Below are 144,179 nucleotides of genomic sequence, written 5' to 3'. Positions count from 1 at the left end.
AAAAGGATATTTGCGACAATATTTTTATCTGTAACTTTCTGTCACATGGCCAGTTTACAAAAGTAATATACCATTTTGTCCGCTAGACCCTTCTATTTGCAGGGATATATAGGGTTTGTAGGTTCTCTAAAAACCCAAGGTACCCAGAGCCAATGACTGAGCTGCACTGTGCAATGGTTTTTCAATTTGTGCCAAGTACAGACCAATTCATATAGTGAAATAGGTAGAGTGAAATATGGGTGTTAAGGAAACCTATGTATTTCTAAAATGGGCACAAGAAATGGAGTTTAGGAGCAATTGTTATTTATACATCTCTGAATTTGTGGGTACCCGTACCAGCATATGATTTAGAGGGTATTTTTCAAAATGTCTTTCTTCTTATACACTGGCTTACATTTGAAATGCAGCGAAATCCAGTTGGTGATAACAAATGTTCTACTATTCTACGCTCCCACAAGCCTCCAGATAAAAATGGTACCTCGCTTGTGTGGGTAGGTATAAAGTTGTATGGTAGCAGGAAACACTTTATTCATTCTATTAATATATAGAGCAGTACTAGAAGAAGCGGATGCCACCTCCAACTCCCATTTTAAATGACAACTCGAGTTCTAGATTCCTTACCTCATCACCACATTCTTTAACCATGGAAACGTAACATTCTGTTCCCTGGTTAAGACCCAATGCATCCTTCCCCGTATAACATAAAACAAAAATGCAATTGTCCAACATCATGATAACTTATAGGATTCAAACAAAAAATGCCTAAAAGTCATATGTATATGAAGATAAACCCAACATAAATATAACTAAAATACACATCAATTAAAAGTTCACATTAAAATTAATTGCTCAGAATACAACATGGGACTAGGATATACATAAGAATTACTATTCATGCATTAAAATACATATGTATTACACCGGGAAATATATTCTACAGAATGCTCCTAATTAAATTAATTAAGGACATAGTCATGTAATTAGGTATTTTTCTCAATCTCTCTGACTGTTTGAATTCCTTAACGTTTATTTTCTCACTTCCTTCATATTTTTTAACCCTCTTACCATCGTACACCGCATTCTCCTTTCCATTACTTTTTTCATGAAAAGTGAATCCTTCTTAGCCTGCCTATGGTTAATTGAAATTTTATCCTTATTCCACCATTTTCTATCTTCCAATTTTACCACACACTCTCTCACATCAACCAATTTCTTAGGTGCCAAAAATGTGGAACCTCCCTTTGGTACAAGCCTTGAAATCTTAATCCTTACATAATCACCTACTGCCACTTTTACTCTTCTCTTGGATTTGTCTACATATTTGTTTTGCATTAGTAACCTTTTCTTTTCTACTTCTCCCGCTTTGTTTCTAGAAACAAGACGTTCTCCCATCCATGATCTGAACATCTTAGATGCAGGTAGTCTTCCTCCTAGCAATACAAATGACAACACTTTAGTATTAGCGTTTGGAGTAGTGCGCACTGCCCATAGTAATTTCCTCCATTTCATTTTACAATTCAAACTATTAATCTTAGCAAGTTGTACCCTCTTTTTTAATAACTTGATTAAATCTCTCAACAAGACCATTACTCCTTAAATAATACAAGGAGGTTTTAGTGTGCCTAATTCCTAAGGGCTTTTAAAAATTCTGGAAACTGTCCAGAGGTAAACTGTCACTTATAGTCAGTTAACATTTTATCCGGAATTCAGTCTTTGCAAAAATAGATTCTAAACATTCCACCATTTTTTAATTATTGCGCTCCTTCACAAATTTCACTTTGGGCCAATGACTATTATAATCTAAGATTGCTATTCCATACTCTGGAATGCTCCTAGATAATGTCATAGGACCAATACTATCAATTGCTAGTTCACTCCATGCTTTGTTATGTATCTTCACGGCCTCTATGGGACTGGACATTGACACCTGTGATTTGTCACTCACAGCACAATTCATTCAATCACTCACATAGTATTCTACATTCTTATATAATCCTGGCCACAAAAAATGCTTGCGTATTCTTCTTTTCATGGTCTGCATACCTATGTGCCCTTTATGGTCTAGGACCAATACATTATTCCTCATCCCTTCTAAAAGATCTAAATGAAGTAAATGCACATTCACAATCGATAATTCCTCAAAAACATGTTTATATCCTTCACAAGTTTTATTCTCAGATTTCCACTTGGACCACTTGTGGCGGATTCTATTCATAACTTCTCATCTCCTTGACTGCATAATACACTTCCATCCATTTGTTGTGCGTTACGGCTCTCTTCATATGATTTTCAACTGCACACACCAAGTCTAGTTCATCACCTCCCAACTCATCTTCCATTATGTTCTGCTTGCTAATTGGCATTCAGGATCGACAATCTACAAAACATTTTGGACCCTAGAACATATTCTACCTGATAATTTAATTCTCGAAGCCTATGCTGACATTTGGCAGTTCTCGAAGTTGCTCTCGCCCCTACTATTGTTGTAAACAACTGGACAAGCAGTTTAGGATCAACTTGAACTTTGAAGGGTGTGCCCCATAAGTAATGTTTAAAATGTGTGATATCCCATTAGCTGCTAGTGCCTCAATTTCAAGCTTCTCTCAAGCTTCTTGATGTGAATGCAACTATTTCCTCTCTGTCACCTCTGCGTTGCATAAGAACCTCATCCAACCCTTTCTGATGCTTCAGTCATGATTGCACTGTCATCTCACATGTCAAAAGTTTTTAAGGGTATAGCATGCACAATTTCACTCAATCAATTTCAATTCCTGATCACATTCCACACTCCACTCAAACATGACATTCTTTTCTCATCATAAAAGTTATTTTCTCCACATTTGGGGTTAAACTTTGTATAAAATTCAAATAAGCCCATGAAAGATTGCAACTGATCTTTGTTTTCTGGAGGATCAAAATAGTCTCAATAACTTTAACTAAACTTGATTTTGGTTTGACTCCTTTGGTTGATAACTGACAACCCAAATAATCAATAGCTATTGTGTTGAATTAACATTTTTCTCCACTGAGCTGAGATTTGTTTTAAATAGACAGTTCTTGATATAGTCTTTCATCATGGTGCACTTTGTCCCTTGTAAAGACTAACACATCATCTTGGGATGCAGTTATACCATCCATCTCCTTGAATAAGCTCTCAGCTACATTCTGAAGTCTGGCCAAAGCTGACGCTAGCCCCAAGGGTATGCACTTTAATTGATATAAACCTTATGGGGTTCTAAAAGCAGTGTAGTCAGGATGCAAATTGATTTGATGCTATGCTGAAGTCATGTCAAGCACACTGAAAACGTTTCCACCTTTCAGCGAGGATAACATCTCTGTTATATTTGGGAGAGGGTAGCAATCTACTCAAATTTGATCATTCAAATCTCACAGATCTACACACATGCGAATGGATCCATTGGCCTTCCTAGCTAAAACAACTGGTGCCACACAATCATAACTTTCTATGGGTTCTATGACATCCTGAATACGTAATTCAATTAACTTTTTCCTTAGTTCTGGTTGTAAGGCTAATGGTACCCTCTGGAGCTTATCAGCACAGGAAGTGCTCCATCCATTACTCTTACCTCGTGCATCAAAGACTGAACTAAACCTAGGCTTTCTTGAAATACCTCAAGATACTCCTCCTCCCACATGTTGTTCCTTATGGATAAAATCTGAACATAATCCTTCCTCAACATTACTTGTGAAGAATTGTTGGGATCTAACATTGTTCCCATATTCTTTTGATCATGCCAACCCAATAAACATCATCTTTAGCTACTTAAATAATGCCACATGCTTTGTTCTCTTTAAAATCAAGCTCAGCTTCAAACTCTCCCACCACTACAATGGTACACTACAAACAGGCTGGATAATTGACTTCTTCACTTGAATACCACATTCACCAAAAGCTTCCTTCCACTTCCTTTCACTCAGCAATGTAAAAGGGGACCCGGAATCTGCCATCATTTTCACTTCCACACCATTTATCATTAACACACACAATGGTCTCTTAAACAAATTTAGAGTTGCACCACACACTTCTTGTTTATATTTGTTTTGTTTCTTCGATAGACAGAACTTCACCTTCGTCGTTTCTGCAGACATGATTTTCACTCACTTTACCAGATTCTACTCTGTGTATTTTGTTAGATTGTGTTGCATGTCAACCTACATATTCTAGCAAAATACCCCTTTTGCATGCATTTGGCACAGAAATGATCTATGGCTAGTCAAACACTAGAATTTCCTAAGTGAGTTGTGCTTCCATATCTGTAACACTCCAGTTGTTTATGTGATTGCTTCCTGTACCCCTTTTCATTTTTGTTGACTTAGCAACCAATTTTTCCTCCACATATTTTTTTTTTTACCTTTCTTATTCTTGCCCTTGATAACACACGCACTCTGTGATTGCAACTTCGAATCCGAGATTGTTCTATGTAAGATGTTATTCCATGTAAGTTGTTCTTTCAATTCTGGTTGCAATTTCTATTGCTTTCTATAAAGTCAAATTCAGTGTTGACAATAACGCCTCTTGAACCTTTTTATTATTAGTTTTTTTGTTTGAGCTAATCCCTAATCATCTCCTCCTCAAAGTCTTAATATTCACAATTTGCAGACAAAATCCTCAAGGCTCCCACAAAACATGTTGCTGATACTCCTACTCCTTGCACTATTTTATAGAACTGATGCCTTTCCATTATGACATCCGTACAAACCTTGAATACAAATCCATGTCCTTTATGGCAGATGCATATTTGTTTACAACCCTGCCTTCACCATCGGCTTCTTCTAGTAAAACTAGGTCTGGGGATGTGTCTTAAAATATTTCGACCATATTGTAAAATAGCAAGTTTCTTTTTGTGGGTGAATACCTCTCCTTTTAATGCATCAAAATATATGCTTCAAAACTCTCCTTCCATTGCTCCCAGCCTAATTCAGGGTTTGAAGGATTAGGATAAAAAGCAGGTGGTGGCTCAATTGATTGTTCCATATTGGATTAGTTAGCATCCCTTTTTAAAATCCCTTGCTACTATAATAATTCTGATACCGTCTGAGGATTATTACTCCATTGTATAGAAGTAATAATATAAATTACTGAAGAGACAGAAATATTGGTGTGCTAATCACAGAATTAGTGTTTGCTATTGGTGTGCAAATCACCGCAATATTGTTGCACAGAGGTGACAGCTAAAACATATAGTTAATTCAGATTCGATGAATGTGAATTGTGAAGTCAATAAAAGGTGTGCACATCAGCGAATAATTCTCAATCATTATCTCAATTCAGATTTGATTAATGCATTCTCAATCATTATCTCAATTCAGATTCAATGAATGCACATAATTGTGGAGTCAATAAAAAGTGTGCATCACCGAATAATTCTCAATAGGCGTGTGCCTGTCACTGAAAACGTACATTAGTGTACTGATAACATCCACTGGTTGCCCAATTCAAAATGGTGCTGGCGTTGACGTGTTTTGACAAATGGCCTGCACATTTATTTGACGCATGCATTGAAGAGACTGCCTCATGCTTGGTGAGTCTCAAGCACATATGGGCACTCAAACTAGCCAAATACAGATTGAAGGCTGCTGAAAATGCCAGAGGGCACTGATCTGCAGTGCAAGTCGCCTGGGATGCAGGAGATCCCCGGGAGATGCAACAGTCCTGTGACAGGGCAGCCTGACAAACAGCTGAAGGCACCAGAATCCCGAGTGATGAGTCCTTGTCCTGCTGTACGGAGTTCCTCGTAGCCAATATAAAGTAATATGGTAGCAGGTAAGACTTTATTAAGTTTATACATACAGCAGGACTGGAAGAAGTGGATGCCACCTCTATCTCCCAGTTTCACTGTCGACTCTCTAGATTACTTACCTCATCACCAGATTCTTTAACCATGGAAATGTAATATTTTTGTTTTGTTCCCTGTGTAAGACCCAACAGTAGGCTTGATGCCTGCAACAGGTAATGGACTATAACACGTGAACGTATCACATTTTGCCACTGACGACTGACCCTTTTCTCCCCCCAATGTGACTAGCTCTAGATTTTGGACCCAAGCTCTGCCAGCAACTAAGTACCCCAGCAAAGCTGTGCAGTTTTGAAAACTAGACACCTACGTGTATCCAGGTTAGGCTGACTTGCATGTCTATCACCAGTTTTTTTTAAAACCCAGAATCCTTGCAAAACACCACATTTTAACTAAAAAAAACCACAATTTTCTCATATTTCTGTGATGGATAGTTCTGGAATCTATGGTAAGCCACAAACTTCCATCCACTCAGCATTCCCCCAAGTCTCCCGATAAAAATGGTACCTCACTTCTTTGCGTACGCCTAGTGCCCGTGGCAGAAATGGATCAAACCAAGGTCAATGGGAGTCCCCTGGCGAGGACTCTCAACCTTGGTTTGAGCTGATCCTGTAGCGGGCACTAGGCCCAGCCACACAAGTGGGGCAGCATTTTTATCGGCACAAGTAGGGTAATAAAGCATGGTAGGAATTTTGTGTATTCCTGCAAATTCCAGAGGTTTCCATCACAGAAATTGAAGAACAATGTGTGATTTCAGTCAGCGCTTGAGGTTTGTAGAGCATTGTGAGTAAGAAAACCTTGTGGGATACATGTCAGGCACACCACCCTGGACTCACTTGGTCGTTTAGTTTTCAAAAATGTCTGTGGTTTGTAGGTTTGCATAGGTGGTGTCACAGCATGGCCCCAAATATCCCACATATCCCTATTGCTTATCTCCTAACATAGCGACTTGTGTCGTTTCTCTTTGGCCACCCACACAAGTGGGGTACCGTTCTTATCTGGAGATGTGTGGGAACTCAGAGTGACAGCAAACCTGTGACCCCACACAGATTCAATATTTTTCAGTGACAGAAAAGTGATGAAAATGTATGTTTCTTATCAAAGTTTGATGTTTTCAAGAGCTTCTGGGTAACATTATCTGGTGAGAGCCATGCAAGTCCTGACTAATCCTGTATACTTCTATCTATCCCATATAGGGGAGCCTTTATACCCCGCTGTACATGGGTAACGTTTCAATACCAAAATATCAATATACAGTGGGGATAAATACATGTATACTTTATATCTCAATGAAAATATCAATTAATCACTGAACAGAATTTCTTCTTTTCAATCTATTATTTATTAATATTTGTCTCTCTTTGTCTCGCACTACTGTATCAAACTAATCTCTTAATCACAGGAAATATATACACATACAACTATAAACATCCCATTGCTTAATACAAGATGATTGAACATACACCCATTGGTGCTCAGTGTCTCAAAAGTATTTTGTATTAACAGCTTCTAACACAGTTTTAAAATATAAGCTGCTAAGCCTTTATCAGGCAAGCAGTATTCCGAATGAATAAGTGATGATTAATACCGCGCTGTCTAGGCTCTTGTTCCTGTTGGTTATTTGTGGTATAATACCATTATCAACAATTCATGGTTCCAAAATTCAAAACACTCCTCAAATAAATAGTCGACGCGTTTCGGCCTTACAACTTCTGGCCTCCTCAGGACATCGGAAGCAGTACCTATATGTACAACTTTAAGGTGTATTACTCTTTAATTCTAATTCACATTACAACTAAGTCATTGCCACCATGGGCACTACACACCCTGTTCATCATTCTATCTAATCCACACCTTCTGAGTGTTCCCATCATTGTCCATGCTCAGAATACAAATGAAGCCTGATTCAATCTCATGTGTTCTAAGTCCAATACAGTGATGCAGTTTTTGTATTTATTTATATTGTCCCAAGTGGTAAGCACATGCATTACAATTAAATTTAATTAGAGGAACTCCATGCGTATGATATCACAACCCTCTAAATATCCTCTATACCTTATGTGCTCCGTGACCTGTTTAGACGTGCACATAATTTTGGCTGACCTTTATATTTATTTTGAGATACATATGTTCTTATTAGCGAGACCTCTCTCGACTTAAAAACTTCTATCGGCTCTCACTGGCTCTCACTGTTACCTTGTTTCTCATACCTTTGTCTCTTTTCACTAAAAACATCATCAAAGATTTTTAATTCATAACTTGCATAAATCATAGTTTGCATAAATCAAAACTAAATGCTCTTTCCTAGCAGCATGATGGTTTGTTTTACCTACATTATTTGTTTTAGCCTTCGGTATAACAGGACCGCCGTCACCCCGCTTAAAATATAACTAACGTTTTTACCTTCATTTAAATGGGCAAAATTGCCCATGTTGTTATTGGGCTTATACGTCAGCTGGTATATGCACGCTATGTCCCATTTGGAGGGTCTAACTCGTCCCTTCAACAGCGACGCGTCTACCGAATAATGTGGCAGCCATATTGGCAGGTCCAAAATATTTACAACCTATAGCGTAAAGCTATCGTCTCCTTTCAGTTTTACTCTATATTCATGGTCATTAGATTTATCAAAACCATTATAGATATATAAAGATTTTAATGTCAGATGATAATTAGACATACACCCATTGGTGCTCAAGTTTTACATTATTTGTTTTAGCCTTCGGTATACCAAAACCACCATCACCCCACATGAGATATAACTAGCATTTTTACCTTTATTCAAACAACCAAAATTGCCTGTGTTGTTATAGGGCTGATATATCAGCTGGTGTATGCATATTGTGTCCCGTTCGAAGGGTCTACTCCTCCCTTCAACAGTGATGCATTTGCCATGTAACGGCCATATTGGCAGGTACAAACGATTTAAAACCTATAGTGTAAAGCTATTGTCTCATCTCAATTTCACTCTATATTCATATTCATTAGATTTATCAAAAACATTATAGAGATTGTCATGTCACACTAATGTCGTGACTACCAAGTAGGTCTTATTCAATTAAAAAATGTCTCTACTGCTTTCACATTAACCTCAAACTAACATATCTTAAGTGGGACTGTCACCAGTATTTTTTCTTAATTTCTAATTGGGGCCCACATTTCGTTAAGGTCATTTAAACCTCATCTGGCTGTGCCGTACTTTTCAATAGCTAAAATGGATGAAAGCTTTTTACCTGTCTGCTTTGACTCTGCCACATTTAATATCAACCACCATTTATCCTCATCATTGTGGTCTTTTTTGTAATGTTCTACCAGAGGTGCACCCCGTACTTCACATCTAATCCTAGACAAATGTTGTAAAATATGTGCTTTTACTGGTTGTACTGTCTGTCCTATAAATATATATCAATGCACACGGACATTTAATGCAGTAAATAACATTTCTTGTGTTACAATTTGAAAATCTAACCTGTTGGTGTATTCTTCCATTTATTTCCATATTTTTGGTATTCTCTGTGTATTTACATGCCGTACAGTTATTGCATTTGTAATGTCCTATCAAGGGGGGTAAATCTAACATTTCTCTAAGATCTTTCTTTCTCTTTTCTGGAATGGAAAAAAAGGCATGAACCAATGAATCACGTAGATTACGACCTCTTTTAAATGAAAAAAGGGGTTTCTGTATTCCTAATGGGGCCGGTATTTTCCAATGGTTTCTATAATGGACTTAATCCTGTTGGCTTTTCGATTATAAGTAAAGACACAGGTCAACAGGACTTTCTTTTTTCTTTCTCTAGGTGTCAACAAATACTCTCTTGGAGTATACCAAGCTCTTTTAAAGCACCTTTATCGTGTATACTTGCCAGGTGAATCTATACTAATGGCTTCTGTCCTTACCTACTTGAAACACAATGTGTCTTTCATGCACTTTCAGTGCACTCACTGTGGTAAATCCAACTCCTTCCAGTTTATGAATGCTTCTCTGTTGTTTTATCTGGTGAGAGCCATGCACGTGATGCACCTCTGGCCTCTCCTGGTTGTCTACTTTTCAAAAATATGCAGGTTTACCTAGGTGCCAGCTGAGCAAGGGCCCTAAATCCACAGCTAACTATAGTGAGAAATAAAAAAACAAGGAGTTCTTAGAAAGGACCATCTTACTGCCATAGATATAAATCTTGTACTCATTTTTTTAAGTTAATCCACAGCTTACACTGGTTGGTTTTAGAACCTCCAGAAATGCTGGCTTCAAAGCACAAATACGTATCAAAGTATCTGAATATTGAAACCAAGACTTCTGAAGGTGAGCCATAAAGTCATGTCAAGGCAGCAACTGCTTTATGGTCCATTCACACGACATTCATACAACACACACCAGACTTTCATACTGCTAGCCATGGAACAAATTTAACAGATCAGTGCACTCACATCAACATACCACCACTGTGCAATGGTACCTCACATTCATACGCCACAGAAAAGAATCAATTTGACTACATTTTACCACCTGTCAGGTAACCGCCTCCTTCTTTCTTTGCATTACCAAACACATGCCTACTGAACCTTTACTAATGGCTCCCATAACAGCCACATGAGGCTCAGGAAGAGATGCCTTACATGCATCTTTAGGGCACTCACTGTGGTAAATCCAATTCCTTCCAGTTTGTGGATGCAAGCTGGGAGTGTCCGGGTGTGCCTCCATGCAGTCTTTCCTTAAACTTTGTGAGGATATATGCCTTTGAAACTAAGGCAAACATGCTGGGGAATACTGCTGAAGTTCCCTAAAGAGAATGTCATAAACTATGAAGAACAATAGTTTTGACACACAGTGTAGTCTGTGAGAATGTAGCATATGTCCCATCCACCATTATGTGCATTGCTGTGACTATAATGCACTTATCACACAGGAAACTGAATATCTACTAAGTTCAGAGGGAGGATGAACATGGCGAGCAGGTCAAACATTTTACCCATGCGTGTAGCGTTGGGTGCAGAGTTCTTTGTAATGGTATGACTTTTTCGTAAAACTCACTATCACCCGATAGGGTATCCTATCGCCAATGCAAGAGCAGTCAAGGGTGATCTATGGAGTAACCTAGTCAAAGAGCCAAGTGTTCAGCTTTGTGTGGAATGTATTCATTTTAGAGACAGCACATATGTGTTGAGGCAGGCCATTTCCCCTTTTGAAGCCCATTAGTAGAAGTCTATTCTCCTTGCTCTGGTGCTGCCTATGCTGAACAAAGGTGACTGGAAGGTTTCTGAAATCCAAGGCAGAATTGGGGTATGCTGGACCAGTGCTGTGTAAGACTTTGAGGGTGCGTTTCAGGAGTTTGAAAAGAGCTGTGGATTTGGAGTAGGCAAAGCAATTTCAGGTGTTGGGTATGTCTGTGTTGGAATGTTGAGGGAGGAGGCTGCCTGCTGTATTCTGTATTGTTTGGAGTCATCTGCTTATTTGAGTGAGGGGGTAATTCGGATTGGGGCGAGTGTGGTGCCAATGTGTTTTTAATCCATAGGTGAAGATGAAATGATGGCATTTGTATCTGTACTACCTTTACTATCTGCCTTCTAACTATGCAATATTCCTGTGAAAACACATGTACCCTAAGCTTTTCTGTCCGTCCACATCAGAATCCTGACTAATCCTGTATCCAAGTGAACCTATACTAATGCCTTCTGTCCGAAGCTACTTGAAGCTCAATAAAACATGTCTTTCATGCACCTTAAGCGCACTAATTGTGGTAAATCCTACTCCTTTTAGTTTCTGGATGCAAGTTGGGTATGTCCAAGCATGGCTTCCAAGGTCAAATTCCTCAAACTGAGCTAGTATATCTACCATTGAAACTAAGGCAAACATGCTGGCGATTACTGCCTAAGCTCCCTAAAGTAATAAGCCAAACATATGTCCTGTGGGACACTTCTACTTTTGCTTTGAAAGTGTGAAAACTAAATTACTAACATGTATCATACCCAATGTTATTTAAAAAAATGGAACAAGACACAATGGGGGTGATTATGACCTTGGCGGACGGCGGAGGCCGTCCGCCAAGGTACCGCTGCCAAATGACCGCACCGCGGTCAAAAGACCGCGGCGGCCATTCAGACATTTCCTCTGGGCCGGCGGGCGCTCTCCAAAAGAGCGCCCGCCGGCCCAGAGGAAATGCCCCTGCAACGAGGACGCCGGCTCAGAATTGAGCCGGCGTAGTTGCAGGGGTGCGACGGGTGCAGTTTGCACCCGTCGCGTATTTCAGTGTCTGCATTGCAGACACTGAAATACACAGGCGGAGACCCGCCAGGAACAGGATGGCGGTAGGGGGTGTCAGAATCCCCATGGCGGCGGAGCGCGCTCCGCCGCCATGGAGGATTCCCCCGAGCAGCGGGAAGTCGGCGGGAGACCGCCGACTTTCCACTTCTGACCGCGGCTGAACCGCCGCGGTCAGAATGCTCGTGGGAGCACCGCCAGCCTGTTGGCGGTGCTCCCGTGGTAGGTGGCCCGTCAGAATGACCCCCAATATCTTGTATGATCGTTGTTTTCACATCCTTAGAATAAGGAAAATATGCATTTCCTTATTTATCCAATTTAGTGCAGGCGACACAGTGCTCAGACAGTATTTATACAACAACATAGATCAAGACTCTGAACAGATCCCAAGGTTGTATGTTGTTGCTGTGATCCACAGCCAGGAAACTGTTTCAGGAAGGCCTTGTCTGAAAGGGGAGACTCTCCCCTCTCAACACGGCCTCCCTGAAACTTGGGGAGGCCTTTTTGGGTCTTTTTACCCCCACCGGACTGGAAAGCAGGCTTACCTGCCCCTTTCTCAGCTCTGGTGGGGAAAACTGTGACATCAGCGCACAATGTCAAAGTGGATAACCAACACCAGTGTACTTGCTTATTACAGTATTCTCTGATATTCTAAGTAACAATAGAGTAATAGAGCAGTTCTTACCAAACGTTTTAGAACCATGATCCAATTTGTAGAACGATAAACATTTGCATCCCACCTTGTTTAATGGACATGAGGTAGGTGATTTTTTAATGTAACTAAAGCATTGTGGGCAAAATGTGCCTAATTTTTACTTTCCTAAATGTTAAATGTGTACAGCCCATTTGCAGTGATTTACATTACAGAATGACATCTTACAGCCTTTCCTTTCACTCTCCCTGTACCCTAGCAAGGCTGTTGCATAAATTGTTTTACTTTTCATTCTCTGACTGCAAAGTGAGAGAAGTTTGTAAACATCAATCTCCATATCAAACAAATAAGCAGCAGTGTGTCAAAAGAAATAATCTGACATTTGGCCTCTGTCTTTGAACCACAGATAATGTGACAACATAAACACCGATTTTAAAGGCATCTTTACTAGTTGTTTGAAATTGCAACCCACAACCCACCAGTGGACCACTACCCAAAATTTGAGAAACACTGGTCTAGATGCTTTCACACAGTGTACCAATATTGCACCCTTAAAGTCTTATTAACACATACTTTTTACTATAAATAAGTCAGGCCTACTGATTTACTGTAATTTGTCATAACAAACCAAACCAATGACATCTGGCATAAATGTTCTCAATGAACCAATCAGACCTTTATCATTGTCTTGCTAAAATAACCAGCTTGGCCCTACTGTAATGGGCAAATGCTTTCATAACAGACAGCATCAGGTTATCAACTATCAGGCCTACAGTCATAAAAGTACAAATATGTGCAAAATTACAGTTTGAAAAACAATATACACAGCTGCTTAAGAAGGGTTAACAAGGATTACAACTGTGCAAATGCTGTACCTCCAAGGTTTGTTAGACTAGATAATGAACACCAAACCCATGCCTAATATGATAATCTATGAAAGTACATGTACCCAGCATTAAAGGCCTTTTGGTGTTGACATATGTTTTCACAATAAATAAGTCAGACCTACTGCCTTTATTTTAACTTTTCAGAATAAGCACATCAGACCTACAACCTCACTCATAACTATTCACAAAGAATAATCAGGTTGATAGCTCTGATCTTTGGTTGTCACCATTAGCAATTTAGGCCCATATTTATACTTTTTTAGCGCCGTATTTGTGTCATTTTTTGACGCAAAAGCCTTGCAAACTTGCACAATACAATTGTATTTTGTAAGTTTACGCAATTTTTGCGTCAAAAAGCGGCGCAAATGCGGCGCTAAAAAAGTATAAATATGGGCCTTAGTCCTTTTGCATTGTGCATAAGCATTTCTACAAGGCAAAAAAGTTCGACACAAGCCCTCTTTTTCAGTAGAAGCATATGCCTTCTGGCCCAAAAACACTTGCAAAGAGGCAGTTCAGCGTGAGTGTAGCCTCAGCCCCTCTCTCAGTATTGCTTCGATAAACTCATGTCTTGCTGATCGTATAAGGTTTGCCAGAATCGGGCTATCTAGCCAGCCTTCCATTTCTAGTCCTAATGGTTTTCTGAATGTCTGGTTTTGCTGTGTCTGGGGTTATAACTCCAGCACAAGTTAGGGAGACAGACGGGCACCTGAACGTTGCGCAACCCTCAGATTGAGTACTTGTTGCACTCGAGCAAGGCTAAAGAACGAACAGCTCCTGATCTGGTTACTAGACAGAAATCACGCACAGGTCGACCAACTAGGAAATGGCGGCGAGTGGGAATACCATTAAAGCAGTTCCAGTGCGTACCTGCACTTGTGTTTACCTGCACTTTGCCACATTTTCCTATCAAGCTGAAGCAGCTCTGCATCCATGCTTTTTTCCATCTCCTTTGAAACCCTGATACAGTTATTTAAAGTACTGACATTGAAGGTGTCCACTACTACCCAAAAAGCAGTGCCTTAGCCAGGCCCGGCTTTAGCATTGGTGGCGCCAGGTGCCACAGTCTTTTGGTGCCCCCAACAACGGCAGCTGGTGACATTTGAAAGTGGTGGGCGTAATAGTCTGGGTATGACTTTTATGTAGCGAACAAGCTCAGTGGACAAATGTGGGGTCCAGGGTGGGTCCTCCACCCAAGAAAAAATTGAAAAAAGATTGACAAGTGGTCCATTTGAAAGGAAATAAACTTAGTGAGAAAGCAAGGTTTATAAAGCAGTCGGAATGTATAGTCTTGAAATATTAAACACATATCTTACTGCATTAATACATTCACCATTTACTTTGATGAGCGAATTGTACACTGCAACAACTTCAGGCCCTTTAAAGTGTGTGTTTACCCACTGTCTTGCACTCCACGCGGCATCAACTTTGGAAGAATATGTTCTAACCAGGCATCAGGAAGCACACACAACTGCTGGCTGCAACCAGTCATACAGAAACATGTGCAGACAGGTCTTTAAGTGGGATGTAAAAAGTGGGGGCTCTCTAAAAGGGAAAATGCAAAATGAGATGTTATTGCATCCAGAAATATAATACAACAATTGACATCATGTAAAGCCTGTCAGTACAGTTGGCTTTGTCAATGGTTGTTAGCTGTGGAAGATAAATGAGTAACAACAATGATTAGTTATAAATAATTAACATTGAAAATGTTTCAATTCTGAAATTGTGAGACTATGAATTAAATATTGTTGAGGCCTGCGGAAGGAGTAGGGCCTTCAGTTATTTGTTCTTTAATGTTAGATATGTTTGCCCTATTTCTCTTCACATCTCATCCATCTGCACATTTTCAACCTCCTCTCTCCTCTTCAGCACCCTCTTTTCACTCTCCCCTGAATGCAGTCCCTGCATCTCCCTCATTTTACCACCCCAAACATACATTGCACTCATTCACATATAAGCACTTTATTTTCTTTTGCATTTGCCTTCTAAATATTATGACCTCTGTGCATCCTCTTCACACACATTTACACTAAGGGCCAGATGTATCAAGGTTTTTTGCAATCGCAAACGGTGCGAATGCCCGTTTGCAAATGCAAAAAGCCAGTTCAGAATGTAAGAAAGACATTCTGAACGCAATTTTAAGGAATCACTAAAATAGCGATTCCTTAAAATTGCAACCCTGTTTGCGGAGTCACAAATTGCGACTCTCTAAATAAGAAATCGCAAATAAGGATTCCTTATTTGCAATTTCTTAGCACATGTATGAAGCCATTCCTAAATGTGATTTGGGCATTTAGGAATCGCTATTTACCACCAGGTTTAACCTGATGGTAACCATGTGCAAAATTTAAAAATGCATTTTAAATGCATTTTTTAAATGTACATGTAAAGCATACATGCCCTTTTGGCATGTGTGCACCTTACATGTCCCAAAAAATAATTTTGGGGTGCAGCAGAGGGGGCCTAAGGCCCCCAGCGCCCTGGGGTTTTGCATTTCCAAAATTGCGATTTCTGGTTAAGAAATCGCAATTTTGGAAATGCAAACAATTTGCAGATATGGGCCAACAGGCCCATAGGTGCGAATGGGGCCGGTATCGCAATTTGCGATTCGGTAATAGCATTTGTGATTTTTAAGAAATCGCTATTATCGATTCGCAAATGTGATACATGCCATTTTGCGAGTCGGAAATAGCGATTTCTTAAAAATCGCTATTTCCGAATCGCAAAAGGCCTTCATGATAGATATGTCAAATGTAACTGGAAAACGTGACCATTGTTCTGTGTGCTTTGTGAAGACGCCAACACACTGACAGGCACTTTGCTTTACCTTCAGCCTCAGCACCAGCACTCTCAATGAAAGCCCCTCATAAACACCTGGCATGAATCAAAGTGTGCACTAGGCAAGACAGAAACAGGTCATGATGAAACAGCTAACTCTCTTGGTGAAAGCAACATTAATTAAAACATGTGAAATAAGAGTAACTAAATCACTTTTTAATATTATTTGTTTGCATATCAATTCATGTTTTTGGCATTAATGCTAAGGGCATGATGATAGGGACAGTTTTAAGGCCATACAGCAGCCTTTACTGTAAGCACATATTTCTCCCTTTGTGCTTGAATCCAATATTTGGATCAATTTTGCAAGGGAACAAGAACCATGCTCGTCTTTTGGATCAATTTCATGAGGGAACAAATACAGCACCTCCACTTCTAAAGGAGCCAGCGATTTGCAGCCAGGGCCTGGGGCATCACAGTGGGGGAGGTTAGTGTGGCAAGGGGTCTCAGTACCATAAAGATAACATAAGATTAGCATTATAACACTTACTCTTACCCAAGACAAGACACCAAGTTACTCATGCTTGCATCCACTTCTACTGCGTGAGGAATGGGGGAAAGAGTGGGCTCTATGTCAGTGAATGTTTGACGGCTGGGATGAAGAAGTTTCAGTGATAAAAGGTAGATGTTTATTTGAGCTGCGGATTACATGTTTAATATGACATATCATGTCATTAGTCTGCAGAAGAAATAAAACAAGCATAACTAGCCATGATAAATTACTGGAACCATTACTGCCTTTGAGAGACGAAATCACCTACAGAGGCAGGTAAAGGAGAGTAGAGCTGAGAGAACAGATTTTTGTCTGTAAAAAAGATAGAACTCCCAACTTACTTGTGTGCAGGGTTGTCTTTGGCATATTTATGACTTGAGGTCTTCAGGTCACACTCCTGTCTCCCAGAGAGCCCTGGGTGGAGTTATTTATTGTATTTATTCCATTTCTCTGCCACAGACTGCTTGTAATGCAGGAAAAGGGGATTTTCTTTGCGCAATGCCACATTCTTTTAATATAATGTGACCTCTGGTACCTAGACCCTTCTGATCACACCCCAACATTTGAGTAAATAGGAAAGGGTGGATAATAATATCGGAGTGACATGAAGTTTTCAGAAACCTGGGCTGAACAAAAAATGCTCCAGGCTGTTTACTATCAGGGCTTCTGGTGGAGGAGGAGATAAGCCAGGGACGTCACTGCGTTCTGAGAAAACGTAAGGGCTTTGCGTGGGCAAGCCCTGTCAGCCCTACTGTGCAGCTTTCAGCCACATACTGACGCAGGCGCAGTGGGGCTTTTCAAAGTGCACAACTTTCACTCTGAAAATGTTGTGCAGAAAATGTTTTACTTTCATCATGTAATTAAATATATGCTTCACTAGAGAGACCAGAAAAGGCTAGGGGCGCAGCCCCTTAGCCCTTGAACACCAGCCGCCCCTGCCCACAATGACCTCCTCCTCAGATTCCCTCACTATTACCTGGTAAAAGTGCACCTCATCTCTTTGTAGCCCCTCTCTCACTTAAATTTCGTTTGTTTTAAAGCGCTTGTAAAGGCTGGCTTTACTAATCCACTCAGCTATCCACATAAAACATAGTTCTGTTCTTTGCAGTAGGCGAATTAACCCTCTGCACTACTGTATATCGAGTCCAAACTGCCAGCAGACAAAACTCTAATCTCTCTCTCTCTAGCAGGAACAATAATCACAAGAGTTATCTTGGCATTTGAATTGTTTCCTGAAGGCTGGATGCACAAAGAACTTTTCAGCAGGTGCTTTTAAATAGCAAGTTTCCTAAGTTATTGCTATACACAGTGCCCCACCTGAGGTCAGTGCTCCCCCATCTAGGTGAGAACCCGGTGCGGCCGCACTGGTCGCACCGCCCTAAAGCTGGCCATGACCATAGCCCTATCTATTGTCATTAACCAGCCCTTTTCTTCCGCCCTTGATTATGTTGCAAGTGTGGTGTAGTTGGCAGAAGGCAAACAACTGAGCAACCTTGTCCCTGTATCAGTGCTTCCTGGCTCAGCAGTGATCTTAGCTGAGCATTGAGCTCCCTGTAACTTCTTAACATTACGAATATTGTTTCATAATGCCCAACATCTACAGCGCCCAGGGAACCTTACACATACTATTTTTTTGCAATACACACTGTTGAACACTATGGCGGGGGCTAAGAAAGTGGGGCGTGGTGGGTGGAAACTAACATGGTCACAATAGAGCTGGAGGTCACAGGTTCGAAGATGGGGCTGCCTTATAAATCAAGCTGGGCTAAGTAAACTAGGGGTTCAGTTTTGTGAGTCCCAACCGTGTACGAGATATGAATACCATAGCAAGGGGAGGGCTATCAGAAGCCCAGAGACCCCATATGACCCGTCTCCTGTCATGAACAAAATCCACACAAGAAAAGCCCCGGCTGAGTAGGACAGAACGAATAACACATGGTGGAGTAGACTTATCCAGGAGCATGAGAACCAAGAGTAAATCAGGATTCATGGCGGGACGAAACAATACACCAAGTATCAGGAGAACATACCTGCTAGTGCAGTGTTCTGCAAAGTTGGTCCTGGAGACCCGGGTCCATGTCAGATTTTTTGCATATCCACATTAAGGAACAAGATGTTTCAGACATCTACATTTTTCTAAATGTGGATATGCTAAAAATCTGGCATGGACCCGGCTCTCCAGGACCGACTTTGCAGAACCCTGTGCTAGTGGAACAAATCCAGATTTCACTAATACCATATTGTCTGAGGAGCCTGGATGCTCGCAACACCTTAGACAGAGTTAACTAGCAATGTATACAGACTATCACAGTGCTTCGGGCTAGGCGAAACATTGATCAAATGGGTGTCACTACTGTAGCCGAACGTGAGGGTAGAAGAATATATACGGAGATCTGAGACACAGGCAGTGAAACAGGGCAAGCTGCTGATCTTTGCTCTTGTCACAGAGTTCATGGGGAAGATAGTGAGATACAGATATGCCACAGAGGACATGAAGGTTTATGGAGCAACTCATGCAATAGTGGTATATGCAGATAGTGTGCCATTGTACGTACGCAACCAGGTAGTGACATTTCAGAGCAGGCGCCAGAAGGGACCCAAGATTGGATACATTTCCAGATGTATATTAAATCTAAAAAAGTCAATATTGTACCCATTCCCAGGGAATAAAGCAACATGGCTGGAAATGCTACCTTGATGATCCAGAGAACATCTTTCATAGACCTAGGAATATGAATAGGACGTGACACCAAAGAAGTATACAAAGCTGACGTATGGGAGTTATTCAAAACCATTGAGAAGTTGATCAAAAAGTGGTTGAAGTTCCCTAAGTTGCTGAGGGGTCCTATAGTTGTGAGGTTAATTATCTTAGTACTAATCCTAGCAATGTACGGCAAAATATGTCAGCGCCTGCCTCATGCAAATATACTCCTTCCTTCAGCTGTTATTATAGAATAGTGTGTGAGGCTTTGATAACCTTGAGAATGTCATAGGGGAAGGGAGGCATGTAGATTTTAGAAGCAATTACCGCTCGACACAATTGCTTTGTGTTGGACCATGGTTAACAGAAGGGGAACACACCCAGTATTTCACAGCAGTTGATGTAAGTCATGAAATAGCCAATACATCAGTCACGCAGTCATTAATACACAAGGTTAGGGCAAGATTAACTGACTGATCCAGGCTTATGGACATAAGCCAATAAGCAAGAGGGTCACAGAGACATGTATATACAGGAACTCTCAGTGATACATTCATGCTTAGACCACACATAGGAGCCAACCAGACAACACTTGAGCTCATGTACAGGGAAGGCAGACTGCTGAGGTTCACAGAGTTTTGCACTAAGAGGGATATAAGCAACATACATTTTTTAAGCCTAGACAAAAAAACAGTGGCTGCTGGTGCTTTTAAAAAGTGGTGGGGCAGAAAGTTAAATATAAAGTTCAATCAAACTTGAATCAATCAAGGGGTAGGGGTGCAAGAATATTTGAGAAAAGCTGGCTATACATTTTTTTATAGAAGAGTGAACATTTACTTATAAAGACTCCGCACTCTCCCTTCAATCAAACAGATGTATCACTTACTTACCCTGCACTCACACACACTGCCGGCTTACCATACACTCACAGACGTACACTGCTTCATTCACTTTACACTTACACAAGCACACCACCCACCCTGCACTGACAAGGGCACACCACTCATCCAGGGCATTCACATCACTCACTCCGCACTCATGAGGCATGCCGCTCAACAAGAGTGCACATCATTCACAACACTTACACAGACACACCCTTCACCCATGCAGTCTTACTTACCACTCACCCAGCACTTATAGTCACACAACTCACTGTGCACTCAAACAGGCTCATCACTCACCCTGCACTCATACATGGACACCTCTGACCCTGCACTCATACAGTAACACAACTCATTCAGCAGTCACACAGGTTCATCACTCACCCTGCACTCACACAGTCTCACCACTCACCCTGCACTCATAAACAGAGGCGGCTGGTGTCTGTTGAAAATGGTGGGGCATACATAGTGTTAGAAATGGGGTCTTTGGTTGGCAGTCAGGTTAGCCTCTGTCCAACCAAGGACCCTCACTCTAGTCAGGGTAAGTCACACACAATCCAAATTATCCTGTGTCCACCCTCTGGTAGCTTGGCACTGAGCAGTTAGGCTTAATTTAGAAGGCAATGTGTAAAGTATGTGTGCAATAAATCATACAATAACACAATATATCACCACAAAAATACACCACACAGTGTTTAAAAAAATATATAATATTTATCTGGATATTTGCAGGTCAAAACGATAAAAGTTGCAATAAGAAAATGTAAAGATATCACTGGAAAGTGATATAAAGTGTCTTAGGTCTTTTAAAAGCAAACAAAGTCTCTTTCAAGCACAGAAATACCTGGTTTGAGTGAAAAATCTCTGCAAAGAGCCGCAGAGGAGCAGATGCGTGGAAAATGGTGTGTGCGTCGGTTTCGCCCTTTCACACACGGACTTGCGTCGTTATTTTCCACGCTGGGAAGGCGTTGCGTCGATTTCCGGCGCGCGGACGGGTCTCCTCTTCGGGTCGCAGAGTTTTCAGACGCCCCAGGGTCTGTGTGTGGAAACCTGGGCTTGTTGACCAGCTCTGCGTCGTTCCGGTGGGCGATGCGGGGAAATTTATCCCTCACAGCAGGCTCTGCGTCGATTTCCCCTCTGGAAGTCGGGCGGCGTTGTCCCAGGTGGGCTGTGCGTCGAAGTTCCGGTCGCACCGCAGGCGCCGCGACGATCTTTTCTTCGCGAAGTCGAGCGGCATCGTTCCGGTTCGGCGAGCGGTGAATTTTTCACCGCGGCACAAGCTGTGCATCGAATTTTTCGCCGCACAAGGAGTCCAGTTGCAAGAGAGAAGTCTTTTTGGTCCTGACACTTCAGAGAACAGGAGGCAAGCTCTATCCAAGCCCTTGGATAGCACTTCTGCAGCAAAGCAAGAGAGCAGCAAGATAGCAAGGCAACAGCAAGGCAGCAGTCCTCTGTAGAAAGCAGTCAGGTGAGTCCTTTATGCAGCCAGGCAGTTCTTCTTGTCAGGGTGCAGGTTCTGGTTCAGGTTTCTTTTCCAGGTAGTGTCTGAGGTGGTAGGGCAGAGGCCCTATTTTTGTACCCAAATGTGCCTTTGAAGTGGGGGAAGACTTCAAAGAGTGGCTTAGAAGTGCACCAGGTCCCCTTTCAGTTCAATCCTGTCTGCCAGGGTCCCAGTAGGGGGTGTGGCAGCCCTTTGTGTGAGAGCAGGCCCTCCACCCTCCCAGCCCAGGAATACCCATTCAAAATGCAGATGTATGCAAGTGAGGCTGAGTACCCTGTGTTTGGCGTGTGTCTGAGTGAATGCACAAGGAGCTGTCAACTAAACCCAGCCAGACGTGGATTGTAAGGCACAGAAAGATTTAAGTGCAGAGAAATGCTCACTTTCTAAAAGTGGCATTTCTAAAATAGTAATATTAAATCCAACTTCACCAGTCAGCAGGACTTTGTATTACCAATCTGGCCATACTAAATATGACCTTCCTACTCCTTTCAGATCAGCAGCTACCACTTCAACAATGTATGAGGGCAGCCCCAATGCTAGCCTATGAAGGGAGCAGGCCTCACAGTAGTGTAAAAAGAAATTTAGGAGTTTTACACTACCAGGACATGTAAACTACACAGGTACATGTCCTGCCTTTTGCCCACACAGCACCCTGCTCTAGGGGTTACCTAGGGCACACAGTAGGGGTGACTTATATGTAGAAAAAGGGGAGTTTTAGGCTTGGCAAGTACTTTTAAATGCCAAGTCAAAGTGACAGTGAAACTGCACACACAGGCCTTGCAATGGCAGGCCTGAGACAAGGTAAAGGGGCTACTACATCACCAGTGCTGCAGGCCCACTAGTAGCATTTAATCTACAGGCCCTGGGCACATATAGTGCACTCTACTAGGGACTTATAAGTACATCAAATAGTCCAATTTGGTGTGATCCAAGGTTACCATGTTTAAAGGGAGAGAGCATATGCACTTTAGCACTGGTTAGCAGTGGTAAAGTGCGCAGAGTCTAAAAACCAGCAAAAACTGTGTCCAAAAAGTGTAGAGAGGCAGGCAAAAAGTTAGGGGTGACTACTCTAAGGCTGGCAGGTCTAACATGTGCCCCCCCAGCTGAAAGTGGGGAGAGCTACCCAACCTCCTGGGAGCTCTCATCGCTAAGGCGGAAGAATCTGGAGAGACCATCAGCATTGGCATGGTCAACCCCTGGGCGATGCTCCACCGTAAAGGCCATCCCCTGTAGGGAAATGGACCACCTCAAGAGTTTTGGGTTTTCACCCCTCATCTGCATGAGCCATCTGAGGGGCCTGTGGTCTGTCTGAACCCGGAAGTGAGTCCCAAACAGGTACGGTCTCAGTTTCTTCAGTGCCCAGGCCACAGCAAAGGCTTCTCTTTCAATAGCACTCCACCTCTGTTCCCGTGGTAATAGTCTTCTGCTAATAAAGACTACTGGTTGGTCTAGGCCCTCCTCGTTTAGCTGTGCTAGGACCGCCCCTATGCCATGGTCTGAATTGTCTGTCTGCACGATAAATTCCTTGGAGTAGTCAGGGGCCGTGCACATGGCTTCCTTCAGGGAGTCAAAGGCTTTCTGACAAGCCTCTGTCCAAGTCACCAACCTAGGTTGCTTTTTGGATGTGAGTTCTGTCAAGGGTGTCACCATGGTTCCATAGCCCGTGACAAATCTGCGGTAATACCCGTTGAGGCCTAAGAAGGCTCTCACCTCTGTTTGGGTTCTAGGTGGTTGCCAGGACTTGATAGTTTCAATCTTGGCCTGGAGTGGCTGCACCTTGCCATCACCTACTAGGTGTCCCAAGTACACCACGGAACACTGCCCAATCTGGCACTTACTGGCCTTGATGGTCAGGCCTGCCTGTTGCAGGGCCTGAAGCACCTCCTTGAGGTGGAGCAGGTGTCCCTCCCAGCTGTCACTGTAGACGGCAATGTCGTCCAGGGCTGCTGCGCAGAAGGCATCCTTGCCATCTAGGAAACCGTTAACCAACCGTTGGAAGGTAGCAGGGCATTTTTCAACCCAAAGGGCATCACCCGGAATTGGTAATGGCCCTTAGGTGTGGGAAATGCTGATCTCTCTTTGGCCCCCTCAGTCAAGGCGATCTGCCAGTACCCTGATGTGAGATCAAAAGTACTGAGGAATTTGGCAGCGCCTAGCCTGTCTATGAGCACATCAGCTCGGGGGATGGGGTGAGCGTCAGTCCATGTGACTGAATTGAGACCCCGGTAGTCCACGAAGAACCTAAGTTCTGGCTTGGCACCGGTGGCAGCAGCCTTGGGTACCAGCACCACAGGGCTGGCCCAGGGACTGCTAGACTTCTCAATAACCCCTAGAGCCAACATCTTGGACACTTCCTCTTTGATACTGGCCTTCACCTTGTCTGACAACCTGTAAATGTTGTTCTTTACAGGGGGACTATCTCCTGTGTCAATATCATGGACACACAAGTGTGTGCGTCCAGGGGTGAGAGAAAAAAGGGAGGAGTACTGTTCTAGTAACTGGTAGCAGCCCCCTCTCTGGTCTAGGGTCAGGGAGTCAGGGAGAATGACACCCTCCACTGACCCATCACCTTCCTTGGCAGCGAGGAGGTCGGGGAGAGGTTCACGCTCCTCCTCCGCCCCCTCATCTGTCACCAGAAGCATGTTGACTTCAGACCTCTCAAAATGAGGCTTCAGTTGGTTGACATGGAGCACCCTTAGGGGATTGGAGGTCCACTAGGTAAGTGGCCTCCCCTTTCCGCTCCTTCACTTCAAATGGGCCAGACCAGTGGTCCTGGAGAGCTCTAGGCTCTACTGACTCCATAACCCACACTTTGTCTCCAGGTTGAAACTCTACCAGGGTAGCCTTCTGGTCATACCAGCGTTTCATTACCTCTTGACTGGCCTCAAGGTTACTTTTGGCCACTTTCCAGAAGCGGTGCATCTGGTTGCGGAGGGCCAGCATGTAGCTGGCCACATCCTGAGGAGGTGCATTTGGAGCTTTCTCCAACCCCTCCTTGACAATGCTTAAGGGTCCCCTGACAGGGTACCCATAGAGGAGCTCAAAGGGACTGAACCCTACCCCCCTTCTGGGGTACCTCTCTGTAAGCAAAGAGAAGGCATGGTAAGAGGACGTCCCACTTACGCCTCAGGGCCTCAGGGAGGCCTGTGATCATGCCTTTCAAGGTTTTGTTGAATCTCTCCACAAGACCATTAGATTGGGGGTGATAGGGTGTGGTGAACTTGTAGGTTACACCACACGCATCCCACATAGACTTCATGTATGCAGACATGAAGTTAGTGCCTTTATCAGACACTATCTCCTTTGGGAATCCCACACGGGTAAATATCCCCATCAGAGTTCTGGTCACCACCGGTGCAGTTACTGTCCTCCGAGGGATTGCCTCTGGGTAACGGGTGGCATGGTCCACCAAAACCAGGATGAACCTGTTGCCTAGGGCAGTTTTGGAGTCCAATGGACCAACAATGTCGATGCCCACCCTTTCAAAGGGAGTGCCAATGACAGGAAGTGGAATCAGGGGGGCCTTAACCCTTTTTCCTGTTTTACCACTGGCTTGGCAGGTAGGACAGGACCTACAGAACGTATCTGAGTTTGTCCTTATTCTGGGCCAATAGAAGTGGGTGACAAGCCTGGCAAAGGTCTTGTCTTGCCCTAAATGTCCTGCCAGAGGAATGTCGTGAGCCAGTCCCAGTAGGAAGGTCCGGTAACACTGGGGGACCACCAGCGCACGCTCTGCCCCAAAGCCGGATCCTTAGGCTCACTGTAGAGGAGATCATTCTACCAATATAGGTGGTGATCGCCAGAGGCTTTACCTGCTGCCTGGGCTGAGGCATGCTTCCTCATGCCCTCTAGTGTGGGACATTCTTTCTGCGCCTTGCAGAATTCCTCCCTGGTGGGCCCACCCTCAACTGCCAGCCAGCAAGCTCAGGTAGGTCACCTAGGGCGGCAATGTCCTCCCCAGTTGGCTCGGGGGCCTCCTCCTCAGGAACCCCGTCAACCACTGCGGGAACTTCTGGGACTGGTTTCCCACGCCCCTTGCCCCTCCTCTTGGCAGTTGTCTGGGCCATTGTTCCAGGCTCCAGACGCCCTTGACTTCCCTCTGGGCAGCCATGGACCGTGTGGTCATGCAGACCCTCTCAGGCAATTCTAACATCTCCAAGTGAGACCGTAGCTCTACCTCCTTCCAGGTAGTGTGCTCAAGGTCATTGCCTAACAGACAATCTACAGGCATGGCAGGACTCACAGCTACTTTTAGAGTACCAGAGACCCCCCACCACTCAAAGGGAACCAGAGCTACTGGTAGGTGGCTCTCACGATTGTCGGCGACTATGACTTGGTGAAATGTATTTGGGATGACCTGCTCTGCTGACACCAGCTGACCCTTGACAGTAGTCATGCTGGCTCCTGTGTCACACAGAGCCTCCACCCTTTGCCCATTGATGGTGACCCACTGCCTATACTTGGAAGTATTGGCAGGCATGTGGGTTTTTGGCACCATCTCTGCATCCCCCAGGGACACTAGGGTTACCTCTGTCTGCTCCCCAAAACTGACTGGGACCATCTCCTCCCCGAGCGCTACGCTAGCCAACTGAGGTGTCTGCCCTCCTTTGTGGGGCTGTGCCCTCTTGGGACACTTGGAGTCGCCCTCAGAGTGCCCATACTTATTGCACTCTGCACATTGGGGTACAAATCTACCTGTCTTATGGTCAGTAAAACCTCTCCTTTGAGAATCAGACCGGGACTGGTTACCACTACTCCCCTGGGAACTATTTTGGGGGGCTTTTGAGAACTCCTTGTTTTTAAGTTTTTCTCCCCCCTCTTTCTTCTGATGGGAACCCTGACCACCTTTGTGGGTATCCCCCCCCAGATACCTTTCTGGACACTCTGGTACTAGTCCAGAGGTCCGCCTCCTCAGCAAGCTTCCTGCGATCAGTCAGCTTATTGTCTACTAGGTGCTGGCGCAACTCTGTAAAACAAATACTGAGCATATGCTCTCTCAGAATCAAATTATACAATCCTGTGTAATCATCTACTTTGCAGCCCACACCCATCCATTCAGTGCCTTACTGGAAAAGTCAAAGAAATCTACCCATGTTTGTGTGGACAGTTTGGTGCTGTCCCTGAACCTCTGATGGTATTTCTCAGGGGTCAGCCCAAACTTGGCAAGTAAAATGGCTTTCTGAAGTGGGTATGTGTTTTGATCCTTTTTGTCCATTGTGAGAAGTGTGTCCCTCCCCAATGGTGGCACATAACTCCACATAGCTGTACCCCATTGCCCTTCAGGAACCTCATGAGCCCTTAGATAAATGGCTAGCTGCTTATGAAGTTGCACTATGTCATCTCCCACCACAAAACTGGGCACCACATTTTTGGGTATACAAACCTTCTTTTCTCCAGCAGGTCCTGTCTGTATGCTGCCACCATTACTTCTGGATTCAGACTGTTTTGCCTTAAGATCCAGCTCCTTGAGACTCAGTTCACGAGCCAACAAAAGTTTTTTCAGCCAAGGCTCTCTCAGCTGCTTGTGCTTCTCTCTCTGCCCTTCTTTCCTCCTGTTGAGCCTCCATTTTCAGTCTTGCCATTTGCAATTGGAACTCCCTTTCCTCTCTCCTTTCCTCTGCGGTCAGGCCTTGATCAGAGACACTGCTCCCTGGTCTGGAAGGGGGCACAATTGCAGTGGTAACATCACCCACTGATGGCAAAAAATCCTCTGGGGGGGCATCTTCTGGCTCCTCCTCCTCAGCATCCTCCTCTAAATGGGCTTATGCCCAGGCCCTCAGCGCCACTTGAAAGTCCTCCTTTCTGGAGGCCCCTTGGGTGGGTACACTCATCTCCCTGCAGAACCCTTTTAGCTGTTTGACAGTATATGTCTCCAACAGGGCTAGGTCAAAATCTCCTGCTTGAGACCCAGCCTGAGGCATGTTGAGTGAGGATTTAGGTTTAGAAAATTGTCAGGAAAAACGAATTTGCAAAAAGAGATAAAAATCAAGTTGACCTTCAACTGTGGGTAGGTAGTGAAATACTTAGCTACTGTATGTCACTTCACAAATACAAGTCCTATCCTCACCGCTGATCACCAATGTTAGAAATTGGGTCTTTGGTTGGCAGTCAGGTTACCCTCTGTCCAAGCAAGGACCCTCACTCTAGTCAGGGTAAGTCACACACAATCCAAATTATCCTGTGCCCACCCTCTGGTAGCTTGACACTGAGCAGTCAGTCTTAACTTAGAAGACAATGTGTAAAGTATGTGTGCAATAAATCATACAATAACACAATATAGCACCACAAAAATACACCACAGTGTTTGGAAAAATTTATAATATTTATCTGGATATTTGCAGGTCAAAACGATAAAAGTTGCAATAAGAAAATGTAAAGATATCACTGGAAAGTGATATAAAGTGTCTTAGGTCTTTTAAAAGCAAATTAAGTCTCTTTCAAGCACAAAGTACCTGGTTTGAGTGAAAAATCTCCGCAAAGGGCCGCAGAGGAGGAGATGCGTGGAAAATGGTGTGTGCGTCGGTTTCGCTCTTTCACACATGGACTTGCGTCATTATTTTCCACGCGGGGAAGACGTTGCGTCGATTTCCGGCGCGCGGACGGCTCTCCTCTTCGGGTCACTGGGTTTTCAGACGCCCCAGGGTCTGTGCATGGAATCCTGGGCTTGTTGACCAGCTCTGCGTTGTTCCGGTGGGCGATGCGGGGAAATTTCTCCCTCACAGCAGGCGCTGCGTCGATTTCCCCTCTGAAAGTCGGGCGGCGTTGTCCCAGGTGGGCCGTGCGTCGAAGTTCCGGTCACACCGCAGTTGCGGCGTCGATCTTTTCCTCGCGAAGTCGAGCGGCATCGTTACGGTTCGGTGAGTGGTGAATTTTTCACCGCGGCACAAGCTGTGCATCAAATTTTTCGTCGCACAAGGAGTCCAGTTGCAAGAGAGAAGTCTTTTTGGTCCTGAGACTTCAGGGAACAGGAGGCAAGCTCTATCCAAGCACTTGGAGAGCACTTCTGCAGCAAAGCAAGAGAGCAGCAAGATAGCAGGGCAACAGCAAGGCAGCAGTCCTCTGTAGAAAGCAGTCAGGTGAGTCCTTTAGGCAGCCATGCAGTTCTTCTTGTCAGGGTGCAGGTTCTGGTTCAGGTTTCTTTTCCAGGTAGTGTCTGAGGTGGTAGGGCAGAGGCCCTATTTTTATACCCAAATGTGCCTTTGAAGTGGGGGAGACTTCAAAGAGTGGCTTAGAAGTGCACCAGGTCCGCTTTCAGTTCAATCCTGTCTGCCAGGGTCCCAGTAGGGGGTGTAGCAGTCCTTTGTGTGAGAGCAGGCCCTCCACCCTCCCAGCCCAAGAAGACGCATTCAAAATGCAGATGTATGCAAGTGAGGCTGAGTACCCTGTGTTTGGGGTGTGTCTGAGTGAATGCACAAGGAGCTGTCAACTAAACCCAGCCAGACGTGGATTGTAAGGCACAGAAAGATTTAAGTGCAGAGAAATGCTCACTTTCTAAAAGTGGCATTTCTAAAATAGTAATATTAAATCCAACTTCACCAGTCAGCAGAACTTTGTATTACCATTCTGGCCATACTAAATATGACCTTCCTACTCCTTTCAGGTCAGCAGCTACCACTTCAACAATATATGAGGGCAGCCCCAATGCTAGCCTATGAAGGAAGCAGGACTCACAGTAGTGTAAAACGAATTTAGGAGTTTTACACAACCAGGATGTGTAAACTACACAGGTACATGTCCTGCCTTTTACCCACACAGCACCCTGCTCTAGGGGTTACCTAGGGCACACAGTAGGGGTGACTTATATGCAGAAAAAGGGGAGTTTTAGGCTTGGAAAGTACTTTTAAATGCCAAGTCGAAGTGACAGTGAAACTGCACACACAGGCCTTGCAATGGCAGGCCTGAGACAAGGTAAAGGGGCTACTAAAGTGGGTGCCACCACTAGTGTTGCAGGCCCACTAGTAGCATTTAATCTACAGGCCCTGGGCACATATAGTGCACTCTACTAGGGACTTATAAGTAATTCAAATAGTCCAATTTGGTGTGATCCAAGGTTACCATGTTTAAAGGGAGAGAGCATATGCACTTTAGCACTGGTTAGCAGTGGTAAAGTGCGCAGAGTCTAAAAACCAGCAAAAACAGTGTCCAAAAAGTGGAGGGAGGCAGGCAAAAAGTTAGGGGTGACCACTCTAAGGCTGTCAGGTCTAACACATAGGATAATTTTTCCCCTTGTATTTACATAGCATGATCCCCATCTCTCACATTATGGGAGCGCTTAACATGTGCACTCTTTACATTTACATGTGATCATGTTAAGCGCTCTCATACGGTAAGAGATGGAGTTCACGCTATGTAAAAACTGGAGGGGAAAAACAATAGCCATGTAGCAGCTGCATGATGCTTCTAAAGGCCTTGTGACATCAAAAATATCACATTTTTAATGTCACAAGGCCATTAGAAGCATGAGAGTGCTACACATTTCTAGTGTTTTCCCCCCGGTTGTTATGTAGTGCCTTTCACAGTATGGGAGCGCTTAACATGAGCACTACTTACATTTACACCTGTAAATGTAAATGGTGCTTATGTTAAGTGCTCCCATACTGTGAGAGATCGAGTTTGCGCTATGTAATATTGTTTATCCCTCTGTATTTGCATAGCGCAAACTCAATCTCTCACATTATGGGAGCACTTAACATGAGCATTAGTTACATTCACAATACGCAGACATCAAACAATAAAAAATAAACTTACCTTAACTTCTTTCCAAACTGTAGGCCATCTTTTTAATCCACCGCACTGTCTGTCCGCTGCTGTCCTGATGTGCGTGGGGAAACTAGCGCCACACCACCTCAGCCAATGGAAGCAGTGCTCTCATGCTGTTTATATTAGTTAACAGCATAAGAGCACTGTAAGGATTGGCTGGGATGGAGGAACACAGCGCTCCATCGGAGACCAATGGGTCTGTGTGTCTGGTTCCCTATCTCCCAAACGCCGATGGCTGGGAAAGCCTGAACTACACATCTCAGGCTGGATGCAAGCAAAATACAGGCCAACCTGACATGCGCAGTTCAGATAAACAGCTCCAGCTGGCCACAGAATATTAACCATGCCTCCAGCATTACATCTCCTATCTGCCAGCATAATGCATGCAGTATTATTGCTGGCAGGCAAGGGGTCAACGGCCCCTTGCCCTTGTGGAGAAACCCACCTGTCTGTGAGCTCAGTGGCCACAGCATATCGAGTAAATTTCAGAGCACTCAAAATCCAGATGTTTCCGACTCCGCCTTTTATCCATCAGAACTCGATGGAAGAAGCATAATTTCTTAATTTATTGTGGACTTATAGAATGCTTCTGTAAACTGTGTTATTTTCACTTTTAGTACCACTCTGGAATTTTAGTTCAAGTTTATGTTGCAGTCTGGTGTTACTGTGAAGAGTAAACCAGTAAAATATACATTTTGTTATTACCTTATTTAAGAAGCTAAACAATAGCACAAAAAAGGCAAAAATAGTGAACCTGCATTCACATCCAAAAGGCGAGACCTATTGGCTATACCAATGCTTGTTTTTAAGTACCGGGTATCCTTTCTTTGTCCTCCACGCGAAGCCCTGATTCTCTAGCACTCCTGGGCTTTAATCTGCTAGAGTCTATAAATAGCGGCATGGGAGCCTCGCAGAGCGTGACGTGTCCTGTTGGTGCCATCACCAGTTTCCATGGAGTGTTCCATTGGCAGCGCAGGCCCGGGGGATCCAAGCAACGGCCGAATGAGAGAAACAACTTCCTTGATGGCCCCCTCGGACCATCACCTCATCTGCTTGCCTAAGTTGAAAACATTTTTCTGGAGGGTAAAGCGAGTATTTCCTATTAGGCTACCGTTGCATCCCTCTATGATTCTATTGACCTGCACAGTGTCATATGACCTGGACACTAGCAATTCAATACCTGATGAACGGATATCTTAGAACAGTCCGCTGTACGTCGACGTCACCCCAAACCCCTGACTGCGCTTTCCTGTGGAGTATCATATGGTACATTGCGACTAGGCTGTCCCTATTTCCATGACAGATAATCCTCCTGAGAGTGGAAAAAAGCTTGGCTCATATTCTGCTCACCTTTCTCCTTCTAGCAATTCATTTACCTGCCAATATATCTGGCCTTGGCTAATTCGTGCCATCAACATGTATTATATTTAGTGGAAGCATATGCCACAGAATAAAAATAAGAGAACAATAGAACATGTAGTTGCCAGCATGCAGCAGTCATACTCTTACAATAAAAATGTAAATTAAAAAAACTTAACAATCGCATAGAATTTTCATAGAACAGTACCGTGCTGACAGGCAGGTGTACCAAGAAGAGGAATTGAAACCCTTTTTAGGTTTAATGCACATCACAAAAATATAATTATTATTGACTCAAAGAACTACAAGTATTGGTTTTGTATTAGAGTAACTGGAAAACCCTCTATCTATGTATTTATGTATCTATGTTTTTAATTACATGAGCTGTGTACAGGCCAGACATAAAAACAAAAAGCCAAAGCCAATAGACCTGGCTAGCATTTTCTGGATAGAATTTTGAGACCTGACTAAACATTATAGAAGCCTTGGAAAAACCAATCCGTCTGGCATTGGCGAGTATGCAATATTTTTGAAGTCATGTGCAATAGCCTTTAAACATGTGTAATATTAAAAAGAAATGTATAAGTATGAAGGTGGCATGCATATGTATGCAAAAACGTAAATAATGAGCCATTCTAGAAATAAACATTAATGACCTGAAATGAAAGCAGAAATAAAAACAGAGTTTGGCCTACCAGCCCTGAGATTTAAATGGACTACATTTCCAGTGGATGTGAACAGGAAAAATACCATTACTCACAGTGAAAAGAGCCAATGACTTCTGATCCATTGCCTCATCCCGTATGCCAAAAGATCCTCAATATATCTATACATGTTTATATGAAACATAAGGCTCTCGAGACAGTTAACGTAGTCCCTAAGCCTGACCTAAAAAGGCTGCTTCTGAGAACAAAGTAAAATAAACATGAACTATCAAAGCCTATAAGTGAACCTTTGTTAAGCCTACGTAGTTTTATTTATGTATTTATTTAGGCAATAACCATCAAAAGAGAAAGAGTAATAAATAGTAAAAATGCTGCGGCATAAATTTGTTGTGCATATGTTTGCAGAAAACGTATGTTAAAATTTGCTTCTCTGGGTGGAACCACAGCCCGCTCTATGTATATTTTATAGAATTGGTGGCTCTTGATAGCTTCACTTTCAAGCCAGACTTTTAAAAAGCCTGTATTTACTGTTTGGAGATACTGTAAAACGTGTTAGTTAAAGCCATACAAGATAACAAACAGGAACCCTGGGGAATGTTGATTGCAGAACAGAAGTGTTTCCCCCGTGAGGCCCCAACTAAGGTTTTATAATGTGCTGATTACTTAGCGGCAATCTCATTACGTCAAGCCGGTGATCCACTTCACAATTCAGGCACCCGTTTGCTTCTCCGCTGGGAGACTGCAGAGAACTGCTCCCGTCATCTGGCAGTGCAATGAAGGTAGCTCCTCACTCACCACCGCCAGCGATACATACCCAGACCTCTAAGCGAACACTGTTAGATAGATCTGGGAATGAGGAACGTGGGCTCTGAGCAAAGACATTCCTATTATGTAATTAACACATCATCTCTTACTCATCCAGCTCCTTACATAATGGAAGATGTATCAGTGATGCCTTTTCAGGAGATACCGGGAGGGTCACGAAGGTGTGCAGTATCCTGCGTGGGTACAGTTGATTACCACTGGTGTCCCATAGCAACCAAAAATAATTGCACTGCAATTGGTTAACCAATTTACTCTCTTTGGCCTCTTGACTCACAAGGAATAGCAGGTTGGACAGTCTGGGCATACTCTAAGAGGTGGTAGTGGGTCATGTATTTATATATGAGTTTCAATACGTGTCCATATGTTACGATGCGTGTGCATGCATGAGCACACACGGTGGCCATCTTGTAATGTTTTTTCTTACCATTACAAGATGGTCACTGTGTCCACATATGCGTTCACCTGCATAACACATACATGTGTATGCAACTCAACACTTGCACACACATGCATGTGACAGCTGTGATCATATTGGCGTTTTTATTTCATTGCTCCAACATGGCCAATTGTCATGTCAGAATGGTAAAATACAAAAAGTGAAATACGCCCCAGTCAGTGCCACACAAAAGGAATACGATATAGTAGCCTTTCTGTCACAAACCTGGATGATTGCCTCAATGTCTGGATTCAGCACCGGAAACATAAGTGGACTGCACCTCCAGCTGCTAAGTTTCCACTCTAACATAGGTACGCCACTTCTCCCAACAAACCCACTCCCCACAAAACACAAGGGCCTCACCCTCAGTAAAGTCAGTGGTGAAGTTGTTAGGGTGTCTTGAGTCGTGGTGTCAAGTTCCAATGGCTACTGGGATGCTGTAATGTGTCAATTCGGGACATAGTTTAACATAAAAAACCAATAAAGGTCTCTGAAACATTCAGTAGGGTCAGATATAGAATAATGTGAGCACTCACTGACATCCTTGAGGGTACCAACCTTTGGAGGTCCATATCTCAAACACGATTTTCAGGCTTCAGGGAACGTCTACAGGACTGGGACCCCAAGGCTTTCCCGGTTCCAACTACGACCTTGACTTTTAGGTGAGGAATCAACCAAATCTTTAAACCACAATATCTCCAGAAATCAAAGGCTTATACAGATGTTTTAAACAGTTCCAAAAATCAACTCCTTTGTAACTGGTAGGTATTAGCACCTCAAGGCAGATGATGGATGGCCCCATCTCACCATTACCAGTGCAAGAAAGAGACCAGCAGCAATTTTTACAAACGTGCAGGAAACATTGTAGGGGACGAGTTAAGTTACTCTCTCGCCTACCTGATAACCCCTAACGTACAAAACGCCTATGGACCTCGTCACCTTTTAACCCCTTCGCTGCCAGGCCTTCTCCCCCCTCAGGTGCCAAGCCTTTGTTTGGCTATTTGGGGCAGTTCGTGCTTAGGCCCTTAACTTTTTGTCCACATAAGCTAAGCTACCCATGCCAAATTTGCGTCCTTTTTTTCCAACATCCTAGGGATTTTAGAGGTACCCAGACTTTGTGGGTTCCCCTGAAGGAGACCAAGAAATTAGCCAAAATACAAAGAAAATTTCGTTTTTTAAAAAAAAATGGGAAAAAAGGGCTGCAGAAGAAGGCTTGTGTTTTTTTCCCTGAAAGTGGCATCAACAAAGGCTTTGCTGCGCTAAAATCACAATCTACCTAGCTTTCAGGAACAGGCAGACTTGAATCAGAAAACCCAATTTTTCAACCCAATTTTGGCATTTTACTGGGACATACCCCATTTTTACAAATTTGTGTGCTTTCAGCCTTCTTCCAGTTAGTGACAGAAATGGGTGTGAAACCAATGCTGGAGCCCAGAAAGCTAAACATTTCTGAAAAGTAGACAACATTTTGAATTCAGCAAGGGGTAATTTGTGTAGATCCTACAAGTGTTTACTACAGAAAATAACAGCTGAAATAAAAAAAGAATTGAAATTGAGGTAAAAAAACAGCAATTTTTCTCCGCATTTTACTCTGTAACGTTTTCCTGTGATGTCAGATTTTTTAAAGCAATATACCGTTACGTCTGCTGGACTCTTCTGGTTGCGGGGATAGATAGCCAATAAATGAGCTGCACCTTGCAATGGGTTTTCATTCTATACCGGGTATACAGCAATTCATTTGCTGAAATATAAACAGTGAAAAATAGGTATCAAGAAAACGTTTGGGGTGACTTGAGGGGCTCTGTCCAGGTTCTCCTTTGCAAACCTCAACATTTGGCCAAAAAACACTTTTTCCTCTCATTTCGGTGACAGAAAGTTCTGGAATCTGAGAGGAGCCACAAATTTCCTTCCTCCAGCATTCCCCCAAGTCTCCCGATAATAATGGTGCCTCACTTGTGTGGGTAGGCCTAGTGCTCGCGAAAGGAAATGTCCCAAAACACTATCTGGACACATCAAAATTATCAAATACAAAACCACCTGTTTTTGCGGGGGCACCCTTGTTTTTGTCCTGGGCTCAGCAGCCATCTAGGGAAACCTACCAAACCCAAACATTTCTGAAAACTAGACACACAAGGGAGTCCAGGGAGATGTGTCTTGTGTGGATCCCCCAATGTTTTCTTACCCAGAATCCTCAGCAAACCTCAAATTTAGCTAAAAAAATAACTTTTTCCCCACATTTCTGTGTGGGATCACCGCACCGGGACAAATTTCCTACCACCCAATGTTCCCCTCAGTCTCCCGGTAAAAATGATACCTCACTTGTGTAGGTGGGCCAAGTGCCTGTGACAGGGAAGAGCCAAAAACATGTCAAAATTGAGGGCGACCAAAGCAAGTCAAAAAGGGCAGTTTGAAAAAAAACATTTTTAGGCTGAAAAGTGCAGCAGAGTTTTTATCAGTATAGATGAGACAATGTTGGGAGGTGGGAATTTTGTGGATTCCTGCAGATTCCAGGAGGTTCCATCATAAAAAATGTGGGGAAAATGTGTGATTTCCAGTAAAGTTGGAGGTTTGCAGGGCATTGTGGGTAAGAAAATGCTGCGGGGTGCATGTGAAGCACACCACCATGGAATCAACCACATGTTTAGTTTTCAGATGTGTCTAGGTCTTGTGGATTTTTCTACATGGCAGTGTCCCAAAGTCAAAAAAGTGCAGCCCTCCCCATTCCAAGTGGGACGATTTTGAGAGTTACCAAGCTCTCATGGCCCAAATGTAAAACCAAAACCCCAAATAATCAAATGTCCTCTTGCTTGTCGTGGGATAAGATGTTTAAGTGTGTGGGGGGAGAGCTGAAAGACTGTTACCCTCTTCAGTTGGGGTGGGGGCATAACCAGGCCCATGCTGGTTGGTAGCCACCACCCCACAATGTTTTTTTTTTTTTTTATTCCATGGCATCTAGTAGACTTTCTGCCCCCCCCCCCCGGGGTGTGGATCGGGGGTAATTGCCCCATCTGCCCACTTGTTGGCAGAACAACCTTGGTCCCATTTATTTGGGATAGGGGTATGGCCATACTCCCACCCTCTTATTTTGACAAAAAAAATTCCATGGTCTCTGGTGGGCTTCCATCCAAAAATAGATCAATCTGCCCCAAGGGGGGCAGATATGGCCAACAGTTATGTGCCCCCATGGGAAGCGACCCTTGCCCAAGGGGCTGCCCCCCCCAAACAAAATGCACACACAACAATCCCTGATGTCTACTGCTGCCTAACAAAAATAGGCCGATAATGGCCTAAATACAATGAGCCCCCCAGGGGAGCGACCCCTGCCTAAGGGGTCGCTCCCCATACATAAAAACATAAAGTAAATAAATATATATATATATATATATATATCTCTGGTGTCTAGAGGTTTCTGACCCCAGGGGGGCAGAAATGGGCTAAAAAATATTTTGCCCCCCAGGGAGCGCCCCTTGCCCAAGAGGCTGCTCCCCTTATGCGTAAGTATAAAAAGAAAACAAAATTCCCTGGTGTTTAGTGGTTTCTGCCCCCCCCGGGGGCAGAAATGGCCTAAAAATAATTTGGCCCCTCGTGGAGCGACCCTTGCCTATGGGGTCGCTACCCACATATTAGAAAAAAGAGAAAAAACATATCCCTGGTGTCTAGGGGTTTTCTGCCCCCATGGGGGGCAGAAATGGCCTAAAAATACTTTGGCCCCCTGGGGTGTGGCCCTTGCCCAAGCGGCCGCTCCCCTTATGTGTCAGTATAATAAATAAAAAAACTCCCTGGTGTCTAGTGGTTTCTGCCCCCCAGGGGGCATATCGGCCTAATTATATTAGGCTGATCTGCCCCCAGCGGGGGCAGAAATGGCCTAAAAACAATTTGGCCCACCAGGGAGTGACCCTTGCCTAAGGGGTCGCTACCCACACAGAAAAGAAAACAAAAAAAGAATTATCCCTGGTGTGTAGGGATTTTCTGTCCTCCATGGGGAGCGGCCCTTTCCCAAGGGGCCGCTCCACTCATGTCAATTTCAACAACAAACAAAAAATCCCTGGTGTCTAGTGGGCATTTCGCGCTTGGGCAGCAGAAATGTTTGCACAGACATGAAAGGAAAGGCCTTTCCTTTCCTTTCATGCCTCTGCTGGCCCCCTCCTCCCGAGCGGAAGAGAAATGCTTTTGCATTTCTCTTCCACATCGCGGAGGTGACCTTCGATGAGGTCAGCACGCGATCGCGTGCTGATGTCATCACATATCACGGGGGCAGGGGGGTCGGGGGTAGAAGGGAAGCGATTCCCCTTCCAGCCCGGACCTTGAGGGGTGTGGGAGGCGGCCCTCGGGGGGAGCGCTAGCGCTTCCCCCAAGGGCCTGTACACAGACGTAATGGTTACATCCGTGGCGCCTGAGAGGCGCCACCACTGACATAACCATTACGTCCGTGGCGTACAAGGGGTTAAGAGAGAATGGCACAGGCCCTCACCCGAAGGGGGCTTAGGGGCCTGGTGCATTAACCGGCGCCAAGGCCCAGTTACAAGGGTCAAGGGACAATGGTGGGGTGGAGGTGGCATCCCTGACGCCTCTCTGGTGTGAAGGTGAGTGGTGAAGAGCAAGGGCTTTGGCGTCCTTGCTCTTCACCACTCACCTTCACACCAGTGAGGCGAGGCAAGCAAAGTGGCACGTATGGCCGGCCAAAGGGAGGCCAACTATGATTTGAACTGTGCTCTCAGGGCACCATACCCATATAAAGTAAGGCAAATGCGGGGCTAGCCACTGCTTCGGGCTGGGACGGCGCCACTGGTTTGCCCTGCTAGCCCTTGGATCTCTCCCACAGCACCTCCCTGCATTGTCACCTCAGACTCCCAAAGACTCCCCCTCTCTCTATATCTCCTTGTCTCTTTTGGCCCCTCACCTGCTTCCTTTTGTCTCCTGTGACTTTCTAAGTGACTGTTTCTTCTCGAGGGCGGGGGAGCGTTGCCTCTCCGCCTGCTGCAAGCCGCGCAGGCAAAAATAAACTTTCTTAAGACAGCTGGGTGTAGACCAAGCACAGGCCTCTAGGGCCTGAAGGAGACTCCAGTCAGGCCGCTCCATCCAATTTAGGTGCTGCTCCCATGCTGGTTAACAGCATGAGAGCAGTGCCTGGATTGGCTAGGGGAGCTCTTTTTCTTTCGGAGAGAAGAAGAACACGGAGGAGGATGTGCAGCCGTGGTTAAGTGCAGTTTTTTATTTTAAGTGTGTAATGCTTGTGTGTGTAATCCATGTGTGTGCATAATGCATGTAAGTGTAGTGGTTGTTTATTTTATAGTTAGTGTTATGGTGTTGTTTGGGCTTTTGGAGGGGGGCGGTTTACTTTGGAGTTTTGGAGGGAATGGTGGTTTATTTTTATTTTTTTGCGAAGTGGTGGGGCACTTCATCCGCCCACCACTTTGAAAGGGTACAAGCCGCTGCTGGACTCTCCTTCCTATGTCTGCTCTACCCCCCTTGCTGCCTCGATACTCCTTTGCTCCACGGTGTCCCCTGGGTGCAGCCTACTTCTGCGATTCATCTGCCCTCCCCCAGACTCTTCTGGCCCTCTATTCTCCCCATTGTCTCCTCGTCCCCCTCTCACTGTGCCCCCGCTGCCCTGGGCACCACTGGAAGGCAGGTTATCTGTTGCCAGAGAGAGCAGAGCTTTCAAACCGAAATCTGCTTGCTCTCTTCCCTGACATTCTGCTCTTCCAAGACGCAGTGCAGCTGGACACTGTGCAAGGTCACAGGCCGTGACAGACCACTGCACTAGTTGTATCTGTATGACAGACACATTTTTTGTGTCCTGAACATTTGGGATTTTAGACCCCAATTTTTGTTTTTTTTGTCACAATTTTTTTTACCCAGGCCACGAAACCCTGAGGCGATCTGACTAAGCCATTTCTGCAGCGCACAGATCCACAAAATGCTTGAGGACGGTCTCTGTTTTCCAGGACTACAGGAAGCTCTTTGTTCCGTGAGTCATCCTCTGAGCAGGTCTTCAGTCTGCTGGGCCTAGTGCATGTCTCCCATTGGTCAAGTACCTCACCATTTTGGGGTCAGGGCCCTCTGCATGCTCTGCCCTGTAGTTTGTTTTCGTGGGGTGGCCGATGTTTTTCTAACATGAGCCTGACAATCTGTGAACATACTGTAAGTGTTCCACATATTTGCTATACTGACATCAGAACCGTGCTCTATTAGCTACATTTTAAGTGTGGTTTTGTGGTGCCTTTTCACCACTTAAATAGAACTATTGGTGGTATTATTCAAGAAATTAATTAAATTATAGGAAGGAGTTGGATGCCTCACTAGCGTGACCACCCGTCTGTAATTTACACGGACTGTCTCTAAATTAGCCCTAAGCCCATTGTCCGTCATCCATGTTCAATGGGGGGCATTTGTCCGTACTTTTAGCCTTTGTGCTAAAAGACAAGGATTAACTCTACCTTTCAGATGCCCCAGCTAAAGTGGAGAGGGAGAGGGAGAGGGCCTCTTGTGTTGTGACCCTCAGGGAGGAGCAGAGAACTAAACTTGAAACAGACCTTCTTGTCATGGTGTCTACTGTCTGAAAAAATGTAAATGTTTGCAATTAATTAACCTGCAAATGTAAAGGCTGCTTGGATGTTGGCATTGACATTAACTGATGGAATCCCTTGAAGCTTCTGAAGACCACAATTCTTCTTTTTAAAAGATTGTTAACAGCTCATCTGTAATGATCACCTCTACTAGACAGTTCTAAAAAATGTTTGAACCAGGCATAGTCTACGCATTACTAAAATATACATCTGGAAGAAATGTTCTTATCTTAAACCTATTTTATATCAGCCTATATTGTACTATGTGTAATGCAAATTCTAAATAATTATTTTCACAGTGCTTTCTATCACAGACTGGAACCTCGCTAAAATACCAAAGTCACTGTTCCCTGCTACACCAATCAGGATGCAATTCTGTTGTTCTCTTTTTGCACAACAGACATCAGCAGTGATTGACTTAACTAACAAGGGTTTCATAATGTATAATAAGTACATCATTTCAGTTTGCCCGGGGCATCTGTGATGAATCAGAGCTGGGTGGGAGGTGTGAACATATTTACTGCATTACCATTTAATAAAGGAAAAAAAGTCAATGTTTTAATGCCTCAAAATAAAATTGACATTTTAAAGCATGAAAGAGTAAAGTGTAAAAGAAAGCAAAATGGATTTCCTGTGAACATGGGTATTTTTTTAATGATCAACAAAATATGGATAACACATTAGTATAAACTGCCTGATATATGCAGAACTTGAACAGTCGGTGGTTCTGTGTGTGGTTAGAGTCTCCAATACTCCAAAGTGGACCGGGTTGTAACTAAATCAGAAATTTGGGCTCAGGGCAGGCTGGTGGCTATAGCAGACTGACAAGGCTAGACCTTGGCAAAGTCGGTCATGAATTAGTCAAGCTTTTCCTTTATCAACTTGCCCAAATTATATTTCTGGTTAGATCACTTTTACCCCTATTTGCCTCATTTTCCTTAATGATGAAATTTGAAGCAGAAGTCTTTCAATTCCCGGACAGATTAATACAAAGAAAAGTCTCAGTGATATGTGGTTCAATAGACCACAAAGCTGCTTCAAACTGAATTGTCTTTTGGCTCACTCAAGGCGTCCTCGCTTGTGTGGCTACTGATTCACCTCAATGTTTAAATGCCCTTTCTTAGATTTTTTTTTTGTGATCGCATATTCAATCCCTGCTTGCCAACCTGATGAAACTGCGTGATGCTACACAATTATTTTTCTTCACTGTGCCTCCCTGACCATGATGATCATCATATTTTAAATCACCTTCAAATGATTCAGTTAAGGGTGTGCACTGAACACAAAACTGTGTTCTATCTAATTTAAGAAATCATAACTCCATCTGTAACAGTAATGGCTTTTATAGGAGTCACAAGAAAACAGGCTTACCCTTCAGTCATTGACAAAATGTCCACGGCAGAAAGGGTCTGGTTTACTAATTCCAAAAAAGCTCTTTCGGTGCACTGATATAACCTAACGTGACGCAGAGTAGAGTGTCAGAGTGCAGTGTTGTAGAGTGGATTAGAGTGGCATAGAGAGCAATGGCATATGGTACAGTGGCATGGAGTGCAATGCCAGAGAGTGTAGTTGTGTAAAGTGCACTGGCATAAAATGCAGTGGCGTAGGGTGGAGTAGAGTGGCATAGAGTGCAGTGGCATAGAGTAGGTTGTTTCAGAGTAGAGTGAAGTGGCCTAGAGTGGAGTGATGCAGGAAGGAGTGCCTGTTTTCTAGATTGGCATAGAGTGTAAAGGCCTAGAGTAAAGTGGTGTAGAGTGCAGTGGCACAGAGTACATTAGAGTGGCGTACAGTGGATTGGTATAGAGTTAAGTGCTACAGAGTACAGTGCACTGGCATAGAGTGTATTAGGTTATGGTGCAGTGGCATACAGTGCAGTAGCGTAGAGTGAAGTAGTGTAGGGAGATTGGTGAGGCCCAGTCTGGAGTGGTGTAGAGTGCAGTGATGGAGAGTACAGTGGTGTGGAGTAGAGTGGCGAAGAGTGCATTGCATAGAGTGGTATAGAGTACAGTAGAGTAGCATAGCGTGTAGTGGCATAGAGTACAGTGGTGTGAAGTGATGCAGAGAGCAGTGGCATGGAGTGGTATAAAGTGGAGTGGTGCAGAGTAGAGGGCAGTGGTGTGGAGTGGTGCAGAGTAGAGTGGGGTATTTGCGCTGTGGTAGCACACTGCAATTACAGACAAAACAGTTTCAATTGAAATGGTCATTACATTTTCACAGACATAGAGCGTTACTAAAACTATAAAAAATAAAACTATACAATGCACAGATTAAAATATGTTGAAATTGCATCACCTAGTTTAATGATTAGTTTTGATCATATTAAAGTATTTATTTCCGACAAACTTCAGAAATAACAAAAAAATGTGATTAATTTGTGTTCCTAATTCTGACATATTCTGAAACACTTACACAGTTCATTTAAAGTTTGTTGTGTGCTAGATATAAACTCTTTCCTACCCCCAGTTTCCAGCAAGATTGTCACATATATCCTCTCACTTTGAAGTCAGAGAAAGAAAAGTAAACAAGTACCCTTGGAAGACAGTGCCTGACATTTGACCTTGCTGTTTGCACAGCAGTAGCCAGAAAGTGTGAGTTACAAACCACAAAGCCAATGGTAATCATCGAGTGGAATGCATTCCTAACTCAACTTTCTGAAAGCCCCCAAAATGTCTTTAGCAAATCTCGTAGTCTGGGACCTAGAAAGGTGTATTCGAGACGAAAATGTGTGTATTTTCAAAACTGATAAGCTGATGTTTGGAGAAAAAATGCTAAATTAACAAAGTCTGTAATATATTACAAACGTGTAAACATTGCTACATTGACTAAGCATTTTTTAAATTACTGCTGGAAACTGTACCCTATGCACTGAGGTGATCACTGCTGGTAACTGTGCACATCGTGGTCACCAAGGGAATTTTATCTGACATTGTCACTATTACAGCATTAATAATAGTAGCTCGGGCTGATTTTCTTGAACAGAAGTAGCTTTTATTAAAGAAAGGGTTGCAGACCACTGGTCTAGGGTAATGGCAGGCCTAAAAAAAAAAATCAGACGCTTTAACATTCAGAAGCAAGAGCCTTAAACTAGTTTTTAAAAACATAACACATAAGGTGACGGTAGGAAGCCTGGCAGCATAGCTTAACGCCAAATTAAAAATCTTTATTATGGGCAGTTAACAATTAGATCTAGGTTAATCTTCCCAAACCAAGGGCGCCATATTTATTGAGGTGACGTGGGTGCTATCACGCTATGTGGGGACACGTTGTCTTAGTCACTACGGGCACAACATTGCCCGAATCAATGCCTAAATACTGTTGTCTAGTTAGAATGCTCCGGTCCCTCATTTGATAACACCAGAATGACAATTTCCTCCAGTTACTTCGCTAAGGTGGAACGTGCAGTCCTCTGTCTATGCCACCATGGTGGGGGGGGCCTCTGTTAGCTAGGCCCCGCCCCCTGCACTGGACTCTTGAGCGCACGTAGCTCTGCGGCAGATTCAGCTTGAGAGGAGCTCGCTCTGGTTAAGCATCTTCTCTCCATCCGAGCCTGGAGTAGAAGATACAGAGAGGGCAGCACATCGAGACTGGACAGGTGAGATACGCCCCGTCTCGCGCATAACAAGCGGCACTCCATTTTGCCACCCCATTACCGTCTACCTGTATATTACCAGCATCTTCCATGGCCGATCGTAGTACCCCCCCCCCCCCCCCCCCCCAACCACTGCTACCTGCGCAGCACCCCGGCATCTCTCATGTTACTTGTATCGACTTCTATTCCCTTCCCATATACCTGCTCCATCCACATACAAAAAGCCCACTACCCCATCTCATATCACTTGCACCATCATGTACCGCCTCTCTGTACATCTTCTGACCCCCCCTTGCGTGTACCACCTCTCCATATAACTCCTGAATCCCGACATACCGCCCGAGTACCACATCTCATATCACTTGCATCCTTAAAAAACACCTCTCCGATTACCGCCTATGCGCTGCCCTAGTTCCACATCACTTGCTTCATTGGGTACGTTCTGTTTTTTCATCTATCTCCTGCATCCCCAACATCTCCGAGTACCACATCTGATATCACTTGCATCCTTGGGTACCCATTTCTATATATCTCCTGCATCCCCCCCCCCACCCTGAGTACCACATCTGATCTTCTGCATCCCCAAAATATCTCCGAGTACCACATTTCTTGCATCCTTGGGTACCTCCTCTCCATATGTCCACATCGCATTATCACTTGTATTGCCATGTACCACCTCCCTATGTATCACCTGCAGCCCTCGTACACTGCCGCCGGAGCACCTCCGCCCCCAATATATTCGCTTCACTACCCGCCTGAATGGCCGCTTTATATACAGCGCACACTACCTCTTTCAAAATCACTTGCGCCCCATAACACACGACATTCAGCACCGCCACTGTGCCCAGCCTGCAGACCTATGTAGCGCGAGTAGTCACCTGGGTGGTGATGCAAAGGCAGGACGTTCCCACTCCCTTCATAGATTACCGATTTGTGTGTATTGCGGCCCGCTGGCGTCCTTTTGAAATAAACCGAGACTACAGGTCCCAGAATGCATTGATGTGATAAATGAAAGCCTGTTGCTGGCAACAATATGCCCGTAGGGCATGGAACTGAACGGGAAATATACCACCCAAATGACCCAATTAATATTTCCACTACACCCACCCTCAACCCATGCTCTCCAAAACACGTAAGCAATACACCAGCTATAGTTAATATATTTTTGATCTAACGCTCGACACCTCACTTCTGCTGCTTCAAAGCGCTGTAAACGACAGACGTTAGTTTTAATGAGTTTGATAGTACTCAAAACCTGTAACACATCTACTACTCCCATTACCACCCGGCCCATGTGCCGTCTGAAATCCATGTACATCACCCTCCTGTGCATGTACTGTATGCCTTCTGTGCCCCCATACCTTGGCACCTTCTCCCTTATATAGCATCCTACGTAACACACCACATTATTGTACCATGTGTTACCCAAATACCACTGTGCCCAAATACCTTGTTCTAGAGTTAACGAACGAGCGTGAGACCAGATGTTAAAAAGGGTGAGCTCATTAAACTAAAATGAGAGAAAAAACATTTTTGGAGGGTGAGGCATGTTTACAAAGAGGATGGATTAATGGAAGTCTGTGAGGGAACGGTGCTTATCGTGGCGGTTCGGGGAGACACCTCTAACTGTCCCCAGTCCAAATCTACCTGCTGATGCCCTTCTATTCAAGTCGCCATTTGCTATCACCTGCCCTGTTATCCAATCGTTATCCACCATTATGCGTCCCTGTAACCAGGCATCACGTGCCCCTCAGTGGCGTAACTCAAAATATTGGGGAACGTGATGAAGGTCCCCCGAGTCTCGCAGCTATTGACTATCCTTGGGCTGAATGGCGCCCTCTTGAAGGACTGAGGCCCTTCAGATGGTTGCCCCACCCGCCATAGGGGGTGCGGGAGCTTGCGTCACGCCCCTGGTGCTCCCTGACTGTCACCAGCCATTGATTAAACAACATCAAAGCGCCTCCTCGGCTGCTCCATTGCCGGTCCACGTAGCGTCATCACCTTGACCCTATTCAATCCGCATTTCTAGTCGGTCATAGTTTGCTGCCTCAGTTATCCACCTTCCATGTATTACTTGGTCAGTGGAATTTTGCGCTGTGTAGTATGGTAATAGAAGTAAATAATTTTGGAGCAAGGGGGTGGGTGAAACATTACAAAAGATTAATTGTGGTTACGTCAAAAAACGCGTTCAGGATGTGTTTACGAAATAGGACATTTTGACGAAATCCCACTGAGAAGCCCCATGGCGAAACGCAAAATAAGCACCCCCTCCCCAAATGCAGAATGTGAAGAGGGCAATGGCGTAATTAAACTTGAAGGTCCCCCATGCAAAGTACGTGGAGCCCCCTCCCCCACCTCCGGACTCACTCAGGTGCTCTCATGCCGGGGTACTACTATGCTGCCGCTGTTCCATAGCTCATAGACATCCCTTGGGCTTCGGTTGAAAGGGTCACTCTTGCGGATCTCACTCCCGCGGTGAGGTCCCCGCTCCGCAGGAGCTGCGGGGGCCCGCGTTACGCGCCCGGAGGAGCCTCGCCATAAAAATGGTTCCTGTTATATCAGTTACCTCCTGCGGGATCCACCCTCGACTTCCCCGTCGTCGGTACCGCAGCAAGAGCATGGGCGCTGGAAGATGGGGTGCTGCAGCACCCCGCACGATAGGCATACTGAAGTTCAGAAGGTAAATTAACAATAACAAAAATACGGCCTTTAAATTGTGTTTTTTCTTCTAACTTTTGCTGTTTTAAAGACGGGTCAAATGGCAGGCTACGTCTCACAAATTGCTGCTTATTCTTTTAACAAGGAGACGGGAGCTTTCCTTATTCTGACTGCAAAGTAAAATGATTTGTTTTAAAGCGGGCTACGTGAAATCTTGAATCCCATTGGCATAACTCAAAATGTAACCCGCCCCCATTACCCATCCTACTCGCTCATTCCCCATGGACCAGACAGAGAAGCCGCCGTAATGATGACGTTGGAATATCTCCCCTGGTAACGCACCCCGGGGACCTTCACCAGCCCGTGGGCGTCAGTCTCTGCAACACCCGCGGAATGGAGCGGAAAGGGCACCCACCCACCTGACACAGACTGAGCCCCCTGTTCAATCATCACCGTGGAAAGTGAACCATACGGATGGCTTGTTTTAGCCGCTTACTGGCCCAGGCTTTTCAAGTTCTCATACTTAATGTAGTTCTAATTTTATCTTCTTACTTTAGTAATTTATGTCCTGCTTTTTATGAAATGTGTCAAAGAGAACTACATGTCCCAGGGTTCAAATTGAAAACCATAACTGGGCAGGCTATTCGGACATGGTACAGTCGTATTATGAAACTGGTCACATAAGGAGAACCTCACCCATCCCCGAAAGACCGGACAGGCTACTCAGTCACAACTGCCATCGTTTTTGTGTTCTTCTCTTTAGCACCCACACAAAGCGCTTAGAAGTAGCCGGAAAAGCAGTACTGCAAGTATGCCTGTACTGTGCTATGGCCGACTCTGCAGTGCAGGTTTTCCTTCTCAATTTCCCCACACATTGATGCAGGCAATCTTTCTGTGCAGCAAAATATTCCAGTGTTCTCACGAGCACACACACACACACACAAAGGCAGAAGGAGATATTTGGTGTTGGTGGGGGGAGGGCGTTGGGTGGGTAATTTCCGACAGTCAACTTTTAATGTGCTGCAGAATAAAATATATATGTAGTAGTGCACGGCAGTGTTCATCTTCTTTCTAATTACGCACTATGGCCCAGATTTATACTTTTTCACGCAAAACTGCGTTAGCGCAGTTTTGCATGAAAAAGTATAGCGCCATTCCAAGAAGCTGGCCAGGTGCCATATTTATGGAATGGTGCTAATGCCCCGTTAGCGTCCTTGTAAAGGACGCAAACCGGGTGAGAGAGGCGTAGGGGAAACCGGAGCTTGTGTGCTGAATTATGGCGCTACACAGTTTAGATGCAAAAAAATGCTCTAAGCAGTGTAGTGCCATTTTCTGGCGCACAACCCCCATGGACATGGCTCCTGTCTTAGTAAAGACAGGGGCCATGCCCACCACTCCAATGGCCATGCCCAGGGGAGGAATGTCCCCTGGGCATGGTCATTTGGAGCCAGTGCCGTGCAGGGGGCTCAAGTCAGGGCCCCCGTGTGTGAAAAAAGAAAAACAAAAATGTATTTACCGGGACTTACCTAGGATGGGTCCCCCATCCTGTGGTGTCCCTCTGGTGTGGGTGGGGGTGTTCTTAGGGCCAGGGAAGGGCACCTGTGGGCAATTTCCATGGTCTCTGACCATGGAAATATGCCCAATGGTCCCCTAACACTTTCCCATACCCAGGCGTTAACTAATGGCGCTAAGCATGCTTAGTGCCATTATTTAAGGCCTCCATCCCCCAGTGCTGGATTTTAGCATGGGGGATAAATATGGGACTATTGCCATTTCGTCCTTTTCTGGACGGTAACGCCTACCCTACATCTCATTGACGCAAGGTCGGTTTTCACGTCCAGAAAACGACGTGAACTCCATTACTTTGACATTAGACGTGTCTAGCGCCAAGTATAAATATGGAGTTAGGTTTGTGCTGAATTAGCGTAAAAAAATTACGCTAATTCAGTGCAAACCAGTATAATTATGGGCCTATGTTTTCTGTGCAGAAGTAGCCTAGGATAATGTATTGGGTCCTGCTGTGGATATCAATGCCATAGATTTGGATCCTGGCAGGGTCGCTCGGCTCTGCGTCCTTCCAAAGTCAGGACCATTCTTTGGTTGTGGAGCTCCGCCTACGTGTTTTGCGCTTGGTGCCACCGGGTCTTGTGGCAGCACTGCCTCCGCCAGGATCTGACGCCCTGCGGTCTTCCTCGTCTGCATTGGGTGGACATCTTCGCGTTGCTTTACGTGTGCAACAGAGTCCGGAGAATATTCCGGAAAGTGAAGAGCGCTGGCTGTGGAGGTCACTTGAAGGAGAGACGGGTGAGGGCGCTACTGGACCCCGCCATTGCGGAGTGGGGCGGAATGGGAGATATGTTTCAGGCCAGGTCGGCCTTTGCTGATATATCTTCCCAGGAATAAACACATTTGACCCACTTCCAGGCCCTTCTCCACTCTGATTTTCTCTCTTTCCCCAGGGTTGTACACTTTACAATTTTCTAAGCGCTTTAAGTAATCTGAGTTGCTATTTTCCTAATTAGTGGGGTTGCTGCGCAGTAACTGTTTTGTGTGAATGAAGAAAAAAAAGCTTTGTGTGCTGCTTTATACGGGTGGGCCTATTATTTTTTTCAAAAGGAAAATAATCACTAGTGACAGCCTAACTACACATACATTTAATCTTCACCACTTGTTGAGACTGTGGGTCTCTTCTGCTTTCTAACGGTGGCGCTAAAAAAAAAACGAACAGTCGCCGGCAATATGGAGTGAAAAACAACTGAGTTCAGTGTCGTTGATAATTTCAGTTACAGGTCTCTCGAATTGAGCTCTTTGAGTGTAGACGCGGCTCTATGGTGACCAGAATTTTAAAACCAAAAACCGGGATATTTCACTAAAACAGAAGGACTCCAATTTCACTTCAACCGACAGCACAGCGCTCATCAGCACAGAATTAAAGTAGAGGCGCTAGGAACATAATAAATAAAATGCGTTTTTTAAAGCCAGTGTAATGCGTGTTGATTAAATTGCTTTCTCATAACACCTGGTAACTTTCTCTACTTTGTAAAACAATAAAATTCCCCTCCCACCGTTGCAGGCGACCCTGGCTAAAAACCGGGACATCAGCTAATTTTTCCCGAAATCTGCCGGTACAGTTTATGCAAAAACGTGAATCCCTGCAAATCCGGAACTCCTGCTGGATCAAACGAGCACTGCCTGCAGGGTAAACATGGCATCTAATTAAGAGACGGCAAACTAGCCAGTCCCTGGCCTTCGTTCATTATTAAACATCTTTTTCACTGGAAGACAAACAAACCTCTTCTTAGGCAGCGAGGAGTGCAGATACGGTGTGACACCGGCAGGGGGCGGGAGCACTTTTCATTCACTTCTAACCGAACCATTTTACGACCCTGCTGTCATTTTTTCCAGATATTAACTCCCGACTTGAGACAAATTTGTATTTATTGAAAACGAAAGAAACCTCATATAGAACAATTGGTGAATCGTTTTCTCCTCCATCCTTCAGCCTTTCTCGAGTCCTACATACTCCTTGTTTAGTGTTGAAATGCCATTATTTTTTGTTTGATCTTAGCTGTGACTGGGCTCGCGACTTTGCATCTTAGTCCTGTCGTGCATACAGGGTAACGGCCTTACTCCCTCCCCCAATCTTCGTGCTTTACTGATGGGCATTATTTCATATAGTTAAACAAGCACTGGTAAACTAATAGGTTTCCTTCTTTTTAAGCGTGCAGTGGCAAAGCTATGACGTATGATTTTTGTTAGGGGGAGTGTTAGCTAGTAGTGGAGCAACGGTAGGAACTCAGTTTGATACTCGGGATTCTGAACAGTCACTATTCAGTGGACACTTACTGGTCGCTCACTGGAAGATCTCACAGGAAGACTCATCTGTGGGGTAAACATGTCCAGGCTTGGAAAATGCGGCGAGCAGGAAATGAAAAGTTAGAAGGTCATTTGCTGCTGGGAGATGTTAGTACTTCCTGGCAATGAAGGCTGAATCTGGGGGGAAACAGGAAAAGTGGGTGAGAGGGCAACACCGCACTGGAGCTCACTCTAGTGCAGGATCCCCTCAGCTGAGGAAGAGAAGAACACTACATTGCTGTTACGGAGATTGGTCAAAATACACCGGCTGGAAGAAAGAGGGTGACAGGCGACTATATTTGGCCAGCGGCGTTGGCAATGCAACACATAAATACTTTAACGAACTTACTGCTGGTTGTGCTGTGATGACCTTTGGGCCGAGCTGGAATTCAACCAAGAGTCTCAGGATGCTGCTGAAAACATCGCAGACAGAACAACTTAGAGGCAAACACACCAACAATACACAACACAAAAGGAGAGACTAACTGGGAACTCAAGAGAAGTGAAAGGGAAGAAAACATCAAACACGAGGGGCAAATACGACTGTGAACTGGCTGGTGTGTATACGTATAGCCAATGCAACTACTGGGGCATTGGCAGGCAAAGGCCCTGAGCTCAAATGCTCTTACATAGGCCTCTTGTCCCATTAACCTCCACAGTATATTAACCGCACAAACGGAGTGAATGAGTGACCATATAGTTCGCAATTTTGTGTTCCTATTCTTGTAAATTTCCAGCCCCCAAGTATTCTAGGCTGCCTGTATCTGTCCTGAATCCGTCCAGCTTATAAGGAAGGCACCAAACAGTATTTGTGCTACACAGAAAGACAGACTAACATTTTTATCATAAATCATGGGATTGGCATCACACATAGAAACGTTGGGGTAGCTTCATGTATCCCACTGGGTTTTTGGTATATAATCCCCAAAGATTATGACTCCTAGATCCCCCCAGATCCGTACTATATGCTGTCTGTGTACTCCTAACTGCCATATTCATGCTCCCAAACTACATGTCCATTATAATATATATTTTTAAAAACATCTTTATTGGGTTTTGTAGCATTACAAAGCATTGAATACACAACGGCCACATGAGATTAATTACATTACATCATACACTCATCAAATGATGTATTTATGTCGCTCAAAGGGTAAACTCAGGATGGCACAGGTATTTGAAGTTTTATAGTATCAATTTAAGGATACTTTTGCTGTCTGTTCGGGATAAACAAGTACTGTAAGAATAAAAGCAACTATCAGATACATGATTTCATGATTCACACCCTTAGTATAACCAACGTATACAGATAGTTCCTCATCCATATTCAGTGCTAACAGACTTCTGCACTTTAACCCCAGGGTATACCTTGATTATATCTTGTGTAGAGTATTTTCCTAGTCACCTCCTCTGTCTGTTTTCATTATCTAGTCAATTCCAAAAAAAAGCCAGCATCTGAAATTTTATGTTGGTTTCTAAAATGTCTTGCAACTTAGTGACTCAAATCAACATTATGTATAGCCCTCAGGAACTGTACTTCAGAAAATGCCCCAGGGGCACAATGAGCATGTGCACCCGCTGTGCACACCCCTGGGCACTTTAGAATTACATAAGGGGCCACAGGTGCTTATGCGACCCCTTCTGTAATACTCATAGTGCTGGTGCACAAATAGCACCAGTGCTGTAATTAGAGGTCATGCCTCATTTGCATAGGGGCGTTGCTTCTGCATCCACATAATATTTTGCACACAGGTGCAGAGGCCAAAATGGCTTTAGGAGGCAGGCTGAAAGTGCACCACATAAAGGCGGCACACTTTGAGTGTGCCTCCTGAAGGTAGCCTTCTGGTTGTGAGAAAGTGGGTCCCACGGACCCCCCATACATCCTCCTGGAGGCGGGTGCAGTTACTCACTGCACCGGCATGCAATGGGATCCCTCTCCCCTCTTGAAAGTGCAGACGGACTACCACCTGCACTGTGTAACACAGAGCTGCTTTGAAGCAGCCGATGCCCCAAGGGCAGCACAACTTTGTAGCTGCCCTGAGGGCAGTGCATTCACTATATTAGGGTACATTTTTCCCGTTTGTGTCCAGTGCATTTGTTTTAAGGTGCGCCATAGTAGAAACAGGGAAAGTACACTTTTTTGGTAATATGGGCCCTGGTGTTCCAAAATCCATTTACGTACTGGGAAAGTAGAACTTCCTACATATCTAAGTATACACATACAATCCAAAACCTATATACATTAATATGATGCACAGATACATGCCTTGCAGTTGCACATCATAGAAAGCGTAATTTCATTGATAACCAGAAAGACTTTTCTTAACGAAATAGCTATGCACCAGTATATATTAAGAGGAAACACCCTTTCTATGTATGAATGAGGCTTTTATGCTGTAGGAAGCTACCAATAATATTGTCACATTTCAATATTTTCCAGTGCCTCATTAAAATGGATCTAACATGTTTGGCATTTTTGTTATAGTTCGTGCTAAATATTTTAGTTTGCTCTGTTTTTAGAGGTCTGGCGAGAAGTAGAATGCCATAATAGTTGATCCCTATCCTTATTATTCGCCTTTCATACTGCAGCATCCAAAGCGTTTGTGGAATACCCTTTGTATCTAAGGACCAGATTTATCATGCATTTTTGCGACAGCAAACAGCCCAATTGGGCCGTTTCCAATCGCAAACATGCATTTTGGTATTTATGAATTCCAATTGCGATTCGATAACTTGTTACCAAATCGCAAATTGGAATCGTGACTACATACCGTTTCGGTATTAAGAAGGGGCATGTCAAGTACGTCCCTTCCTAATATCGATTTGCAGCAGTATGTAGGATTGTTTTGTGAATAAAATGCGGTTGCAAATCATTAGCATTTTACCACCTACTTCAAGTAGGTGGTAACCCATGCGCAAATGGTAAGGGGTCTCCAAAGGACCCCTTCCCCTTTGTGAAGGCATGCAAAAACTTTTTTTTTTTTTAATGAAAAGAAAACTTATAATTTTTCTTTTTAAAACACATTCCATTTCCCCTTGAGGAAAACAGGCTGCATTTAAAAAAAAAAAAAAGATTTATTTATTTAAAAGTAATCAGACATGGTGGTCTGCTGAGCCCAGCAGGCCACCACCCCTGTGACTATAGCCATTCACAATGGATCACAAATTGTGACCTACCTCATGAATATTAATGAGTTAGGTCGATTTGCGAGCCATTGGGAATCACTAAATGAAACTCCTGGAGTTTCATACATTCAAATAGCGATTATGTAATTGTGATTCGCAGATAACCGCAAATAGGTAATCGCTATTTGGATAAATGATACTTTTGGCCCCCAAATCTATGAATTATGCTATTTTTCTTCTCATGTTATTAATTTAAAGTGCTGCAATCACAATTTACCTTTAACAAGTTCCTAGATGGTATGATGTTTTTGAAGGTGACAGGGTTATAACTGTTTGCGTTCGAGGTGCTTTTACCATCGGTTTCTTTTTTAAACATGTTGGTGACCAATTAATTCACCTTGATTGCTATCTGGTATTTAACTTCTACTGCATTCATTCTGTAGATGAAAGACAAATTCAACCTCTTAATAAATGCTTTAGCATATCTCAACCCCCCATTCCAAATAAGCATAAAACAATCATCTACATATCTGATCCAACAGGGAATGTGTTGGGTGAAGGGTTTGTTCTCCTCATTCACAACCATCTGCTCCCCCCAGCAGCCAATAACCAGATTTGCATAGCTGGGGCGAAGCAGGGCCCATGGCAGCTTCAGTAAGTTTTCTAAAAGAGATTCCCTCAAACATGAAAATGTTTTGATGTAAAACAAAGTTCATCATTTGTAACAGTATCTCATTTTGTGTTGTTGCCTATTGACCTCCCTTTCAGAAAATATTCACATGCTTCTGCTCCCTTGCCATGCAGGATGCTGGTGTACAACAAATCAACATGCACGGAAATCATGATAACACTATGTGTCGGGATTCTGTAGTATGGATGCCGATGCCAACCCTGTGCCTCCCTGCAAATCTGACGGCAAAGACTCAATTGAACAAGCACTTCGTAAAAGTCTCTGGGGGAAATAGGGAACAAGGATAAGGGAAGAGAATAGCCCCACAGACTTCTCTGGTCTGCTACTCTTGCTCTGTAGTTGTCAACCACCTATTGCAAGACACAGTTTGTTATATGTGGGCAACAATTAGAGATGCAATATTATTGTTACATGCTTAGTTAGTGGGTATTACTCAGCACTATACATGAAGGGTAAGGTGTCATCCTTGAGTCATCACTTCAGCAGGGAACTCAGAGGAGGGGAGGAAATGGTAGCAGCAGGACCCCAATAGCTGGCTTGTAGCAATAGAGAACTGAAATGATGACATGCAGATATAATTATGTAGAAATTGAAGAGAGCGACCAAAACGATAAAGGTACATAAGGAGGGAAAGTCAGGTGTTTTAGTTGTGCTGGGCTAAACACAGCCTCTTTCCTATTTGAGCTGAAAGTACTATTCTCTGCCATCTTGAATTGGGAGGTATTCATACTCTTCGTTACAGATAACCTGATGAAATAAAAAGGATGCTAACATTGCAGACATTTCTAAAATCATGTTATTGGTTTCCACAATTTCCATTCCCTTTTCTTATGTCTGTGGAGTTTGATATGCCCATGGTCAGACATCCTCAAACCCTGACAATATGTAGTATTATTCTTGGTCAAAAGTCTGTAACATCCGTACAATATGAGGGCAGGGAAAGTACAAATGGAAAGAAGCATTTGCAATGCAATGAGTCTCACGTTTGTTCGACGTAGAGCTATTAACGTTGTAAATTCCTAACTGGACTTTTCTTGCCACATAAATTGAAAAAGAAAAGTAAAACAGTTGACATAAGCGAGCCGATTCAAAGCGCCACAGTCATGACCATGAGCGCAAAGGAGAGACTCAAAAGGAAAAATAAGTTCGCTCACAGTCACACGTATCAGCAAACGTAACAGGGTCGATGGCCAAGGCGGTAACAAAACCGCCCCAAGGAGGGACAAAAGTAAAGCATGTACCAATAATAACAAAGGATTTTTGAAAGGCAAGCCTTGAACGAGTGATAGTTATGGGTGTGCAGTGAGCGTGATTAAAAACCCACAACTAGATTACAACAGGCCAGAGTGCTAGCGCGCTCGACCCAAAAATAGTATGATTCAAATAAACAGTGTTTTCAAAAGACCACCATTAGGTGAGTCAGTAGGCTTACCTGATCATCTTTGTATCTTTACCGACCTCATGAAGAAGGTAGAAACAAGTCACTGTCGATTGAGTTGGTCATTTTGAGTAAGCCCTAATCATCAAATTCCGGGATCCCTTTCTCCGTTCAGTCTCATAAGTGGTCATGAAATGATGTAATGGTGGGCTTGTACACCCAAATATCAATAGTCTCCTAGCAATCTAAGTTGTACAGTTGTATGTGTGCTTTAGCAGGGTATTGTCCTGTGTCCATCAAAACTATGATTTCACAGTGAAGCCACTATCATTGGGTACATCAATATCCAATCCTAGTTCTAATAGGACAGTTCTTCCTTCATTCATTCTGCCTGGAGCGGAGGGGACAGCACATCCCAGGTTGCTTCGTTGAAAGTGAAGGATAGATGCAGACCCATACACAGCACTATCTAGCATGAAGACTCATCCCTCTGCATGAGACCAAAGACTTTGTAGCTCATTCTGCCAATGATTTAGGAGACTACACCTCCCAGGGTGGTTTGTAAAAGTGGAGACAGCAGAAGGAGGTGGAGACAGCAGAGGGAGGTGGAACCGCAAACATTGCTGTATGGGCTTTTCTACTGCACAGGATGTGCCCGGGCCAAGGCCAGGTCCACCTGTGCCTATCAGCAGCCATAATAGGCCAGACTGGGCCTTTTTCTCTTCATTCCCCACCCTGGGCTCTTATTATGCCTCTCAATGATGGGCAAAAGGAATTCTTCAGCAACACAGCCCTCTGTAAGGGCTATCTCTCTACTGCTTTATTTGTGATTTTCCTACTTAGTGCTATTGGCGCTCTAAATTAAGAAACTGTTTCTGTTTAGCAACATTTGGGTGCTAGACAGGATGCTCCCATTGATTTTGGTGATTTCTCAAAATGTACTGTCACTTTGAGGGAGTTCCTCGTCCTGTTAGGACCCCACCCAATCATTGCATTTTAACTGGCCAACTCACTCTTGAGGAGTAGGTCCAAACCCAGGGCAGCTGGTGTGTACAGTGATTCCAACCCTGCCAAGAAAAAGGAATCCACTGAATTCCAGTTTATATCACCTGAACGGATAATGTGGATTATCAAGCGAAAAGTAAAAAGCGGGGGCTGTTCACTCAAGATGGTCTTTTTGCATATTTTGAATTGTTGGTTAAAGGTTTGTTAGAGAAAGTGTTTCGGGAGAGACGGCGCAGTCAGAGACCACATGAGTCAATATTAAAATTGAAAAAGGCCACATTAATGAAACAGGTGCAAATGTCAATAAAACAGCCCCTGGCAATAAGCCCTTCAAACTAGCATTAAACCCTGGAGTCACTAGACATTAAACCAACATAACCAGCTATCTCCCCCTCCATTAAATAACCCTTCACGTGCCCAAACTGAGCGCAACCTCTCCACTTGCAACTGCACCATCCAACCGTCACTTCATATAGTCAAACTTAAAAGAACTTCAAAAACTTGTTCAGCCACCATCCTGCACCTGATCATCATCGACAATAAACTCTTCACATTACAAATGTCTGCACCCTCTCTCACAAAAAGGCCCATTATTTTGTGAAACCATGCCCCCTTACCAAAACACCCCAACAAAACCCCAACCACAAGGGTTTGGAAAATTGGAACTGGCCCTGCTGAACGTCGTGTTGAACCACTGGAAAATAAAGTGCACCCCCCCCCACCTTTCCCCCCCCCGGTCCCTGTAGGAATGTACCCTCTTTTTTTATATGGTTACCCCCATTTTCTGGCTGTTGTCAGTGTGTTTACTGGAATCCTGCTAACCCGAACCCCAGTGATTATGCTCTCTCCCTTCTAGCATGATAACTTACTTACTTAGTTAACTTAGTACATTTCGCATACTGGTGCCCCCATGTAAGTTCCTAGTATATGGTACTCAGGGCACTGGGGTACCAGGGGATCCCCATAGGCTGCAGCATGTATTATGCCATCTATGGTGAGCCCATGCAAAGTGTTCTGCAGGCCTGCCATTTCATCCTGCATGTAAGGGTGCATGCATCCTTTTTCACTACAGGTCACGGCACCAGGTCACTGTAAGTCACCCCTAAACCTGGACCTCCTAGCCCAGAGGGTAGGGTGCAAGTACCTGTGTGTGAGGGCACCCCTGCACTAGCAGAGGTGCCCCCATGACCTCCAGATCCATTTTCATGGACTTCGCGAGTGCGGGGATACCATTTTATGAGTGTACTGTACAATGGTCACTACCTATGTCCAGCTACATAATGGTAACTCCGAACCTATGCATGTTTGTTATCAAACATGTCGAACTCATACCCCAGTACTGTTCCCAGTATTGGAAGTATGATTCCATACACTCTAGGGGCTCTGTTGAGGGCCCTCCAGCATTGCTTCTACCAACCTTCTGGTGGTTTCCGGGAAACCCAAGTTGCTGCCACCCCTCAGACAGGCTTTGGCCCTCCTGCTGCTTGAACAGCTCAAGCCCAGGAAGGCAGAACAAAGGATTTCCTTTGAGAGAGGGGTTTAAAACCCTCTCCTTTTGGAAATAGCTGTTAAATGGCTTGGGAGGGGTAGCCTCTCCAAGCCACTGGTATGTTTTGAAGGGCACATTTGCTGCCCCCTGAGCGTAACCCAGTCTACACTAGTTCAGGGACCTCCAGTCGCTGCTCTTGTGTGAAACTGGACAATGGAAAGGAGAGTGACCACTACCCTGTCCATCACCATCCCAGGGTTCTGCCATCTTGAATCCAAGGTTGTCAGGGGCCTCTGGGAGCATGAGAGTGGCCAGGTCAGGTAGGTGACGTCAGATCCCCCTCCTGATAGGTGGTCACCTGGCTAGGTGACCAATACACCTTTCAGGGCTATTTAGGGTCTCTCTCTTGGGTAGGTACTCAGGTTTGGCTTGCAAGATTCCAGCAGGACTCCTCTGCAACCTCTACTTCGACTTCTAGCCACTGGAACCGCAACAAGATCCTCCAGGAACCGACAATCTGCATCCATGACAAAGACTTTGCTTGCAACCTTGTGTCCCCGGCTTCTTTCAGCTTCTGCAACATTTCCCCGGCTGTGCATCCTCTAAGGGTAGCAAGTCTTCAGTCTACATGAAAAGGAAGACGGAATCTCCCTTGGAGTGAAGGAGTCACTCCCCTGCATCCGCAGGCATCAACAGCAATGACGACCGGCTGGATGGATCTCCTCTCATCCTGAATCACGGGTGGTAGTCCGCAGTAGTCCTGTTGGTCCTTTCTGCCAGCTCTCCAACTTTGAAAGTAAGCCCTTGCCAGTACCCCTGTCCACTACTTCTCTTGCCGCTGCCAAGGCTTGTTTGCATCTCCTTCGAGGGATTTTCAGACTCCGTATAGCCCCAGCCCACAACACTCCTTCCTGCAATGTACAGCCCTCTGTGTGCTTCTCCTCGGGCGTCGGACCCTTCTCCAGTAGTTCTGCGTGGGCTCCTCTGTGACTCGTCCAGTGGGTCTCCTGTGGGGGCTGCCTCCTCTTCTTTGGACTCTCTGCCTTGCTGAGGGTTCCCCTAGAATTACCCCCATAGGTTGAGTTCTCCTGGAACTTGCTGGTCCCTGGCAGCTCCACTTTTGCTTCAGCCCAACTTGTGCCTTTTTCCAAGGCTTGTTGGTGGCTTTTCCATGCCACTGACCGACTGTAATCATCCATCCGGCATGGAACGTCGACTGCATCTTCACCTGCTCCACGGCTGCATTCCTGACCATCTTCGTCCTACTGTTGACCAACTCCTACATCCACAGCTGGGTGGGGAGTAGCTCCTGCTCCTCCTAGACTCTTCTGTGACTTCTGGACTTGGTCCCCTTCTTCCACAGGTCTCCTGCTTCAGGAATCCACAGCTGGTCTCTTGCAGTCTTGTCTGGGTGTTGCATTTTCTTCCTGTTGGGTGGTTTGGGGAAAATCTAGTAATTTACTCCTTTCCTCCTGTTTGCTAGGGGGCACAGTGGTACTTACCTTTGGGGTTTCCTAGTATCCCCAGTTCCCCTCTACACATTCCACTTACGTAGGTGGGCGTCCTATGTTCGCATTCCATTTCTTTAGTATATGATTTGGGCTCCTCCTAGGGTCACTATTGACTATCTGCATTTGCACTGTTTTCTATCACTTTCTATGCCTATTGCTGATTACTAGTGTATATATCTAGTGTGTTACCTCCTATTAGAGGGTTGCTTCTCTAGTACTTTTTGGTAATTGTGTCACTAAACTAAAGTACCTTTATTTTTGTAACACTGAGTGTTTTCTTTCATGTGTGTAAGTGCTGTGTGACTACAGTGGTATTGCATGAGCTTTGCATGTCTCCTAGATAAGCCTTGGCTGCTCATCTACAGCTACCTCTAGAGAGCCTGGCTTCTAGACACTGCTTACACTATACTAAAAGGGGATACCTGGACCTGGTATAAGGTGTAAGTAACTTGGGTACCCACCACACACCAGGACAGTTTCCTACAGTCCCCACCAATTGCTGCCTCCTGAAGTCCCCAGAATGCACCACCCATTCGAGAAGCCTGGGGGGCAGAGCAGGGCTTAAATGCCCAGCCCTCCAAACTCTAGTTGGGGGAGACGGCACAGCCAGAGACCACATGGCTCAATATTAAGTATGAAAAAGACCACTTTAATGAACAGGTGCAAACTTCAATTAAACAACTCTTGGTAATAAGCTGTAGAGACTAGCATTGAACCCTGACCTCACTAGACATTAAAACAACCTAACCAGCCAACTACTCCCTCCCCTAAAGAACCCTTCACGTGTCCAAACTGAGCACATCTCTTCACTCGCAACTTCACCCATCCATCCATCACTACGTCCATGCCTTCCTCTTGCCTTCCAACTCTCCTTCCCCTCATCAATCAAATGGGTCCCAACTTGACCAATTTTTCTTGCAAGAACTTGGAAAATGTGTTCAAACAACTGCCCCCAGTAAAACGGCCCACATTTTACTGCCCCACAAAATAAACTGTAGCAGGTTACCCGCAGTAACTCTGCTAAAACAACCTACAGTTGGAGCAGATACAGCTCCATTCCAAAAATCAACAGATGCACCCCATCATCTCTAAACAAGTGAACAACCTCATACTTTATATCCCGATGTTCTGCTACAAAACAAAATCCCTTCATCTTTACAAAACCCCTCATTTCTCTATTGCAGTTCCGCCACATCCTGTCAATAGCTGCAGGCTTCTTTGCACCTCCCAACTCCCTACAAAGAAAGAACTCTGAACAAAAGATCATTTTCAATGCTCACATCCTTTTTATTTCCAGGAGATTCTCCATTTTGTATTTCAAAAGAGCCAAGATCATTCTCCTCTAAATAAATAATTATTATATCTTGGCAAGGGGATGCTCTTGTTATCAACTCCACATTTGACGAGAGCTCGTAACAGCGCATTCCACCTATTGCAAACCATTTTGTATACACTGTCATATTATCAAAACGAAGTTTGCCAAATTTCCATCTTATGTCTAGACGTGCTGCCCATTTTATGGAGGAGTGCCCCCAAGTCCTGGCCTCTGTGTGCTTGTGCCTGAGACCCACAGTACATCCTGCAACAAACCGAAAGATTACTTTAGTTAACCTTACTGTAACGTCCATCCCAGTCTTACGTACTTCTTGTCCCAGTTGCACCTCCACCTTCCCAAACGCTGTATGTCTATGCTGGACTATTCATACAATTCCGCTTTAGTTGCCATCCCAATACAAATTGAGTGAGTACCAAAATCCAATGAGGGTAAACCCATTGCAAATAACACTTTCCTCCTCGCTCCTAAAACTTGGGGCACTGAAAATTTACCACCATCTGCATGCCAAACACTTCCTCCTCTCCGATAAACCCATTTGAAAACTTCTACCACTAATGCACAAGAGAAAATCCCCTTATTAGAATATCACCACAAAGTTATGATTTTCGTGGTCCTCATTGATCTGTCTTTGACCTGGGCAACTATACCTGAACCAAATTATCTAAAACCTGAACCTTCTCACTCCTAATACCCTCTTTCCTATTTGACTCCACACCCTCAGCCACAACATGACCACAAGAACAAAACTTTTCTGCCTAGCTCTACACCTGAAAAAGCATCCCAATCATTCCCCTAAAAATATTAAATGTCACTGGTCACCACATTTTTCTCTGCCTCCACTTTCCCATGCTCAGCCATCCATTATCTCTTACCGTATCTCCCCAGCAAAAGGCTCAGATCTCCAATGTATCTAACTGAAGAATGCCAAACCCCCCATCTTACCAGTGATAGTCACTGGTGACAAACCTCTCTCAATTAACACAAAATGAATTTGATTACATCCTCTTTTCACCGTTCTCCGCCCTCTCTGAAGCTCTGCCTCCAAGCTACCTGAGTCCTGCCAAAGGCACCACCCCTCCCTGGGTGAGGCAGCCCTGAAAGGACTTGTAAATCAGAGGTTATCTGCTGGCAGTGTACGTCTTTGAAGCTGGTCACGCTGGCGTCAATGTCTGGAACAAACAATTAATTGTCCAGCTGTTAACAGACCCTGTCAGCATCTTCTGTTAATCTTGCCCTAAACTCCTCGTCATACTTTACCAATGTCAAACCACCAAGCCTCAACTGTGCCTTCCTGACTACAAAAATCAGACGCACTCCACCACTATTGCTCTTGACCCGCCACTTCAAATATTTCTCCTTTCTCTACTTTCTCCTCCTCGTAATCAAGAACATCTCATCCGTCATGCACACCACCTCACAACTTACTCCATCACTGGTACAAACCACTACATCATCACCCATGCCACCATCTGAGCTTCATGTAGCTTCTGGTAGCACTCCTGCTGTCTGGAGTAGGCCCCATAGCACCTTCCTCTTTTCACCTTCCATGGGCCATTAATGTCCCAGAACTGGCCGTACTGACTTTGGTGAGAAGTTTTTGACCCCCACTAAGCTCTCCCAACCGCACAGCGCCAACACTTCAGCTAACACTGTAGCCCCCTACCTGTTCTGGCTGGTTATCTATAAACTCTCCCTTTGCCTACGTCTTCCCACCCTTATCTGCCACCCATATAAATCTCCTGTGACTGGCCTTTCTTCTTGCTGCCTACCTGCCCGCCCTTGTTCAGTGGAGGTGGGTGGGTAATTACCTGGAAAACAGTCGGACCTTCTTCTCCTCCCCACCTGCTCATCACGGTTTCCTTCCAAGTTCCCTTCACACCCATCTGGACAACCCTGCTGCACTGCCTCTGGCCCCAATTCAAGCCCTGCCCAGGCTTAGGGATACTTGCCTTATATCTCCCCTGTCCCCCATTCTCCATCCCCCAGAAACCTGCCTTCTCCTGGTGACACCACTTCCATGGCTTTAACAGGAACTGTAGTAATGGGCTTTTGCAGTCCTCTTTCTATTTCCATGCTTCCGTTCTCGAGAGTGCTGCCTACCGTGCGTTTTTGGGCCTGCCTTCATGGCTAGATAAATCTAGAGGCAGGCCCACATCCCAGAGCCTACCCACCTTCCTGCTTCTGGCTCCACCTCCTGCTGCCTTAGCAGTACTGCTCTCACCAGGGAATCTCCGCCATAATGCTCATGGCTCAGATGAGGTAGATCCCTGGCTGCCAGTGTACTTGGCCAGCACTGTTTATTCACACCATTCTCCTGTGCCTTACCCTGCACCGCTCCCTCTTCACCAGCCACGTCCTTCTTTTTTATTGGAGGGCCGACCTGCCAGGGGCGCATCGTTCGCTACTCTTGCCTTTCCCACAGCTTGCCCTACCCCCTTCTTCTTAGGTCCTGGTGGCGAGCAGGCCAGAACAGCTGCTAGTCTACCACTGACCACCTCAGAGGCTGTCCCTGCCTGGGAACCCATGCATGATCGAGGAACCCACACTTCATTAAGTTGGCTTTTCCTACTTCTTCTAAAGCCAGAAGAACCCCGATCAACTTTTTGTTCTGATCGACTGCCATCTTTACGAAATGTAATGAAAATTGGAATTGTCCCTGTTGCCGAAAATTGCTATTGTGCCTGCTGACTGGCACAGTGAACCACTGGAAAACAAAGAGGTCAGTTCTAATTTCCCCCTCTTTTGAAACCTGTAACTCTGCCCCACCATGGTCCATGAATGACTGCTCCTTACAGTCCCTGGACTGCTCCACCCACCCGATTATCCCAAGGAGGGCAGAGCTCAAATGTCCACCCCCCGAAATTCCAATCTGAGTCACAATTGAAAGCTCCGCAATTAAGCCATACAAACAATTTAAGTTACCAAGACAATATATTAGTCAAGGCACCTCGACCGATACTACACACTACCCTGGTAACTCGATTCCACTAAAATTGTACCCTAGGCTGTTTCAGATACACCCATTCACATCCTTCATCCTGATAAGTCGAAGGAGGTTTCTTTTTTTTTTTTTTTTTTACTTTGAGGGGACATGCTGGCTGCAACCTTGCCACCAAGCCTTATCCCACCTTGCAACTTCCACCCAAAGCTATCCCCTTTGTTATAACTTTGAATGAAGCCCAAACTCAGCTGATGACCATGTGCAGGTGAAAAACAAAGTGGAGCACTGACTCGGCTCAAAAAGAGGTGGTAACTGTCAGTATTTTTATAAAATTAATGTGATAAGACATGTGCCATGGGTTGTGGCTGGCCCCAAGTTGTGTAACAGGGATTGCATTATGGTAATTTTTTAGACATGCTGCAGTAGCAGGAAGCTTATTTTCAATGGTATTTATACACAACTTTAGGATAAATATGCTCCAGGTTGGTTATTTTTATACGTCTGCCTCTTTAACCAATGTTTCTTTTTTATTTAAGGGGAAACCACATAACCCATCTTATTTTTTACTGGATGCTGTCTGTCAATTTAACTTTCTGCCACTCTGCCATTTTGCTATTTTTTAGTGTTCAGGATTATTGGAAATGACCCTCTTTGCCTTCAGCCCTCCTGCTTTCTGAACCAGTTTTTACTGGCCATAGGACCATGTAGGCTTTACCACTACTAATCAGTGCTAAAGTGTGTGTGCCCCCTCCTTCAACATGGTAAAATTGTCTTACACCCAATTGGCACCTTTCATTTACGAATAAGTCCCTAGTAAAGTGGTACATATACCCAGTGCCTGTAAATTAAATGCTGCTAGTGGGCCTGCAGCACTTGTTTTGTCACCCACCTAGGTAGCCTTTTAACACATTTCATTGGCCTGTGTACAGTTTTAAACTGACAATTCCACTTGACAAAATAAACCATTTTCCAAGCCTAAAACTCCCTTTTTAATACATATGTCACCCCTAGGTTAGGCCCTAAGCAGCCCACAGTGCAGGGTGCATTGGATTTAAGAGGTTGGATAAGTACCTTTTAAGTTTTACATGTCCTGGTGGTGAAAAACCTAGAAATTCATTTTTCACTACTGTTGGGACTACCTCTCTTATAGGATAACATTGGGATACCTCATTGCATTTAATGGGTGATAACGTTTGTTTGGGAACAGGTCGAAATATTACGTTTGGTGTCCAAGGAATTGTAAGTTAAAGCCCTCTTTAATGATAAAGTCGGAATTTAAGTCACAGTTATGAAAATGTTCATGTCCTAACTATTTGTCATCTGGCACCTGTTTCTGGGTCATAAGACTAGTTGCAGTTGGCTTACATGTATTCCTCCCAGATAGCCAAACAATAGAGCTGTGCATAGCCCCACTTGCACTACAAGAACACTGCCTCAGCTCACACACAGCCAACTTCACACTAGCCTAATGTGACCACAGTCATCCTGGGACCAGGCAGGCAGGCAGGCAGGAAATTCCAAACACTTCTGCCTGGGGAAGTAACTTAAATAAGTTTCTTCCACTTAAAAGTTTGCTCCAGAAGTTTCTCCCATTCAAAACTGGCACTAGGTATAAAAGCAGAACTCTGACCCACTCAGTTCACTTTTGGACCTGTGGAGGACTCTCAGAGCACTGACCTGTTGCCTGTGGACTGATGTGTACTTCGGAGGACTGTCCTGTTGCACCAAGAGGACTGGCCTGCTGCCAGAAGCCTGCCTTATGCCCTCAGAGAGCTGCCCTGTTGTTTGAGACCCGCTTTACCGTATTACCCCAGGGCTACCAGAGTGACTCCAAGTGCTAGTTGGCTGCCCTCCTGATCAGAGCCTCAGGAACATAAAAGTCTCTAATCATCTTGAATCCACATGTAGACCAAGCCTGAGAGAGTGCTGGCCCTCCGAGTGGTGCCTCTTAAGTCCTGGACCCTTCGAAGTGGTGCTAAAGGTGCCCAGCTAGGCCAAATCCAATTAAAAACTTGGGACTTAGAAAATGCTCTGCCAAAAAATGTTCTAAGTACTGGAAGAAGACCTGGACATACGTGCTCACCGGTTGGCCTGACTTTGCAATAGCTCCCACTATGTTCTTCTCTACAGCAGCAAATCCTGTTCAGCAGCACCTCTCTGGAAGGCAGGCCTCGAAAAATCATACAAATGTTACCAGACCTGCTGGTCTAGTGATTTAAATAATCTACTCGACCTAACTGTTATGCTGTTGACCCATAAACTGGTTTCGAATTATGTAATTCTAGGCAAATATTAACATTTACTGAGCGGCTATTTTCTTCATTATCACTTATGATAGCACCTTTAAATATGTTAGTGCAGCATGTCTGCTGTACAACAAACTCTTGTTTAATGAACTAAGGGCCTCATTATGAGTGTGGCAGTCAGAGGACCGCCACACTCGCGGTGATGGTCGGACCACCACACTTCAGGCGTACCGCCACATTACAACCCTAGAGGGCGGACCTGCCAGGAGACCACCATCACCACCAAGAACATCGTTCCCGATGGGCCGACGGCAGTCTGAGTTGTACTCAGCCACTGTGGCACTGAACTCAGCGCTGCAGTGCTGATTACAACTCAACTTTTCGCCAGCTTTTCCATGGCGGTCACCCTGCCATGGAATGGCTGGCAAAAAGCCAGTGCCAGGGGCCTTAAGGTAGCCAAGGCCATTACCGTAGCACTGTTCCCGCTGGTCGGCCCGGCGGGAACGGCGCAATACAATTTTCCCGCCAGTCAGCCCAGTGGAAACATTGTAATACGCTTAGGGGGGACGCCACCGCCATGGCAGTGGCGTCCTCCCTGCGAGTTTGGCGGTTGGCTCGTCCGACCGCCATACTCATAATGAGGCCTTAAATGTTTGCTCCATATACAATACAAATCAAGCCGCATATAGGATACACATGACCCTTGACTTACCTCTTAGTCAGGGGCACTGGAATTATGTGGTTTTGAGGCCACAGCAATTTTCGCATAGTTACAGATTTGCTGTATTTGCCACATAATCTATCATCTTTTGCATAATATGCAGATTCTAACAAAAAACACTATTACTAGTTCAAACAGTTCGAAAGTTACTAAATATGAAACAACACATAGTACGGCCCTTTGCAAAGCTGGACTGGTCACCCTTCTGTTGCTTATTGGTATACTTGGGTCTTAAATTGATACTGGTGAGGTGCACCCAATGCCCAGAGAGTGTTGCCAAGTTTAAAAAATTACAAAATAATAAAGTAATAAATGTGCTGCATTATGCCACATAGTTTATTTTATTGCGACATGATTTACTTCACTGTGCTTCAGAATTTGGTCTTCTTCTGCTGCATAATACCAGTGGTCCTGCTCTTAGTTTATTAACAGCATTGTCATTGGGGCGGGGCAGGAATGTTTCTCCAATCATGGTTCAAAACTATCACTTTTAATAAATATGAAACTAAAGCCTGAAGTGGTAGCATACTGCCATTTCCAGTCAGCACATTTTAGACTGAAATAGCCACAAAATGTCCAAGTTAAATGTGGTTTTACTGATAAAACTATACTATGTACAGAGTAATGTTTGGAAATCGAGTTTCTGCAAATATTTATTATTTGGACATCATCAAGTAAAGTGTTCTGATTTGTTTTGCTCCTATATAAATCTTTGCATCACACTTCTGAATTACAAAAAAAGTGTATTTGTAATTTAATATGTTTTGAAATTGTTGTGCGATTTATTTACAAGCTATTTAAAGGTTGTGTGTTCGATTAAAAAAAAAAAAAAAAAAATGACATCCTACAGCCTTTTTTTCACAATGATTGCCAGACAGCTCACTTTACAAAATCCTCTAACTGTAGGACGATACAATCGTAAACAGCTGTTTTCAGGATAAGATAAGCAGCACTTAGTAAAATTACAAACTGGCATTTGACCTCTGTCCTTGAACAGACAGCAAATGTGTCAAGATAAAACAAGATTCAAAGGCATCTTTATTGCTAATTCTTTCTCTGAATGAAGAGAACACCTGTTCTTTTCCAGCTCAAGTTCATTTTCTGGCTACAGTTCACTCGCCAAAATAGCTTGACTTGATAAAATCTCACTCACTATAGTGAGTGGGTGAGTACATTTTTCAAGGCCCTTAAGGGTATCCGTCCTGCTGAAGTCTTTTGATAGAGCCTTCTGCATCACCCCACTGGAGATTTTCAGCGACCATTAAAGAGATTAAGTCAAAACATTGATATCTTCACCACAACTTCGTCCAGCGGCTCCCTGACGATGACGCCTCTCCCTCAGACGACCAGCAGCTGCCTTGCCCAACTGATCTTTACCTTCCCAGACATTTTTCTTCCAATTTTTCTTAGTCTGAACATAAGCAGAAACCGTGCCCAATGTTTGTGTATCTTTGGGTATCTGAACCGCGCTTAATCATGGTCAACCATAACTTGTGACCTTGCCCCAGTCTCGCGCAATTAGATGCCCACGGTTGGCGCTTTGATCTTTTAGGTGCTAGATTTTAATTTAAAAAAAAATAATGTGTAACTCTGGTTCTACTAATTAGATTTGTGTCATTTTTGTGTCAAATAATTTATTAGAAATTACAATATTTTTCTAAATTAGTGTGGAATTTTTCTTGTGTTGTGTTTTCATTTTCTTACCGTTTAAGTGGTTCATAAATACTTTACAGATTTGCCTCTAAGTTAAGCATGACTTCTTTTGTTACAAGCAACCAGAGGGTTAAGCACAGGTTCATTTAGTGGCTTTTTATGATTCACCTTTACAAAGATTGTGGTTGTTGTTTGAGTAGGGTTTCACCCTGCCTCCAGCCAACAACCTAATTTCTCACAACGATCTATCCACAAATGTTTCTTCAGACAATTTAGATATTATTTCACTTCAGGGTAGCTTTAACCTTTTATTGTGAAACATTGCTGGTCTGCATTCTGGGACTGACAATCTTTAATGGATCCCCTTTATCAAGCAATGTGAGGTCATTTGTCTGCAAGACACATGGGTTATATCTAATTATCATGTAGATGGATTCACTTCATTCGCAGCCCCAGCTTCCTCTTCTTGCTCTGGAAAAGCTAAAGGGGAGCTCTGATCTTAGTTTCTATTACACTTGATTGTAAACTTGTTTTTGTCAACACTGATTCACCTAAATTGCAAGTTATATCTTTAAATAACATGATCTTCCTAGTGACTTTATATTATCATTTCAACAGAAATAACCTCTGTAAAACTTATAGGCTGTCTTGCCTATAGGATTTTAAAAGTTCTGCTCATTCTGCATCTTCAGTTATTCTAGAGGTTGATTTCAACTCACAGCAGTGTTTTAATCCTTGGGCATTTTCACACAACCTGCAGGGGGAAGCTTTTAACATTCTGAACTGCAATATTAACCTTGTCTACGTGCAAGAGGCTTTCAGTCATGATTTTCCCCAGATACCAACTTTTACAGGAAGTTGTTCTTCCAATATCATCGATTTTGTGTATAATTCAGGTGATTTAGCACACCCACTTTCAAATTGTATTAATGTGGTTAATTACTTTAGCTATTATAACCCATTTGCTGTTTTGTTTCATTTTTTAACTGCAAAGAGCCACTCCTGTTAGCTCACATTAGAGTTGAAGCCATAAAGGAGAAAGGTCTTAGTCTTAAACTGCACTTCATCATTTCTAATATTTTTTTTTAGTAATTTGCTGATTCATAAAATGAATGCGGTATGCTAGTTACTTGTCGATTAATATGCAAACCACAGTGTAATTATTGCTTCTTTTCAGACCATTTGTGTGGCAGCCAAAAGCTTGCTGACAGTTCCATTTCCAAATAACTGTTCAAGTCCCAGGAAGTGGTTTAATTATTCATGGCTGGAGGCCCATCACATTTCATTGAGTGTATTCAAAAATGTTCCTATGGATAAAGGAGAGGTTTTGTTACTTAGGGCTATCTATTAAAAAAAGTCTCTTTTTAGTAGAAAAATTGCCTTAGAGGTGGAGGTTCGGGTTAAATTGCAAGGTGTGAGCATTGTCAAAGATTGCAATGCATTTTTGGAAGGTAGTTAATACAGCTATGTTGTTGCTGGAGGTATTAATTAATTCTGATGTGTGGGTCTGACATTTTAGTAAAACATAGGGCCTTATTAAGACTTCGGTGAACGGAAAAGGCTGTCCGCCGAAGACCCGCGGTCAGGTTACTGCCAGTGTGGTCCCCTTCCCGCAGGCCCTATTATGAGTTTCCCGCTGGGTTAGTGGGCGGAAAGCGCCTGGGCAGTGCAGGGGCGCCCATGGCGCCACTTGCACACTGTTTCCGCCAGCCTTGAGGCTACTGCCATGTAATCGATGCGGAGAAGGGACCCGTAATCCCCAGGGCAGTGCTGCTTGCAGCCCTGCCCTAGCAGATTAGGACCGTCCAACATCTCCAGCCCCTCCAGTGGAGGAAATCTGGCAGTGCTGGTGGTCTGACCATGGCGCAACCACCATGGTCGTAATGTGGCTGTCTGACCTCCACACAGGCGGCTGTCCGACTGCCACTGCGGCCCTGGCGATCAAAGCTGCTGCCTGTGCTTTACCTGTCCTGTTTGTTACGAGAAGCTTGCAGTGCTGCTGCATGTGCTTTACCTGTCCCTTTTGTAAAGAGAAGCTTGCATTGCTGCTGTCTGTGCTTACCTGCCCCATTTGTTAAGAGAAGCTTGCACTGCTGCTGGCTGTGTTTATTTGTCCTATTTGTTAAGAGAAGCATGCAGCTCCTGCTGCCTGTGCTTTACCTGCCACGTTTGTAATGACAACTTGCTCTGTTGCTGCGTGTGCATTACCTGTCCCTTGTAATAAGAAGCGTGCACTGCTGCTGCTTGTGCATTACCTGTCCTGTTTGTTACGAGAAGCTTGCACTGCTGCTGCCTGTGCTTTATTTGTCCCGTTTGTAATGAGAAGCTTGCATTGCTGCTGCCTGTTCTTTACCTGTCCCATTTGTTAAGAAGAGCTTGCTGGGTTGCTGCCTGTGCATTACCTGTCCAGTTTAACAGAAGCTTGCACTGCTGCTGCCACCAGTCCTGTTTGTTCATAGAAGCTTGTACTGCTGCTACCCGTCCTGTTTGTAATGGATGCTTGGTTGTACTGCTGCAGCTTCTTCCGTACCTGTCCTATTTGTGTAGGCTGCTTACACTTCTACAGATTCTTAAGTTGTACATGTCTCATTTGTGCGGGACGCGTTTACTGCTGTGGCCTATTTGGCGCTATTGTGAAGCATGCTGGCACTGCTGCTGCCTGTGCTGTCCTGTTCTGTTTGAGAGGGAAGCTTGCACAGGTGATCTTTAATGCTTAAGATTGATGCTTGCACATACAGCCTATACCAAAGAGTAGTGGTGCTGCACTTGAGAAATGGTGGTGGAGACTGGATGTGGTATCCCTCTCCTCCTTCAGCCGCCTGCAGTGATGGGAAGATTGAGCCTGAGAAGGATACAGTGGCCGGGTGAAGGTGCATTGCCCTGCCAGTTGTCGGTGGTGCTGGGGCACGCTGCTACGGCACCGAGAGGGAAACACATTTTTGGAACAATGAAATTGTGTGGATGAAGATGTGCGCCATGCTGTGATCACTGTGCCTTTGTCTGCTTATATCGTGTATAGCAGAGCCTTAGACTGTGTCACAGGTGCACTAGGATGGCATGACATCTCAGCTGCATCTTTATGTATTGGTGATGTCATTGTATCCTAGGCGCTGGATTCTCTGGAAGTATTTGGCACTTTTTAGGTTTTGCCTGCATGCACGCGATTGTGTGCTGTGTTTGTGAATTTTTTTTGTTGATGTAAAAAATCTTAAAAGTGGCTTAGAGCCCGACCCTTACTTAAATGAACTTACCATTGGCTTAGTCAAATGTCGCGCGAAGTTATGTGCTTCTGATTGGCCAGCACATCGTCTGGTTTCCCTTCCTGTGCTCTGCTTTGCTGTCCTGCCGTCCATGTCGTCCAGTGGGTTCGGGACCGAGTACTCCTTCCGGTCACTGGCCAATGGCTAGTAGTCCGCGTCCTTACGCTGACCACATGCTTCCCAAGGTACTGCATGCACTCTTTGATGTTTTTCCCTGAATTATGCCCCTAGGTTTTTCGTCACATACGTCGAGGGCAATCTTGCTTATGAACAGTGCCTTTTGTTTGTGGTTGTCGATAATCATACGGTGGCTTTCTTTCAAAAGAAGCAGCCATGGAATAATCATGGTTAGAAGACAAGATGTGGTCGGTGTTTTTTTTTCAGCATCTTTCCAGTTCTCATGAAGCACCCAAGCCACACGTACATCCGTGTAATTTTCGCTGTGCGCTCGCGATGCTGCAGAGAAAAAGAATCAGCAGTGAATTGATGGAAGCCAACTCGGGGACTGCATCGCACGAATGTTTCGAATGAGTGAAAACAGTGAACTGTGAGTTGTACAGCGATCCCCGTACAGCCGGTACCAGCCTCGGAACGACAGATACTTGGATTTCAGGTATGGGTGTCGAGCAGAAAAGAGGAGGAAACGGGGTAGTAAGTGAGGGTCTGGTATCCATGGTAACAGAAACAGCAAGCTCCGAATAAGAGAGAAGGACTGCAGAGTCAGCGCTCAATTCTATTTGTTGAAGGAGGCAGGACACCATGCTTAGGAGGAAACACTCAATTAAGAAATAAACTCAAAGAAGAAGTTTTAAAAAAAGGGTCATTAAAGAACATTTTGGGATACAAAGAAGTTTTGACGTTTGTAATACTGACACGAATCGCATTAAAAATACTACGAAATTGAAAATAACAGGTTTGTTTATATTTCCGTCAACATAGTTTCAGAACTGAATATAGTATTATTCTACCGTTGTACTACATGCGATCGAAAATTTCTCTTTAGCAATTTTTTAATCACTGGGGTGAGTCAAAAACATCATGGGATGGCTGCCGAATATACGTCTGGTCTATTTCAATATACTGCGATTAGCCAATCTCTCTTTTGTGTCGGAGGATCGTTAATTGGAACAAAGTGTCTACTGTACTAGCAGATACAGGGACAGGAGGCGCTCATAAAGCAACTTTGTTTCCTCCTACTCGGCAATTTTGGCGCAAAAGTGCTGGCTGGACAGAATCCGACCAGGCGACAGGCTCAGCCAATACCAATAGTATGGAAAAAATTGTAGGAGGGGCGCTGAAGTGTCTGCAAATTAGTACAAAGCTCCAGAAACTTAAAGGACTGAGGTTGCCATGCATTCCAGGAAAGCTGTTTTAAACTATAATGTCGAAGAAAAATTTGATGCATGTATAAGGAATTCTTGAGCTTGTCTGCCAAGTGCCATTCGAGGAAAAAACATCAACTACGATTTAGTTAACATACACCACATACAATTGAAGTAATCCATAAAGATGCGTTTTCCTTTGGAAGCATCTTTTGCCAAGCTGTGCTGCACTTTGTCATGGTTCACAAAACAATAGAATATTACAATTGCCGAGGCCAGTGGCAATATCGGTGTCAAGAGAAGACGTCAAATTGTTGTAAATTAAAATTGTGCTAATTAGCCTCTGGAGTTTTGAATGGCTGAATTGGTGAATCTTTGTGGATGGATGGTTGGTAAATCTTTATATAGTGTGTTTTGGGTAGGTGGTAAATGGATGGATGATGGGTACGTGTGTGAAATACGGGTGAGTTGAGTGAATCTGTGTTGTTTGCATGTTTAACCGATGGATGTTTAAACTGCACCATTCCTTGTCCACAGGCATCTGAAACTCCCTGCTCCAAAATGTGGGAAAGTATCTTTAAGTCAGGTACTAATTCACCAACACTCGAGTAACTAGTTGAGTTAATGACTCAATGTACACCATGTAAAAAAACATTGACAAAGACAAATAGATTTGGCATAGGCGAAACCTATTGGCTTTGCCAATGCTTGTTTCATTTTATCAACATTATTCCTGCCTGAGGAAACCTTTTGATTCATTAGTCGTAGCTTAATCCCAAAATACACAATCACCAACTAAAAGATGAACAGTTAACCTTTGTAAGTACTGCGAGGCCACACATGCATGGCTTTTTTAAAGTACATTTTTGATCCTTTTGAGCTATGGTGACTAGGGGCCATATGTACGAACACTTTTTCCCATAGACACAGAATGGGTAAAAACCTTTGCTACATCTGGCCCTTGATTTTGAGAAGTAAAAACCAGGATAGGCCAGAAATAAAAGAAGACTAAAGCCTTTAGATTTACTTCTATACCTGGACTGTTCCTTTTCATGCATAGCCTTGTTAATAAGTGTGTGTGTGTGTGTGTGTAATATATATATATTACACACACACAATGCTTGTAAATCTGTGCCTATATGCACATATGTATGTATGTATGTATGTACTGACACACATGTACAACGCTACCTTTACTTAATATTATCTATAGCAGGAGCTCCACCTGGATCCCCACTGCCCTCCTCCCCACCCAAATCAAATCAAATCATTAACATTTATAAAGCGCGCTACTCACCCGTGCGGGTCTCAAAGCGCATGGGGAAAGAGGGGGTTACTGCTGCTCGAAAAGCCAGGTTTTTAGGAGTCTCCGGAAAGCGGAGTGGTCCTGGGTGGTCCTGAGGCTGGTGGGGAGGGAGTTCCAGGTCTTGGCCGCCAGGAAGGAGAAAGATCTCCCACCCGCCGTGGAGCGGCGGATGCGAGGGACGGCAGCGAGAGCTAGGCCAGAGGAACGGAGGAGACGGGTGGGGACGTAGAAGCTGAGGCGTCGGTTGAGGTATTCCGGTCCCTTGTTGTGGAGGGCTTTGTGTGCGTGGGTGAGAAGTCGAAAGGTGATCCTTTTGCTGACTGGGAGCCAATGCAGGTGTCTCAGGTGTGCGGAAAGGTGGCTGTTGCGGGGTACGTCGAGGATGAGACGGGCGAGGCGTTTTGAATGCGTTGCAGGCGATTTTGGAGTTTGGCTGTGGTCCCAGCGTAGAGGGTGTTGCCGTAGTCCAGGCGGCTCGTGACGAGGGCGTGGGGTCACGGTTTTTCTAGTGTCGGCGGGGATCCAGCGGAAGATCTTGCGGAGCATGCGGAGGGTGAGGAAGCGGCGGAGGACATGGCGTTGACTTACTTGGTCATGGTGAGAAGAGGGTCCAAGATGAAGCCGAGGTTGCGGGCGTGGTCTGTGGGGGTTGGTGCGGTGCCGAGGGCCGTGGGCCACCAGGAGTCGTCCCAGGCGGACGGGGTGTTGCCGAGGATGAGGACTTCCGTTTTTTCAGAGTTCAGCTTTAGGCGGCTGAGCCTCATCCAATCTGCGACGTCCTTCATACCCTCTTGTAGGTTGGTCTTGGCGCTGGCGGGGTCCTTGGTGAGGGAGAGTATAAGTTGGGTGTCGTCGGCGTAGGAGGTGATGATGATGTCGTGCTTGCGTACGATGTTGGCCCAGCCTCCTCCTGAGCTGCCTGTCAGAAATAGATACGTTGCTTACATTTATTCAGTCTTCAGAAGCGCCTGTGAAAGGAAAGCATACCTTTTAATTCTGCTTTGCAGAATGACCTGCTCTTTGTCCCCAAAACCGGGACATGTATTTAAAATTAAGAAAAGTGCCAAGACACCGGGACAGTTCACTGAAAACTGGGGCTGTCTGGGGCAGTACCAGATGTCTTGTCACCCACTAGACATTGTTTTTAGTGGATTGAGTGGAAAGTGCCACTAAGCAGTAAGTCACAGTCATAAAATTGTAGCATTGCAGTGGTACTGACTATTTGTAAAACATGAGTCAGAGCTCATGTTCAGGTGTCTGTAGGCGCCCCCTTCACTCCTGGTCACATCGGGGGCAGAGATTTGCAGCAGAGCAGATGGGCCGGGATTCTGAGAAGCTCATCTCTGCTTGTCTAATCGTCACGCTCGGCTCTCCGTAGGCGGACAGGATATTATTGGCAGGTGAAAGGCCTCAAGCAGAATCTTACTCTCAGGGATCTGGAGATTATGTGGATGATGAGTGTGGCTGCTCTTCCTTTTGTCATTTTCTCCTCCACGTGATGCACCTGTATTAACATTTTTTTTAATTTTTTTTTTAAATAAAGACTAGTTAGGCTATTTTTACATAAAAGTAACTAATCTCTAGGTGATCAAACAACAAATATTTAAATTAGCTAAAAAAGTGATGCTTATTTTGTTGCTCTGGAAACAGTGTTTAATATGAACCGTAGGATGCAGGTTGGTCTCACTGGCACTTGTTTTTGGGGACCAGCACCTATATATCAGAGAAAAACACCAAACAAGGGAAAGTAGAAAGAAAAGAAAATCAGAAAACGGTGACAAAGGGAGAAAGCTGTGATGACAAAGAACCTGAAAAAATCAGATAAAGGAATGTCTGAGAGTGGATTAAAGAGGCCTGAGGTGAAATCAAAACAATGCAGCCTTTGTATTCCGCACCCTGAACTTAGATCGGGCCAGTAACGTGTGTGTGTGTGTGTGTGTGTATATATATATATATATATATATATATATATATATATATATATATATATATATATATATATGTGTATATATATATATATAAATTTCCTTTACTTCAGCCACGTTGCTAGGTGAGCAAGACCCTGGGTTGAAACACATTGTTTTGCTTGTTGAGACACCCCTTGTGGAAGTGAGCAAAATACTGAAATCGAAACGGAGTGCCGCCTAAATTGTTTATTGAAGAGTAGACAGGAGTGGTCACCCTAAGAGACAGGCACCACGTAGCCAGCCTTGTGTTGCCTTGTCAGTGTCAATATATTTGTTTACATGGATGTATGCAAAAGTGGGTGAAATATGTTGTGATTTCTAAGAGGCAATGACTCAGATGTTTGTCTAAACTATCACTGCCAGCATAGGTCCATGTTTGCATGATCCATGCCTCATTTTCTTGATAAAATGACCACTGAATGTGAATGATACCAATTTAGTTTTATTGTATGTGAATGTATTTTATGTGGATATCCTACAAATCTACGCTATGGTTTGTGTGACACTGTAGAAGCCCAACCATATTTTTCAGAGAATTCATCTGCCTTTGCACTTTTAACCCCAACTCCTAGGAGTCATTGTGTTCTATTTTTAAATATCAGTTTGGCAAGTGCACACACAGTCCCCTGTATTTTCTGAAAGTTCCTCTCAATTAGTTGAATTAAATCTTTTCTATGAAACAATATTTGTGATGTTACTTAATTTCAATTTCTGTTATTGATGCTTCACTGTTCTGAAATATTTCAAGCTTGTATGTCTAAAATCCATTCTCCTTTGTCAAAGATTGTCTTGTCAATATTGCTTTAAATATTCAGAGTATTTAGAAGGGATCAGGGATTCCGGCAGTATGTGTTGGGTGATTTGTGAAAGTCCAGTCTTGGAAATTGAGTTTCCATCCTTTTGATTTCAGGGCTCATAAGGACCATGTATAGGGTATCTCGGTACTACTCTGAGTAATAATTTCTGAAACTATTCAGCCCTTGGGTGACAATGCTGTTGAGCCTTGGGGGTAGGCCAGTTACCACACTCCAGGTAGACTCTAGCAAGGTGCAGCCACCTCCTCACTGTTCCCTTGTCTTTTCTTTTCCCCACCAAGAAGACACCAGAGCTCTCATCATGACTCACCAGTACCCGGCACTTTCTGCAGAGCAGAAGAAGGAACTGGCGGACATTGCTCAGCGCATTGTTGCACCTGGGAAAGGAATCCTTGCAGCTGATGAGTCTGTTGGTGAGTTCTGCATACTTAAATTGTAAATGATAGGGATTAATATTTACACTTGTATATTTCCTTGGCGACACAGACATACAAGCCCTGGCAGAGAGAAGCCCGTTTTTGTTCTTGCCAAGGCTCTGGATGATGATCGTATTTGAGATTGGATACCTGGCTTGCATAGCTGGAGTGGGTAGGAAGGAATTTACATCTAGAAATATTTTGCGCAGTCGGTCATGTGTCCTGGAAGCAAGCCATGTAACCTGTTGAATCACAGGAAGTAGATTCTGTGATGGCTAGTCTACCATGACCCATTCTTGTTTCACGCTTAATTCCCTTTGCCGTACTGTTGTGGTAGAGTGATGCCATAAGGCCATCGCACCAGTGTGAATCTCTGTGTTACCTCGAGATCTATGTAGCCTGCCCCTGTAAAGACTTTCTCCTGGGTCTCAACTGTCTGCACACCATATAATACCTGGAATGTGAAACTAGAGAACTAAAAAAAAATCATATTAATCCCGACACTGTGCAGTGTGTGACAGTGAGCAGCTATGTGCATTACTTTGTCTCCTTCACACAAGTTATATTTGCTGCCCCTTCCTCATTGTTTCAAATAATATGCCCTTCTCAGTGCAGATCTTTAGATTGCTCATGCTATATTGTCCTTGGCAGTGGTGTGCTGCATTGATATTACAGTACCCCCACCATGAGATACTCAACTGTAAAACCAGTTCCACAACCACAATGTCTCAGACAAATCATGGCCCGATGTTCTCTGCTGACATGCCTTATTGCCCCTACAACAGCAAGATCTGATACATCTTTATGTATCTGCTATAAGGACCCTACTGACACCACCATACCTGGCACAAGTACCATTACTACTGTACTCACATCAGAGCTACAATACAGCCCACTATACAGCTATGTGCAATTCCACCACTCCAAAACACACTTACTACCACAGTGGCATTGTCACCACTGTTTCACAGCTAGCTGTACAGAAAACTCCAAGTTGTCACAATTGCAGCAGAGCCCTCTTTGCAGTTTACTGTCACCATTGCTCACTGTGCAGCCAGGACTGCAATGTCCCTGTTAGTGCACTCATGGCAGCAGTCTCATTACAGCACTACGGTTCCTTATGTTTACCCCTCTCATTTCAGGGAGTATGGCCAAGCGCCTGAACCAGATTGGGGTGGAGAACACTGAGGAGAACCGCCGGCTGTATCGCCAGATCCTCTTCACTGCGGATGAGCGGATGCAGAACTGTATTGGTGGAGTTATCTTCTTCCATGAAACTATGTACCAGACAGCAGACTGCGGCACCGACTTTGTGCAGATCATCAAAGACAAAGGGATTGTGGTGGGAATCAAGGTACAAAGATTTTGAGGGCTCAGCAGTTTACATTAGGGGGCTCAGAAGGAAGATTGACCACACTGAGCAAAGTGGTTTGCTAGAGGAGGACTGAGGTGTTAATAGGCTTTGGTAAAGGATAGACGCTGCTATAGGTTAGTGGCCCATTAGTGGGTTGGGCATTTTAGATGTTCCCACACAGTTGGCGGGAAGGTAGGATAAGGAAAGCTGGATGCTGCTACAGAGAAGTGGAGGGTGTTGGAACTAATGGAAGGCTTCAAAATGGACAGAAATGGCATACTCTGTGGGTGATGTCATACCGACCTACAACAATGGAAACGTAAGTTTAGCCCAGCCGCCGAGAGAGACGACTCCTGTGATTAAATCCTGGATATTCATTGGGGCTAGTCAGTGAGGATTTTGGGGACAAAGAAGAGGCAAAGATCTTCTAAGGGATACAGAAAACATCAAGATGTACTGAGGGGCAGAGGAAGTCTTGCCTACAGAGAAACCAAAATATTACTCAAGTAGGTGGAGGGCTTTAAAATGTTTGCATAAGGCAACTGATCTGATTGACTCTGTCTCAGCTCTGCAGGGGCCCATCAGATGCACTAGCCTGTGAAGAAGTCTCCTGGTGCCCCTGTAATCCATATCCCTCTATTTTAGTAATGAGATTGCAGGTGAATAATCTCAGAACGAAGATCCTAGGACAGAGCTCTAAAGATTTAGAACTATTGAGCCGACGGAGTGATCCCAGACCAGTGACACAGCGGGCCTGAGTTGTGGGTTGACAAGCAACTTTTTCAGTGATGGAGGAGCTATGGGACTGAAGGCATGGAGGATGAGAGGCATCTCATTGTCAGTGAGCAATCCCAACAGTGTAATATCGATGAGGCATATCTCTTGCCCCACATGAAGCAGTCTTTCCATGTGCGGTTGTGCTTTGGTAAAAGGAGTGTGCTATGCCTCATGAGGGGCTGTATCTTTTCTGCTAATGGGCTGTCATGTTTGGTGGGAGGCTGTCTCATGTCTGGAACGATACAATCTCTTGTCGGTGAAAGCTGGCTGGCAACGTACTGGACAGTATTGGACAGAAGGCGGCCTACCCCATTCCAGGGAGACTTCTAATATAAGGCTGCCTTTTGCTGGCACAGTGCTGGCTAGTGCTTGCTGGGGAGGGCCTCTTATGAATGCTCCTCTTATCACCTCAATTTTATTTAATATATTCACAGGTGGATAAAGGTGTCGTCCCTCTGGCAGGAACTGATGGAGAGACCACAACTCAAGGTAGGTAATGTTCTCTGAAATGGGCTGACCGGCTCAGGGCCAACTGTGTCACGCTAAGTCTCTCTCTCTCTCTCTCTATCTCTCGCTCTGCACCGAGGCCTTGTTTGCTCCTAGCTGTTAGACAACATTACACCATTTTGATGCACACAGAATAACGATTTTTACATTGAGAAGTCCAACCTGTCAGTTTGGTCTATTCTGGATTCTGCAAGCAGTATAAAACAGTGCAGAATATGTTAGCTTCTCACGCCCCTGCCACAAACCTTTTATTGTTAGGCCAAGATAACGTCTGGCACCAAGCTGTTGAGTTCCAGCCCCACTGCACAAACAGCAGATATGGTGCAAAATGAATGGCCTTCATTTTGTGATCCACTGCAAAACATGTTTTATTACTGCCCTGCCTTACATCTGCATCCTGGCACTGCTGCACTATTGAGCCCTTTTTGGGTGGATTGAAAGCACAGCTGTCTGCAAGATCTATTACTTACAATATACATAGAGTTCTCTTCAACCACTGAGTTTTTTGGATCCACGTCTTTCAACTGTTGGCTTGATGCATCGTCAATCTCATCTTAGCCTAGGGAAGAAAGTCTCTCACTTCATGTGGTTGGATTTTTGGTGTATTATTCTGTTTTCCACTGAGTGCTTGCACTGTAATATGTACATACAACCGTTATACCGTTTGTCACATTCAATACTTTTATCTCAAACAAGCATTGTGTAAATAAATAAATCCTTTGGTTACAGTTTTAGGCATCAATGAGCGCTTTTGTGACGAACCTAACATGGTTTCCTAATTGTTTTTGGTTGAACAAACCACCAATAATACGCCTACACCAGTTCCACTTTCACCAATGCAACCACCAACAATACCACACTCCAGTCTTACTGCCACCACCACCAGACTCACCAATACAACAACCAACACAGACACCACCACTACCCTCTACAACAATACTTCTAATCCCACTGCATGATATTTAATGGGGCAATGGGTCAGACAATTTTAACAGTGGGTTAACTTAACTGTGAGTGATGGCATTGTGTTCTTTCAAAGAGAGACTAGTCTCACAAAGTAGTTCTCTTTAGTACCAGGGACTACTATAGCAAAGTGTGCTTTTTGAGGCCAAAGAAATATTTTTGCTTTAAGCCAGTGTTTATTTTTCATATTGAAGTTTACATGTTGGAGAGTGGCCAGCAACTCCTTAAAAATAAAGTTTTGCAAAACATTGACCAAACAATCATTGACAAAGCCAAATGTGTGGTGGCCAATGTCCGTACCATTGCCTTTGCCAGTGCTTGTTTAACCGTGAAACCAAGTAAATGGAGTGGATGGTGGGAACGGTGTCCATGATGTGACATAATTTCTGCTATCCCTTACATTTGGAAGAACTGACCTCCATGATCACATGGTCGGTCACAGACTCTTGGCTCCTATATGAAAGGATATTTTCACAAAAATTATTGCCACACTAAGTCGTATTTGTACGTATGCAATGCTAATTATGTGACAAACCTTTTCTTCTTTTTCCATCTTGGAAGTGTTTTAGCAAATTCTGTGTGCCAGAGTAGCCAAATGCTATTGAAAGTCAACAAATAAATACAAAGTCTATTTCCCGTTACAGGGTTTCTGGGTGTTTATAAGGGATAGGGTCATTGCACATTTTAAATGGGACATTTTAGCTTCTGCCTTGAAGCCAGGCAGCTATTCATTTCCTAAATACTGCAAGTAATTACATTTTATTTGTGCCAGGTCTAAAAACAGAACCTGCTACACCGCATTGCTTTCAGTTTTATAAAGTGGCTTTTGGCATTTACATCAGTGCAGTGTTGCTAACATTGTAGGACAACACGTTCCTAAGGGCGAGAAACGAACAGCACATAAACTTTGTTCATTTGCCATACTAATATACGTTGTACAGGTAACGCTGTAGACCCTGGGGTGTTACGTACAAACAGACCTCCCGAAAGACATGGTAAATGGCGCCCCTTCTGCTCCTGACACGCAGGCCAATCAGAGCAGCCCGCATCTGCTCCTATGCAACCTATTCTCATTTTTAATTTCCATTTCTCTGTACCTTTTTCGGCACTCTCCTCCCCTAACCATCGTCCTCCCTCTCCTCCCCTAGCCATCAACCTCTCCTTCCCTAACCATCACAAACCCTCTCCTTCTTTAACCATCATCTACACTTTCCTCCCTGCCCAACATGTCTACCCTCTCCTCCCATAACTCACATCCTTCCTTCCCTGTCCCACTTCCATACGTATTTTGGAGTCTCTGGAGTTGTTTGCCAAACGCTTATGATAGACCAGACACTTAATTTCCTTTTCCTCTCATCTCTTCCTATTCTTAGTATCTCACCTCCTCCCCCCTGTCCCTTCACTCCCAGTTTACACTCCTCGTCCTTTTCACATTTACTGTTTTCCTTGCGTTTTAACACATTTCTCAAAACATGCCTATTTTAGAGATTAGGATACTATAGTATTTTGGGGGCGTGGCCAAGATGGCGGCCGGAGCGGCAGCTTAATCGTAGAGCTCCGCTCTCGGCCCACCGTTATATCAAAATCCTGCGCCCTGCTGTGATCCAAAGCGCCTGGGATCACAGTGCGATCATTGCCGGGCATAAATAAAAGCCCCAGGAGAGCGGCGCCTCGGAGGGCGCGGCCGCCGCGGAGGACCCGGCGTTCCCAGATCGGAGCGGGCGCCATCGAAGGGGATCACGGCCGTCACCCAAACGCGCTGCGTGCAGAACAAAGAGGAGGTAGGGAGAGCGCCCGGCCCCCTCGCCCCTCGATGGGCATCTCCAGACCCCAGCGCTGCGACTAGGAGGCGGGAGGCGCCCCTCGCGCCGCACATCCCCGAGGAACGTTGGGGAGCGGTGGATGCCGGCGCCAGAGGCTCGAGGCCTACCCTGCTGCCTATGTGGGACCGTCGCTCGAGCACACAGCGCGTCGAACCAAGAGGGGGTAGGGAGAGCGCCTGGCCTTCTCGTCCTTCGCTGAACATCCCCCCGAACCGACGCCCCTCGTCCAATTGATAGTGGTAGACGCCAGCATTGAATTCTCGGGGCCTATCCAGCTGACCACGAGGGGAGAAATATCGTTCCTTATCACGGCACCACATGTGAGCCCTAGACCCAACGCGCATAGATTAACCTCCCAAATGATGAAAACCTAATGCACGGCCTCCCACAGCTCACAGACTTCATCGCTGGAGCCCTCGGTAATCATAGCTACAGGCTTCCCCGTAGCTTCGGTTCACAAACAGCCCCCCCCACCGGGCACAGGGCACCGCACGGGGTGTCGGATCCAGCCGAGCTTTCCACACTGTCCAGGGGCCCGCTGCCGCACCGCTAGGGGCACTTATTAAACAAACAGGCCCCCAGCCCACGGAGGCGAAACAATTTTAAGAACATCAAAATGGAAACCAATAATAGCAAAAGCCATGGAATTCCTTATTAAATAAGGAAACGACTGAAAAGAATATCGAAGGTATAAGTGGACCCTCCCAATAAACCACCAATCATCAACCCCTGTGGAACGACTCAGTACAGAACAACAAGGAAACATGGTCAAGCCAAAACACCCCAAGACAGGGCCGATAGGAGATGGCGATCCTCCCCCGCCAACCGGCCACCCAGACATGCAATCGACCACCTCCATACAACTCGCTGAAACACTCCGTACTCATTCCCTCCAATTTGATAAAATAATGCAAGCAATAATGGACACTAAATCCTCTTTGGAAGGGAAAATTGACGCCGCAGTACTGGAAGTCTCACTGCTACGCGCTGACCACTGCAAATTAGCAGAAAGGGTCCACAACACTGAAACGACTCTGAAAACCGTCCAACCAGAAGTATCGGAATTGAAAACTAAAATGCAACAAATGGAACTGGACATTGCTCAATTACAACGCAGAGCGGAAGAAGCTGAAGGACGCTCCAGACGCAATAACATCAGATTCCTTGGAATCCCGGAGCATATGGAAACCCCTAAAGCAGAGGTGTTTTTGGAGTCCTGGCTGAAAAACATACTCACAGAACAGTCCCCTGGCACAACACCAGTGATCGAAAGGGCGCACAGAATCCCGAGCAATCCGCCCCGCCCTGGGGCTCCGCCACGACCACTAATAGCACGCTTCCTAAACTACAGGGAAAGAGACCTAGTGCTTCAATGCTTCAGAACCTCAGACCAGATCCAGCTGGAAAATAGCAGGGTCACAGCTTACCCTGACTACACTATGGAGATACAGCGCAGAAGAGGAGCGTATAACAAGATCAAGCAGGTGCTGCGCGAAAAAAGCATTACCTACTCCCTCATGTTTCCAGCACGACTACGCATAGTAATGGGCGAGACAACCCTAATGTTCCCTACACCTGAAGATGCATGGACATGGATTCACGCAAAGGGCTTGGTAGACCCAACCAAAGAAGACGCACCAACCGAAGAATGGACTACCGCTCGCCCCTGAAAGAAAAGGAAAAAACCTAAAACGTCCTCTCGCCCCACAAAAGCGCAAATGGCGTTAGATCAAGCACAAATACTAAAAGACGCTAACTCTTTTGCCCGTGCGACGACGGATCCTAGGAGCGAATCGGACACCAATGACACTACCTCACATGGGGGAGACACAAGCCCGACCCCCTCCCCACTGCTGGTGGGCCCAGACCTTACCCCACGATCGGCTGACGAACTTTAAATGTAAAGGATCGGCGTCCGCGGTCCTCCCCAGGCGGCGGCGACAGCTGGGTGCAACCCGCCCTCTTCATCGGGGCTCACTCCCGGGAACCCTCAGCGGACAGCAGCCCCCAACCTAAGAGGCAATGACTGAATCCTTGACAAACCGAACAAATGCGCTTGGTACAGCAGAGGCAGAGGCATATCTTGAAGGTGGGCCTCCCAAGGGCCCGACCTCGTTCAATCCACGACCCCCTAAACCTGAACGGTTTCCGAATGGACCTGACTTCCCTGGAAGTCATCTTAGGCATCGGTTGTGCCACTTCGTTTAACGATCGGACACTGTCCGTAATATCCTTTTGGTTGAAATATTTTCTCTTTTCTCTTTCACTCTTAACCCACTATGGGTTTCTTCCTCCTCTCCGACACGCGGGAGATGGTTGGGCATTGGACGGGGCTGTTTGGGACGGGTGGGCACGGGCGGGGTGGGGGGGCCCCGGGGGACGGGGGGATCGAGCTAACACAGTTTGAATGGCCCCCTCCAATTCCCATACAATGCAATGAACAAGGAACCTATTTATAACATAATAACCTGGAATGTGAAGGGCATGGCCGGCGCTAGCAAACGTCATAGAATACATGCATACCTAAAGCGCCACCAGACACACATAGCAATATTGCAAGAGACACACATTACAACTGCTGAGGCAGCCCGGTTGGAAAAATGCTGGTCGGGCTCAATATACAGCGCTGGCGACTCATCCTACGCCAGAGGGGTGCTGATCTGGTTGGCCCCGGGGGTCCCCTTCACAGTACAACACAGCATAAAAGACAAGGAAGGCAGGTTCATACAATTAAAGGGGTTGTTGGACGGGGAGGAGCTCGTGATAAACGGACTATATGTCCCGAATATCAAGCAAGGCGAATTCTTACAATCGACGATATCACAACTAACCAACGACTTAACCACATCATCCATATGGGGAGGGGACATGAACAGCGTTCCACACGTTGATAAAGACAGATCTCATCCCCCATTAGTGGCCACCCTTCCAACGAAAAATTCCCTAGCATTAAGCACATGGATAGAAGAGCGACGGCTGACTGATATATGGAGGCACTTACATCCACATAAGAGAGAATACTCTTACTATTCCCCAGTACACCAATTGTTTACCCGGATAGACCTCATCCTCACCTCACAGAACATAACACATAAAATAACAAATGCAGAGTACTCTGCTAGGGTACTCTCGGATCACTGTCCACTCAAAGCACAAATCCGATGGGGCAAGCCCCGCTCATGTATCCCAACCTGGCGACTGCAAACGCAATTATTACAAGACCCGCCCTTCAGGAAGGACATAGCCACTCATATATCAGCATACTTTAAGTCGAACGCTGGGACAACTGGCTCTAGGGCTATTGAATGGGACGCACATAAGACAGTCATAAGGGGGGTTTGTATCTCAACTACAGTCGGAGTACGTCAGACTTTAACGCGCGATCTCTGAGCATTGGAACAAGAAATTCAAACTTCTGAATGCGAACTTGCTAAAGGCGCCATAACTCTAGCGAAAATCACTGATATGCGCTCTAAATGGACCGACACAGATAGCCGCCTCAGGCATTACGACTATCGCCACTATTTAGCTCGTACTCACGCTGAAGGCGACAGATCCGGCAAATTATTAGCATTGCTCATAAATAATGAACGTCGGAATCTCCCCATAGGAGCTATTCGCCTGGAATCGGGGCTGATAGTGAATACGCAGGTAGAGATAAATAAGGCTTTCCGGGAGTACTATAGCTCACTATATCAACCACGTCCACCTCCCAACAACACTCAACTATAAGACTTCTTCAGTGGTATTACCCTGACTCGATTATCTGCCGCCCTAGCGACAGAGTTAGACAGCCCAATAGAGATAGCTGAAATTCAGAGCGCTCTACAACAGTTGACGCATGGCAAAGCACCTGGCAGTGACGGTATTCCCATCGAATACTACACCACGTTTCAATCCCAGACTTTGACCCCATACCTAGCAATGTTAAGGGAGGCTCTAGATCGAAAACAGCTCCCCGACACGTGTCGGGAGGTGCTGATAGCAGTACTGCTGAAGGCGGGCCGCGATCCATTAGATGTTCGCTCATATAGGCCATTATCATTGCTAAACACTGATTGTAAGTTACTAGGCAAGGTCTTAGCCAACCGCCTGCTACCACGCATAGCTGAACTGGTCCATCAGGATCAGGCAGGCTTCATACCCGGGCGTAGCACCTTCAGCAACATCAGGAATCTGCTACGCCTGATGGGGAAACTCCCCAGCAAACGAGGAGCTGCAAGTCGCAGTTTCACTGGATATCGAAAAGGCGTTCGATACATTGGGATGGCATTTTCTAATAAAAAACACTCAAGCGAATGGGCTTTGGGCGAATATACATCGGCTGGGTGGAAACACTATACGCAGGCCCAGTGGCTAGGGTTAGGACAGGGGACACGATTTCCGATAAATTCAACATCGGCAGAGGCACCAGACAAGGATGCCCACTATCCCCACTTTTATTTGCACTAGCCATCGAGCCCCTGGCCGCCAGACTCCGGGTAATGGCCCCTATATGGGGCATCCTAGATGGCCAGTCACACCAGATAGTTTCCCTATATGCAGATGATGCGCTGATTTTTCTACGCGACCATGCTATGGCCATCCCGGACCTGCTGGAACTTAAAAAATTTAGTGCAGTGGCCGGGCTAACAGTCAATTGGGCAAAATCCTGTATATTCCCCTTGCGCCCGGTTCCCGAGACACTCAGAACAGAATCAAGCCTGGGGGGCCTGAAATGGTGTTATACCACATTCAAATACCTAGGTGTAAATATATTTCACGATAACCAAGATCTAAGAGATGGCAACCTTGGTCAAGTGATCAGATCAACGAGGGGTTCCTTGCCCTTCTGGTGCTCACTCCCATTGTCTCCTATGGGTAGAACCGCCATTGCAAAGATAATAGTACTCCCACGCCTCCTTTATTATTTCAGGGCACTGCCCTTAATACTGCCGAGCTCCTTTTTTAAACAACTGAATAGCCTATTAACAGACCTAATATGGGGCAAGGGACGCAGACGCGTCGCATTAGCAAAAATAACTCAACCACTCAATCTAGGCGGGCTGGGCGCCCCCAAGTTTGAAGCGTACTATGCAGCCTCCCAGGTACAATGGATAACTACCTGGACGGGAAATCCTACCGGCGCGGAAGCACAGAAGGTGCTGGAGGTTCTCGACGGTACGGAAGTACTGCAATACCTTATGAATCGGACAAACCCTAGACACACAAGTAATATGCTACTGACCACTGCACACTGGGCCTGGGGACGCTATGCACAACGAAGCAGTAAAGACTCGCAGTACTCCCCCAGGATACCACTACTGGCACACCCGATGCTGGCGAATATTGCGGTCACGCTGGGTTTGAATGCCTGGGTCAGCAGAGGTATACACACACTTGGAGACATTTACCAAGATGGGCAACTTCAACCATATGAAACATTAGCCGACAAACACGATTTGGGTCAGGGGGGCTTCATAGTCTACGGCGCAATCAGACAGGTAATGCGCGAGTCATGGAAAAAAGGCAATTCGGAACCAGAGGTTTCCCCATTGCTCCATGAGCTACTGTGGAACATCAACGTTTCATCAAGCATTTCAAATATATATAGCATCCTCACCACCCAAACCGAACATAAACAGGAACAGGCAAAAAACAGATGGGATAGTGTGTTACCAGAGCCTTTAACACTTAATTTGTGGGATCAGGCGATGAGAATGACCCGCGAGGTCTCGCGCAATCCCCGCTTTCGATATACACAGTTTAACTATGTACATCAGACTTATTTAACTCCACACCGTATAACTCGCATGTTCCCCCTTTCACCCCAGACTTGCCCCAGATGCAATACAGAAGAAGCCTCCTTTTATCACATGACCTGGGAATGTCTCCCTGTTAGGAACACATGGATAGCCATAACATCGTTATTGACTGAATGGACGAACATCACACTATCTCCCACTCCTGAAGTATGCTTACTGGGTATAACACCACACTCCAAGAAACACAAACGATCATATAAATGCATCGCCCTGGCCTTAGTGCTATATAGACGCCTTATAGCCATGCACTGGAAGGCCCCGGGAGCCCCTACGGTTGCCCACTGGCGAGAAGAGGTAATACGCTGGGCCAAAGCAGAAACGCAGACCCTACAAAATTTGTCGGATAAAGGTATACTAGTAAAAGGCCTAGAGGTATGGAATGCATTCGTGATAACTGCAGAGAACAAAGATGACGTTCGCCCTCCCTGAAATAACACAATACCAATTCTCCCGTTACTTCCGCTGCTAATGGTATCATTACCACATTGGTTGACCGACACGCTCAGGGAAGTGATACACTAATACAGAATTCGCAATCACCCGCGAAGGAACCTCCGGAAGGTTTGCTGGAGAATAGGAAAACGAGCAGCGCTACCCCTCCCCCTCCCGACTTCCGGGCCACCCTGCTGCGGCCTCCCCCTCCTCCCCATCGGCCTCCTCTCCCTCCCTCTCTGGCTGTGCCCACCATCCCCACTCTATCTCTCTGCTTAATATCCTTTGCTACATTTCTCTGTTCGGATACCAACTTAGCACATACTAAACATACTGTATAATTCGAAGTTATAATCTGTAATGCCCAATTGGGTTGTGGTTGTACTGAGACATGCAATATGTGCGTATAACTTTTGGTATGAACAACGCGTGTCGAAAATACTGTAATCTTTGTTATATTACCTGTAAGTTACCACCTGGCTGATAAAACAATAAAAATATATTTAAAAAAAAAAAAGGATACTATAGTATTTTGTGAACTAAAAAACTAATGAGAATAATGCTTCCTGCAGGACATCTGCTCTTTAAGCACCTCCAGGCATGTCATGAAACCCTTGTTATCATTAAACATAATCTCAGTGATTACTTTTTCTGTCACCCTTTGCTTTTCCTGCCTTCTTCCTCCTTTCTATTTAAAGTCTTCTGTTCCACAAAGTGCTCACTTTGCCTTTGACTTTTTACCCAGGTTTGGACGGTCTTGCTGAGCGTTGTGCCCAGTACAAGAAGGATGGGGCTGACTTTGCTAAGTGGCGCTGTGTTCTGAAGATCAGCGAGAATACTCCTTCCAATCTCGCCATTATTGAGAATGCCAATGTCCTTGCCCGCTACGCCAGCATCTGCCAACAGGTGAAGTCTCCCAAATTCCCAGTGCCAGAACCTCCAGAGCATCCATGCGCCCGCTCCTTTCTCATCAATGAAAGGATGAGTCCCTGCATTCTCACTTGCAGGCTGTAGAGTGCATAGCAAAGATTCATTATTTAACCATAGATGCACAGGGTACAGAAGGCCCCACCAAGAGCCAGTGACTAGCAAGCTGCTTCTTTGCATATTGTTGTGAACCTGTGTTTAAATGTGTGGAGAGAAGGTGAGAACGAGGAATACCACCCCATAAACAAGTGTGTGGAGTCAGACAGGCGAGGGCTGTTAGATGTTATTTTTGCACTCTGAGCAATTCCATGCTAAGCTGCGTTTTCTGTGACAGGAGCTGGTGTTCTGTTTGTTCTTGATGTAGAAGAGTATTGTTGCAATTGTTGACTGGTTTATTCTTGGTCTAGAATGGTATTGTGCCCATTGTGGAGCCAGAAATCCTGCCCGACGGAGACCATGATCTGAAGCGATGCCAGTATGTGACCGAGAAGGTGAGTCTTATCGACCCCCACTATCACAGTTGCCAAAACAAACCAGCCCATTGGAGATCCCAGGGAGCAGAGGCTTGCATGAGATAGATCACAAGGTCGGGAGGCAGATAGGATGTCACACATTTTCTAGTCAAACAGATCTTCATATGTGGGCAGAGTCGCTGTCGTTAGAGACAGACATTTCCTTAGGCATATATATTTTCTGGTGAAAGATTTTACAAGACACCTCCATACGAATGAGACCCATCTTTAGCTTTCAATATATTTCTTTCCTGGGCACGTTAGTTTTCTATCAAATAAAGTAGTACATGTGGCCCTGTCTGAATATTGACATTTTACAACGTGGCTAAAAGAACCATTCAAAGCCCTCTTCCCTGTCCAATATTCACTACATATTCATGTTCATAGGTATGTATGAATGCTATTCTTTCTGTGTTCGTCGCCATTAATTTTGCTTCTTTTCTTCTTTGTGGGCACCCAGTGCAGTGATCTTAAACATTCACTGCACCATCCAGGAGCCATAATAACACTCACTAGCATGTGTGGAGGAGCTCGCTTGCGCTTGAGGATGTAGGAGGTGGACTTGCTGATGTCTCACCCGGCTGCCGTAATCCAACATAATCCACCTGAAAAAGACTAGCATGTATGAAAATACAAACATCCCTGCAAAGTAGAAATACAGGGCAATGTGGTTCTGTGTTTGAAATTTCACTAACTTAATAGGAAAACTGGGTGTTTCAAGGAAACACTTAGCATCTATCACACACAATATGGTGACCGTGAACTGCCTGCATTATGAGGCCTGTTTGGGGCTCTGATCCTGCACTGGTGGATTTCCAATTAGTCCCAGAGGCACGGTGATTGGGTTAGAGTGATAGGGCTCCTCATCCCACACCAGCAGACAGTCTCTGCTCCACCTGAATGGTCATGGATCAGGCTCTGTTGCTCTGTGGGAGGTCTCTGGCCTGGGCAGCATCTGGGCCAAATGCACTTAAAATAGAACATGAGCCCAGTGTTGATTACATTCCATCCGGCCCGGCTGTGCAACTGCATCGACCTCTGCTGTTCTACACCACCACATGAGCAGCTGTGACAGTCACCTTTGAACTGGATAACTACTGAGCCCTATCCTGTGTGTCCACTTCTCTGTAGTCCCTCGCTGGCAGATTGATGGTGCCTCATGAATGACAACCTGATTGCAAAGAGCCACCTGGCTCACTCTCACAGTGTACGAGCAGTGGGTAGTGAGTGGGTTGTTATTATGTGGGACCAATTTAGATGCCCAGGTGAGCCCTCTAACATTGGTGACAAGTGCTGTGATGATTCTGCCCCTGGCACTCCATCCATAGGCTCAGACACCAGCAACCATGTGAACGCCCAGAACAGTGTACAGCCAGGATCTTCAAAAACAGCTGTGTGAGTGAAAAAGAGCAAGCCACTGTGTTGTGTACTCACTAGCACACACTGCCAAGCTCAGTGCGGCTGATGACAGTCCTGAGCTGCAACGAAGAGCACAAAAAGCACACAGCACAACACTAGTGCAAAACCACCCTAACCGTGGGTGAGTCTGCAACTGAGAGGGATGTCGCTCCATGGAGGGAAGGAGTGAGAACGCCAGATGCAGAACGTGCCCCCTAACAGCCACTGACCCCCCCCGCATAGGCTGCATCAACTGAGTGCTACAGGAAACAGTGGTGAGCATGGGAGTTGAAGCTGCAGTGAACTGTCCTAGCAGGAAAAATAAAGAAACGGGTCAAAAGGGGGAAGGAAACAACAAAAAAAGAATCAAATCAGGGCACACAGTGACACAATAGTGGTCACTCATACAAAGGGAACATGGGTGATGACCCTCCAGCGCCACAAACCCAAGAACCTTCACAAGGGGGCATTGCAACACATGCATCGATGACTGCTCTGCTGCCATCTATCAAGCTGGGGGACCCAGCAACTGCAGCACCCAGACATGGGTCTGCTGTTTGAACAATTACTTCAGAGCTACCAGGAAAACTGATGGGAGGGTTGAAAGGTCACTGTTCTCTATTTTGTTGTGGAGGAGGTCTATAAACGTTTTGAAAACCACCCAGGAACAGGAGCTGACCACAATTATGAAGTGGCAAATACAGCACTGAATGCATATTTTGACCCTAAGCTCGATCCAGACAATGAGAGGTCCAAACTACACCAAGCTCTTCAAGGTGAGGAAGAAACAATCAATGGGTTCTACACCTGCCTGCAAGAGCTAGCCAGCACCTGCACCAAGTATGACCAAACAAGAGAGGTGAGGGCCAGGATAATTCAAGGAAGCAGGTCCTCGGTGCTGTAGCGCCTGATTTTACTTCAACCAAGAATATCACTGAAAGATACTCTGATTATGGGTTGTTGAATACCAGGGGAAAGGGGACAGGTGACTGCAACCCAAGTGAATAATTAAGGTTGTAAACATACCAGTACCTGACCTCAAAAACATTGGGGCATCGGTTAATGTAATGGATATTAAGCAGTACAGCACATTAGAGCCAAGGCCACTAATCACCTCTACTTGCACAAAATCTACATGGATGGAGGGCAACACCCTCTACCTCTGGCAGGGATGATAGAAACAATGATTTCCAACAGAGACATTGAGAAACAAAACCAAATCTATGCCACCAAGGAAGGGGAAGGAACGCTCATCCACTGGAACATGGAGTAGGACCTAGAGCTAATCTTTTTCACAAGAAAAGTACAGGAGAAGCAGACGGAAGAAAACTTAAAGGGGATCCTACAACTATTGAAAGGAATGGAGTGTCTCAAATGGATGACCATCGAGCTCAACGTTAATAACACAGTCCAGCTCCAGCTCACAGCCCTCAGACATAGGTGGGTACCATTCTATCTCTGTCCCCTAGTGCACGAAGAAACGGTAAGACTTGAAAACGTAGGACTGATCAAGAAGGTATCAGGTCCCATCACGTGGATATCTCGGATGCTGATTGTTACAAAACCAAAGCAGCCTAGGACCATCCAGCTCTGTATAGATATGAGGGTTGCAACAAGGCTTTACGCTGGGAAAGACACCTGACACCCACCATGAATGACATTGTTGCATATCTAAATGGAGCTTAATGGAGATGAAGAGCTACTAAAGGCTCAATTTTGGGATATCATCCCCAGCCATGATCTTCCGGAACGTCATCCGGGAGACCCACTCATGGCTAGATGCAGTGCTTTACATCAGTGATGATACTCTGATCCTCTCAAATACACTAGATGACCATCCCCTCTATCTAAAAGTGACACTCACAGGATTAGCTGTGTAGGGCCTGATGCTGCACAAATAAAAATATTCATTCTTCCAAAACCCAATCGAGTTTTTTTGGGTACATCTTCTCCACTGATGGGATTAGTGTTGACCTTCGAAAAGTGGAAGCAATAAGAAATGCTCCTGACACCCAAAATGCTACTGAAATACTAGGATTTCTGGGCATAGTCACAAACTTTGGGTGATTTGTGTCAATTTTGGCAGTGACCTCTAAACTGATGTGGGTGCTGAGCAAGGCCATTGCACAGTGAGTATGGACTGCCATGGCCTAGGTGGTGTGTCAAGAGATAAAGAATGCACTGTCTAATATGGCACCATGGCATACTTCAACCCAGCAAGCTGACCGACACCAGCCCAGTGGCGATGGAGCATTGCTAACAAAGGAACAGTCAGCTGGCACGTGGATGCCCATCGCCTATGGGAGCAGGGCCCTCATGGACACCGAAACTTGTTATGCTTAAACAGAGTGTGAGGCTCTGGCTATAAAGTAGGGCTGTCAGAATTTTCACCTCTACAGACCAGAGTTTCTTGCAATGATGGTCCATAAGCTGATGCTTCCCCTATTTGCGGACACTCTGAAACACCCTCCAACATGAATAGAAAGATGGTCAGTACAACTTCAAATATATAATTAGTAGTCGCCTATTGAATAGGTGCTACCAACCCAGCAGACTATTTTTCCAGACACCTTCCACAGAAAATTGCTATCATAAATGGGCATTGTCACGACATGGAGGATTTTATCTGACTAATCATGCAAGGAGCCTGCTCAGGGCAGTGGACTTCAAAGAGATCGCTGCAGCATCCAGGGAGGAGTCATGCCTACAAAGAGCCAATGCAACCATGAGGCATCACCAATGGACAACCTTCCTGAATGAGTACAAATTCTGGGGGCAAGTAGAACAGAGGATGATGAACCAGCCCTGTAGAGTTTGTGATTAGCTCAGCTCAGCAGTAGATGGCCCCGTCTGTGTTGGTGGCGGATCGTAGTGCAGCAGAAGTTGTGGTCCCATGTCTTTGAACTTGCACATCAGGGCACCAAGAAGGCACCAAGACTAAAGCCTGTCTCAAGGAAACAGTATGGTTCTTGGGGATGGACACAGTCGTAGTAGTATTGGAGAAGGGCTTAAGACTCTGCAATGCCTTCCTTGTGACTAGAGGGGCACATTGCCCTGTGCCAGTCATGTCAGAAGACCTGTGTGAAACACCCTGGACTAAAATAAGTATGGACTTCAGCAGTTGTCCAGATGGGCGGATCACGATGCTCATGATAGACAGTCACTTGAAGTTTCCAGTGGTGGAGGTATCATCCATAGCATTTATCAAAGTGCACCCACGGGTGGAAAAGACCTTTGCAACTTTTGGATTGGTGGTTGAAGTCCAAACAGACAACGGACCCTCGTTTCAAGGGACAGAGTTCAAGGAATACTTCAGCAGCCTGGGAATGAGGGACAAGAAAGCAATGCCCCAATGGGCATAAGTAAAGTGAGAGGTGAAGTGGTTTATGAGGACTTAGACTAAAGCTCTCCACATTGGTGTAGACCCAGGTGAAGACCTTAAGTGGTGATTAAGTTTCCTGAGATTGTACGATTCTTGAAATGGGACAGGCACAGAAAAGGCACAGAGAAAACAATGCCTGAGCAAGCATAGCTTGAGAAGCCAGAGGTCCTCAACTGAAGGAGAGAGACCATGTACTTATTTGAGACTGACATCCTGCTGGAAATTCTGAACATTATGGAAGCAGGTTGTAGATCATGGAAAGGGTACAATGTACAGTGATCACAGCAGACAGAGGAGGCGAGAAAGTAACAAGAAATGTCTTGGTTTGAGAAGATCCTGGCACCTGAAAGAAGATAAGAGGTGGTGGAAGATGTGGGGGCAACTCTGAATGTGACACAGACATCCTGAGAACATTAGATACCCCTGTGATGATGAGAGAAGACTCTACGGCCTGGCCGGAGGTCGGAAAGAGTAGGGAGTGTTGGAACAAAGAGAGGAAATTGGCAGGGACCCATTGGAGCCAAGCCCATATGTGCCACAAAGTCAACAATATGACCTCTGACCAAACCTGACCCCAAGCCAGGTCCTGCAGCACTATGTCTGCAGTTAGGGTTGCCACCATTCTGGTGTTTTACTGGCACCACCGGCAAAATCACCTAAAACTGGTATTTTTAGCCCTTATCCTTACTTACTTCAAACAGCAAATATAAATAGAAAACACATTTAAACGTGTTCTAGACCTGATCTCTCACTAATAATTAAAGTAAACAAAGTCATGTTACAAATGAATAAATTTGGTTTTGTTTAAAGTCCTATTTTGTATCATGCATGAGCCTTTTGCACTTAGGCACTGAAAGTAGGAGAGCTGGGGGGTTGCTGCTGCAGCAGCCCCCAAAATAACCATGCCCGAGTTCAGAAGGTGAATGAGTAGTACAAATACCCTTACATTTTGTATTTATCTTGTCACATTTGCTGGGAATTCAAAGACAAATGTCAGGCTGTCTTCTGACAAGTTGCTCTTTTATTTGGAAACTTGTTTTTTTATTTTATTTTATTTTTCTGAATGCAAAGTGAGATGATTTAGTTGAAGTTACCTAGATGACAATCTTGCTTCGGTACAGGAATTTAAAGGAAAGGCTACAGGCTGTCAGTTTTTTGTAACCCACAACAACGTAAATATCTTTAAAATATGTTAGCAATTATGAAAGAACAAATGAAGGACATCTTTTTGTAATTCTAAAGTGGGATGGAATCGAAGATTTTAATAGGATAAAAAAAAAATCAAGACACTTGACATCATGATACGCAAATTGTAAATATTCGCTGAAACAGGATTTCCAACAAAACCATTTGTGTGCAAATAGTTTTGCCAGTAAAACTAGATGCCTATGCAAATTTAATGACTATGCCAGTGGAAAATGAGCTGTCTGCAAATGACAGTGCGCACCAGTGCTCCACAATGCACTACAGGCTACATACGACACCCTTACCACTCGCCTGATGAATGTATGTGGCACATTTGCTACTTTTGCTTTTTGTGTGACCATTGCATTTACACAGTCCCTGTGACTTCACTGATATAACATTGATGACAGCACCCTCACTCTGATAATTGTTAAAGCACCACGGCCTTTGTAGACTCTTGAAACAACAATAAATGGCAAGTGTTTTTCCCCAGGAAAGGTGGCAGACCTATCGTTTGAAGTATAGCTCCAAGATGAAAGAAGGACCCGACCTTTAAGTGGGTTGGGTTCTGTTGGTGCTTCAGCACTGGCAGTTCCCAAATCCAGGTTCTGGAACACGTCTGCAGCGAGCCCTTGCCGACAGCATGACAAGTATATGACCTCGGAGAAGTATGACCCTCCCCCGGCCTTTAATGGTACTTCTAGTAGACAGCTATGTTATATATGTAGCCACGGTCGTAAGTTGTAGTGATCTGAAAGCACACTCTGCTGGAATTGGGGGGCAGGAGGGCGGGAAGAGAGCAACCTCTAAATGTAACATGTATGCAGTGATTATCTGATAAAGCTGCTGCTGTCAAGTTTTAAGTAGCTTCCAGACATTTTTCAAGCCCACAAGGAATTCAAAGTCAATATTTTCCAAATGGTTTGATTTAAGTTTCTAAAGGAGCATTGCAGTCATCTTCAAAATGACCAGGGCGAAAATAGCATCCCTGTCCAGCAAGAGAAAGAGAGAAGATGCGCTGAATAGAGGCACACTTTCAGCTCATCAGAGTAAAGCAGGGCTCTAGAACAGAGATTAAAACATTCAGTTACAAGCCTTCTTTCTCCACAGTTCCTGGGATAGAGCATTCAGCGCGACTGATGCAAAGTTCTGTTGAGTGGATTTTTTTTATCTATTTCTAGTTCAGGGCACTGGCACTGTGATAAACACTTGGCTCTGATGTCCTGTTTTAATTGAGTGAATAAATATTCTTAGGGTCTCACACTCTGCTATCACTAAGCCAGCCGCCTTTGTCCCTCTGGCTGCTGTGCACCATGGGGGTTCATTGTCATTGGTGCTTGACCCTCGTGGAGTTTCTTTGGTCCTTCAATAAGTACTGCTGGTTTCTTACGTTTGCATGGCTGGCAAAAACATTCAGAAGCAAATAAGGTCTTTAGCAGGGGAGTAGCTTCGGAGGGGGAGGTGGTGTTTGGGGTGTTACACCCCCCCTAATGTATTTTTGGGAAAATAGGTGCTTTCAGTCGGGTATGGTGAGGTGTTTCAGATTTCACAAGAAATGTTTACAGAAACACAGACAAACACACAGAGTCCCTCCCTCTCTGATTTAAAAGTCTTTAAAAATGTTATTTTACTAAATATTGTTTTTTTTCACTATATACTCCTGTTACCAATCCACATTTGTCACACTTTCCACTGCCCCTTTAGCCTCTCTCATGTGCCCTGCTTGATGACTATGTATTCAGGCATTAAATGCCAGAGTGATTTTTGGAAAATCTGCAGCTCACCCAACCACACCCACTTTCCCACCTATATTATTAACCAAAGCTACGCCCATGGTCTTTAGGTTAGCTGTTAGGTTTCATCTCTCTGCATAATGTTTTAAAACCGAAAGTGAAATTTCTGCTCCATTCCCTGACAAATAAAAGTAATCCAAACAATATCCGTTAGACTTTTAAATGCTGAGTATGAAAATAGGCAGCCCATGAAATGTGGCAGCTGTTTACAAATACCAATATGTTCCCTAAAATATTTTTTTCACTCTTACTATTCCTAATGGAACAGAAAAAATGTTCTGCATAAATTTAAATAAATATATTGTTGCTTATGTTTTTGTGATAAAACTGAGTTTATACATTTGTGCAACACAAGATTCTAGTCCCCACTACTAGTCCATACCCATCATTACAGAGGCCAAACCCGTTCATAGAAGACCTAGTTGCTTCATGGCCATGCCAATTTTATGACCCCTCCCCCCCCCCCCCACGCACACCCCTTTTCCATCCCCCTTAAGGCATTGAGAAAGACTTAATAAAGGAACAAGATAAAGTGAGGAGGCGGGTCCTGCAGGACTTTGTATGCTGAATACCTTCCTTGATCAAAGAAGAAAAAAGGACTTAACTAAGAGACAAACTTAAGTGGGGAGGAATGTGGAGACCCACCTGACTTGTAGGGAGAACACCTCCAAGTCGCATGCACCCCGGCGGCCGGGGATAGCCTAGGGTTTAAATAAAGGGGTAGCTAATCGCTTGAGGTCACACTCGTAGTGTACTAGTAGTGAGTGGGTTGTTATTGTGTGGGATAAATAGGGAGGCCCAAGTGTGCCCTTTTACACTGGTAACTAGGAGTCCACACTATTGAGTGTAGCGTCCTCCCCAGCCAAGGTACTCGTAAATGAACAATCCACACATGGAGCTATGTTTGACACGTCTTTATTCTCCTGCTTGTAACTGTAAACTCAACATTCTAAACATGAAATCTAACCACCACACCTGAACACTTACGTCACAGTTCTTCGGAGTCCATCAGGAACAAAAAGGGTATCGTCACTGCTAACTCACGAGACACGGCATCTCCCCCGTGAAATAAAAAGATGCAAATTTATATTTTTACATATATAAATTATAACTCCTCTATGAGTCTTTGTGGAGCTTTAATTAAATGTGTTTAACCAAAATGAGGGGGGATAGGGAGATTAACTAGTCCAGTGTACAGTCTCCCAAAAGTTATACAAATCAAACAGGAACACTGTTCTAAAAAATAAACGGAACTCCACTAGGCACACTGCGAATTGCTTCTTGCTTCTAATTTGCAGTGTGCCTAGTGGAGTTCCTTTTATTTTTGGTAACAGTGTACCTGTTTGATTTGTATGGCTTTAATTAAATGCCCAGATTGTGTCTTTTGAGGCTGTGGGGTACTAAGAGTAGCGTCCATAACTGACACTGGTGATGTGGGAAAAGAAACAGCCAAAGGGCTCTCTATAGTTTCATTCGAGCCAGCCTCTTCTTGGATAACAGGAACTGGCAAATAACAAGGCAGATGCTTGAAATGTGAAGAATTTCACATAATAGACTTTCCTGGACGGTGGGCGGTCACCATATACCCCTTTTTGGTCACAACCTCAAATGCTTCTGCATTAAAAGGAGTATTCGATTTCAGTTTCAAATGTTGTCGTACTAATACTCTAACTTCTTTATTGAACACAGTATTTCTGGCTCGTCAACACTTTTCAGCATACGGCTTCATTTTTAACTTGCTGCACACATCTTTTTGACGAAGTTCACTATCAGCTAGAGATTGCTGGTTGGTCCATTTGGTTATCTTCGTCGTCAGGGGTCTCCCAAATTTCAAGGTGGCAGGAGATTCACCTGTTGTTGAATGAAGCGTTGGTTGGTATGCATGAAGAGTAGCATGGAAATCTGATTTCAGGCTGAGTTTCTCCATCCTAGCATGCTGGACAGCCTTTTTGAGTGTGCTCATAAAACGTTTGACAATGCAGTTTGCTTATGGCCAAAGAGTGTGCTCTTTTGATGCTTCACGTTGAGATGATCAAACAAATCTCAAAATTCCCTACTGTTGAAGGGTGGACCATTGTTAGACTAAAATTGATGAAACTCCCCACACTGCAAAAATAACTTCTAACATCTGGATGGCTTTTTCCTGCGTAATTGATGAGAGATCTTCTCCTAAAGGAAAATGGGAGTATTCATCAATAATCACCATAAGGTAATATCCATTGTCAGGTGGGCCAAAGAAACCAACAGCGATTATTTCCCAGAGATTAGGTAAATCTAACATATTCAAGGTATGTTAAGTAGTGGCTTTAGAAGACAAGAAATTGCACAAAGAACAGGCTTTTAATTCTCTTTCAACTCTTTTGTCAAACTGAGGAAACCAAACTCTATTTCAAAGAGCTTGTTTAAAGGCAGCATTTCCACAAAGTCTTTCAAGAGCTATTTCAGTTATTTGAGACAAACTCTCTGGTATAACAATTCTCCAGCCTTGCAAGACAATACCTTCTCGAGTCATGGACAGTTCATCTCTGACATTTTTACATTTCTGGCACTCGCTGTCCTGTTTGAGAGGTCGAGTGTGCTGCTTCCAGGATTGATGTGCAATAATGTCTTTCAATATCAACAGGTCACTGTCTTTGCTTGTAGCAGTAATAATTTGTTCCAAAGAAATAGAGGCAAGGGAATTAGAATTTATGGTGAAATTTATGTAGGCTTCAGTCACTTTGAAAGGGGCACCTTGACATTGTAGAATGAAACTCCACATCAGAAGGAACAACTTATTTTTCTATGGAGACATCACTTTGTGTGTCCTTCAGCCCTGTGTTTCTGCATACTTTTCATGCTCACGACTGACTCTCTTCAGGCTTCCATGTCAGCAGCTTGTCGTTCAGTATGTTCCTCGGCTCTGGCAGCCATGAGTATTTGCTCCAAACTAAGGGTTTCTGTCAGCATTCGTCGTCTGAATATAGCAAGGTGGCAGTATTATGTGGTATGACTGGGAACTCTTACCATGTAATACTAGCACATTACCTAGTAGTGTACCTTTGGTTCACACTAGTAAACCTTAGCTCAGTCCTGATAGAGTGGCAAAGAGCACTCAGGCTACTTAGAGGAACATGTGTAAAGCATTTCACAACACCCACATGGACAATAGGTAAATTACACTAATCGAAAGAAATCCAACACTAATTCAATTTGGAAACATGAAGCTGATTGTTATCTTGATTTAGACACCAACACAAACTCTGTATCTTACACACAATCGGAATTGTGTGAATTTTCAAAACATCCAAAGATAAATGTAGTAATCACTTTTTGCATATTTACTGTGGTCCTGAAATTGCAGAAACTTGGGTGGCAGTAATTACTTTTTGCATATTTACCATGGTGGTGAAAATGGTGAAAACTTGGGTGAAACATTCAACATTAGGCAATGGATAAATACTTGTAGGCGGTCAGTACCGTCATGAACATTTTACCACGACGGTCAATGGAGGTAAGCTTAGTGTGCAATCGGGTCACTTGTGGGGTGAGCTCCGGAGGACCCATTTGGAGAGTCCCTAGACCAAGCCTCAACAGTCAGTTTCTAGTTACCTTTCCCAGGGAGTCTAGGTGCAGAGGTGCTCTGGCTCTCCTTGGTGCTGACAGGATCTGCGGGCCATGTCGCAATGCAGCACTTGACAAAAGCACACTTTGGGATGGACTCACACTCTACGCTTGTAAAGTAGAGGTCTGTGGGGTCCAAGGGTCTGGATTCCAAAGTTGGAACTTCCCCACCATATCCGGCAGCTCTCGGTGCAGAGGTGGCCTTGCAGCTGTCAATCACGGGGACTGGTCGTGCCAAAGATGCTTTGCTGCTCCTCTCAAAGTCACCTCCTTCAGGATGCAGATTCTCAGGAGTGGGGGTGTTGCCGACATTGGTCCCTATGCTGGGGAACTACTCTGGAGTCTGTGATGTCTGAGAAGCTGTCTGTTACCGGGCTGGCAACAGACAAGTCTTGGCAGTGGCAAAAGCAAGCCACGATTACTTTATCGGCTGGAGGTCATCCAAAAGGAAGTAGCGGCTCAAATCTTGGTGAGAGCATCACTATAACTCCTGTGGTGCAGATCATCAACTTTCTTAGAGCTCAGTCAAGGGTGGCCTGACAGGTTGTACGTCTGGGGAGACAGCACGACTATTCTTCTGCAGGTTTCCTCGTGACTGGTACCAACAGTCAGGGGAGTCTGCTTTAACCTCTGGTATCCACTGGAGTCCCTCTTGTTGGGAGCAACGAGTTTTCACACAGGCACACATCGACCACATGGTTCCAGTATGTGATCTCCTCAGGGCACTTAAGTGTCCTCTGTGTGTGCTGTGGCAGAGTTAGAAGTCCTGTTGTCTGTGACAGTTTCTTCTTTGTGTCTCCTCTTGATTTCAAAGTCAGAACTGAGGTTCTGGTGCCAGGGGTGCCCCTTAAATCCTAGTCTAGGGGGCGTTAAGGGTGTGGGGGAGAGTGGCTAATGGGCTACTGGTTCCTGCAGCTAGGCCACCCCTGAAGTGACGACTTCCTGTGAGAGTACATCACTTTTCTACCCAGAACCCACTATTCCTAAGGTTTGTCAACAGCGCAGAACCCTTCTTCGGCTGTACAGACCTCCTAGCCCACCCTAAATGTGTGGCTAGTCTTTGGGGGGGGGGTGTATGCCTCCTGAATACCCAATTTTCCTGCCTGCCAGCTTGGTCAGGGTGGGAAGGGCATTGTCCTCAAGTGCAGGACAAAAGATTACACATCAAGGGCTGTGAAGCCTTTGAGGCTCACCCCCCTAATTACTGTAAACACTAGCCTTTCTGGGAGGGAGGAGGTGTGATCTCCTTCCTGCCCAGCCTCAGTACTTTGTCTCTGTCTTGGGGAAAGTATTAGCATGACCAGCAGGAGGGCAAACTCTTGTGTTGGCATCAAATGGCCCACGAAACCCTACAAGGCAGGAAAAAGCTAATATCTTGGTGGGCATCCTCTAAGGACGCCACCAGGGTACATGCTAGCTAGCCCTGGGCACGAGAATCATGCTAAGGGGTAAAAATCACAGTGTTTGATACCAAACACGGGAGGAATCAGCTGGGCCATCATGGAGCTGGACATCTCGGGACTGCTGGGTGCCAGCCTATGTTATCCTATGGACTGCTGATCACTTGCGGTAGCATTAAGTTGTAAATGCTGCCACAGGGCATGTATGTCCACACTTATAACAGTGCACCCTGCCTCCTGGGCTATAAGAGGCATGCATTAGGGGTGACTGACCTGTGCTATGGCTGTGAATGGACTCTGCCTGCACTTGGTGTGGGCAGAGTCGAACTTGAGTAGGCAAGCTGCTCGTGCAAGTTGACATGGAGTTCTGCCTGCTTTGCGTTTACTTAGGTCACACATGGTGGCACAATCAGTGCTCCAGGCTGGTGACCCCCCTTTACCATCCCTGCCCTGAGTACCACTGGTACCATTTACTAGGGCATTACATGGGTGGTAAAGTGCTTGTCAATTGGGTTGCAAACGTCTCAGTACAATTAAAGTGAAAGCGCACTGGTACCAAGGTCTGGTTAGCAGGTTTAGTACATTTCCAGGTCAAAAGCAACAGCATCGAGCAGTAAAAAGTGGCGGTTGGCCATCCAAAAAGGGGACTTTACAATACTGAAGGAATCTGACAAATATCAGTCGATAACTCAGAGATGTATAGTTTCTTCATCATTGAATTCACTGAACTTACAGTGTTTGATAAGTGAATCAAGTCTCTCAACAAAGTTGTCAGTTCTTTCACCAGGCTTTTTTCTTTCCTGACTGAAACTATATCTTTCATAAACAACATTAGACACTGGATTGAACTTGAAATGTAACGCTTCTTTAATTTGTTGATATGTAACTTCATGAGTTTGCAGCAGTTTCTTTATTACCTCTTTTACTCCTTCACCGACCAGATTTTTTAGGTATTTTAAAATCTTTTTGCCATCTGTTTCTTCCAGCGCATCAGTGAAATCATGAAAAGTTTCTAGTCAGGCAGCCCATATATCACCAACATTTTGCTTTTTTGGCTGTATCAAAAAGAGGAGGTGGTTTTAAGAAGGAAGCAGCATTATTATCATTTGTGGAACTTACTCATGTTGAGAATTAAGTTCTTTGCAGCACTGTCTGCTTCACTCATGCCATCCCTAAGGCTCTGCACTGTGCTGGCTTCAGGGTCTTCATGCCCACTCTCTGGCTGTGAAGCACTGCTGTTTTCTTTAACGGTAAATAATGTTTTTATTTCAGGTACAAGTTCTTCACCTCTTTGCATTGTATTGATTGTCTTGTGCTTTTCAGCATTTCTTTGCACTGGACTGCCTTTAACACTTGACATCTTATTGTCATACTGCACAATTTATTGTTCTCTGTTACATAGTGGCGCAGTACCTCTTTCACTGACTTGTCAGTACGATTCTGGCTATCGATGGATAAACTCCTTACTGAAACTTTTGTTATCCTTAAAATCTTTACACTGGCTGGAGTGGTGCTTCAAATCCACATACACCAGACGTCGATCTTCTGTTCAACAGAGGCTCTTGTGGCATACACAAGCAGTGTGCTGGACTACAGTAAACCCTCCAGGAGAACACTGTCGATCTTCCGGTTTCTTGTGCCCTATCTTGTCACCAGATGTAGTGTCCTCCCCATCCCAGGTACTCGTAAATGAACACATGACGCACAGAGCTATGTCTGACACATCTTCATTCCCCTGCATGTTACTGTGAACTCAGCGGTCTAAACATGAAATCTATTCATCACACCCCAACACTTATGTTACGGTTCTACGGAGTCCATCAGGAACCAAAAGGGTTCCACCTTTGCTAACTCACAAGGCACAACAGTGAGATAAGCCAGATATATGTCTATGTAGAAGTGAGTGGCCCCCAGGCTAATATTTATTGTATTTAATCAATTACATCACCCCAAGCATGACAGCAATAATGTAATAATAATAAAGATTACATTGTTAAGAACTGACACTGCAACTGCAAAATGCAACATTTAAAAGACTGAGTTAACTCAGAAATGGCCTAAAGAGCTCCATCTAGTAGCCATGATAAAATATAATGTCGGTTTTTTAAAAGGCGTGGTGAAATACACAAGAATTATACTACATCCTTGGTTTGCTACGACTTTAATATTAATGTACACATCTTGCCTAACAAAATCTACTCCATTGTGTGCTGGCAGCTACAAGAGACCAACTGCTCTGAACCCGACACAGTTATCAAATTTCAACTACAGCACATCTCCACAATTATAGCAACAAGAAATCGTAATATATCACCAGCATGATGACTAAGATGGCCACTAATGAAGGGAAACCCAGTTACTATCACCAGGACATGCTAAACTGGCTTCCATGACAGAAACTTGTAAACAAAATACAATTCTTGCTCCGGAAAGTTCAATCTTTTGTGTCAGAGCTGCAAAGGAAAAATTATGTTATTGTTACAAGACAGAATATGCTATCTGGAAGGCTGTGATGAAGACTCTGATGAGTGGTCGCCACAGCCAATATCTGTATTGTAGGACCGGCTGAACATATACAGGTCAACAACATGGTGTCCTTCATGGATAACTGGATATCCTAAACATTAGCTATAGCAGGCCTAACACACTTCTTCTCCTTTGAAAGGACATGTAGAGTCCTGCCTTAACGCCCGCTTCCAGTCATTGTCCCCAGACCTGTTGTTGCAAAATGTATTCACAATAGGCAGAGAAATTATCCCACAGGAAGTGTGGAAAACACTCTAGCTTTTCTGGAATGTCGCTCACCTGTTTAGCAGCAAGGACCACCACATTGCCAGCAATGAAAAATTATATGTGTTGTTAATTGCATGACTCAACTTGTCCCTCACTTTCCAACCCCTTCTCCATGTGACAGAATCTTTGGGACATCCGTTTGACCATTATCTGTTTTTCAGTCAGGAGTAAATGTGTTGCTGTCTTGGCTTTAGTTGAGTGTACACAGTAAAAACGACTACTTGAAGTGCCCACACGTTTATGATCAGGCTTTATCATCACCCATATTTCTAACATTTTGCTTATGTTCCCTACTCCTTCCGCTTAAGAACTGGGTCATTGGTGCATCCCCAGAGAATATCAGCCAATGTGCTCTTGTCCCACATCTCTCTAGCATGATTCTGGCATGGTAGGGACACCCCTGTTTAAAGAAAGACCTTTCTGAGACAAATCAGTGTTGAAAGGTCTGCAGAAAGGCACTGTCAGAGTGACAATGCAATTCATGCCGTGCCCTTTGAGGGATGAGGAGTGGCATTAACATCAGTGGTCTGCAAGCCCTACCCAGGACTGCAGCTGTATGACATGCATGCCTCTTACATTCAGAATTTGTTATTCAGTTCCCAAGTTGGAGAGCTGAAAAATAAGACCACCAATTAGAGGTATTCAGCAAATCCTATATGCTGCAGGTCAGAGGAGAAAGGCAGAGCTCAAGGTCTTCCAAAATGAGGGGTAAAAAAAAAAAAAAAGATTTGCCGAGATTTCTAATGTGCCTTCCAGACGAAGCTTGAATGGACGATACTAAACTTCCTCTGCTGTTGGGAGTTTCAGACTGTCTTTCAGCTCACAAAAGAACTGTGAGCCTTTCACATCATACAGTGTACTGGACAATGTTTAGGAGGCATGCCTTACTTAGCTACTGCAAACTATAAAACCTAAATAAATGGATAAATGTAAAATGTCCTCTCAAATAAAGAGACTTACACAGAAACAGACTGAAACTATAAATATATCAGTTTTATACCCTGGAAGTAAATTCTGGAGCCAAACAACTACTAATGTATTAAGAGTGGTATGAAATACCTGTGGAAAACATACGTTGCACCTATGGTTCAACAAAAGGGCACTGTAAACTCTCCAAACCACTGGTGTTGCAAAAGAAATAGGAATTTTCCCATTACGGTTAAGCATTTAGAAATGAGCAGTTGTGTTGTTGATTCACCTGAGCATAAACAAACCGCATTACTAAGCACTCATTTAAAGATACCACACAAACATAAACCTAGGGATTTGTTTACTTAATGGATGTATTAATATGAGGGCAGCAGAGCACGCTACAGAGTCTGGAGAGTGTGTGCCCAGATGTTATGGCTATTGGTGCATGGATGGTGTACCAGCTCAAAGATATTCAGTGGTGGCACATACAAGGCAAGAGTCTGCAATTTAAGGGAAGGGAGTGTAAGAGGATCAAAGGGGGGATGGCAATTGAGTTTGTTGTGGGGAAACATAAGGTAAAACAAAAAAGACTCCTCTCGGCAAGGCAAACATTTGTTGCAAAACGTCACGTCACCTGTGTCCCTAAACCTTTAACCTATTTCTCACACATAATTGCAGTTCTAACAATGATTAACAAACTAACTATTCACTGCTCTAAAATGCATGTGTATTTGTGTGTGTTTTTTATCGCTCTGCTCCCAAAACCTCTTATCAGATTCTGTGTACATTTGGCTAATTCAATCTCCTGCTCCGATTCTTCTTTCATGTTTTTAATTTACTAGGACAACACAATATGTGTCTGTGTGCTAAGACCATAAATTCCTTCAAGCTTACAAACACAGGTTTTCTTTTAACTAAGGTGTTGCTGGTCATGCATTCTATTCTCAAGTGAACTCTTCACCTCTCTGGCATTAGCACGAATTTTAGGCCTACACTGCTCTTTCACCACATATGATTTTATATGATTTTCTACCAATGTCGGATGCAGCGTAATTTCTTCACATTTCATTTCCTCTCCAACAAGTTCTGATTTGAAGATTAGCAAATTAGGAGCAAGTCTAGGTTGAAGGTTTTTTTTTTTTCAGGAGGCAATGGCGTAGAATAGATGATAAAGGTGTAGTGTTCAAGTTAATTTGTTAGCGCTGGATCGCCACTTTCATCAGATATATGCTGAGGTTGTTTTCTGAGAGTTTTTTTTTTAACATTGTAGTCTGGTTTCTTGATATGAATGGCTTTGTAGATAATGGAAAGGGATCTGAACTAGACATTTGTCGCGAAGAAGAGCCAGTGAAGATCTATGAGGCTGAATAACACCTGTTAATTTTTATTACACTATAATAATGAAGAGCCATGCTGTGCAAACATTTAAACTCAGTGTTATTCTTCATGATCAGCAATCTGAAATTAGAAAGGACAGAAACTACAACTGCAGACACCAGAGAAGAAGCACTATCCTCCCAGGATGCAGGTTGCTCCAAAATATCCTTGACTTGTCTGAAGGCTACCACATGGTGGACCATTAAACACTTCTGTGATGACTGAAGAGATGGGCCATGATCTCAGGGGATGCAGCAGATTGCAGTCATTCCTTCTTGTCAAACTGAGCCAGAAAATCAAAGTTGGTTCTTTATGATATGAGAAAACCAACGTGCAGAGTCCTTCAGGGCTGTCCTTTAGCTCCCGCACTATCCAACCTGTAAGTGAAACTGCAAACCCAAAGAATTGTGCAACTCCACACTCAATTTATCATATATGCAGATGATAGACAACTGCATAGCTGAGTGGGCAATGGTGATGTAGACTACAAAAAAACATAACCACCTACCAAAAGCACCTTCATCAATGGTTGAAGGATCGCTAACTGTGCTTCAAGGGGTCAAAAACTGAAATCCTGAGTTGGAAGTCCTTTTGATGGCCATTTTCCCTTTAGATGCCCTTAAGAAATATGTGATGCATCGTGCCAATGAAGTGAAAACATCAGAGTATGGTTATGCTTGAATATTGCTTTTCATCAAGCTAATACTGCAGTTTCCAAAATCATTAATCTGCATTTCATGTTGCAGAGCAGGACATTTTGAGTATTATAGCTTGCTCACCAAATCGAACTGACCACAGCCGTGGTACTAAAGGTCAGGATGCACACAGCCCACAATATCTCCAGTCACTGTCTCTTAATTATAAGCTGAAGTGCAGCCCAACATCTGGTAATATTATTCTGCTTGTTAAGGCCCCTTTGAAAGGAAGGAATCATGGTGGGATGTCAATATGCATGATGGGACCCAAAATTTGCAACACTGTGCATAAAATTGAAGAATGTATTCAATCTTGCAACTTAAAAAAAAAAACACTTGCAAACTAGAATCTTCAAATAAGTGTTCTCACTCATCCAGGACACCACTGGGATCACACTACCTGCCCTTCTATGGAGGGACTGGGGCTCCTCTGTGCGCAGTTTGAAGTCTGCTGCAGATCGGGTCTGAAATGGCTTCCGCTATGACCAGACTCTGCAACATCAGATGCTGTTTTTCTCCAAGCACAGAGTGAGTTTTGATGGCCTTCCACACATTGTCCAAGAGCAAGAAGGGGCCACCCATCAGAAGCCATTGCTTTACAAAACAAACAAACAAATGTAATAAACTGGCATACTGTTATGTTAATGATCAGTCGGTGTGATTGCACTTTTGGTTACACATAAGTCTAGCAGGCATCTAGTAGGTTGGTGAGCCCACATGGATGGCAGTTGTATAGTCCTAGTGCTGATTGAGCAATGTTTCAACAACTATTGTATGTTTGTCTTTGATAATGAAAGAGGAAATACAATGTAGATGAAGTCCAAGGGGTGAAAAAGAGGAGATCTCTTCTGTTTCACATGTGAAGACCCCTCCTTCCCTATACTGTATTTTCAGGTTCACATATCCAGCAAAATCACCCCAAGTGTCTGGCATCACTGCTGCCAGTAACACAGTGAGCACAAAGCAGACTTATCACACAACTGTCCTTTCCTTCCTCACTGCTGGAGCCAACCCTCCACCTATCACCCCTTCCACTCCTTTCCGCTTGTCACTTAAATAATATGATCCTTGAATAGGAGTAGGCAAGTTTTTTGATCCAGCGTTGTAGAGTGGGTGGGAAACATATCAAAATTGTCTTCCTAGAAGATTTAAGCCGGAAGTATGATTTTGCCAGTGTGAGAAACATAAATAATAGCGTAGTGGTCGCTCTTTTGGCCCTGGATCCTATGTCACTTCATATTTTTTAGCAATAAGTCCATATGCTATCACACCTTTTAAGTCACTTTGAATTTAAGAGCCTCAGAAGGAGCAAGAAAAAGAGAGTGAGTGCTACAAAAGACAAAAACTTATCTCTGAGAGGAAAGAGAAAACAAGACCGGGGACTAAAGAGAAAGTCAGCAAAAGTTGAAGTGTGCGTGGAAAAAGGCACAGTAACAACAGAGCAAGACAGAATAGACATCTATGATGAGTAGACCATTAGAAAGGTCAAGGCAGCTCTCATTTGTACACCAAACAGGTTTATGAAAGGGCAGTAAAAGGGTCTGTTTACTGTTAAGAGTTTGTAAGTCCAACATGCTTCTGACCCATATTTTTCCTGGTTACAGGTCTTAGCGGCTGTATACAAAGCTCTGAGTGACCATCACATCTACCTGGAAGGCACCCTATTGAAGCCCAACATGGTGACTGCTGGCCATGCCTGTTCTATAAAGTACAGCCCAGAGGAGGTAGCCATGGCTACAGTGACTGCTTTGCGGCGGACTGTTCCTCCTGCCGTTCCAGGTATGAGCCACCTGTTGTGCGGATACACATTGTGATACACCATGCTCCAAAAATCCATAATGTGCACTGTGATAAGCCATTCTGCTGCAATTGCAGGTGCATGCTCTGATGCACCATGCTCGTTTGCCATTCATGGTGCAACTCTTCAACCTCTCCACTATTCCTTGTGTGCAAAGCGATGCACCACATGCTCCTCCATCAAAGTGTGTGCTGCAAAAAAGCATGCTTCCCACAATCTGAAGAGATAACAGCTCCTACTTTTCCAGTTATGCACTGCTGTGAGTTTTTTTCTGTACTCCACAGTGCATTGTAACGAAATCCTCTCAGGTATGAACTATGGCATACTATTCCTCACCTGGCCATCAAAGTTAAACACTGCACCTCACCCTCCAACCCTGCCTCTTCCCCTATCCCCCTCGCTGAGGCGGGAACATGTGACACAACATGTCCACCACAATCATAGATTTGTGCTAAAGCACCCTAAAATGACTCAAGTCTACACTGCACATCCTCCATCCCTTTTCAGAGTGTAGGTGCAGTACCTCCCTTATTCCTTCTGTGCAGTCTCACATCTGTGCATCTATTATCCCTGGTATGCACTGACATGCACTGTACTCCTCTAGTTGCTGAAACACTCTGCAGTGGACTATATCCCCACCATGCCACATATATATTCTGTAACACACCAATACCTGTTCTAGGTTCACACTGCAAGATACCTTACCTTCAACAGCTGAAGGATACAGATGATCACCTCCCACTTCCCGCCAAGTTACATACTGTGGTGCAGCCTGCTTTGACTAATCTTAGGTAGGCTCTACAAGACGCTGGTCCAGGTACACCAGGTGCACACTGTGATGCACAGTGCCCCAGCCATCGGATGTACACACACTCATGCTCCCACCATCTGAGATATGTACTGTGATGCACTGTAATCTGTTTCCCAGGTGCTCACAGCAGCGTATTTTGCTTCCATCACCCAAAGTATACAGTGCAACATTATCTGTCCCAGTCTACTAACGCAGGGGTATGATCTAGGAAGACCCATGCTCCGAACAGTCACTTGTGCGCACTGCCACAAAACATGCTGGTAGCATTTTCAGGTAAGCCCTGGCATGCACATGCCTGTTGCACCAAAACTCACTCTTTCCTTCACCACCCATGACAAACAGAGCCATGGTCTGTTTTCCTACTCCAGCACGGTTCTTGGTGCAGTCTAGGAATCACCATATCCCTACTCACCGAGGTACAAAATGTGCGAGGAGCAGGCTCCTCTTCCTCCACCACAAGTGTATTACTTGTAAGCATGTAACTCCATTACACTTTGTAACGCACTAAGGGGCTCATTTACAAGCCACTTGCACTGCCGTAGCGTCATTTTTTTTACGCTACAGCGGCGCAAAACAGTCCCCCATCCCTTGCAGTATTGACAAACTGGTGTAATGTCACCATTGCGCCAGTTTTTAAACCCTTGCGCTTCCTTATATGGGCTCCAGATATAATGGATGCAAGGGAGGCATGCCCCCGCAGGAAGGCCCAAAAAATGGCGCAGTGAAATCTACAAGATGTCACTGTGCCATTCTAGCATAATTTTTTAACTTCTACCCAGGGCAGGTGTTAAACTGACGGTAGGCTCCTTTCGGTGGGCCTCCCCAAGCTTTGCTGGACTAGTTTCAACATTTTTTACGCTAGTTCAGCAAAGCACCACAACTGCGTCAAAAATGTTGATGAAGTTGTGCTAATAAGCACCATGGTGTCGTTAGGGGGGTGTAGGTGACTCAAAGAAACTGGCATATCGGATCCGATGCACCAGTTCCTTGTAAATGAGGTCCTGAGTGTTCTACCGTTCAAGGAAGACATTGCATTAGTCAGTGTCCTCTCCTGTTCCTGATAAAAATCTATTGTCTCTGTTCAAGGTTCATAATGGCAAGCACTATGGCCTTTCCTCCTTCCTACTTGTCCCTAATTCCAGATGCTCCTCCCTTGCACTTAAATCAGTCCCATTATCTTCAAAATCAGCACGCAGAGATTGGTGCTCTCCCTACCTGAATGTATGTTGGAACAACGCATGCCTGAACAACGAGGTCGGAACAACGACGGCGTTGTTACCACTAATGCCTTTACCACGAATGCCTTAACAACGATTTTTTGTTGTAAAGGCATTCCTGGTAAAGGCATTAGTGATAGGCATGCATGGCTCCAGCAGGCGTCCCTCCGGTCCCCCCACCCCCACCCATAAAAATTACCGCGACCCCCTCCACCCCCACCCCTAAAACCACGCCAACCCCCCACCCTTGCCCCTAAAACTACCCCAACCCCCCACCTCGTCCCTAATATTACCGCGACCCCCACCCTGCCCCTAAAACGACCCCAGCACCCCACCCCGCCCCTAAAACAAAACCCAACCCCATCCCTGAAACCTAAAGTACCCCAACCCCCACCCCTAAAACTACCCCGAGGCCCCACCGCGCCCCTAAAACTTAAACCCCCCCAAGCCCCCAGCCCGCCGCAAAAATTACCCGACCCTCGAACCCACCCCTAAAACCACCCACACCCCTAAAACAACCCCAACCCCCTCCCCATCCCGAAAACCTAAATTACCCCAACACCCACCCCTAAAACCTAAAACCACCACAACACCCGTGCCCCTAAAACTACCCAGAGCCCCCCACCCCACCCTGCCCCTAAAACCAAAACCTCCCCAACCCCCCACCCCACCCCTAAAATTACCTGACCCCCCAACCCACCCCTAAAACCACCCCAACCCCCACCACTAAAACAACCCCAACCCCTACCCCATCCCTAAAACCTAAACTACCCCAACCCAACCCCTAAAACCACCCCAACACCCTCACCCCTAAAACCTAAACCCACCCCTAAAATTAACCCGACCCCCAACCCACCCCTAAAACCAAAAACCACTGCAACCCCTCACCCCGCCCCTAAAACCACCCCCAACCCTAAAGCCTAAACCACCCCAATCCCCCACCCCACCCCTAAAAACCTAAACCACCCCAACCCCCCACCCGCAAATACTAAAAATACCTGACCCCCACCCTGCCCCTAAAACTAAAAATACTCCTCCCCAAACCGCCCGACCCCCCCCACCCCTAAAACTAAAAATACCCCGACCCCCCCACCCTCGCCCCTAAAACAAAAAATACCCCTCCCCCCAAACATAAACTGCCCGACCCTCCACCCCTAAAACAAAAATACCTCGACCCCCCCACCGCGCCCCTAAAAATAAAAATACCCCTCCTCTCCCTCCCCACACCTAAACCGCCCTGACCCTCCACCCCTAAAACTAAAAATATGCCTCCCTAAACCGCCCGACGCCCCCTCCCCTAAAACTAAAAATACCTTGACCCTCTCCCTGCCCCTAAACCGCCCCTAAAACAAAAAATAACCCGATCCCCCTCCCCTAAACCACCCTGTCCTCCAAAACTAAAAATACCCCAACCCCCGCCCCTAAAACTAAAAATACCCTGACCCCCAGCCCCTAAAACAGCCCCACTTACCTGACTGATCGTGTCGTCCTCCTCAGCAGACTCCCTTCTTCTGTGCCTTAACCACGCATGTGCGTGGTTCAGCACATGCCTGGTTAAGGCACGAAACAACAAAGTCGTGGTTAACGAAAGCATTGTTCCGCTTTCGTTGTCCATGACTCCGTTGTTACGGAGTCGCGGTTCAGGCCGTTTCCCTCCCTACCTTCCTTGAATGTGGAGGTAGAACTCCGCATGCTTGATATTTTCCAGAACATCCATTGTTCATTCACCCCAGTTTAATTTAAAAATGAAATGTCTTTTCCAGGTGTTACCTTCCTTTCTGGGGGCCAGAGTGAGGAAGAAGCCTCAATCAACCTTAATGCCATCAACAACTGCCCGCTAGCCAGGCCTTGGGCACTCACCTTCTCCTATGGACGGGCCCTCCAAGCTTCAGCCCTCAACGCATGGCGCGGCCAAAAAGAAAACGAAAATGCGGCCACTGAGGAGTTCATCAAACGAGCTGAGGTAATAGTGTTTATAGAGGAAATGTTGCTGCTGGCTGAAGTGTTTTTATGCACACCAGCTTGCAGTTTGTGGGGATAGTGCCTTCAGGCAGCATGCGGGATACGAAAACACACAGACGGGAATTCTAAGCAGCAGAAGTACAGAGGAGACAAGAAGTCTGGACTAAGAGGTGAGCGAGAGTTTTCAGCAGATGCAGTCATCAAACTCTGGTTCAAAATGTACTAATTGTGTACACGTAGGCTAGGGTGTGTAAATAGCATGCATCTTTGTAAGTGTGATGCACTTGTACTCCAGTCCTGATCATTTTCTACATCCCTGTAGAGACTCCTAGTCAAAGAAATGCTAGTGCATACATACTCTTCTCACGTCAGTCTTCATCCTTTGCCTGTGCAGCCTAGTGCAATTAGAGAGAGACTCAATGTTGGTGCATGTTTTCCTTGTTGATTGTGATATGTGCACAGTACGAATTAGTATGGGATCTGTAGTAGCCATAAGTCCTCTGATATATTTCAGTGCACATGGGTGTTTGTGCATACCTGGCAGAACCCTTCCTCATGTAGCTATGCTTGCATATCAAAGTTCACCATAGCAGCTTGTGAAGAGTTTCTCTGAAGGCCAAGAGCCCAACACCAGATTCCACCTTCAGCACAGCGTTTGACTATATGCTACCTCTTGAAGGGGAGTGGGGTTTTACTGCTTTCAGCTGTGCACATTGATAGCATTGAGCACTCTGTATGCATTCTATTGCAGCACACTATGGAAAACTGCAGAGAATACAGAGACAGACATGTTGGAGTGGAGATTGAGTGAGCTGAGAAAGATGACTAGGAAAAGCGTGGGGTGGTGGGAGATAGGAATGAATGAAGATTCTTGTATATGTTGTGCTGGGGCAGAGAGTCGATATGGAAGAGAAGGGAAGTGTTTGGTGCCGAGAGACTCTAAAGATGATTACAAAAGGGCAACCAGGGGAGCCACAGATGGCCTGGAGGAACTGAGTTTGTGTGCGAAATAGGATGGACGTCAAATAGAGGCCGCCTGAGGTCGCAGCTAAGACCCCTGGCTTGCCCCTTGCGACCTCTAGCATCTCATTATCACAACTGACCTCAGAAGTAGCAAAATCATGGCCACCTCACCCTTACAGACATTGGCTATGGCTCTAATCTCCTTATTTTTTGTAAATTGATTCGATTTCACTAATAGTGGAGAACAATATACTATTCGCAATTATTGTAATAATAAAAAATAGAGTACAATTAGCTGGAATATGACCCTGCCTGGTAGCAGAGGTAAGTACAAAATTATTTTAAATGTATGTTGTGTGCATACTTGCGCGTGATAGTGTGCTTATGTGAGAGAGTGTGTGTATTTTGGAATATGTGTGTATGTTTAAGCGTGAGTGTGTGAGTGAACATAAATGTAAAAAATGACCCCACAGTGACACTGAATTTTGACATACAAAGAGAAGACCGTCAGGTAGGACATTGATTATTTGGTTGTGGCAGTTACGCTGTACACTCCTGGTCTCTTTGGTTTGTTGACTTTGTTCATTTTGCAGGCTGTCACCTATCTCTTTCCTTCTCTCTTTTTCAGGTCAATGGCATGGCAGCCCTAGGCCAGTACGACCACAGCGGATTGGATTCTGGTGCGGCCAGCCAGTCCCTTTATGTGCAAAATCATGCTTACTGAGAAGCCGCAGGATGGCCTGCCAACCCATTGTTGATTTGCCCACCATTTCTGCTTCTTGCTCTACCTGCCACTCCTCCACTTCCCAATGTAGTTAGGACAGCCCCTGGCATAGGAAACCTCTCTGCAAACAGTACTTCCTAGAAACGTCATGTCTTAAACTTCTTTAACTTGACTTTGTTCTAGAGCCTGGGGTTAGGGAGGGGATTGGAGTCAATATTTGTCTGGTTTGGTAGGTTCCTGGGATGTGAATCAGTCCGTGTAGCTTTTTGAGGGTGTGTGCTACTAAGTAACATCTTGTCTATGGGTGAACCTTAGTAGGTTTTTACATGGTTTTCTGTTGCCTTGGAGACTAATAGTGGCTTGAGAGAGTTAAAGAGAGAGAATGAGAGAGAAAGAGAGATTTTTGTTTCTTGTTGCTCGATTTGATGCCTATACCCAAAGAGAACTTCTGGAACAAGGGAGGGAGAAATCGAGAGGGTCCAGGACTGGTTGTCTACACCTATCTATCGCTCTCCTTTGGTTAGCCAATAGTGTCGTAGCTCCTTGTAGCTCAGCAGCACACAAAATGCAAGAATGCACTTTAAAAAAATAATATTGACACAAAATCACTTTTCATTCTATATACGATGATGCTATTCAGATTTTACATTCCAAGTCCATATTGTCTCATATAAATTGTAATTTATTACTTTTTCCCTTCTAAATGTTTTTTTGCACTGGATTCTTATTATTTTCCTGTGACTATCCTTTCTAGAACGTTGCAATTCACATTGTGTCTGTACCCGAGGACTTTGCCACATGATTGTAAGTTGTTTTCAAAGAGTTTCATGAAGGCAACTGTTAGGCTCAATGATTCTAATAAATAGGAGTAGGAAATTCACCAGAAGCATTAGGAGCATTTGGTCCACATCAGACTCCCCATTTCCCAGCCGGGCAGCGTGGGGGAACTGGGGTTGACCTCATTTCCCAGGTTCTGGCCTGCCAATGGAAGTCTGGCCAAGATGATGTATACACGCTAAACACTTTAAAACATCTTGAATATTTATTTTACATAAAATTAAAAGATGATTGTGAGCAAGATTCTCTATGCTCCAGTATTCATTCCTCAGATGCAAGGTGCTGCTGATAAAACTGAAACTTCTCAATAATAAAAAAAGAAAACTCTCAGTACTTTACACATCATCTAAAGTATAAAACACTTTTTACTGTAACATTAAATAGTTTATTTCTTCCTAAATGATCTCTGCTCACATTCACTGAAAACACAGGCCTTCCTGGCTTATTCACAAGCTAGTTTGATTGTTTCGGGCCTTGTTGATTTTTTGGTAAAATGAGATACTCTGTCACAAACAGAGCCCTGTGTGACAATGTTTGTTTGTGCCCCTCCCTCAATGACCTGCACTGCCACGAATTGCCTCACTACTACGCTTTAATACTGCCCCTGAAAACTCTGATCTCTCTCCAGGCAGAACATTAATCACCAGTTATCTTGACATTTTTCTTGTTGCCTGAAAATTGCTGGCTGCAAGGAACGCTGCAGCAGGTGGTTCTAAATCATAATACATGGCATCCCCACCTGAAGTGAGCACCTGGTGCAGTGGCACCGGTCGCACTGTCCTAAAGTCAGCCCTGGTCACAAATGTGGATGTCCTGTCTGCCATACTAAAAGTGCATTATAGCCTCTGGCACCGGTATTACTAAAGATATGAACTCTGTCACGTCCATCTTCACACTTTATTTTTTTAGTACTTCTTACAATCTTTTATGGTTTTAGTGCTAAAGTGTGTTTTCTCATGCAAGCAAGAGAGAAGTGTATAATCTCTGTGAATACAACATTTAAATATTTCTGTTATGGATTCCCCCCTCAGCCACCACAAATGATGCTTGAGTTTAGCAACCCTTGCAAGTCCAGTCTCAAGAGTTCATTATTACTCACAGTGTAAGTCTTACCACGAAACAGTTTTTTAGCAAACAAATTGTTCTCTTTCTTTTCATCATTTGCCAAGTGCAGTGTTCCCTCATATATAGGGAAGGGTGTTAGTAGTTTACCACATACAGGAAACAAGAGTGTCACTATGATCTATCACCTGCCCTGGGATTTTATTGGCAAGCAGTGAAATGCAGTAGTAGCAATGCGTACAGAAGTGGCCACACACATAAGGGCCACTATTAAGGAACCACTTGGAAATACATCCACACATCTTTAAGACTGATCTCCTACACGGCTTATGAACTAAAAGCTCTTTTAAACTTGAAAGTGGTTGTAGCTATGAATACACATAGTTTATAATTTATGAAGCAGATACATTTTTCCACCAAGGTCTGAGAAACGATGACAATGTCCAAATGTTTCCACATTGCTGGTGCACATTTTAAACATTATTTTTGAACTCCATGGAGCATATCTAAAGGGTGGCTGTACCATCAAGAACCTTGATTCCTGACACTCTTCAGTGTAAACAGAGGCACATAGTGAGTGGAAGCCGGGGTAAGTGGGTACTTGATGATCAGAAAATAATTCAAGGATCACCAAGTTTGTAATGAACCAATCAATCAGTCATTTGTAAAGCGTGGCAAATCACCCGTGAGGGTCTCAAAGTGCTAGAGTTGCTGGCTGCTGCTTGGTGATTGGTTCATTCAAACAGCCAGTTCTTGAGTCCTTTCCTGATTTGCTGGAGGGGTGAGTTGGTCCCGAGGTGCAGTGGGAGGTTCCAAGCTTTGGCCGCCAGATGAAAGAAAGAGTGTCCTCCACTGTTGGCTCGGGGGGGGGGAGGGAGGGAGGCAGAACATAGGTGTCTGGTTAGTTGATGGAAGGTCATGCGCATGTGGATGTACGCTGGTCCTATGTTGTGTAGGGCTTTGTATGTGTGGGTCAACATCTTGAATTTGCATCGATCCTGGATCAGGAGCCAGTGTAGCTTCTTAAGGTGGGGTGTGATGCAGGTGTGTCTGGGGAGGTCGAGGATGAGTCTTGCTGCTGCATTTTGTATTGTGTGTTGTCTCTTCAGAAGGTGTGCAGTGATTCCTATGTAGAAAGTGTTTCTGTAGTCCAACCTGCTGGTTGACAAGGGCCTTGTTGACAGTCTTTCTGGTGTCAACTGGGAACCATCTGAAGATCTTGCAGAGCATGTTTAGAGTGTGGAAGCAGATGCATGAGACTGTATTTACCTCTTGCTTCATAGATAACTTGCTGTCCAAGACGATGGCGAGGTTTCGGGCGTCGTTTGTCGGTACAGGGGGTGGGCTGAATTCCATAGGCCACCATGTTTCATTCCATGGTAAGCTGTTGTTCCCAAAGATGAGGACTTCTGTCTTGTCCATGTTCAGCTTGAGGCAACTATCCTTCATCCAGTTGATGACGTTCATCATACATCTGTGGAAGCTGGTTCTGGTGGTGGAGGGGTCTTCTGAAAGCGAGAGGATGAACTGGGTGTTGTCGGTGTAGGAACGGATGTTGAATCCCTGCGATATGATGATGTTGGCTAGGGGGGTCATGTATGTGTTGAAGAGGGTGGGACTGCGGGATGATTCTTGTGGTAAGCCGCAGATGATCTTCTTGGGTTCAGAGGTGAATGGTGGGAGACGGATTCTCTTAGTTTTGCCAGTGAGGTATGAGGTGATCCATTTGAGGGTGTGTCCCTGGATTCTAATGTGGTGCAGTTTGTTGATCAAGATGTGGTGGGAGATGGTGTCAAAGGCAGCTGATAAGTCCGGGAGGATGAGGGATGTCGTTTTGCTATGGTCTTGGAGGGTGCTGATGTCGTTGATAGCTGCACGCAGGGCTGCCTTGCTGGTTCTGGTGGGGCAACAATAATCCCCAAATCCCAATGAGAACTGACAGGGCAGCAATGAAGGACATACTGCAACCCTAGGAGTTTCCACGGGTAAGGGGGTTGGGATGTGAGAGAAATACTAGGACTTCTGCATATTCAGATTTTCCTACTCCAGGCACTGCTGAACTCAAGGATATCTGGATACTAGGTCTGGATTCAAGACACTGGCAATCAGGATTATTCATATGCAAAGGTCTGGACTTGGATTTCCCTGTAATGAAACCACACTTTAAAACAGGAAAAGCTAAACAGATCTTTGGCATAAACTAATGTCAAATCAACATACCAATATTTGACACTAGAAACATTCCCCAGTGTGTTTCAAGAATTATCCAGGAATTATCATGAAATGGAATTATCATGTACAAGGGTTTCCACTGAGAGAAAATAACTGGGTTTATAACAACAAAACTGCTTCAAATTCTTCAGTAGTTCAACAGTTCAAGGTTCATATGCAATGGCAATCAGATTATAGTTCTCAATTGTCCCAAAAGTCTTTAAACACCAACTTCAGATTCTGATTGAAAAAAACACAGATTGAAAGCCAACTATAGGTACAAGATCCAGGAAGGCGCAGCTATTACAAGAAGTAAAACTTTTCTCTAATGTCTTTTCAGTCACAAGATTGATTCAAATATTATTCCTGGCTTTAGATAAGTTTGAATAATCAGCACTCATGAACCTCCCAAATTAAACAGAAAAACTTGTGTTACCTCATTTGGAATGACTCGTGTTTTTTGCCAGCGCAAGAAAGTGCAATGTGAGAGATGAACTGCAAGCTGCCAGCCATTTACGGGTACTGTGGTAACTGAGGAGAAGATCGGAAATATTAGGGTGGAACTCAGGAAGCGTGTCACTGCGAGGAGAAGCCTGTCGCTGTGAAGTATGGATGCTACTATAAAGAGAGGACTGCCACTGAGAAAGGAAGGCTACCAAAGACTGGAGACAGGTAAACATTGCTTCCACATTCAACAAGGCTAAGCAGGATTTAGTCTGAAATGCTGGCTGCTACAGCCGGCCCAAACCAGATGCAAGGAAACCCATGGGGAAAAAACAGAGAAACTTATTAGTCATTAAAGTAATTGCACATGTTTCTCAACTGTCTTTTTTCCATTAGGAGGATCAATTAAAGAACCAGCAGTTTTTGACACGCTCTTCCTGGATTACCTGGGTGAGGCCCAAGTGGTTGTAGACAGTTGATGTGCTTCCTGGATTATATGAGTGAGGCCCAGGTATTCATCATCTTGACTACAAGCATTGGTCTAGATCTGCTTTAAACATTGCCATTATGTTAACAACTGAGTTGCCAAGTTACACAAGGTTTCAAAGGCATAACATGATTCAAACCGGTACTGTGATGAAAAGAAAATAACAACATCTCTGATATCACCCATAAGGGAGGAGGGGGATAAGGCATGACTAGCCCTGCTCACAGCTGGGACCATGACATCAGTGCTGTGGCTGGCTCGGATTACAGGTTGGGAGGGGTCTGGGAAGTTGCTGTGTTCCAGGTGTTCGGTGAGCTGCTGGTTGATTGCCTTTTCCAGAACCTTCACTGGAAAGGGGAGCAAGGGGATGGGTCAGTAGTTCTTAGTTCCTGCTGGGTCAGTGGATGGTTTTTACAGGAGTGGCCTTATTTGCACGTGTTTCTAGTCCTCAGGGAAGGAGGCATTTGTGATGGAAGTGCTCAGGACTTTCTTGAGCTTTTTGCCAATCATCTTGCTCCTGACGTTGAAGACGTGGTGGTACACAGGTCTGTGGGAGCTGCTGAGTGCACTGAGTTCATGATGTTGATTGTGGCTTGGGTTGTGAGAGGGTCCCAGTGGATGAGCAGGTGTTTGGGTTTTGTGTTTGTGGGTGGAAGCAAGCTGATGTCAATGGTGGGGGGTTTGGGGTTTGACGTTTTTATAGATGAGGGAGATCTTGTCAATGAAAAAGTCCGCCAGGGTTTCACAGTTCTTAGGAAGAGGTGATTTCATTTTCAGCAGCTGCAGGGTTAGAGAACTCCTTCACAATGGCAAAGAGCTCAGTGGTACGGTTTGTGCTGGCTTCTATGCAGTCTGGGTGTGCATTCTTCTTTGTTTTTTTCAGAAGGTGGTGATATTGGTTGAGTGCTGTGTTGAAGGCGGTGAAGCCTCCTGTTTGTTTGCTGGTGTGCCACTTCCGTTCAAGTTGCCGGTAGTTGCATTCAGTTCTGAGGTGAACGAGCTGGCTCTTATGGTAGGTTCTTTAGATTTGGCTGGCTTGGCGGGGGCAATTGTATCAGCACATTCTGAGGTCTACTGGAAGAAATTCTGCACAGCCTGATCTAGGTCAGATGTTGTGTCTGGGAGGTGGGAGTTGAGAGCCTTGTTCCACTGGTCTTCTGTAATCTTTTTCCAGTCTCTGCGCATGGAGTTGGGGGGCATGGTGCTCGTGATGGTGGACCCTGAGATGGTGAAGTGGATGCTGTAGTGGTCATTCCAGGTGAGGTGTGTGGCATGGTTGTACTCGACTCTGTCGCTGGATGTGAAAATGTGGTCGAGAGTGTGTCCCGTCATGGGGGTGAGGTCGGTGATCAGTTGCTTCTGGCCGATGTTATTTATGCTTTCTAGGAGGTCGGTTGTGTAGATGTCACTGTGGTTATCAAGGTGGAAGTTAAAATCCCCTAAGAGGATGTAGTGCTTAGAGTTGATGGTGAAAGTGGCGATGAGGTCTGGGATAACATTACAGAATCTGGGGCGTAGTCCTGGTGGTCTTTATACAAGGGTGCCTCTGATGATGCTTTTTCTGTTTGTGTGAAGTTGGAAGTCAAGATGATCCATTATTGAGGTTGGTTCATCTGGGGAATTTGTGCAGCGTATGGTGTCATTGTAGATGATGGCGATTCCACCCTGTGTTTGTTTGGTCTCGGTGTGTTATCTTGTAGCGTTTGGGGGTAGTAATGGTGATGTCTAATGCAGAGGCTGAATTCAGCCAGGTCTCTGTGAGGAAGATGAAATCCAGGGTGAGGGATGAGATCATGTCCCAGATTTCTATGGCTTGTTAGATGAGAGATAGTGCGTTGAGTAGTGGTGTGGTAGTCTCGGTCAGCGTGGAGGACGCTGTTGTGTGTGCAGTGTCTCCTGTGTTGTTGGTTGCTTCAGTGCTGCAGGTTTAGGGGCAGTGCCTGCAGGAGAACAGCCCTCAGTTGGTACGTGGGGATGTGTGGCAACAGTTGTTGTTGGTCTAGGACTTGGAGGTCTGCAGCAGTGTAGCTGCGTGGGGTGGAAGAACCAAGGTTCTTAGTGCTGGGTGCAGTCCAGGTGCAAATGGGCTCACCTTTGGCGTGCTGCGCGTCAGCGCTAAGGCCTCCATAAGTAGTCCTGGTGGTGGGAGGGCCTGACAGTGCAGCGGGAAGCGGGAGGGCCTGAAGTGGGAATCACAGCAGGGGTGGGGCAGCGAAACTGACAGTGAAGCACCTGAAAACCAAATACAATGTATCAGCAGGCAAAACGGAAGACAATGTAGCAAAAACAAAATAATGCTATGTCAGCAACAGTGTGTACAGTGCAATCCAATTGGGGACTATTGCAGAGTCCCAAATTCCAATGAGCTATCACAGCAGTGGAGGAGTGGCATGCTTACCCAAGAGGTCAAGGACTGCTCACTGGAGCTGTGCTGCAGCCTCCATAAGTTATCATAGGAGGTGAGGGGGCTAGAAGGGAGGTGGGAGGTGGGAAGTGGGAGGGCAGGGAGCGGTAAAAAACAGCTGGACTTGGTCAACGAAACTGACAGGGAAACACCTGAACACCAAATGCAATGTATCAACGGGCAAAACGGAAGACAATGCAGCAAAAACAAAATAATGCTTTGTCAGGAACAGCGGGTACAATGCAATGCAGTTGGGGCTGTGGTGAGCCGCAAATTCTAATGAGGTATCGCAGCAGCGGGAGAGCACCATGCTGACCCAAGAGATCAAGGAAAACCTGAGTGCCATCAGTTCATATGCCTTAGAGAAAACAAGCTTGAGGAATCAGGATCTTCTGGTATTGTAAGGTCCATGCACTATCATGCTACCTAATGTGATTGTTTCACTTTGATGTTCAGCCATAGCCGTATCTTTCATTATCAATTACATTTTTACAGTCTATGGTCTTCAGTTTATTTAGGCTTAAAGTGCACACTGTCTCCAAGGCCTCAGAGCTTGGGTCATAGAGTTCCAACAAAGTTTTGTACTCTTCGTCCACATCCATAGTCTTTGCGAAAGCCTTATTTCATGGACAACAAAAGCTAAACCTTATCCAGCATCACCAGCTCACAAACAGAAGTGGAAATATTCTCCTCTGACAGCTCAAGTCAAGTGAGATTGCTACTCCTCTGCGCCTCCGACAGGTATTAAACAAGGCTTCCCTTTGCTTTGCAAGTTATGTAAACAGCACAATCGTCAAGTATTATAGCATCACTACGAATGATTGTAATCAAGAAACCTGTATAAAAGGGGTGAGCCGGGAAATCGGCGCCCAGAAACGACTTCTTACCTAGTAACAGAAAGGGATAACAAAAACAAATAAACATAGCACTCTCTTATGATATCTGGATTGAAAGAATGAGACGTACCAGGCGTTAATGGTCTAGGAGTGGAGGAAAAAAGAAGACAAGGGCTCAATGGTATCTAGGGACTAAGGAGGACCCACCAGGAGTCTGCATCTGAACCTGTAAACAGAAAGATAGGGAGGGGTCACAGCTCCAGCTTTACACTGAACAACTCTTTCAAGAGCTTCTAGTCTAGACCCAGCCTGACGGTGTAACGTTGTTTGAGGAGCACAACGTCCCCTTGACCTACTGTTCTTAGTGGAGGAAGGGGCTTTCCATGCCAGCACTTCAAGAAAGTAACTGGCTTTCTGACAGACAAAACTGAAACACACAAAAACATATATAGAAGCATCACTGATTGCTTCTCATCTCTACGGTCTTAAAGAGTGGCTCCATTTTGTTTTTTATTTTCACAGTATCATATTGTCAGTCTGTAAGGCACAAAATGTGCCAATTCCAAAGAGTTGAAGAAACCAAAAAAGTGATTCATGTTGTGTCGGTTCAAAGTAGGTTAACCCTTTCCTGAAATCCTTTTCAAAATCTTATTCTTCACTATCTGAATACAAATCGACCGTAACTGAAAGGATTAAAAACATTCAACCAACAGTTGCTTAGTTCCGAAAATCTTAGGAAATTATACTTTTTCAATACAATCCATTTGTGGTTTAAACTTTCAGCACCTGAGACCGTCACCTTGAGATCTCAATCATAGTTGGTCGGTTAGCTGATAGGTTTGAATATCCATTACAGAAATGTGAATGTAACTTAACAGTACACAGGTTTGAACGTTAGCGGAGTCCACTCAGCTTTTCATCATTTTGAGTTTGAATGAATGAGTGCCATTGAGTTTAATTGTAGCACATGAAATTACTCGTTCCCAGGGCATCTCAGTATTTCAAGTACTGTATGACATAAACAAGATGTTAAAGTGGTTTTGCATGATTCTCAAGGGCTGACGGGTTGCTGAAGATGTGATTGGGTGTTGCCATTTATTTGGAAGATTTAACAGAAACATCTGTGTGGCCCCTCACCCTCGAAGAACAGTGGCCCATTCGCTGGCGATGTACAATGTCTAAATGAGAAGCACAGGAGCCGGTGATGTTAGGGGAACAAGTGACTGCTGTATGTGTGTATATTTGTATGTGTATAGTTAATAAAAGTGCTGTTCTTTCTGTATGTACCTAATGAGCCATATACTACACAAATAAATCATGTAGCGAAAATACTACCTGTGTTCGTGTTTCTGTTGCAGGTTACAGGTTCGTGATCAGGAACTGAGGTTATTTGTGTTGCTGGTTGAAGGCCTTCAGAAGTGGATGTGATATTGCACCCTTGGCCACAGGCACTCCACCCCTTAGTACTAGGAATGAAGGAAGGCTCTTGCTGGGGATGGAAGTCTGGAATAGGGGTCAGTGACACAGTAATGGTTTGTAGGTATCCTACAGGTTTACAGATTGTGTCGGTGGCCTTTTTACTCTTTATGCACACTGGCCGTTTGAATAGTGGTCACTCTTGTCTGCTGTGTGTGAAGTTCAGCATCTGCTTCCAATATTCTACAACGGTCACATATCTTTTTGTTATTGCTTTTCATTAAGATTTTTATGTACCTTTGTTATATCTGTGCATCTTTTAGGCCCATCTGTAGATATATGCAAGCGGGCCGATGGGACACTTCAGAGCAATGCTTTACGTTATAAAACAAAGTTTGTTTAAAATACAAAATAGAGTGCAAGTCAAAATCAACTGTTACATAAAACCCCAATACCACACCATCTGTTAATTTAAACTACATCAATACCGTTGGATACAAGATTACCTGCATGGTGTGTGTGTGCTACTGCATCACATTTGGGTAACCCACATATCTGTACTGGTGTGAAATCCATATTTGATCCAGGAAAGCTATACATTTTTGAGAAGTAGATAAAATTCTGAATTGAGCAAGGAGTCACTTGTGGAGATCGCTCACAGTTTTCCCAAATAAAGTAAAGTATTGAAATTAAAAAATTATGTAAATTAGAAGACAAATACACCATTTGTGACAATGTTTTATCTGTAATTTGTTTGTCATGATTGGTCAGTTTACGAAAGCAATATAACATTACATCTGATAGATGCTTCTGATCGTGGGGAAATAAAAACATGCAATACCCAGAGCAACAACAGTGCAATACACTGTAATGGTTTTTCATTGTTTACCTACTATGCAAACATTCATATGGTAAAATACAATGAATAAAAATGTGTATGAAGGAAGCCTAGGTATTTTTGAAATGTATACACAATACTGAGGTTAGGAACAGTGGTTATATACCCCTCTGAATTTGTGGTTACCCTTACTATCATGTGTTTCCGAGTACATTTTGCATTTTAAACACTGGCTTAGATTGGAAGCCATCAATGCAGAGAAATCAAATTGATAATAACAAACCTACCAAACCTAGACATTTCTGAAAACTAGACACCTGGAGAAGTTCAGTGTGGTGTACTTTGTGTGGATGAAACACATATTCATTCACGTTTCTATGAGGGAATGTTCCAGAATCTGCAGGAATCCACACATTTCCTACCACCCAGTTTTTCCACACATCTCCCAAATAAAGATGCTACCCCAGTTGTGTGGCTGGGCCTAGTGCCCTCACCAGGAATGGATAAAACTAGGGACAATGTGAGCCAAGTAGGGGAATGCTTGGTGGTAAGAATTGTGTGGATCCTTGCAGATTCCAGAAGTTTCATATGCACAAATGCAAGGAACATTTGTGATCCTATGCGAAGTGTGGTATTTGCAGGGCACTGTATGTTAGAAAATGTTGTGAAATCCAGACAAAATGTCTGGGTTTGGGAGCTTTGCCTGGGTGGTTGCCGAGCACGGACCCAAATACCACAGGTACCCCATTTGCTAATATCTCCATGAAGTGTTTTGCTGTCTTTTGTTTTGGATGCGTTCTGCTGAGTTGCTGGGTCAGTGTTTTACTGGGAAAAATGTAGTAGGAGCAGGTGGTAGGAATTTTGTGGTTCTGAATGTTTATGTCACAGAAATGTGAGGAAGATTAATGATTTTAGGCAAAGGTTGAGGTTTGCAGGGCATTGTGCGTAAGATAAAGTTGTGGGATCCATGCAAGGCACACCATCTTGGACTCTCCTGAGTATCTAGTTTTCAGAAATGTCTGGGTTTGGTGGTTTCCCTGGGTCACAGTCAACCCCTAACAGTACAGCCATTCAGCATGACAAGTGGGACAATATTGGGATTTAGCCCTACTCTGATGGTCCATATAGAAAAAAACAATGCCCAGAAGAACTGAAAATTCTTCCTGCTTGCCATAGGGATGGGGATTCTTCAGTCCCCTGGAGAGCAGAAAGAGTGTGGAGGATTTAGGGGTGGGGAGGAGCATGATGTCAGGATGGGCCAGAACCGATCCCATTATTTTATAAAGATGTCCCTGGCATCCGCCTCTACAGAGCAAATTTGGGCAAGCTACCTCTCACATGGGGCCCAGAAAGACTGGTTTGCCCCTTTTGGGTTGGAGTATGACCCACTGCCAGGCTAGGACACTTGTACTCCTTTGTTACGCCCAAATGTAAATTCCTTCATGACTAGTAGACTCTCTGCTGCCCTAACCCCCAACACCACCCCCCATAACAGATTAGGGGCAACCTCCCTATGCAGGAAAATCTATCTATCAATCTATCTAGCTCCCCCATGGAGGCAGAAACCCTTTCTGGGGTGGTGATATGACCCAATGCCAGAGTAGGCTACCTCTATCCTTTTGTTTGTTTTGGTGCCATTTTGAAATTCATGGTGTCTAGTGGGCTTTCTAATCTACTGGGGGGGGTAAATTGGGGGAGGGGGAACCCCCTAATTGCCCAACCGGGGCAGATAGACGGATTTGCCCCTTTTCTGTTGTGAGTATGGCCCAATGCCTGGGTGGCAAACCTGAACCCCTTGGTTCTGTTTTACACAAATAAAAAATCCCTAGTTTAGTAAGCTTTCTAAAACCAAGGCAGAAGATTAGGAGCAACCCCAGTCGGAAGTACCTATCTGGCCCCCTCAGGTGTCAATAAGACTTTATTACCCTTTCTGGGGTGGGGGTATGGTCCAATGCCAGGGTAGCACTGTCCCAAATCTTTTGGGTTTTCTTTGCATTATTTTGAAATACTTGGCATCTAGTTAGCTTTCTACCTCCAAGGGAAAATTGGAGGCAAACCCCCCTTCTTTTTCCAAGGGTGGCAAAAAGTCTGGTTTGTCCCCTTTGCTGGGTGGTCATATGGCCTAAAGCCAGGATTGGACATCTGCAGCCCTTTCTTTTGGCCAAATGTAGAATCCCTAGTGCTTAGTGGGCTTTCTATAACCCTCGGGGGCAACCTCCCCAATTGTGACAAATCTCCTATCTGACCTCCATGTGCTAGAAAGTTGATGGAATGTCCCACTGCCATGCCGGGTCTGCCCCATCATTTTGTTTGATTGTCGCCATTTTGAAATCCAAGTGTCAGGTGCCCCTTCCCCCCACCATGGGCAAATAAGGGCATCTCTGCACTGGTTTGCCCCTTTTGGGGTGGGGTTATGGCCCACAGCAGTGCATGACACCCACACCGCTCTGTGTTGCCCGAATGTAAAATCCATGGTGCCTAGTGGGCTTTCTGCCCCAGGGGTGACAAACCCCCAATCTGGATCCCCAGGGGTGCAGAACGATTGTATTGCCCACCTTTGGGGGCCTGAGGGAAAGACTGTAATATCCCTTTTTGGGGGTGGGGGCATGGAGGAAATTAATAGTTTGGCTTAGCAGACATGAAATTGGAATTGCTCAAACACCTGGAGATGAAGAAGGGGGTTATCGAGGGAGATGAAGACATTGCATGAATATTTACCTCACATCAGCAATAATTTTATGCCTTACTGCTTTTATCAGGGAGGTCAGGATCCACAGGTGATCTATGCTGAATGGAGTCCTACTAGGGAAGAAGCTAAAGGTGTAGGAGATTGTGGAAGCAATCATTCAACTTCAAAGCGGGAAGTCCCCTGACCCTATGAGTCTACCAGTTGGTTGTTTAAGAGATTGTCAAGTAATAAAACAAAATATACTTTATATATATTTGAGAGATCCAGAAGAAAGAGTCTTTGTCATTTAACCTCTGTATGGCCTCTGTTATATTGGTTCACAGGCATGGGAAGGTGAAAAACAATTGCTTTTCTACAGACTCATTTTGCTTTGAAACGTAGACACAAAAGTACTTGGCAGAATATTAGCTGATCATTTGAACAGAATAGTTGTGAATTGGTTCCATCCAGGATCAGTCAGGGTTTAGGTCCAATAGGATCACAAGACTGAATCTGAGAAAACGAAATGGTTTGCTTGGAATATACACAAAAAAATCATCGAACCAGTGTCATAATTTCCGTGGATGTTGCCGAGGTGTTCATCTCCGTTGATGTGCCCTATATGTTCATTGTGCTGGCCAAAGTTGGCCTTGGCCAAGTTTGTTTTTTTATCATGGATTCAACCCTCTATACAGAACCATTAGTGAGAGTGAAGATAAATGGCGTCTTGTCAGATGCCTTTGACTTGGGAAGGATCACTCATCAGTGTTGCCTTCTGTTGAAGCTATTTTTTTGCCATGGACCTGAAACTGCAAATTTGCTGGATCAAGAGATACCTTGTGCTTAACTGGCTTAGAGGGGACAGCACACAGGATGAAAGGATATTAATATATGCAAATGATAATCTGTCATACATTTCAGATCCTGAACTGTCAATAGATAGGTGGTATACATTCTTTAGTTGCTTGTTAAGTAGTCCAGTTTCAACATAAACTCGGATAAGTCAGTGCAAAATGTTCCTCAGAAGCCCTTTTCCATTGCACCTTCAGGATAGAAAATACGTGATTCAGATGCCTAGGTATCTGAGTGTTGAAGGGCAGAGAGAATTTATTAATCACAATCTGTTCAAGATACTGACAACCTCTAATTAGGGGTTTCAGCACTGGAGGTGTCTCCCACTTTCCATACTGGGATGAGTGATGCTATAAGAGACAACAGTCTTCTCCGATCTATATATTTCACAAAACACTTGGGCCCATATTTATACTTTTTTAGCGCTGCATTTGCGCCGCTTTTTGACGTAAAAGCGGTGCAAACTTACAAAATACAATTGTATTTCGTAGGTTTGCGCCGCTTTTGCATCAAAAAATGACACAAATGTGGCACTAAAAAAGTATAAATATGGGCGCTGGTATCGTGTCCCAGGAGAATTAAAGAAAATCAGACAAATTGCTGCACATTGTTATGGGATGAACGCTTTCAAGAATAGCACTAGGAACACTTAGGGCCATATTTATACTTTTCGACGCACAACTGTGCCAACACAGTTGTGCGTCAAAAAATCTAACGCCATTCTGAAGCGCCATGCGGGCGCCGTATTTATTCAATGACGTTAGCCGGCATTAGCTGGCAGAGCTGCCTGGTGTGCGTAAAAAAAAATGACGTACACCAGGCAGCGCCGGCGTAGGGGAATATGGAGCTTGGGCGCCAAAAAATGGGGCAAGTCAGGCTGAGGCAAAATTTTCGCCTCAACTCGATTTGCGCCATTTGTTTAGACTCCCAACCCCCATTGAAATGACTCCTGTCTTAGCAAAGACAGGAGTCATGCCCCCTTGCCCAATGGCCATGCCCAGGGGACTTATGTCCCCTGGGCATGGTCATTGGGCATAGTGGCATGTAGGGGGGCACAAATCAGGCCCCCCTATGCCACCCAAAAAAAAAAAAAATTACTTACCTGAACTTACCTTATGTTCCCTGGGATGGGTCCCTCCATCCTTAGGCATCCACCTGGGATGGGCAAGGGTGACAGGGGGTGTCCCTGGGGGCATGGGAGGGCACCTCTGGGCTCCTTCCGAGCCCACAGGTCCCTTAACGCCTGCCCTGACCAGGTGCTAAAAAACGACGCAAAAGCGGCTGGACGTCATTTTTTTTGACCCGCCCACTCCCGGGCGTCAGTTTTGCCCGGGAGTGTAAATACGGCGCACATGCCTCGGAGTCAATTTTTTAGACGGGAACGCCTACCTTGCATATCATTAACGCAAAGTAGGTGTCCACGCTAAAAAATGACGCAAACTCCATGGACTTTGGCGCTAGACGCGTCTAACGCCAGAGTATAAATATGGAGTTCGTTTTGCTTCGAATTTGCGTTAAAAAAAAACCGACGCAAATCCGGCGCAAATGGAGTATAAATATGGCCCTTAGAGTGTATATAGCAGAAGAATTGCGTGCTAAATGTACAGAAATTCTATTGGGCATCTCAACTGGTAGTCGTGAATGAATGAGTATTTGCATTCCAATAAGAGTAATTTTTTTAAGCAACCCAACACGTGGTAGGGACCAAGGGATACTAAAAAACCTTCAATGAGAAAAATAGTCTTGCAAGATGGTGAAGACATGGCATATCATTTCAGACAGGCTAGGGTGGAAGACAGTGGTCACAAAATCTCCACCCACCCCATTATGGAGGTGCCATAATGAGCAGGCTCAAGATTGCTCCTCAATAGAAAATAGGGCATTAACAGATGTATTGATCAAGGCAGCCTCCTCTATGTACAAGATCCTGATTGACAATTCCCCTGAAATGCTAGACTGTATGAGAACACTGTGGGTGAGGGACAGCCATGCCCCAAAGGATACAGAATAGGAGAAGGCACTGCTGTACCCCAGGAAAGTTGTTATTAGATTCGGATTCAGGCTAATATAACTAAAGATACTGAATGGAATATATTGTAATATATCAAAACATGGACAGACCAGTGTGCAAAGGGGTGTTGACATGTGGGCGACTTTCTGCACATCATTAGGCTTTGTCCAGTGATCCTATTGTTCTGGAATGAGGTCGGAGAACTTTTGGCCAACGTAACAGGGTTGCCTATGGAAGATGATGCTAAGATTATGTTGATGGGTGATTGAAATGAAAGAGTCCCACCTAGATACACAAAACGTTTTTGTGATGTTGGAATAATGGTGGTTTGCGAAATAAATTATGGAATACTAGTCACCCTGATTGGGGGTAAGGACATGCTTAAGACATGATTTAAGTAGGGTACCCAAATGACTCTATGTCACCGGGACAATAATTTATTATTCCTGGACTTTGCTTTTACATATCTTATCAGGTATGTTGGTCGAATTAGATCAAGGATAATTATTCAAGAATAAAACTCCCAGAATGCAATGAAATATAAAAGCAAAGTGAAATAATTGAAAAGCGTTGTCCTGGTGAGACATTGACTTCTGGTCACCCTGCATTGAACTGAATGAAGAAAAAAATTGCTGGGTGATGTAGTATATAAAGAGGACAGCTTTATGGAAGTCTTTGGAGACGCTGCTTTTTTTTGTGGGGGGGAATATTATTGAAAAGAGGGTAAATGCGAAATGAGGGTGAGTTGACAGATATGTTATGTGGTAGTCTGGAACCACCCAGAACGAGCAAATGGTACTTAGAGATTGATTGTTTACGATAAAATATAAATATGTTTATGAAGGGAGAGAGTGACCAGTAAATCATGAGAACACTTGTGGCCACTAAATGATTTACTGTCGGTTTGTATGCAAGGAACTGGATCCTATTCAGAGCACCTGAGAGCGATCACTGATGGCATATCCAAAAGATAAGACTATTACAGAATCCTTAAAACTACTAGGTAAAAAGGGGAATTTCTTTCTAGCAATGACCACATGTGGATGCTGGTGGTGTAATGCCCAGTGCTACACATACTTGTTCAATTATGTATTTGTTTCGACTATACCCATAAACCTAATAAAAATGTTTAAAAAAGAGTGGGCTATACAATGAAGAGTACTTGTGTAGGTCATTCCCTTCGGTACTATGCATGGGCCATCCACTGGACATCCGCAATCCTTGCTGTATGCAGTTGACCACAACTTTAAAGGCAAGAGGAATCTGAATCGTTATGGTGTTCCCGCATTCAAGACTTGCTCATCGCTCTAATTTAAAGGTTTCGAGGCAGCGCTCCTATGTTTCATAGACACTGGAAGTAAGGGTGTGAGGGTGCTGCAGCACCCCCAAAATAGCCATGCTAGCGTTCAGAAGGTAATTGAGCAATAAAGATGTGGTTTATCTTGTCATATTTGCTGTGTGTGCTTTACTTGTAAAGTGAACTATGTGACAAATGTGCTGGGTACTGGGAGTATAAAAGAAAAGGCTGTAGCAGTGGTGGCTGGTGAATCCTAAACGTGGCGGGGCATAAAGCTGCCATACAAGATGAAGGAGCAAGTGAGTAAAAGTGAAAGAGGAGTCACCCCTGCAGGGTTTTTTTAATTTAAAAAAAAAAAAAACAATAGGTTCAAATGGTAGATTCACAGCATACATTTCAAGAAAACTTCGTGCACAAAAATTGAAAAAGGTGGTTCAAATCGTATACATTACAGTATAAGATTCAAGAAATGTAATTAGAAACATGCCAAAAGATACCACTGGCAAAATACTGAATAGCTTTGCAAAATGCCAGTTCCTTCGTGGCTCAGTACAGAGCTCTTTAATCACCACCAGCAATCCTGTTTTACTATTGAGCAACAGAATATCTTACTCCTAAAACACCCTACTGAACACAAATCTCCATCCATGCTTATTAGAGGACTCCCTGTTGATAGCAGAGCTATAGTTGGCATAAAGCTCACGCCATCATATGCTCAGTATAGGATAAATCTGTTAAGTGCCCATTTAACCAGGACCAGCTTTAGCGCTGGTGGTGCCTGGTGCAATAGTCTTTTTTGGCACACCTCTCCCCTATGGCCTCCTTCACAAATTCCCTCATGATCACTCTCCAACAGTATCACTCGCCTATCCAAAGCGCCTCTGACATATATTTTGGGCCATATTTATACTTTTTGACGCACAACTGCGCCAACGCAGTTGTGCGTCAAACTTTTTACCGACGGCTAACGCCATTCCAACGCACCATGCGGGCGCCTTATTTATGGAATGACGTTAGCCGGCACTGCGGACTGGTCTGAGTAAAAAAAAAAGACTCACACCAGGCAGCGCCGGCATAGGGGAAAATGGGGGTTGTGCGTCAAAAAATGGTGCAAGTCAGGTCTGAGGCAAAAATCAGGCCTCAAACTGGACATGACTCCTGTGTTAGCAAAGACAGGAGTCATGCCCTTTTGCCCAATGGCAATGCCCAGGGGACTTCTGTCCCCTGGGCATGGTCATTGGGAATAGTGGCATGTAGGGGGGCCCAAATTAGGCCCCCCTATGCCACTTAAAAAAAAACTATAAAAAATACTTACCTGAACTTACCTTTACTTCCCTGGGATGGGTCCCCCCATCCATGGGTGTCCTCCAGAGGTGGGCGAGGGTGGCAGGGGGTGTCCCTGGGGGCAGGGGAGGGCACCTCTGAACTCCTTCAGAGCCCACAGATCCCTTAACGCCTGCCCTGACCCAGGCGTTAAAAAACGGCGCACAACAGGCTGTGCGCCGTTTTTAAGGCCCACCCCTTCCTGTGCGTCAAAATTACGCTGGGGTATAAATAAGGCGCACAGGCCTTAAAGTAATTTTTTGGAAGGGAACGCCTACCTTGCATATCATTAACACAAGGCAGTTTCCTGCTTCCAAAAAATGACGCACATGGTGGAATTTTGACGTCCGCGGGGTCGGGCGTCAAAGTTTAAATATGGGGCAGTGTTTGCGCCGAATGTGCCCCTTCATTTTTTAAGCGCTACTCCTAGATCATTCACACAGTTTTGTGATCTGCATGGTACCCATTCTTTGAAACAGGCACATTATCCCTCTATGCCATTTTATGATGAGTAAAAACTGCCATAACACAAAATTCCGATCTCTCACCAGCAGTAACAATCACCAGAGGTATCTTGACATTTTTATTGTTGCCTGAAAACAGCTGGAGGTACTAGGAAGTTCACTTACTTTTAGACCCATAAGTAATTTTTCAATACAGCACCCCACACGAACGTCAGCACCAGGTGCGGCTGCCCAGGTTGCATCGCCCTAAAGCAGGTCCTGGATCTAACTGTCCAGTACTGAGCTCTATGCTAAGTGCAGAGCTCCCCACTCAGCAGTTAACAGGGTTCACTGTTCAGCACAAGGCCCACAGCACAGTATAGGCCTCCCTATTCTATGCAAGACTCTTTGCTCAGTAAAGGATTCATTGGTGAGTACAATGCTTCCAGTAAGATAAAAACTTCCTTTACAAGTCCAGTCTCCATGCACAGTCCTTTGCTGGTTGCTTCATTTCTTTAATATCAGAGCTATTCATTAAGAAGGCTGACAAGTAATAGGCAGTGCTTAATTTGTAAATAAAAACGTGCCGGTGCCCAAAGAACTCCTCTGAAACACGCGGATGCTGCAATTAAGGGCCATATTTATACTTTTTGACGCAAAACTGCGCCGACACAGTTTTGTGTCAAAAATGTTACCGCCGGTTAACGCCATTTATTTGCGCCACTCGGGCGTCAAATTTATACTTTGACGCACGGAGGTGGAAACCACAGGTGTGAGTCATTTGTTTTACTCAAACCAATGCGTCACGTCGTAAAGAAAAACGATGTGAACACAATAAAAATTACAGTGAGCCGGTTTACGACGTCGCAAACCGGATATGTGCCTTTTTTGACGCAATAGCGTCAAAAAACGGTGCAAACACAGCAAAATGTGCTAAGGAGAGCCAAAATGGATCCCAGATGTTTGGACAGACCCCAGAAAGATGACAACAGACCAGGAACCAGCCAGGAGGACCCACACAAGACCTAGGAGAGGGAGAAGAAGAAAAGAAAGTGTCGCTTAAGTGCAGAGGAGCAGAAAAGTCTGGTGAAAGACGTGACAGAACACCAGCACCAACTTTTTGTCACCTCAAAGTTGCCAATTAGTAGGAGATGCAGGTGACTCTGGCTATCCCAACATGCAATGGCTCCTGACACCTGTGAGAAATCCCAGGACAGATGCAGAGAGGAATTACAATGAGGCCCATGGACGTACTAGGAGGGTGATAGAGCGCACTATAGGTCTCTTGAAGGCTAGATTCCGTTGCCTCCATCTCTCTGGGGGTTCCCTGTGCTATGGCCCTGAGAAGGTGTGTAGAATAGTGGTGCCCTGCTGCATGCTGCACAACATGGCTGTGAGGAAAGCTATCCCCCTACTAGAGGAGGAGGGTGCTGTATATCCAGACCTGCTTCCTCTGAGAGGGGATGAGAGTGATGATGAGGATGATGAGGGTGAAGATGTCAACTCCAGGAACCAGCTGATCCAACTATACTTCCAGTGACTATGAGGTACTGTTCACTGATGATGTTATTTGCACTGCATAATGTCTGTCTGACTTATTCACTATGGGGATGTGGGGTCTGTAGTGATTGGCACTGTTACCTGAAGAATAAGGTGGCATGTGTCATGGACTCAAACATGGTGTACATTTATGTTTACTCCACACAATGTTGTGCGTGGGGTGCCATTCCTGCAATAAAGGTCTGATTATGGAATTGACTGGCAAATGCATTCACATTTACAATTGATTCATCATTATGACAGGGGACATACGTATTGGTGTACATGTGTTTTATTTGGTGTCATAAATGAATTGGTGCGCTTTACAGCGATAGGGAGTGGGATAACAGTGGATGTCCATACTAGGTACATGGGGTCAGCGATTGTTGGCAGAGGGTATAGGTCCATCTGTCAAGTTGTTATGTTGCTATTGGCGGTGAGGATGGTGGCACAGTGGCACACTTGGGAGACAGTCCATGTCAGAGTCACTTCATAGTGGGGGCCTTGGTCTTGGCAGGGGTTCCTGTGCCATATCTGGGGCTGAGGGACCGTTTGAGTGTCTGGTGCTGGGCTGCACGGGTAGGGGTGCTGGTCTCCTGTGTGTCTTTTGCCAGTGCCACCAGTCCAATTGCTGCTGCTGATGTAGATGGCTGGTCTGTGTCCTGGGCAGTGGTAGGGGCTTCCAAGTTTGTGGAGGTCTCAGGCTGGGTTAGGTAATTGTGCTGCAGCACCCCTGCAATAGTAGCCATGGTGGCATTCAGTTGTTTTCACTGCTCCATGGTCTCTTGATGTTGGACTAACTGCAGCCTTTGACACTGTTCCAGGGTGGCCAGGATCTGGCCCATCCTATCTTGTTAATGGTGGTATGCTCCCAAGACCTCAGAGATCACCTCCTGAGCTGCAGCATCCATCCTTTGGCCTCCCCCCTGAGCACTAATACCCTCCCACTGGGCCTAGCCCCCTATGCCTGTGTACCCTGCACAGGTCAGGCAGTACCACTTGCACTGGGGCCATCGTCATCCTGCCTGTTAGTAGGTGTAGACTCAGACCTCTGCTCTTGTGTTCCACCAGTCTGTGGCCTGGAGACACTGGTGTGGGGTCGTTTGGCCAGAGCTGTTGTTGGTGGCTGAGTGGTAGGGGTGTCAGTAGTGTCCTGGTTGGGGCTGCTGGAGGGTGACAGTCTAGGACTGTGTGACGGGCCAGGGTACTCTTCACTGTCCACACTTCCCTCTCTGGTGTCCTGAGTGGGGCCTCTGTCTCCATGTGGGGCACTGGCACTCCTTGGCCTTTCCGTCAGGGTGGCATGGGTGGTGGTGCCTGTGGGGGGGAATGGACATGTATGTTACATGTACTAATTCGATTAAGGATGCACAGCTCTGCCCTATTTTGTGCTGTTTATTCCCCCTTTGGGCCATGCAGGGACCTATTGTGGGGTTGCCATTGCATTTTGAATGGGATGTGGAAGTGCATTGTGGGTGGTGTAGTGCCATTGTGATTCCTTGCAGGGGTAGGGGACTGTGCACAGGGGGAGGAATGTGGGCCTGTTGGTGGGTTTGTGGGCATGCAGGGTGACTGGATGTAGTGATTGTGGCCTGGGTGGGGTAGTGGTCCTGGTGGTAGTTGGAGGGGTGGTGCATGCGTTACAGGTGTGGTGGATATGGGGTAATTTTAGATGACTTACCCGAGTCCATTCCTCCAGTGAGGCCCTCAGTATCTTTTCTTCCCAGTCGGTGTAGTCGGGGGTGTAGGTGGGGGGTCTTCCACCAGTCTTCTGGACTGCAATGTTGTACCTGGATGTCATCGACCTCACCTTCCCGCACAGGTTGTACCATCTCTTGCAGATGTCGTCCCTCGTGCGTGGATGGTTTCCCACTGCGTTGACCTTGTTGACAATCGTCTGCCATATGTCCATCTTCCTGGCGATGGGTGTCTGCTGGACCTGTGCCCCGAAGATTTGTGGCTCAACCTTGAGTATTTCGTACACCATTGTTCTTAGCTCCCTAACTGTGAAGTGTGGGTGCTTAGGAGGTGCCATGGTGTGTGTTGTGGGTGGTGTGTTGTGTGGATAGTTGTGAGGGTGCTATTGTGTGGTTGGGTGTGTGACTTGTGTGATGTGCGTCCTGTGTATGGGTGTTGTGTTGTCAGTCTCAGTTCTCGTGTTGGCGATGCAAAGGATTGTGGGGTGTGTATGTGAGTGTTTTATAGTGTTGTGGATGTGTGTCAGGTGTGTGGGTTTCAAAATGGCCAAAGTGTGCATTTCTTGCTGTTGGGTCCACTTGCTGGCCATGGTGGTCTGCACCACCAATGATCGTTCGCCATCCACTATCCACTGCGGTGATTTGTGCATCATTATTTGGAGGGCGGGGTATTTGTCTGCTTGGCGGTGGCGGGGTGGGGTGTCCAGCCTTTCCACCATCAAGGGCCTTGGCGGTGGCTGGAGGTAGCAGATTTTTGGGAGGTTTCTGTTTTTGGCATCATTTTATGGCGGGTTTCGGTTCACCGCCAATGGCGGTCTTCTGTTCACCGTCGCCACGGCGGGCAACGGTGTTTACCGCCATGTTCACAATGAGGGCCTATATCTTAGATTTGAAGATCTGCTTTCATTGGACTAAATGTGAACATACGATTCTTTGTCCAATAGCAACATGGGAAGTGTTTTAGATGATTTTAACTTAGCCCGACTGCACATTTAGGAACGCACCATTCCGATTATCCTCATCTTTAATGCTCATTCCATTTTTCAGTTTCTGCCAAAGAGGCGTGCTTATTCTTATTTGATTCTTTTACTCAAAGAATTCTATCTTAATCTTTATTGCTTAAACTATTGATGCTGAATGCTGAGCCTTTAGACTCTCTTTACAAATGGTTTGGATGGCTTAGAGTCACCTGTTCTGAACCATTTCCTTTCATGGTATAATGCTGATGCTGACCAAACTGATGTCCAATTGATGAAGACAGTCGCAGCTTGCTGATCCATACCGAGGTATACTAAATGTTATTGTTTTGAAGTAATTTGTTTTTTGTTTCTAGGTACCAACTGATATTTTGATAGAACCATAGCTAGCAGTTTTCCAAATGTATGTTGACTAAATTTGTTTTGCATGAAGTCCAAACTGCTATTGTAATCAGAAGGTTAATGCAGGATGACCCTAAATGTAAGTAGGTTGCTATTAATAAATAATTAATATTACTCAGTTGCTGAATCTAATTGTATAATATTTCTATTGTGCAGTTGTTCTTGTTATTGATTTGTACTGTAACTCTAGAATGCGTAATAATCCATGCTTTGGTTAAATTGAGATTCTTTGGAAGATTTGGTCAACCAGTGTTATTTCTGTACGTGTACCATCTGATTTTGAGACTAAGTTACGTGATATTAGCATTGTTAATATAGGGAAAAAAACATTGTAAATTTCACAAGAAAAGTGTAGTTATTCATGGCCAAAGGGGTCATGGTGCGTGAAATTACTGACTCCAAAGATCATTGATACTGTAGATTGATATTGTTAATGATTTGAATTGAAATTGAGTCCTATGCTGGGATTTACTCTAAGCGCAGTCAAAAGGTTCATCGAACCTCTAACGCATCCCTTATAAATTAAAGATAAGAAACCAAATAAGGTCAGACGCGCTAACAGAGATGGTAGCAGAGCATTATGGTTAGTCTCCTTAAGAGCCCATAAATACGGGCTGGTACATGGTTTGTCTCCATAAGAGACCATCATCGTAAGGTCAGTCATTTGCATTTGCCCTCTAGAGAAGGTAAGAGAGTAGGATGGTTACGTCTCCTTAAGAGGCCACCACAAAAGTTTCCCCTTGAGAAATAGCTGGTCCCCAGAGTTGGTAGTGGGGTAATGGTTAGTCCCCTAAAGAGACAAAATAATTCACAGACTGGGTAAGAGAAATTAGTGAAAGTTAAGATTTTCAGATTTGATGATACAAAGTGGAGAGAAAATGTGTCTCTAAGAACTTAGAGTGACTTTCCCAGAACCTTGGAGCTTGCCAATGATTATTTGAAGATGTTCTCGCTGTTTTAGTGACAGTGTGAATAGAATAGGTTTTGCGCTTGCACAGCTTATTCAAATCGCTGGTGAATTGTGATGTTTGTGAGGGTTTGAGGAGTTTGCGTACTCTAAATGAAGTTGTTGTATGAGTTTGCGTACTCTGAAGTGTGAGAGTACGGAAGTCGTCGAACTTCACATGTGTGTGGCACTTTGTGCTAACAAAAATTGTCCACGTGGTTGTTGGTATACAGGCCCTGCAAGGTCTAAGACTCTGGAGTATATTGAAAAGTGTGTGAGACACTTGGTTTATTGTTGTAATTTGTCTGGTTTAATAGGTCAATCGGGCGTGGTTGACAAACTTGAGAGTGCGTGTTAAAGTGAGAGAGAGGGTTTTCAACTGTATCCAGTGAGTCCTGTGTGCACCAGGACAGAACCACTGATCAGTTGAGAGCAAAAAACTGAGAAAGAAAGAGTAGCTGCTAGAGGGAAAATCCGTCAGTGACAAATCCATAAGGTTTCTGAAGCGATTGTGTTATCCTACCTACAGCAAATGGACAAATTGGGTTTTGAATTTGTTTAGGGCTTGCCATCATTTTGTATTAGTTTTGTGTGAGACTGAGTTTAGAAGGACATGCTGAAAGACTTTGTCAGCTGCTGTACGTGTGAGTGTGACGTCATTAGAGCTGGGATAGGTTAATTAGTGAGAAGGGTCGCGCACAGATTGGCTGACAACCGTGAAGCGCAATTGGTTGAGAAGGTCGGCAAAAAGGATTTTGGGATTGAAAGTCACTTCCTTATTTGATTGAAAATAGCGTAAAGTAACTGAAGATTAAATTCTTTCAAGCTTTAAAGAGTGCCTTAAGGGGAGATACATATATTCCAATGAGAACAGGAGAAATTACACCGCCAGAAAGTACACCCACCTATATTGCATTCGAACAGCAGGGTGCTGCGCCTTGTCTTTGGCTGAATATGGTGCAAAGTGACAGAGAAAGATGGGAGCTTAGCGTTTCCTGCCCATGGAACATTTAATTTGAGGAGCCTAAAAAAGTTGAGGAGAGTATTATATGATTTGAAACCTCCGACGAGACGAGCACAGTTCGAAGATTTGGCAATTTGGGAACCAGTGGCTAGACAGCAACAGCAATTGAAATTCGAAAGAAGAATGAGAAAGGCTGAGAAAACACTAGCAGAGGCTAGATGGGATAGTGATCAGAAATTTTAGAGAACTGAGGATTTACAGGGAATTAAGATCTTTCCTGCAATTACACAAGAGAATGAGAACGAAGCTAGAAAAAGCACCAGAGACAGGGATTTGTATCCTTCTAATTGTCGAGACGGGCCACTCACCTGAAAAGCAGGATGTCTGCAGGGGCGATGGTATGCCCCCAACCTCTTGGAACACCTCTCACCACTTCCTGGTGGACACAGAAACCCCGGTAGGTGTCCCAAAAGGAAAGGGGAAGTAGAAGAGAAAGAGACAAAACACTGCCACGTCTTGCCAGTCCAGCCAGGCACCCTGTATCTACGGGGGGCAGGTCGTTGTTGACAGAGTGATAGTAGAGTTAGTGCACTCACCTTCCTTGAAACTGAATCTCTCTTTCTGATATGGGCACGGGAGCGGTAGAAGAACACAGGGATGCTCCAGCACTTTTCTTGGATAATAATAACTGTTGGCACAATTACTAACACTGCATTACCAAAAACCCAAACTCAGTACCATAACAATAAGTACTGCGACACTAGGGCTGGCTTCACAGAGATTCACTGTTGCACACTACAATTAGAACTGTGGTTGCACCCATTATGCACAAGAAAGACAAACAAGGGCATTAATTATATCACATATAACTTTCCTGCATGCATAGGGTTAAACTAAAAGGAACAAAAACAATCCAAGAAATACAAATGTCCACTCTGGGTTTAAACAGTTAGGGTAGCACAGTTTGGTTTGGGTTCACTGTGTGTGTGTGAAAAACCCTTCAAAAGCAAATTCCTAAAACCTGAAACACAGGCATGAATGACACAATTTAAATCCAAGGGGTATACAATTAGAGAAAGAAAAGTCACGTAAATGCTCTTTTAAAATTGCACTCTCACTTTTTGTAGTACTTGAGCTCAAGCAGATTTCCTGAAGCACATTCAGGCAAGTAACTACAATAATAACGTAGAATGTTCAGGAATGCATTTGTCTCTTCAAGATAAGCACTCTGCTAAAATACGAGGTCTGAAATACACCAGCTGTTCTAGGAAAGCGCGGCGCTCAAAGAACAAACTCCCTGGAGAATACTAGTCACTTAGCTGCAGTCTTTTCCGGAGTGCTGGAGGAATGCCTGGTGTCAGCTGGTACAGGAATGAAGAAAAGAATTGCCTCAAAAGTCCTGAATATGAGGATGACAGCAGGGGCTGGACTGCCAAATCAGATGCTGAGATAGGAAGCAAAACAAAGCCAAGCAGGGAGGCATGATTCA

The 144,179-nt window shown here is 44.7% G+C and overlaps 1 protein-coding gene across 4 annotated transcripts; it reads left to right on the top strand.

Moving 5' to 3' along the window:
- Positions 1-44,101: 44,101 nt before the first annotated feature.
- On the top strand, positions 44,102-121,586 carry ALDOC (aldolase, fructose-bisphosphate C). 4 transcript variants are annotated; one of them, XM_069226176.1, is made up of 9 exons: positions 44,102-44,231; positions 77,790-77,921; positions 79,067-79,278; positions 80,490-80,544; positions 90,330-90,490; positions 90,919-91,002; positions 111,166-111,340; positions 115,151-115,350; positions 116,941-121,586. In XM_069226176.1, exons 2-9 carry the CDS (start codon positions 77,810-77,812, stop codon positions 117,034-117,036), a joined length of 1,095 nt encoding a protein of 364 aa, XP_069082277.1. In that variant the 5' UTR covers positions 44,102-44,231; positions 77,790-77,809; the 3' UTR covers positions 117,037-121,586. The 4 variants fall into 4 exon arrangements, with proteins under 4 accessions (XP_069082277.1, XP_069082278.1, XP_069082279.1 ...); XM_069226177.1 differs by having other exon boundaries at positions 44,123-44,231; positions 77,793-77,921; positions 116,941-118,203; XM_069226178.1 differs by lacking the exon at positions 44,102-44,231 and adding an exon at positions 72,149-72,283 and having other exon boundaries at positions 116,941-118,203.
- The last annotated feature ends 22,593 nt before the right edge of the window (positions 121,587-144,179 follow it).

Source organism: Pleurodeles waltl, chromosome 3_1 (genome assembly GCF_031143425.1).
Source record: "Pleurodeles waltl isolate 20211129_DDA chromosome 3_1, aPleWal1.hap1.20221129, whole genome shotgun sequence".
Classification (NCBI taxonomy): Eukaryota; Metazoa; Chordata; class Amphibia; order Caudata; family Salamandridae; genus Pleurodeles; species Pleurodeles waltl.
The sequence above is the reverse complement of the archived record's forward strand: the minus strand, read 5'-3'. Positions and strand labels throughout refer to the sequence as shown.

Bases quoted from the DNA above. Each gene is read 5' to 3' on its own strand.
- ALDOC (XM_069226176.1), top strand. From the start codon at position 77,810: ATGACTCACCAGTACCCGGCACTTTCTGCAGAGCAGAAGAAGGAACTG. The intron at 80,545-90,329 runs GTAGGTAATGTT...CTTTTTACCCAG, and splicing joins TGGAGAGACCACAACTCAAG to GTTTGGACGGTCTTGCTGAG. The intron at 111,341-115,150 runs GTATGAGCCACC...TGTCTTTTCCAG, and splicing joins TGTTCCTCCTGCCGTTCCAG to GTGTTACCTTCCTTTCTGGG.